Raw genomic sequence first — 121,896 nt, 5'->3', positions numbered from 1 at the left:
GGAACACATTTTTTCAATGCTAAATGTAATGTTATTGAGAAAACAAAGATCATGATTTTGTATTGTAATGTATTTTTTTGCAAACATCCTTTCTGAATTTAAAAGTAGATCATCTAGTAAAGTAATCATCTAGTTTTTCAAATATATCTGTAATCTGATTACAATATTTTTGCTAGTAACATATCGTTTTTTTTGTTGTAATCAGATTACATGTAACTGATTACATGTATCACTTCCTCCTTTCCCTGGATGTATAGGACTAGGTATGGCTACAGTAGCTCTGGACAGGCCATAATCAGATCATTGGTAAACCTCTAAGCATTATGGCCAACGATTTACCTATGCTGCTAATCCTACTCACCACAACTAGTCTACTGGTTACACCGTGGAAACATTGTTACCGTGAAAATGTATCCGTAGGCCTAATTATCTGGTTACAATACCTTGTATAGTATAACGGTGGATATACTCGATTTGCTAGCGCGTTTATGACAATAGGCCTAATTGCATGCTGTTGTTGGGGGTTGGATCAAGGCGTGTTCCATCTACCAAGCGCGCTAGACATGTATATAATGGTCATACTGAACGCTATTCGAGTCCTGAGCGGGACAAGCTTGAAGTTGCGCATCTCATTCTGTGCTATCAGCAGTTTCACATTCACCGGCAGTCACAAGAGAGCCTTCACAATGTCAGAACACTTCACTGAACAAATAGTATTTAACAAACCAAAGGTAAGTTGTATTTGACGACTAATGTATCAGGAAAAAAGAAAGTTGCATTAAATTATTCATTATCCTGTTTACTCTCCTTCTCAACCACTTTGTAACCATTTATTCATTATCCTATTATTCCTTCTCAACCTTGTCACCGTGTAGGCTGTACTTTGTTTCGGTAATGATAGGGTTTGACGACGCTCTTTCATTTGTTTGATTCTAAAATCAAGGAAGCACGTGGTTAGAAGAAACGAAAGTAGAAAGGGATTGTAGGCTACTATTGCTGAACTGTTGTGCCATCAGTGGGCTGTTCGTGTAGCCTATTCATTTGCACCAATACCAAGTAAAACGTTTTAAGAAGATCCTTACTAGATACATTTTCCATTTGATACATTTTCTAAAGTATTGTGTCAGTATTTTCACACTTACTTGGGTTTTACATAGCATGTAATACACTGACCATTAGATAACATTTCACTGTAATTATGGATGGGCATTGGTGGTGCCGCCTCTTCCTATAGGCAGACTAAGCGTGCTGAGCGTAGGGCCCGCGCCCGCTAGTGGGCCCCGACCCAATTTGTTGGTAAAACAATAATGATGACCTCAGTAGGGGTCTCAACATACTGTGCAATTTCGAAATTTGGTAGTGCATCAGTACTTTTCCACTTATGTCAGTCACTCAAAGCTTTTAGATTGCAAGGTAAGGTAGTCTAGCCAGCTATCTAACACTTGTAGTAGGCCTAATCATCACCAAATTACCAACCAGGCACGCAGGGCATGTGCTCAGGGGCCCTGAATTCCAGGGGGCCCCCATTGATTTAGTTAGTCACTCCTACACAGATATCATGTGAAAATTGCATAAGTAATGGAAAAATGAATAGAATGGCAGGAAATGTGCTTTAAAACTGCTAAATGTTCTCCGCCCCATGGTAAATATTTGAATAATTGCAGAGATGTTGCTTTAAAACTGCAACACAGCCTTCCGACCAAATCTTGCTTAGCACCCCCCAAAAGGCTAGAGGCGGCTCAGGGTGGTGGGATTGGCAGCTGCAGTTACTTGTGGAGACAGATTGATTGATGTGTCAAGCCCATGAAGATTACTGTCTATGTTTAGAGTATCAAATAGACAAGGGGTGACACTGTAATATTAATGGTGGACAAAGGCACTGAAATATTATTGGTGGACAAAGGCACTGGATTATTAATGGTGGACAAAGGCACTGTAATATTATTGGTGGACAAAGGCACTGTATTATTAATGGTGGACAAAGGCACTGTAATATTATTGGTGGACAAAGGCACTATATTATTAATGGTGGACAAAGGCACTGTAATATTAATGGTGGACAAAGGCACTGTAATATTAATGGCGGACAAAGGCACTGTAATATTATTGGTGGACAAAGGCACCAAAAACACCAGTAATAAGATAGTTTGGTGGTTAAAGCTGCTTTATCTTTAATCAGAAGCAGTAGGCTACTCTACTTGTTTCAATGGGTAAGTTAATCTCGGTTACCCAGAAGTAAATTCTTACGCAGAATCTGCCCACGAGAGATTAACGGTGAGCAAGCTGCTCTTCCTGGTACCCGGACAGTGTAATTCAATTCACACACTGTAGCCTGTACTGCACCACCGTGTCTCCTCTAGAGGGGCAACACAAAAACAATACATTATTTTATTGTTCCATTATTCAGAGACAACAGTAATGTGGTAGTATTTGCTGTCAGAGTACCCAGCCCCAACACACAACGTACACACAACAGGCTGGGAGCAGCACAGGGTCAGCCACAGAGCAGTGACCCTGGAGCAGGTTAGGGTTTAAGTTGCCTTGATCAAGGGCCCATCCGCGGTAGGTGGAGATGCAGAGTGAGTGCACGATTGATTTGTATGTATTAAGGCCAGTTATATACAATTAAAAACATTACAATACATTTCACAACAGATTTCACAACACATTGAGTGTGTGCCCTCAGGCCACTGCTCTACTACCATATATCTACGACACAAAATCCATGTGTACGTGTGTGTGTGTATACTCAGGACATGAGGACATTAGTTCAGGAGGCCAGGGGTAATAAAGACAGATAGTTCAGGGCCCGTGTTCATAAAGCGCGTCTCAGAGTAGGAATGCAGATCTAGGATCAGTTTGACCTTTTTAGATCACTATGTATAACATGGACAGGAGGGACCTGATCCTAGATCAGCACTCCTTGTCCGAGACACGAGATACAGGGCCAGGTGTAAGAAAGACACTTCAGTAAATACTGATCCTAAGTCTTCTTCAACATATAGCCCCCATAAACACCAGCATAGAAACAATAGTGCCCTTTGGAGTCATGGTCCTGAGTCATGGTCCTGAGTCAGCAGTACATGCACGGGGGTAGGAGCTGATAGCTGATAACAAGAAGCATAATGACAGACTCCTAACCCCAACGTGTGTGTGTGTGTGTGTGTGTGTGTGTGTGTGTGTGTGTGTGTATTTCATTTTATTACACTGACTGTGACAAAGGCCGAATGAATGCAGTAATACAGGGATGGACAACCTTGAAGAGTGACTTTGAATGACACTGATAACATTTTTATCATCTACCAATAATTGAATGTATGGGGCGTGATGAGCCAGGGCTCAACTATGCATGCAACAGAAGCATAACTATGTAAAGTTATGTAATGACTATACATTACACAACAGGTTGAGTCTTAATTGTTTGTAAACTGATACATGCATTTTGTGATAATAATAATAATCATAGCTGTTTAACGTAAACAAAATAAGGTCGTCGTGCTGTTATAGACACACATTTATAACAACAAGAACACAGATGATTAATAACTGTTTTTTCCATTACATTTATACCTGTTGATAGATAAAACTGATTATATGCTTTGTATTGGCCATGGTTTATAAAGTAGGAAACCACAGAAGAATAGCCCATGAGGAAATGAGTTGTTACTACAATGCCAGAAGATCACTTCACCTGTAAACGACTAAAACAGCTGTCATAGATTTGATCTGTGTATGTAGCCTAGCATCCATTGATGCTCTGTTGCGGCTCTGACGTCATGGGCCTGTTGTTGAGATAGTGAATCTCTCTCTGTTTGCTTGTTTCAGTGATAGATGGGCCTAAACAACAGAGAAACTATGTCTCTGTACTCTTCACTCACTAATTATATTTAAACACTGTCTTCTTCAAGACTCTACACACACACTCACACATATACACACACACACACACACATGCATGGAGGCACACACACATATCCATTGTTATCCCAAAGTGGACTGAATAGAGATGCAGTAACAGTCATGTGAGACCTACACCCTGGACATGTTTTCAGAGTCAGTGAACAAAGTGGTCGTCGACAAAGAACCTTAGCAATGCATTATAGGCACTCTGTAAAGCAGAGGAAGTTGAGGGCACGTGGGAGATAAATGATTGCATCATTCTGCCAAGTATTGCAGACAAATGATGAGTGAGTGCGTGCTTCTAATGGGTGGATAATGTGTAATGTGCTGGAAATGGAATAAAACATGTGTATTGACTTAGTGAAACCTAACACAAAATCTAATGGCTTTGTGAGACAAGATTATAGCTGCTGCTGTAAGTTCATAAAGGCAGTTCAGTGTACTTTGGTGTAGTTTTACTGGGGTGTTTAGAACACTGTGTACCTCAGAGCTCTACATTTGAATTTAGTATAGCTATGGAGTGTTTAGACAGGTTCTACTTTTTTCGAAGGAACTAAATGTTTCACAGGAACCGAGTGTTTCCTTAAATTCCATAAGGTGACATCTAGTGACAAATAGTTGTTGTGTTCAAGCAGTTAGGGTTCAACCTGCATGCTACTGGTTGCAAGGCAATTATACAGTAGACCAATTCTGTGCCAAAGATAACACTGTTGGAGACACATAACTTTTATTTATGTAAACATACTGTACGTGTGTGTCCAAGAGGTTGTGCTAGAAAAACATAACACAGGGTCAGTCTATACTGTACGTTCAACATAGTTGATTGTGGACAGTAAATTATACTGCAAAGTAGACTACCTTGACATTTCCTACAAGAGCCTAATGCTGATATTTGTCTTTCAAGGCCTTGGTTTCCTGTCATACCAATGTCAGTAGCAGGGGTCATGTCACACCGTAATTATCACACTCATGCTAAACTCGTTATGTAATAACCATAACGGTATTGCCTTCAGGAGCCAACCTGTCAGACACATTATGGTAAGATGATAAAGATGGTTTTGATCTTTTCAAGGATCATTTCTGCTGCTGTTCTTGGAAGATTTGTTCTTAGGAATTAATTTATCTAAAATTGCCTATAATTTCCACATTCTCAATCTCATCCAGTGTGTGCCTGGGACGGTCAAAAGATTATTAGAAACGATACATAAAAATGCCTTCTGTTTACAATCGAATCCCATGGTCATGGGTAATTAGTTCTAACTCAGTCTGCCCTGTAGTCAGCTGGTGTAGAGTAGCGGTGTCACGGTTTACTAAGCCAGAACCCAGAAGCAGACCAGGACAAGGTAAGTGGTGTCAAAGGTGAGTGTTTATTTAACTGATCCACGGGTGATGTTGAATAATCCAGGGAACAGAGCGGGCGGCGTGGATGAGTTGTAGAGGGTGCAGTGGTTGGTCCAATGATGGCTCGGCAGCCGCCGACCATCAGGCAGAGGTTGGGTGAAGGTTCCGGACGAGTGACTGTAGGGAGAACAAAACGGAGGTAAGCATACAACCAGCGAACAAGGTGCAAAACAACAAAACTAATGCTCTAAGCTCTAGGACTGATCCGCTGATAAACATACTGTTCATGGCTAACGCATCCGGCAGGGAATGGATGTCAGGTCAGAGCTTATGAAGGTGATGATCAGGGCCAGGTGTGCAGATTGCTGATGGAATGCAGGTGTGGAAATCAGGAGAGCTCCCGCCTAGCAACGTAGCCCGGCAACCAGGCAGGGAGCGTTCCAGAACCCTCGGGAAACTGGAGATCCCGAGCAGAAAAAACTAATACACATACAGGAACCGACTCAGACTGCCGGAATCGTTACAGTATCCCCCCTCCGACAACGCCACCGGGCGGACTCCCGGAGCGCCAGGATGGAGGCGGTAGAAGTCACGAATGAGGTCAGCATCTAGGATCTGTCGCCGCGGAATCCAACTCCTCTCTTCAGGACCATACCCCTCCCAGTCCACGAGATACGGAAACCCCGGCCCCGCCGTCTGGAATCCATGATGCGTCGCACCGTGTAGGCAGGACCACCTCCGATCATCCGAGGAGGAGGAGGAGGAGGCGGAGGAGGCAACAGAGGACTGAGGGAAAACAGGCTTGAGGCAGGAGACATGAAAGGTGGGATGGACTCTGAGCGTCCTCGGTAGTTTGAGTCGAACTGCCACCGGATTGATCACCTTCTCCACCACAAACGGACCAATGAACTTCGGTAACAACTTCCTAGACTCAGTCCGTAAAGGAAGATCCCGTGTGGCCAACCAGACCCTATCTCCGATGGTATAGGTGGGAGCGGGGATCCGGCGACGATTCGCCTGGAGCTGATACCGGTCCGAAACTCTAAGGAGTGCCTTTCTGGCCCGATGCCAGGTCCGGTGGCAACGACGAATATGGGCCTGAACAGAGGGCACTGAGAGCTCCTTCTCCTGAGAAGGGAACAAGGGAGGTTGGTAGCCATACAGGCACTGGAAGGGAGACATCCCAGTGGCAGATGTAGGGAGAGTATTGTGGGCATACTCAACCCAAGGCAACTGAGAGACCCAGGAGGTGGGGTTGGAAGAGACAAGGCAGCGTAGCGTGGATTCCATCTTCTGGTTGGCTCTCTCCGCCTGACCATTAGATTGGGGGTGAAAACCAGATGTGAGACTGACTGTAGCTCCAATGGCCAAACAGAAGGACTTCCAGACAGCAGAGGTAAACTGAGGGCCACGGTCGGAAACGATATCACTGGGCAAACCGTGGACCCTGAAAACCTCCCTAACCAGGATCTCGGACGTCTCCGAGGCAGAGGGAAGCTTGGCAATTGGCACAAAGTGGGCGAACTTGCTGAATCTGTCCACGATAGTCAGAACGACCGTGTTCCCCTCAGAAGAGGGCAACCCAGTGACAAAGTCCAGGGCCAGATGCGACCATGGTCGCCGGGGAATAGGAAGGGGGTGAAGTAGTCCAGAGCTGGGCCGATTGGTACTCTTATTCTGCGCACACACTGGACAGGCAGCAACAAAACCCCCGAGTATCCTCGGCCATGGCAGGCCACCAAAAACGTCTGCGAAGAAACGCCATCGTCCGAGCCACGCCAGGGTGACAAGCCATCTTGCTGGCGTGGGACCATTTGAGGACAGCAGGACGAACCGACTCAGGCACAAACAACCGACCGGGTGGACCGTTACCGGGACCGGGCTGCGTCCGAAGGGGCCGCCATCACCTCCTCCTCAATCTTCCACATAACTGCTCCCACGACGCAGTTCCGGGGGAGAATTGTCTCGGTCTTGGACCCACTCTCTTCCGTCTTGGAGAACATCCGGGACAAGGCGTCCGCCTTGCCGTTCTTAGATCCAGGTCGGAACGTCAGGGAAAAAATTGAATCGTCCGAAAAACAACGCCCACCTGGCCTGGACGGGGAGTTGAGACGTCTAGCCGATTGCACGTAAGCAAGATTCTTGTGGTCAGTCCAGACAATAAACGGTTGCTCCGCCCCCTCCAACCAGTGGCGCCACTCCTCCAAGGCAAGTTTCACCGCGAGAAGCTCCCGGTTGCCCACATCGTAGTTCCTCTCCGCAGGCGAAAGGCGACGAGAGTAGTAGGCGCAGGGATGGAGTTTACTGTCCGTGGAGCATCGCTGCGACAGGATGGCGCCAACTCCCACATCAGACGCGGCCCACTTCAACGACGAACTGACGGGCCGTGTCCGGTTGAGAGAGAATCGGTGCGTTGGTGAATCGTCTCTTCAAATCCAGAAACGCTCGATCCGCCTCCGGATTCCACTTGAAGGTCCTGATACTGGAAGTCAAGGCAGTTAACGGAGCGGCCACACGGCTGTAATCCCGGATGAATCTGCGGTAGAAATTCGCAAACCCCAAAAATCTCTGGAGCTGCAATCTCGTACCGGGCTGGGCCCATTCCAGAACCGCTCTAACCTTCTCCTGGTCCATCCTAATCTCTCCCCTGGAGATGATGTACCCGAGAAAGGATGTCGTGTGGGCGTGAAACTCGCACTTCTCGGCCTTCACGAACAGGCGATTCTCCAACAATCGCTGCAGAACCTGCCGGACATGCTGGACGTGGTCGGAAGGTTCCTTCGAGAAGATCAGAATGTCATCCAGGTAAACAAACACAAAGAGACCGATCATATCTCTCAGGACGTCGTTCACCATACTCTGGAATACCGCTGGAGCATTGGTCAGTCCAAACGGCATCACCTGATACTCGAAGTGACCCATCGGTGTATTGAAACCCGTCAACCACTCGTCCCCCTCTCTGATCGGACCATGTGATACGCATTGCGTAGGTCTAGTTTGGTGAACACCGTAGCACCCTGTAAGGAGTCGAAGGCAGAGCTCATCAAGGGCAGGGGATACTTGTTCTTGACCGTGATGTCATTCAACCCCCCGATAATCAATACACGGTCGAAGAGAGCCATCCTTCTTACCCACAAAGAAGAATCCTGCCCCCAGGGGGTGATGATGAGGGACGAACGAGACCAGCAGCTAGGGACTCCTTGATGTAGGTCTCCAAAGCCTCACGTTCAGGTCGGGAGATACTGTATAACCTTCCCTTGGGGTAGACAGCTCCAGGGAACAGGTTGATGGCACAATCATATGGTCGGTGGGGAGGGAGTGACAGAGCCTTCTGCTTACTGAACACTTCCCCCAAATCGTGATATGTCTCGGGGAACCAGGGACAAATCTGGGGGTTTAGCCTCAATCACCTGACTGGGAACCGAATGGGGACAGGCAGTCTTGAGACAGTTAGCATGACAATCAAGGCTCCAACTCGTTACCTTGCCCGTCACCCAATCGAACGTGGGATTGTGTTCCTTCAGCCAGGGGTATCCAAGGACCAGAGGAACATGGGAAGACGGCAGAATGAAGAATGAAATCATCTCAGAATGATTCCCGACAACAGCATCTTAACCGGTTCAGTCCTCATCGTGATACGTGCCAGACTACTGCCGTTCAGAGTGGTCGCTTCAATGGCTTCCGGCAATTGCTCCTTGGAAAGCCCCAGCTGTTCCACCAACTCGGCATCAAGAAAGCTTCCATCGGCACCTGAATCGATAAAAGCGTTAATCGCTAAGCTCTGATTCCTGTTCATAAGGGTAGCCGGGAAACGGGGTCTGACAGAGGTATTGAGAGGTCGAAACTGGCTCGCTAAAAGTCCTCCCAACTTTAGCGAGCCGCGCAGTTTGACGACCGCCGAAAACAGGTGGCGAGATAATGTCCCGAACCACCACAGTAGAGGCAACAGTTAGTCCTACGTCTGAGTTGGCGTTCCTCCTTGGTTAACCCGTGCCGCCCTACTTGCATTGGTTCAGAATCGGGAGACAGGACCTCTCCACTAATCCTGTGTGGTGGACGATGATCGACGTATTCTGGTCCAATCACCGACCCGACTGGAACCTGAGAAGCTGATCGATTGGACGGAACCCATTGCTTCTCCCTCCTTCGCTCTCGGACTCGATTATCCACCCGAATAGACAAGGCTACCAAGCTGTCCAGGTCACTAGGCTCCGGATAGGAGATCAACTCATCCTTGAGCTGCTCCGACAGACACTGGTAAAAGGCCGCTTGCAGAGACTCCTCATTCCACCCACTCTCCACAGCCAACGTCTTGAACTCGATCACGAAGTCGGCCACGCTGCGAGTTCCTTGGCGAAGCGAAAACAGGCGCCTAGCTGCGTCCCTCCCTCGGACGGAATGGTCGAAGAGCTTCCTCATCTCGGCCGTGAACCCCTGGTATGAAGCCATGCAGGGGTCCTGTCGTTCCCAAACGGCTGAAGCCCACTCCAGCGCTCGACCACGCAGCAACTCAATCACAAAGGCTATCCTAGCCTTGTCTGTGGCATAAGAGTAGGGCTGTAGATCGAACACTAACCCACACTGCATAAGGAAAGAACGGCATCTTCCCAGCTCCCCCTCATATTTATCCGGCGCCGGAACCTTGGGCTCACGGAAGGACACAGCTCCAGAAGCGGCAGGCGAGATGGGTGAAACCGGTAGTGGATCCTCCACCGGAAACTTGCGCTGGTTCTGGACCTCCGTCAGACCGGTAGAAAGGTTCCGAACTGCCAACGCGATCTCCTGTAGCTCCGTGCTATGATGGCCCAACATCTTCTCCTGATGGGAAATGGCATGGCGAACAGAGTCCAGGTCCGCTGGGTTCATACTGGCCGGATCGTTCTGTCACGGTTTACTAAGCCAGAACCCAGAAGCAGACCAGGACAAGGTAAGTGGTGTCAAAGGTGAGTGTTTATTTAACTGATCCACGGGTGATGTTGAATAATCCAGGGAACAGAGCGGGCGGCGTGGATGAGTTGTAGAGGGTGCAGTGGTTGGTCCAATGATGGCTCGGCAGCCGCCGACCATCAGGCAGAGGTTGGGTGAAGGTTCCGGACGAGTGACTGTAGGGAGAACAAAACGGAGGTAAGCATACAACCAGCGAACAAGGTGCAAAACAACAAAACTAATGCTCTAAGCTCTAGGACTGATCCGCTGATAAACATACTGTTCATGGCTAACGATCCGGCAGGGAATGGATGTCAGGTCAGAGCTTATGAAGGTGATGATCAGGGCCAGGTGTGCAGATTGCTGATGGAATGCAGGTGTGGAAATCAGGAGAGCTCCCGCCTAGCAACGTAGCCCGGCAACCAGGCAGGGAGCGTTCCAGAACCCTCGGGAAACTGGAGATCCCGAGCAGAAAAACTAATACACATACAGGAACCGACTCAGACTGCCGGAATCGTTACAAGCGGAGCTGGCAAGATTTAGCACTTTCATCTGTCAGTGTAAGTTGTGGCTAGAAAAAGGGCCAGAGCACTCAGTTGCTCTTCTTTGAACATTCTTTGGCATCACTGGCCTTTTCACTGACTGCACTACGTTCGGTGCCCAGTCATACATACTGTATTTGAGATAGATGTGGTCCAGCTTCACACTACAACACAACACAAGGTGTCCTGCCTGCTCTCTCATTTGCCAATGTTTAGTCCCATTCATTTATTTTTTGCCAGATTTGTGAGTTCATCCAGAGATCATCCCTGTGGACTAAATTACTCTATAGGTCATTGGGTTAAAAGTACATTCAGTTTTTTAAATGATTATTTGGTCATATTTTTTATCTTCAGATTGAGCTGCATGTGCATCTTGATGGCGCTATCCGAGTGGAGACGATCCTAGACGTTGCCGAGTAAGTTCATAAACCTGTTGAGTTCTTAGCATTTTTCTTTTAGTTAAATAATGTGTTAAAATTGGTTTTGCAAGTTCTCTTGAATCATGAATGACCAATTACCCTTGACAAAAGGGCTGTTAGGTTCAAGTGACATACATTGTTCTTTCAGTATTTGTGTTTGGAACATATAGGCCTAGTTATGGGGGTCTTTTTGAACTAGCAATTGTCTTTAAGTCATTCATATAATTAATTGAAATAATAATATAATAATAACTTTATTTATATAGTGCTTTTCAATACAAGTAACAAAGTGATTCACATAAAATAATCAAATAAAAGTACTAAGAAAGAAACAAAGACAGGAGGAAGGAGAATTTTAAAAATATAGCTAATTTAAATAATACATTGAAATCATGAATTAAAAGCATCTTTATAAAAAAGATGCACTGAATCTGCAAGCCTGATCTCCTCTGGCAGACCATTCCAAAGTCTAGGGGCCCTAATGGCAAATGCCTGATCTCCTTTCATTTTCAACCTAGAGAAATGAACATTGAACAGCTGTAGCTAAATATTGCTGATTGCACTTTTAAAGCCTCTGTCTGTCCCAGGCGACGTGGGATTACCCTGCCTGCATGCACAGTGAAGGAGATGACACACATCTGTGTGGTACATCAGCCTGCCACCCTCACAGAGTTCCTCGGCAAGTTCGCAGAGTACATGCACGTCATTGCGTAAGTACCCTGAACATAAAGATAGATATGAGATAATTAGATGCTGACTACTGTACTAACCACCTGAGCTTTTGGATGTTCCCTGATGCTGGAAGGGGGGCCCCGAGTGAAAAGGTTTGGGAGCCCCTGATTTAGCAGATGCTTTTATCATTATCATAGAGAGGTGTTTTCATGATCCTAGATCTATTTGTGCCAATAGTGTAACAATGACCATAGGAATTGGTAAGACAGCATAAACAGATCTGGGAACAAGCTAGGGAGGAGTTGCCTCAAGACCTCAAACTCAAGAGTGAGAGTTTGACAAATGAGTGTCAGGGTTAGTTTACTTCATACTGGTAGTAGAGAGAGAGAGAGAGAGAGCCACCCACCCACCAAGCTCTTAGCTAGAGATGAACGTTCAGTCTGTTAGAAAGACTTGAATCAGCAGACTGGATGTTCTTTACTGCTCTTTTTTATTTCAACGGGTATCATTACCATCAACAGGTCAAATTAAATCACATTTTATTTCTCACATGCGCCGAATACAACAGGTGTAGACCTTACAGTGAAATGCTTACTTACAAGCCCTAAACCAACAATGCAGTTTTAAGAAATAAAATAGAAATAAAAGTAACAAATACTTAAAGAGCAGCAATAAAATAACAATAGTGAGTCTATTTACAGAGTCAATGTGCGGGGGCACCGGTTAGTCGAGGTAATTGAGGTAATATGTACAGTTGAAGTCGGAAGTTTACATACACTTAGGTTGGAGTCATTAAAACTTGTTTTTCTACCACTCCACACATTTATTTTTAACAAACTATAGTTTTGGCAAGTCGGTTAGGACATCTACTTTGTGCATGACACAAGTAATTTTTCCAAAAATTGTTTACAGACAGATTATTCACTTATAATTCACTGTATCACAATTCCAGTGTCACGCCCTGGCTCTGGGGACGCTGTTATGTTGAGCCAGGGTGTGTAGATCTATGTGTTTTGTTTCTATGGGTGCTATTTCTATGTTGGCCAGAGTGGCTCCCAATCAGAGGCAACGAGTGTCAGGTGTTCCTGGCTGTCTCTGATTGGGAGCCATATTTATACAGTCTGTTTTTCATTCGTGTTTGTGGGATTTTGTTTCCAGTCGGTTTGTGTTAGACCGTGAACTGTCACGATATCGTTTTGTTGTTTTGGTCATTTGACGCTAAATAAAGAGTATGTTTGCCTGCAACGCTGCGCCTTGGTCCTCATCTCTTACCGGCGATCGTGACAGAAAATCCCACCAGAACTGGACCAAGCAGCGAGTCGAGGAGCCATCGCCAGGGAAATCCCTAGCAGATCTCCGTGGCAGCCTCGACTGGGTCAAGCCGAGTGAAGAGCAGAGAGGGTGGACTTGGGAACAGTGGAGGAAGAGTCTCGACTGGGTCAAGCCTAATGAAGAGCAGAATGGCTGGAGTTGGAGGCAGAAGAGCGAGAGTTGGGCGAGAACTATAGAGGCCTGGCCCACGGGGAGGAGAGACCCCCAGAAATTTTTTAGGGGGGGGCTCACGACGTCGGGGCAGCAGGAGGCCGCGATAGAGCGGTCCAGCGGGTTGGCAGAGGAGGCCGCCAGGTTACGGGGGCCACTGGTCGAAGAGGGGATGGAAGGTGTAGAGGCACGGCGAGAGGTACTGGGGTGTGTTACCAGTCCGGTCCGGCCCGTTCCAGATCCCGGTGTAGGGCCAGTGGTGTGTGTCCCCAGTACGGTCCGGTCTGTTCCTGCTCCTCGCACCAAGTCAGTGGTGCGCTCGTCAGCCCGGCTCGGCCCGTTCCTGCTCCCCGCACCAAGTCAGTGGTGCGCTCGTCAGCCCGGCTCGGCCCGTTCCTGCTCCCCGTACCAAGTCAGTGGTGCGCCTCGTCAGCCCGGCTCGGCCCGTTCCTGCTCCCGCACCAAGTCAGTGGTGCGCTCGTCAGCCCGGCTCGGCCCGTTCCTGCTCCCCGCACCAAGTCAGTGGTGCGCTCGTCAGCCCGGCTCGGCCCGTTTCTGCTCCCCGCACCAAGTCAGTGGTGCGCTTCGTCAGCCCGGCTCGGCCCGTTCCTGCTGCCCGCACCAAGTCACTGGTGCGCTTCGTCAGCCCGGCTCGGCCCGTTCCTGCTCCCCGCACCAAGTCAGTGGTGCGTTTCGTAGGCCCGGTTCGGCTCACTCCTGCTCCTCACACCAAGCCAGTGGTGTGCGTTGTCAGTCCAGCACGGCCCGTGCCTGTTCCACTGGTGCCTGGTTCGGCACTGGTCAGATGTTTTACGCCGGGGCTAGAGCAATCCGCTCCATCAGTGTGCAGTCCAGCTCCGGCCAGCGGGGCCAGACCGGACCAGGGGTACTTTGGGGGGTTGGAGAGGGAGCGGGGATCAGGTCCGGAGCCGGATCCGCCGCCTAGGCGGAGTGCCCACCCGGTCCCTCCCCTGTGGTATTTGGTTGACGCGGTCGGAGTCCGCGCCTTTAGGGGGGGGTACTGTCACGCCCTGGCTCTGGGGACGCTGTTATGTTGAGCCAGGGTGTGTAGATCTATGTGTTTTGTTTCTATGGGTGCTATTTCTATGTTGGCCAGAGTGGCTCCCAATCAGAGGCAACGAGTGTCAGGTGTTGCTGGCTGTCTCTGATTGGGAGCCATATTTATACAGTCTGTTTTTCATTCGTGTTTGTGGGATTTTGTTTCCAGTCGGTTTGTGTTAGACCGTGAACTGTCACGATATCGTTTTGTTGTTTTGGTCATTTGACGCTAAATAAAGAGTATGTTTGCCTGCAACGCTGCGCCTTGGTCCTCATCTCTTACCGGCGATCGTGACATCCAGTGGGTCAGAAATTTCCAAACGCCTGAAGGTACCAAGTTGACTGTGCCTTTAAACAGCTTGGAAAATTCCAGAAAATGATGTCATGGCTTTAGAAGCTTCTGATAGGCTAATTGACATCATTTGAGTCAATTGGAGGTGTACCTGTGGATGTATTTCAAGGCCTACCTTCAAACTCAGTGCCTCTTTGCTTGACATGATGGGAAAATCAAAAGAAATCAGCCAAGACCTTGGGAGCAATTTCCAAACGCCTGAAGGTACCACGTTCATCTGTACAAACAATAGTACGCAAGTATAAACACCATGGGACCACGCAGCCGTCATACCGCTCAGGAAGGAGACGCGTTCTGTCTCCTAGAGATTAACGTACTTTGGTGCGAAAAGTGCAAATCAATCCCAGAACAACAGCAAAGGACCTTGTGAAGATGCTGGAGGAAACAGGTACAGAAGTATCCATATCCACAGTAAAACGAGTCCTATATCAACATAACCTGAAAGGCCGCTCAGCAAGGAAGAAGCCACTGCTCCAAAACCGACAAAAATAGCCGGACTACGGTTTGCAACTGCACACGGGGACAAAGATCGTACTTTTTGGAGAAATGTCCTCTGGTCTGATGAAACAAAAATAGAACTGCCATAATGACCATAGTTATGTTTGGAGGAAAAAGGGTGTTGCTTGCAAGCTGAAGAACACCATCACAACGTGAAGCACAGGGATGGTACCATCATGCTGTGGGTGTGCTTTGCTGCAGGAGGGACTGGTGCACTTCACAAAATAGATGGCATCATGAGGAAGGAAAATTATGTGGATATATTGAAGCAACATCTCAAGACATCGGTCAGGAAGTTAAAGCTTGGTCGCAAAAAGTTTAACAATTTAAAGGCAAAGCTACCAAATACTAATTGAGTGTAGGTAAACTTCTGACCCACTTGGAATATGATGAAAGAAATAAAAGCTGAAATAAATCATTCTCTCTACTATTATTCAGACATTTCACATTCTTAAAATAAAGTGGTGATCCTAACTGACCTAAGACAGGGAATTTTTACTAGGATTAATTGTCAGGAATTGTGAAAAACTGAGTTTAAATGTATTTGGCTAAGTTGTATGTAAACTTCTGACTTCAACCGTACATGTAGGTAGCGTTATTAAAGTGACTATGCATAGATAATAAACAGAGAGTAGCCGCAGAGTAAAAGAGCTGTAGAACCTTTTGAGGATCTGAGGACCCATGACAAATCTTTTCAGTCTCCTTAGGGGGAATAGGTTTTGTCGTGCCCTCGTCATGACTGTCTTGGTGTGCTTGGACCATGTTAGTTTGTTGGTGATGTGGACACAAAGGAACTTGAATCTCTCAACCTGCTCCACTACAGCCCCGTCAATGAGAATGGGGGCGTGCTCGGTCCTCTTCTTTTTCCTGTAGTCCACAATCATCTCCTTTGTCTTGATCACGTTGAGGGAGAGGTTGTTGTCCTGGCACCACACGACCAGGTCTCTGACCTCCTCCCTATAGGCTGCCTCGTCATTGTCGGTGATCAGGCCTACCACTGTTTTGTCATCGCAACCTTAATGATGGTGTTGGAGTCGTGCCTGGCCATGCAGTCATGAGTGAACAGGGAGTACAGGAGGGGACTGAGCACGCACCCCTGAGGGGCCCCTGTGTTGAGGATCAGCGTGACGGATGTGTTGTTACCTACCCTTACCACCTGGGGGCGGCCCGTCAGGAAGTCCAGGATCCAGTTGCAGTGGAGGCGTTTAGTCCCAGGGTCCTTAGCTTAGTGATGAGCTTTGAGGGCACTATGGTGTTGAACGCTGAGCTGTAGTCAATGAATAGCATTCTCACATAGGTGTTCCTTTTGTCCAGGTGTGAAAGGGCAGTGTGGAGCGCAATAGAGATTGCATCATCTGTGGATCTGTTGGGACGGTATGCAAATTGGAGTGGGTCTAGGGTTTCTGGGATAATGGTGTTGAGGTGAGCCATGTACAGCCTTTCAAAGCAGACGTGAGTGCTACGGGTCGGTAGTCATTTAGGCAGGTTACCTTAGTGTTCTTGGGCACAGGGCCTATGGTGGTCTGCTTGAAACATGTTGGTATTACAGACTCAGACAGTGAGATGTTGAAAATGTGAAGACACTTGCCAGTTGGTCAGTGCATGCTCGGAGTACACGTCCTGGTAATCCATCTGGCCCTGCGGCCTTGTGAATGTTGACCTGTTTAAAGGTCTTACTCACATCGGCTACGGAGAGCGTGATCACACAGTCGTCCGGAACAGCTGATGCTCTCATGCATGTTTCAATGTTACTTGCCTCGAAGCGAGCATAGAAGTAATGTAGCTCGTTTGGTAGGCACGTGTCACTGGGCAGCTCGCGGCTGTGCTTCCCTTTGTAGTCTGTAATAGTTTGCAAGCCCTGCCACATCCGACGAGTGTCGGAGCCGGTGTAGAACGATTCGATCTTTGTCCTGTATTGACGCTTTGCCTGTTTGATGGTTCGTCGGAGGGCATAGCAGGGATTTCTTATAAGCTTCCGGGTTAGAGTTCCGCTCCTTGAAAGCGGCAGCTCTACCCTTTAGCTCAGTGTGGATGTTGCCTGTAATCCATGGCTTCTGGTTGGGGTATGTACATACAGTCACTGTGGGGACGACGTTATCGATGCACTTATTGATGAAGCCAATGACTGATGTGGTGTACTCCTCAATGCCATCGGAAGAATCCCGGAACATATTCCAGTCTGTGCTAGCAAAACAGTCCTGTAGCTTAGCATCTGCTTCATCTGACCACTTTTTCATTGACAGAGTCACTGGTGCTTCCTGCTTTAGTTTTTGCTTGTAAGCAGGAATCAGGAGGATAGAATTATGGTCTGATTTGCCAAATGGAGGACGAGGGAGAGCTTTGTACGCGTCTCTGTGTGTGGAGTAAAGGTGGTCTAGAGTTTTTCTTTCCCTTTGGTTGCACATTTAACATGCTGGTAGAAACGAGGTAAAACTGATTTATGTTTCCCTACATTAAAGTCCCTGCCACTAGGAGCGCCGCCTCTGGGTGAGCGTTTTCCTGTTTGCTTATGGCCGTATACAGTTCATTGAGTGCGGTCTTAGTGCCAGCATCGGTTTGTGGTGGTAAATAGACATGGTTAGTACTAAATATAGATGAAAACTCTCTTGGTAGATAGTGTGGTCTACAGCTTATCATGAGATACTCTACCTCAGGCAAGCAAAACCTCGAGACTTCCTTAGATATCGTGCACCAGCTGTTGTTCAGTTGATAGAGCATGGCGTTTGCAACGCCAGGGTTGTGGGTTCGATTCCCACAGGGGGTATGAAAAATAATAATGTATGCACTAACTGTAAGTCGCTCTGGATAAGAGCGTCTGCTAAATGACTAAAATGTAAATGTAAATGTTTACAAATATACATAGACCGCCACCCCTTGTCTTACCAGAGGCTGCTGTTCTATCCTGCCGATACAGTGTATACCTCGCCAGCTGTATGTTATTCATGTCGTCGTTCAGCCACGACTCTGTGAAACATAAGATATTACAGTTTTTAATGTCCCGTCGGTAGGATATACGTGCTTGTAGTTCGTACACTTTTTTATCAAGCGATTGTACGTTGGCCAATAGTATCAATTGCAAAGGCAGATTAGCCACTCGTCGCCGGCACCTTACCAGGCACCCCGATCTCCTTCCGCAATATCTCCTTTTCTTTCTACTGCGAATGACGGGGATGAGGGCCCTGTCGGGTGTCTGGAGCAAATCCCCCTCGTCTGACTCATTAAAGAAAAATTATTCGTCCAGTTCAAGGTGAGTAATCGCTGTTCTGATGTCTAGAAGCTCTTTTCAGTCATAAGAGACGGTAGCAGCAACATTATGTACAAAATAAGTTACAAACAATGCAAAAAATCAAACAAAATAGCACGGTTGGTTAAAAGCCCATAAAACAGCAACCATCCCCTCCGGCGCCATTCGTACATGGCGTGTTAGGTGTGTCTTTCTTCCAACAGCAATCATAACTGTTATCAACAGTTACATGGTGTTGGAAGTCGAGAGTCTATATACTTGTATGACGGGCAATTAATTGGTGTTGCTGCCAGCAATGCAATCAACAAGCTTTTAAAGAACACTTTAGACCAGACTTGATGGGTCTTCTTCCTGGTTAGTGAGTGGATGTAATGCAGGCAGAGACAGTATTATGCCAGGTTTCCTCTGGTGGCCAGACTAAGGGTCAATTACTTGAAATGCAGATTATGCAGCACAGAGGAGCACGTCATGATGCATGCAGGTGTACAGTGGGGGAAAAAAGTATTTAGTCTGCCACCAATTGTGCAAGTTCTCCCACTTAAAAAGATGAGAGAGGCCTGTAATTTTCATCATAGGTACACGTCAACTATGACAGACAAATTGAGAAAAAAATTTCCAGAAAATCACATTGTAGGATTTTTTATGAATTTATTTGCAAATTATGGTGGAAAATAAGTATTTGGTCACCTACAAACAAGCAAGATTTCTGGCTCTCACAGACCTGTAACTTCTTCTTTAAGAGGCTCCTCTGTCCTCCACTCGTTACCTGTATTAATGGCACCTGTTTGAACTTGTTATCTGTATAAAAGACACCTGTCCACAACCTCAAACAGTCACACTCCAAACTCCACTATGGCCAAGACCAAAGAGCTGTCAAAGGACACCAGAAACAAAATTGTAGACCTGCACCAGGCTGGGAAGACTGAATCTGCAATAGGTAAGCAGCTTGGTTTGAAGAAATCAACTGTGGGAGCAATTATTAGGAAATGGAAGACATACAAGACCACTGATAATCTCCCTCGATCTGGGGCTCCACGCAAGATCTCACCCCGTGGGGTCAAAATGATCACAAGAACGGTGAGCAAAAATCCCAGAACCACACGGGGGGGACCTAGTGAATGACCTGCAGAGAGCTGGGACCAAAGTAACAAAGCCTACCATCAGTAACACACTACGCCGCCAGGGACTCAAATCCCGCAGTGCCAGACATGTCCCCCTGCTTAAGCCAGTACATGTCCAGGCCCGTCTGAAGTTTGCTAGAGTGCATTTGGATGATCCAGAAGAGGATTGGGAGAATGTCATATGGTCAGATGAAACCAAAATATAACTTTTTGGTAAAAACTCAACTCGTTGTGTTTGGAGGACAAAGAATTCTGAGTTGCATCCAAAGAACACCATACCTACTGTGAAGCATGGGGGTGGAAACATCATGCTTTGGGGCTGTTTTTCTGCAAAGGGACCAGGACGACTGATCCGTGTAAAGGAAAGAATGAATGGGGCCATGTATCGTGAGATTTTGAGTGAAAACCTCCTTCCATCAGCAAGGGCATTGAAGATGAAACGTGGCTGGGTCTTTCAGCATGACAATGATCCCAAACACACCGTCCGGGCAACGAAGGAGTGGCTTCGTAAGAAGCATTTCAAGGTCCTGGAGTGGCCTAGCCAGTCTCCAGATCTCAACCCCATAGAAAATCTTTGGAGGGAGTTGAAAGTCCGTGTTGCCCAGCGACAGCCCCAAAACATCACTGCTCTAGAGGAGATCTGCATGGAGGAATGGGCCAAAATACCAGCAACAGTGTGTGAAAACCTTGTGAAGACTTACAGAAAACGTTTTACCTGTGTCATTGCCAACAAAGGGTATATAACAAAGTATTGAGAAACTTTTGTTATTGACCAAATACTTATTTTCCACCATAATTTGCAAATTAATTCATTAAAAATCCTACAATGTGATTTTCTGGGTTTTTTGTTCTCATTTTGTCTGTCATAGTTGACGTGTACCTATGATGAAAATTACAGGCCTCTCTCATCTTTTTAAGTGGGAGAACTCGCACAATTGGTGGCTGACTAAATACTTTTTTTTCCCACTGTATCTGTGGCAACCAACTGAACTTACAGTCTAATTGGTCGTTATAGATACCGTTCCCATTACAACGCTAACTTACATTTAACACTAAAGCTACCAACATATTTCGCATTTTGACCCCAAGATGGTACTATTGAAAAAAGCAACAATCATAGTAAAATCTAAACTCAAATCTCACCCACTGCTGAAACTAAACAATGTATTAAAAAACAAACATTTTATGTGATGTTTCAGCTCCATACCAGACTAACCAATTTGTCATACTTGAGTAAAGATACCTTAATAGAAAATGACTCAAGTAAAAGTGAAAGTCACCCAGTAAAATACTACTTAAGTAAAAGTCTAAAAGTATTTGGTTTTAAATATACTTAAGTATCAAAAGTAAATGTAATTGCTAAAATATACTTAAGAATCAAAAGTAAAAGTATAAATCATTTCACATTCCTTATATTAAGCAAACCAGAAGGCACGATTTTCTTATTTTAATTTATGGATAGCCAGGGGCACACTCCAGTGAGTCCGCCAGATCAGAAGCAGTAGGGATGACCAGAGATGTCCTCTTGATAAGTACGTAAATTGGACCATTTTCCTGTCCTGCTAAGCATTCGAAATGTAACAAGTACTTTTGGGTGGCAGGGAAAATGTATGGAGTAAAAAGCACATTATTTTCTTTAGGAATGCAGTGGAGTGACAGTAAAAGTTGTCAAAAATATTAATAGTAAAGTACAGTACAGATACCCCAAAAAACAACTTAAGTAGTACAATACTTTAAAGTATTTTTTACTTAAGTACTGTATACCACTGCCCACAACAAGTATGAAAAGACACAATAATGGTTTGTAATAGCAGCCAGACCAGCCAGGGAAGCTGCTAGCAGGCAGTTATGCTGAATGAAGCATTCTTTAGCAAGGCCTTCCTTTGAAAAGCCTTGTTGTTGAATCTGGTGCTTCCCCCTACACGACAACAACAACATGGGGAACTTGCTAGCTGTGTTTGGCTCATGCAGGATTTTTGTGTGTGTTGGTAGATAGATGGGCACAGCGGGGGTAACGGGGTCGGGGGGTTTGGGGGGTGAGTGTTGTGGGGAAACAACAAGCATGCAGAGCAGGCATTCACATCTAGTGTAAATGCGGGTCTTTTTTCCAATCATGTGATGTGAAACAGAAACTTTGTTGTGAAGTCAAAAAGAAACAGAAAAGGAATTGATGCTAGGTACATCTGTTTGACTGAGTTTGCAAACATTTCCCACCCCTCCAACCAAAATACCAATTGCTCCACGGGGACTTTTACAGAAATGTGTACCATAAAACAGAATGATATGCTCTCAAAATACAATAAAATGAAAATTACAAAAGACTATAATATTCTATTATCCCCTGTCAGGGTTTCCCTATAGCAGGGTTCTTCAATTCCGGTCCTGGAGGGCCGAAACACTTCTGTTTTTTATTTCTACCTGGTAGTTAATTGCACTCACCTGGTGTCCCAGGTCTGAATTAGCCCCTGATTAGAAGGAGAGGATGAAAAACAGAGGTGTTTCGGCCCTCCAGGACCAGAATTGAAGAACCCTGCCCTATAGGCAGCCCTCAGGCCAAATGAGTAAAACATATATAATAATGATTTTTGTTGTTGGACATAAATGGCTGTAAAATCCCCAGGAAATCAGCTCAATGTTATTTTAATTTAGGAAATATGTCAAATACTATATCTGTTTGGGCTTCTTACGATCAATTTGCAGTGTAGGCCCACAAATTATTTCAAATTATGTTCCGGCCCCAGGACCATCCACTCTGTGGCTGAATGTAATTGGTGGCCCCTGCCCTGTGTCATCCCTCAAATACTGTACACAGGCTGATCTTACGTCCTTTACCTTCATTATCATACAGGGATCATCATAGTCATTTTCTCCTGCTGACAGTCAGTCCTATTGGCAGTAGCAGTGAAGGGCTCATTGCCAGTCAAGTTCAAGTCAGGGGCCACAGGGAGCATTGGTTCTGCCGTTTGGCTCTCTCTGTGACAGTAATAGTCCTCCTGGCATGGCGTGCTGAGGATTTACCATCAGATTACCCTCCTGCCATTCAGAGAAACAATTCTACCATGTAATACCCTGTACTAACCCTGTACTAACCATGTAATACCCTGTACTAACCTTGTAATACTGTGTACTAACCCTGTAATATCCTGTTACTAACCATGTAATATCCTGTACTAACCCTGTGATACCCTGTTACTAACCCTGTAATACTCTGTTACTAACCCTGTAATACCCTGTTACTAACCCTGTAATACCCTGTACTAACCCTGTACTAACCCTGTGATACCCTGTACTAACCCTGTAATATCCTGTACTAACCCTGTACTAACCCTGTAATATCCTGTACTAACCCTGTTACTAACCCTGTAATATCCTGTACTAACCCTGTTACTAACCCTGTAATACTCTGTTACTAACCCTGTAATACCCTGTTACTAACCCTGTAATACCCTGTACTAACCCTGTACTAACCCTGTGATACCCTGTACTAACCCTGTACTAACCCTGTGATACCCTGTACTAACCCTGTAATATCCTGTACTAACCCTGTACTAACCCTGTGATACCCTGTAATACCCTGTACTAACCCTGTAATACCCTGTACTAACCGCTGTTCATAGAACGTTTCCTGTGTTTTTATTTGTAACTGGATGTGCATAATGTGAGAAAGAAAATAATTAGGGCCTTTGTTGGTGACTAATACTTTTCATTAGCTGCCATAGTTGGGTAAATATTTATGTTGTTTCTCTTGGTCTTCCTCTGATTTTCTATGACCTTTCCAGGGGCGACAGAGAGGCGATCAAGAGGATAGCCTATGAGTTTGTGGAGGACAAAGCCAAAGAGGGGGTGATCTACGTTGAAGTCAGATACAGCCCACACTACCTGGCTAACACTGACGTAGAACCCATTCCATGGAACCAAAAAGAGTACGTGGATGATATTATATGTTTCTGAGTCGGTAAAGTAGCTGACAGAAAAGTGTGACTTTGAAACATACTGTAAGTGTGATTGATGTCACTTTACTATATGGACATGCGCAATACAGTTCTTTGAGTTACGTGTGCTCTCCGATTGCAGAGTCTTGTATTGTTCATGTAGGTATCTGTTCTTAGAGATCAAACATAAAATGTAACATAGCAATGCATTGAAGAATTCTCTGTGTGTTGATTTCACTCTCTCTCTCTCTTCCCCCAGAGGTGACCTGAGCCCAGATGAGGTTGTTCGCTTGGTGAACCAGGGTCTGACCGAGGGAGAGAAGGCATTCAACATCAAAGCCAGGTCCATTCTGTGCTGCATGCGCCACATGCCAAGTAATGCCCTCACGGTCCTGTTCACGCTCCTGTCCTGTCTGTCTGGCCCAACGCAGCCCCTCCTTATTGTCTGTAGTTCTCTGTCTGTAGTTCTCTGTCTGTAGTTCTGTCTGTAGTCCTCTGTCTGTAGCCCTCTGTCTGTAGCCCTCTGTCTGTAGTCCTCTTTCTGTAGTTCTGTCTGCAGTCCTCTTTCTGTAGTTCTGTCTGCAGTCCTCTGTCTGTAGTCCTCTGTCTGTAGGCCTCTTTCTGTAGTTATGTCTGTAGTCCTCTTTCTGTAGTCCTCTGTCTGTAATCCTCTTTCTGTAGTCCTCTGTCTGTAGTCCTCTTTCTGTAGTCCTCTGTCTGTAGTCCTCTGTCTGTAGTCCTCTGTCTATAGTCCTCTGTCTGTAGTTCTGTCTGTAGTCCTCTGTCTGTAGGCCTCTTTCTGTAGTTCTGTCTGTAGTCCTCTTTCTGTAGTTCTGTCTGCAGTCCTCTGTCTATAGTCCTCTGTCTGTGATCCTCATCACACTAAGTTGCAGGCCAAACATCTCCCAGTCAAAAATACTCCCCACACTTCCTGTTTTGGGCATCGTCTGACTGTCTCGTTTCATTCCATCCCCACTCAATGATGTTGATCTATATGTGAGGAGGTGTGATACTGTGCTTACTATTGAGTTTTCTACTTAGCTAATGTCACCATTTGCTGACCCTAATGCAGACAGTACAAAGGGGCTCTTGTTTGTGTATTGTATTGTATCACTGAATTAACAATTGCAAGCCTCATCTCCTATGTTACAGCACAGAATAGAGCCAGCATTGTCTCTCATACAAGAGATATCCCCTTAGGCATTAGTAAAGTCATTTGGTTGTATGTAACTTTCTGACTTCACAGAGCATTGTATCTGTTTTTGTTATTACATGCAACAAAATGCAAGTGGCTATTTTAGGCAAACATTCCAGTGAACAGTTTTCTGTTGTCAGACTTTTGTATTTTGTTTTTTGTATTTTGTTCTGCTTTTGTTAACATTAAGTTTGGAACTGGACAATTTGACCTTTTCAACCATTGCTTCCATTAGCTTTTACTGAGATGCTTGACATGATTCACAATGTCTCTCATTCATGTCAGCAGATATTCAGATAACCATTAGGTCATAGATCTAGCATGAAAACATTTCACAAACATCCTCACAAATCAAACATCCTGTCTCCAGGTCTTTGACCTCACTGGATTTCTGCTGTCCTGTAATAAATGTGTTGTTGCGTTGCGCAGGCTGGTCCATGGACGTGGTGCAGTTGTGTAAGAAGTATAAGGAGGATGGAGTGGTGGCTATTGATCTGGCAGGAGACGAGTCCCTCAACTGTGAGGCCTACCCAGGACACAGGATGGCCTATGAGGTAACTTACCACTGCCCAACTTTGAACCCTCGTGTCCAATTCATACTGTATGTGCTGTAGTCAACTCTTCCATGCATGATTCATGGCAATGATACAAGACAAGAGGTAGCCTCAGCAGGATATGAGGCTAACCACTGTCCTACTGAATGCTATCATGCAGCATACCATGCTCAGTTTAATGGCTTAAAAGGTGGGAGATCACCCTCCAACTTGCAGAAGAATTTAAAATCAAATCAAATTGTATTTGTCACATGCGCCGAATACAATAGGTATAGACCTTACAGTGAAATGCTTACTTACAAGCCCTTAACCAACAATGCAGTTTTTAAGAAAAAGTGTAAAGTAAAACATTGATAAGTACATATTAAAAAAGAAAAATAGAAAAATAACAATTAAAGAGCAGCAATAAAATAACAGTAGTGAGGCTATATACAGGGGGTACCGGTACAGAGTCAATGTGCGGGGGCACAGGTTAGTTGAGATAATTGAGGTAATATGTACATGTAGGTAGAGGTAAAGTGACTATGCATAGATAATAAACAGAGAGTAGCAGCAGCATACCAGGCGGTGATGCAATCAGTCAGGATGCTCTCGATGGTGCAGCTGTATAACTTTTTGAGGATCTGAGGACCCATGCCAAATCTTTTCAGTCTCCTGAGGGGGAATAGGCATTGTCATGCCCTCTTCACGACTGTCTTGGTGTGTTTGGACCATGATAGTTTGGTGATGTTTGGTGATCCTCTGTAGCTCAGTTGGTAGAGCATGGCGCTTGTAACGCCAGGGTAGTGGGTTCGATCCCCGGGACCACCCATACATAAAAATGTATGCACACATGACTGTAAGTCGCTTTGGATAAAATCGTCTGCTAAATGGCATATTATTTATGTTCCACTACAGCCCCGTCGATGAGAATGGGGGCGTGCTCGGTCCTCTTATTTTTCCTGTAGTCCACAATCATCTCCTTTGTGTGGGGTTGTATCGAGCGAGAATGAAGGTGTGCTGAAAACACTATAAAAAGTATTCACATTTGACACGGTTGGCTACCCCTTGTCAGATAACAGCGTTAAAGTACAATCAATCTTTATTAGGCCTATTGCAGAACCGCAGACCTTAAAGGCCTACAATTGGTTGATTTTGTTTTATAACTAGCCAATAATTTGCAATAATTTTTATCATTATAACTCATTGATTAACTCTCTATACATATGTCCATACATGAAGACCTGAAGGTCGCTTTAGAAAAACATTTGATGGAGAGGTCTGCAATTTCTTGTAACAGAAAACTTGCTCAAGAACAATAAATTAATCAGTGAAACTATTCACAGTGTTCCTGATGACCAAATTTTGACTATTTGTCAAAAGTATGCCACTGTTAAGTGTTTCAACCAAAAGTTGGCATAAGTAATTTCAACAAGCATTTTAGTTTGGACTGCGTAGTTTGTTCTATCTCTGGTGGTTCCGGATTTAAACACAGTTCCATTAATTCATTCCCCCAGGATAACATCTGGGAACACTGTGGTAAGGTCGACCAGAGGCTGAAGTGATAAATGTGGACATGTTAACATCTGTTTAAATGATTAGTTTGACTAAGGCCAGTTCCAAACACTATTATCTTAGTAGAGTGCAACTCTGATACTAATACAGACAGTTATCATGACTGCACAAGCTCTAGATCGGTGTCCTGGATTCGAAGCAGGGTTTTGTCAATGTTGGCGAGATGCAATTCTTACCAATCTAGCCTTTGGCAGAAAAAGAATGCCTACTCTTGACAGAAACATGAGCTCTTGGAACAATGGAAGGTATTTCAGTCGGGACTAATTGTCAAATCCAGATGGTTCTCATATTAAGTTGGTGTTGATGTGAGTGACCTTGTTGACAGGAAGCAGAGAGATGTGGGATCCACAGAACAGTCCATGCTGGAGAGGTGGGCCCTGCCTCTGTGGTGAAAGAGGTGAGCTTCCCTTTCCTCAACAGCCTTTGGGGACCATTAAATATGTCTATGGCAGTTCAACTTGACCGAAGTCTTCCTCTACTTCAGCAACACATACGTCATTATAACGTCTCTCACTGAACTACATTATCATGTTATAAGTGACACTGCATTGTGAAAACATTTCTCCCCTCCCTTTTTATAAGAACGTAAATACGGTATGTATTTCAGATAGAAACAAGTAAACAACCGAGGACACAGAGCACACTAGTCTGTTCATCACTATCCAATTTCATGTCTCCTTGGAATTCTTCACTAGCCTATGTGAATTACTTTCTATGGAAGCCATCTTTCTAAAATGTCAGGGAACTATGCATCTAAAGACAGGGTGTTGCCAGGAATAGCCAGTAGTTCTGCTAACATGTGTACGTGAGATGATTTTGACGAAACTGCTTGATGACCCATATCTCATGTCTTCTTCAGGCTGTGGAGGTCCTGAAAGCAGAGAGAGTAGGACATGGTTACAACACACTGGAGGACCAAGTGCTGTACAAACAACTCCTGGAGCAGAATATGCATTTTGAGGTAAGAACGTACACATTTATATTCACCTGTAATGTAAAGTAACATTGGACTTTATACACACATAATATTACATGATGTATGATCATACCTCATAGAACAAGGCAAATATATCCTACCATAGATTTAAAGATCCTACCATGAATGGAGAGGCGATAAAGGACACAGCGGATGCTTAAACCGACTAGGAAAAACCTAAAACTGACCCTTACCTTAACCAAATCCTTAACCCCGACCCTAACCTAATTTTAATACATTCTGAAATAAGATATCGGTTTGGGCATCAGGCGTGACCATGACTGCATGGCCAAGCACAACTCCAAAACCATCATTAAGTTTGCCGATGACTCAACAGTGGTAGGCCTGATCACCAACAACGATGAGACAGCCTACAGGGAGGAGGTCAGAGACCTGGCCGTGTGGTGCCAGGATAACAACCTCTCCCTCAACATGATCAAGACAAAGGAGATGATTGTGGACTACAGGAAAAGGAGGACCGAGCACGCCCCCATTCTCATCGACGGGGCTGTAGTGGAGCAGGTTGAGAGCTTCAAGTTCCTTGGTGTCCACATCACCAACAAACTATTATGGTCCAAACACACCAAGACAGTCATGAAGAGGGCACGACGAAGCCTATTCCCCCTCAGGAGACTGAAAAGATTTGCAATGGGTCTTCAGATCCTCAAAGAAATTATACAGCTGCACCATCGAGAGCATCCTGACTGGTTGCATCACCGCCTGGTATGGCAACTACTCTGCCTTCGACCGCAAGGCACTACAGAGGGTAGTGCATACGGCCCAGTACATCACTGGGGCCAAGCTTCCTGACATCCAGGACCTCTATACCAGGCGGTGTCAGAGGAAGGCCTTAAAAATTGTCAAAGACTCCAGCCACCCTAGTCATAGACTGTTCTCTCTGCTACCGCACGGCAAGCGGTACCGGAGCTACAAGTCTAGGTCCAAACGGCTTCTTAACAGCTTCTACCCCCAAGCCATACGACTCCTGAACAGCTAATAAAATGGCTACCCGGACTATTTGCATTGTCCCCCCACCCCCTCTTTTTACGCTGCTGCTACTCTGTTTATTATCTATGCATAGTCACTTTACCTCTAACTACATGTACATATTACCTCAATTACCTCGACTAACCTGTGCTCCCACACATTGACTCTGTACCGGTACCCCCTGTATATAGCCTCGCTACTGTAATTTTACTGCTGCTCTTTAATTATTTGTTATTTTTCTTAAATATTTTTTAATTTTTACTTATCTATTTTTTATTTAAGACGTATTTTTCTTAACTGCATTGTCGGTTAAGGGCTTGTAAGTAAGCATTTCACTGTTGTATTTGGCGCATGTGACAAATCAAATTTGATTTGATTTTTGGTTAAAGCCTTTTCCTACCATGAAGTCCTCGGCAGCTAGTGCACAGTGACCTCTGGTGGTCAAGGAGAGACATTACACAAGTGTTGTGTCCAAATTAATTGCTCCTTTCGCCCAAAGGGTCTACAAGTTTACTTTCCATCTGGATTTTAAAGCTAATGACTGGTATATGGAAACTCTCATATCAATACAATGCTTTTAAACTTGTGGGGAGTAGTGAACGTGTGCACACTTCAGGAAGAAAGATAAATGATTGGGACTTACAGCCTAGAATCTTGGCACACAAGGCTACTGTTCTGTAACAAAGGAATGCTGTGTGATTTCAGGTGTGTCCCATATCCAGCAAACTGACTGGAGCGTGTGATCCAGACTTCACCAAGCATCCTGTCATCACGTAAGCAGTCTTTCACTACTCATCATCATATTTAATGAATGATACTTCTTCTGATAAAGTTTTAACAACCCAATACCATAAAGATTATAACAGAATTTAGGGCGGCAGGTAGCTTAGTGGTTAAGAGCGTTGTGCCAGTAACCAAAAGGTCGCTGGTTCTAATCCCTGAGCCAACTAGGTGAAAAATCTGTCGATGTGCCCTTGAGCGAGGCACTTAACCCTAATTGCTCCTGTAAGTCGCTCTGGATAAGAGCGTCTGCTAAATGACCCCCAAAAAAAAAAAAGTTTCATTTTTGTTTGGGTTTACTTATCCCCTCTGAATGACGTGTGTGTATGTAGCTTCAGAAAGGATAAGGCCAACTACTCCCTGAACACAGACGACCCTTTGATTTTCAACTCCACCCTGCACTTAGACTACAGCACTGCCCAGAAGTACATGGGCTTCACCGAAGAGGAATTCAAGAGACTGGTAAGAAAACATTTCTGCCCTTCCTATTTGGTTGGCAGCTCAATACCGTTAAATATTTAGCCTGGTTGTTTCCCCTTGCTCTGCAAGGGTTGCGGCTTTTGTGGAGCGACGGGTAACTGTGCTTCGAGGGTGACTGTTGTCGATGTGTGCAGAGGGTCCCTGGTTCAAGCCCAGGTAGGGGCGAGGAGAGGGACGGAAGCAACACTGTTACACCACTGGTGACAATACTACAGTATACTCTCCCATGATGGTTTAATGAGTCTCACGCACCTCGTTTTCAGAACATAAACTCTGCTAACTCCAGCTTCTTGCCTAAGAAGGAGAAGAAGGATCTTGTCAACAAGTTGTATGAAGCCTATGGAATGGTGGAGAACACTGGCTTTTAAATGAAGCACTGATCAGAGCTGCAACACAACAACCCAGGCACCTACCACTTTGCCAAATAAGATAGCCTATAGGACCTATTTGAATCATCATGCCTACAACTTACTTCCCAGCTTTTATTTCCTTCGGTGGAAATAGTTTTTACCCCACTTTTTTTTTTTTTTTTTTTTAATGGGCACGCTTCAGGTAAACCAGCTCAATACCAAAAAAGTTCTAAACATTTAATATTGTTGTTGTAGTCCTAGTTATGAGCACTAGATGGCAGACTATCTATTGCTGTACTGTTCTCACTGGGTGGAGAGTAAAGCCTACTGAAGTGGTCTTACCGTTTTTAGAATAACTTATGTATAATATGTTGTTCTCTGAGATAGAAAATTACTAAATGATTTACTCTAAATCTATTTTACTAATTGAAAAGCGGTTCCATTTAATAAATTGCTTCCGTGGAGGACAATGTTAAAATATGAGCAACATCTACAATAAAAACACTTTTGCATCTTAAAATAGTTGTCATTATTGAAGGAGTATCAGAATTAATTGCAATATGGACCTTACCTCACTGTTTAGTTCAAATGTAAAACCACTTATTGAGTAGCAGCTCTTACGGAGATGCAGATCTTACGGAGATGCAGATCTTACGGAGATGCAGATCTTACGGAGAAGCAGATCTTACGGAGATGCAGATCTTACGGAGATGCAGATCTTACGGAGATGCAGATCTTACGGAGATGCAGATCTTACGGAGAAGCAGATCTTACGGAGAAGCAGATCTTACGGAGATGCAGATCTTACGGAGATGCAGATCTTACGGAGATGCAGATCTTACGGAGAAGCAGATCTTACGGAGATGCAGATCTTACAGCGCAACAGATCTTACAGCGCAACAGATCTTACGGAGACGCAGATCTTACGGAGAAGCAGATCTTACGGAGAAGCAGATCTTACGGAGATGCAGATCTTACGGAGATGCAGATCTTACGGAGATGCAGATCTTACGGAGAAGCAGATCTTACGGAGATGCAGATCTTACGGAGAAGCAGATCTTACGGAGATGCAGATCTTACGGAGATGCAGATCTTACGGAGAAGCAGATCTTACTGGAAAAGCACACACACTGGACCCAGGAACATGAAGAGCTTGCTCATGAGTACCACTTCACTCAAACATCCCACTTCTTCTCCTTTATCAAAAAAAAAACTAATGGAAGTGCAAGGGTGCCTTCCTATATGCTGTACATTGGCTTCCTGTGACCACTCCATTGTACACAAAACTGCATTAGGACATATTAATGATAACTGCAGATATTCAACTTCCATCAGTCATGGGTGTCTGAACGGGCACTTCTGGCAAACGTCAGTGTTTCAGTGTTTTAAAAAAAATCAATAGAAAACTGCACATCTACTTGAGAACTAAATAATTCCCACTAGCAGTATTCTGACCACTGAAAGTACAAGTTCTGACCACAGACTGTACCTTCACTGAAGGAAATGAAAGTCTCCAGGAGTGCCTCAGGTAGCCTATTAATAGCAATGGAAACCTGAAGATGAGATTAGTTGTGCCAACAGCAAAAGTATGCACATACCGTAACAAAAACAACTGTTACAGAAGATAGATATTATACATTTTATTACAGAAAAGAAATTACTATTACAAAGGTATCAAAGAACCATTTGAAATAAATATGATCCTACAATTCCATTGTAATTCCAACTAATGTGTTATTGTAAGGTAAAATAATGACAAATGAAAACTGGGTCACAAACGTACAAAAAGAAAAAGGACAAACATGATTATAGATTCTGTGCAGCTCTTGTTTTTGATGAGAGTTCCACGTTAGGTTTGGAACAACAGCATTTCATTCTAAGAAAGGATAGTGTTCAGTACATCTGGAGAGACATAGATCCAAAGTTCGGTGCGTTCTCATAGTGATATGAGAACATTTCCTTTACCACCGTAGCCCAGCAGCACCTCTAGGCCAAGATCAGATGTAGTCCTACTTGTCAACAACTGTTCTGTCAACTACGTTTCCCACAATGCCAATTGAAAAAGGAGAAGCTACACAGTGAGAGAAGATGTCATCACTGTTGTTGTCATCACTGTTGAGCTAGGAGAGGAGTATGGTCCAGTCAGGTAGGACATTCAGGAGATCCTCTCTCTGTCTTATTCTGTCCCTTCTTCTCCGTGTCCCGCTCTCCTCTCCTGTGAGGTGGTTTAGGATGGACCCTCGCCTCCCTGGGCCTCTTGGCTGGTCGACCCTTCACCCTTAGGGGCTGGTGATGCACCAGAGTCTCCTTCTGAAAGACATGGGAAACATGGTCCATTAAAAACAAAGCATGTGCCCACAAGTGTCAACAGATTGGAGATGGCTTGGGAGAGAAGGCAGGGGGGTAATCAAATCAAATTTTATTTGCCACATGCGCCGAGGTGCAGAAAGGTGTAGACATTACAGTGAAATGCTTACTTACAGCCCTTAACCAACAATGCATTTATTTCTTAATAAAAAAGTAAAATATAAAACAACAACAAAAAGTGTTGAGAAAAAAAGATCAGAAGTAAAATAAAATAACAGTAGGGAGGCTATAGACAGGGGGGTACCGGTGCAGAGTCAATGTGCGGGGGCACCGGTTAGTTGAGGTAATATGTACATTTGGGTAGAGTTAAAGTGACTATGCATAAATAATTAACAGAGTAGCAGCAGCGTAAAAAGATGGGGTGGGGGTGCAAATAGTCTGGGTAGCCATGATTAGCTGTTCAGGAGTCTTATGGCTTGGGGGTAAGAAGCTGTTGAGAAGCCTTTTGGACCTAGACTTGGCGCTCCGGTACCACTTGCCGTGCGGTAGCAGAGAGAACAGTCTATGACTAGGGTGGCTAGAGTCTTTGACAATTTTGAGGGCCTTCCTCTGTCACCGCCTGGTATAGAGGTCCTGGATGGCAGGAAGCTTGGCCCCAGTGATGTACTGGGCCGTACGCACTACCCTCTGTAGTGCCTTGTGGTCGGAGGCCGAGCAGTTGCCATACCAGGCGGTGATGCAACCAGTCAGGATGCTCTCGATAGTGCAGCTGTATAACCTTTTGAGGATCTGAGGACCCATGCCAAATCTTTTCAGTCTCCTGAGGGGGAATAGGCTTTGTCGTGCCCTCTTCACGACTGTCTTGGTGTGTTTGGACCATGATAGTTCGTTGGTGATGTGGACACCAAGGAACTTGAAGCTCCCAACCTGTTCCACTACAGCCCTGTCGATGAGAATGGGGGTGTGCTCAGTCCTCTTTTTTTTCCTGTAGTCCACAATCATCTCCTTTGTCTTGGTCACGTTGAGGGAGAGGTTGTTATCCTGGCACCACACGGCCAGGTCTCTGACCTCCTCCCTATAGGCTGTCTCATCGTTGTCTGTGATCAGGCCTACCACTGTTGTGTCGTCGGCAAACTTAATGATGGTGTTGGAGTCTGGCCTGGCCATGCAGTCATGGGTGAACAGGGAGTACAGGAGGGGACTGAGCACGCACCCCTGAGGGGCCCCCGTGTTGAGGATCAGCGTGGCAGATGTGTTGTTACCTACGCTTACCACCTGGGGGCGGCCCGTCAGGAAGTCCAGGATCCAGTTTCAGATGGAGGTGTTTAGTCCCAGGATCCTTAGCTTAGTGATGAGCTTTGAGGGCACTATGGTGTTGAACGCTGAGCTGTAGTCAATGAATAGCATTCTCACGTAGGTGTTCCTCTTGTCCAAGTGGGAAAGGGCAGTGTGGAGTGCAATAGAGATTGCATCATCTGTGGATCTGTTGGGGCGGTATGCAAATTGGAGTGGGTCCAGGGTTTCTGGGATAATGGTGTTGATGTGAGCCATGACCAGCCTTTCAAAGCACTTCATGGCTACAGACGTCACTGCTACGGGTCGGTAGTCATTTAGGCAGGTTATCTTAGTGTCCTTGGGCACGGGGACTATGGTGGTCTGCTTGAAACATGTTGGTATTACAGACTCAGTCAGGGACATGTTGAAAATGTGGGTGAAGACACTTGCCAGTTGGTCAGCACATGCTCGGAGTACACGTCCTGGTAATCCGTCTGAATGTTGACCTGCTTAAAAGTCTTACTCACATCGGCTACGGAGAGCGTGATCACATAGTCATCCGGAACCGCTGGTGCTCTCATGCATGCATGCTGACTAAGTGGATAAAGATGTAGAACACAGACACCTGGCTATATAGCATATGCGCTCACCCGCCGCCTTCAGGTCCATCCCTTCCATGTCTTTGGTTAATTCACTGGTGCTGGCTGCTGCCCCCTGTCCCTGGATGTCAGGTACTGCGTTCCTGCGGCCTGTACGATCACAGTTGATGAAGTCAGAGTATGGCGTTGTTGTCTCCACATCCATCATCTGTCCATGACCAGACACCTCATTACACCTGCAGAGAGAGGGATAGGATAGGATTCACTTTAATGTCCCAAGGGGAAAATTGTCTCAGACACACAGTACTGCTGTATACAAAATAGACACTGTACATTACACACATTGCACATTACCCTCATCATGATACACTTCTCATACAACCACGTACAGAATACTTTGCATATTCCCTAATTATGTCAGTTGAGTACTAACACAGCTCACCCTTACTTATTGCTGGTTAGGTATTAGATGGACATGGGAATGAAGGAGTGCTTATACCTGTTCAGCTTACATGTGGGGACCCTACAGCGTCTGCCTGAGTGGAGGAGGGACCCTACAGCATCTGCCTGAGGGGAGGAGGGACCCTACAGCGTCTGCCTGAGGGGAGGAGGGACCCTATACTCAGAGTAAAGTACATGGGAGGGATCTGATCTGAAATCATTTTCTGCGCTTGTCTGATGGAGAGAGGGTGATGGAGAGGGAGAGCGTTACTGAGGCCAACAAAACCAAGCTGAGCTAAACCAAGCTGGAACTGTGGGAAAAAGGGAAATATAATAAATAAATATTTGAGGCACCACAATTCTGTTCGGGTTGACACGACAGTGTGAGGGGTATGACCATCTCAACATTGAGCCATACAAGTCTGTACCATATCCAGAGCTCAGAGTTCACTGTGAAATAATTCATTATTGTCCTTTCTATTTCTGCACAGTGTGCTAATGGAGCTAGCGTCAGTGCTAATCTGCCAACCTAATTACAAGTTATTTATTTTTAAACTGAGTGTTTATCGAGGACTCAAACCCTTCTCTCAACTTTGCTTGTCTAAAAACTACTCACATGAACACTGCAAGCTTACAGGACATTCTTTATACACAATAAGGATATTTTATAGGAGTAAAAGCACAAGAAGTGATCACTATGAACCAAAGTGTCTGACTGTGCTTATAAAGCCTTTCAAAAGGGCAGAGGCCGACCGGGGGAGAGAGAAAAGAGAAGAGCGTATTGAGCTCAGCTCACATTAGCTATTCATTCCTCCCTGCTCGGTCTTCCTCTTCTAAGCCCACATTTAATTGGGTCATGGATCTTGCCAGGGACTACAACACTATACAGCTAGCTGGTGGTTTCAGGAGAACAGGGGGGCTGAGAAGAATAAATGCTGCTCCAAAAAGAAAAGACAATCTGTTCCTTTTAAAAGTAGGGCTTTCCTCTGGAAAAGAGATGAGGGAGAGAATCTATTAGCTGTTTAAACCAGGCCGAACACTGCACTCACCATTGTTTGAAACAGTGACACGTAGCAAAATAATTTGTATGCCAGGCTAGGAATCTGTCTGACAATTATAGGCAGCTGGACAAGTGGACATATCCTACTCCAGCAATCGACAACTTCCCTCCCCCTCCAACCGCCATTAAGAATCGGTCATGGCTTGCCCAAAGCCTCAACATGGCATGGCCAACAGCATTACAAAGAGTTGATAAAACATCTGAACATCAACTAGAGCATAAGTGCTACATAATCTGATAGTCAAGGTCACATTGCCATAGATAAGCTACTTAGACAAAACAGATGGACTAAGCCCTGAAACACAAAGAATGGAGAAAGACAAAGTTGGCAGCCAAAGCTAGGCCTTCTCTCGCTTAGGCATTGACACAGTAACCCAGGGTCGGGTGGTTCCCAAACACAGAATGATGCCGAGACTCAGATGTTTTATTTAAAATGTCAAACAAAAACCAATGGTTGCAAAGTTAAACACACCATACAAATCTATGCACAATGACTACTTTTAACCATTTCCACTGAACACTTGACAAAAAGCCATTTACTTGAACAGTGCAGATGCAATGTTTGGTAACTGAATGACACCACAAACTGGCATTCTGTTACCAAATTAACACTGTTCTTCAATTAAATGTGTTTTTGTAAAAATGTCAGTGGAAATTGTTAAAAGTAGAGTTGTATAGTTTGTTTAACTTTGCAATCATAGGTTTTTGTTTGGCATACATTTTAAAGTGAAAAATCGGTCTCAGCTTCATTCCATTACCGTGGACTTGCCCTTATAGCACCATAGCTTAATGGCATACAGGGCTGCAAGTTCATGCACAGCTTTACATCAGAAAAAGCGAGAAACATCCACTCATCTATTTTCTCTGCAGACAGAAATCCTGTTTTAATGTACGTTAGACCAACATTACAAACTAGCTAATGAATTATGTTTGGTTGTTATAGTCTGCCTAGCGACAGTGTATGGGACCTTTCTTATCTAATTACCATTCTGTGGTCTAATGAGGTCTTGCCCAGACACACAGGAATGCACACACACACACACACACACACACACGATAACTCTGCTGTGCTCTATACTACAGCCTCCCGCCGCTGTGGAGGAACGTTGCAGCATCTTATTGAAACTACTGTGTGTGGTGTCCATCTACATACACGTGATATAATGTATGGCACGGACTGCTTGAGGCAAGCAGGTTGCTACTGTAACTAGGGCTGGGCGATATATATATAATTAATTTGATTAGTTCGAATTTATGTTTTAGCGCAATATTCCAAATGCCTGTATCGCAGAATCAAGTTGTGTATTTTTCGTTATTATGAGCGTTTGTCCGCTTGTTCTCATGTATTTTTGGTCTCGTCTCATTCGCTCCTTCTGTACTGTGCACCTTCCCATTTACACCAGAGATCTGTATATAATGACGAGATGTTCATGTCTCCGCCCTAACAATGGGAGTCGTTGTCCCAAAGGCGGGAAGACAGGCGACAAGGTCCAAAATAAGCGCATTGGTCTTATTTTGGACACCCTTTGGCGAGAGTGAAACCTCTCGCTTCGACTCTTTCTCCCAAGCCCCTCCCCCTACCACTCACAACAACAAATATGAGAGATCACTTCTTCCTCTCTGACAAATGGTTTCAACTCGCTATTTGCATTTGAGATTTGGTCCAACAGAATCGGTTATATGGACACCGAAACGCATGGAGACATTTTACTGTAATAGAGGAGAAGTTAACCTTTCGAACCATACCCTGTTTATGTTTCAAGTACTCAAATGTTGAGTAGAGCAGACACTACTAAAACGTACCAATGAACAATCATTCTGGAAAATGTATGCTCAGTTTGTCGCGCGCGCATTACGGAACCACATATCGCTAGCAGCATTTTAGTAAAATAAAGACTGTTATACTAGCTGTTTAGTCTGTTTTATAAATGTATATTATGCATAAAACAATTATATAAAGTAATTGGCAACTCTTTTTCATTCTGAGAAATAAGGTAGGTCACTTGATTTCAACATCTGAGCAAAGTGGACAGGCTTGCATGCTGTTCAAACAGTTGAGACAGACAGAAGGTTGTGTTCATAACAACTCAACTGTTTTGCCTTGTTAGCTGAATTCAGAGCTTGTGAAATTATACCTAGATTCAAGTTGGCTAAACTTGAAATATAAATATTAGCTGGCTAAATTTTTTCACATTTACATTTTTGTCATTGCTACTCACTAGCACGTGGGCTTGTGCTTGAGAGATTGTTTATGAGACCGGTGTTAATTTTCTATGCTGTCTGCTACATTATTAGTGAATGTGCATTATGCATGGTTCTGGTTAAATTTGTTACAAAAAGGTCATTTTTATAGACAGACCTGAAAGCCAGATCAGTGATTATTGCAAAAAAGCAGGAACAACTATTTTGATCAAATAATAACATTATTAGTGGGTCTTATGGTTGTGGAATACTTACAGTTCCAGTCAAAAGTTTGGACACACCTACTCATTCAAGGGTTTTTCTTTATTTTTACTATTTTCTACATTGTAGAATAATAATGAAGACATCAAAACTATTAGCCAATCAGTTGTGTTGTGAAAAGGTAGGGTTGGTATACAGAAGATAGCCATATTTGGTAAAATACCATATTATGGCAAGAACAGCTCAAATAAGCAAAGAGAAACGACAGTCCATCATTACTTTAATACATCAAGGTCAGTCAATCCGGGAAATTTCAAGTTCCTTCAAGTGCAGTCGCAAAAACCATCAAGCGCTATGATAATTGGTTCTCATGAGGACCGCCACAGGAAAGGAAGACCCAGAGTTACCTCTGCTGCAGAGGGTAAGTTCATTAGAGTTAACAGCACCTCAGATTGCAGCCCAAATAAATGCTTCAGAGTTCAAGTAACAGACATCTCAACATCAACTGTTCAGAGGAGACTGTGTGAATCAGGACTTCATCATCAATTTGCTGCAAAGAAACCACTACTAAAGGACACCAACAAGAAGAACAGAGACTTGCTTGGGCCAAGAAACAAGGCAAAGGGTGGCTACTTTGAAGAATCTCAAATATAAAATATATTTTGATTTGTTTAACACTTTTTTGGTTCCTACATTATTCCATGTGTTATTTCATAGTTTTGATGTCTTCATTATTATTCGACAATGTAGAAAATAGTAAAAATAAAGAAAAACCCTGGAGTGAGTAGGTGTCCAAACATTTGACTGGTACTGTATATTCAGCCTAGGTATAATTTCACAAGCTCTGAATTAATTAGATTATTGCTGACTGTTTTAAAATGCAGTGTATTTGTCCTTTAAATTGTACGTCAAATCTTAGATAAAAAAAAGTTTTTATCGTGAATTGGCCATAAGTTTATTTTTATTTTTTATATATGACTTTTAGGCCATATCGTCCAGCCCTAACTGTAACCAGGTTTAACCTCAGTTTACCACTTGACTTTACAGTCTATGGTTGAAGTTTGTTTTCCCAGTGCCATAAGTTACAGTTTAAAAGTCACAATGGTAACTCAATATATTAGCCAACAGACCGCTTCATAAAGGAGGCTCTATGACCTGTAAGGGCAGAGCAGGAGAGGAAACTGGACCCAGCAGCAGCTTCTAAACACTACCAAAGGAATGTCACAGGTGTGCTTTCAGCCCAGACAAACGCCTCCTTAATCCTCTACAGGAAATCATTACACTACAGTACAACAATAAGTGACCTGTTAGTTTAGCACCTCTAGACACAGTGTCTTTACAATGTCCTGTGAATCTCTGAACAAGCAGTGATTCTCAGAACAAGAGGCTGCGCTTTCATTGGCTCCATAAAGAATATATCACTAGTGTAATGTGTGGTAGTGGGGGGGAGAGAGAAAAGGCTGACAATTGGATAAAGGGATTTGTTGACAGTATATGAACGTTGCAGATAAGACAACAGCAGGTAGCCTAACGTTTAGAGCGTTGGGCCAGTAACCGACAAGGTGATTTTTTTTCTATGTGCCCTTGAGCAAGCCACTTAACCCTAATTTGCTCCAGGGGTGCTGATACAACTATGACTGACCCTGTAAAACCACACATTTCACTGCACCCATCAGGTGTATGTGACAAAACATCTATATGAAAAATGTATGCACTCACTACTAACTGTAAGTCGCTCTGGATAAGAGCATCTGCTAAATGACTAAAATGTAAAAAATGTAAATATAAAATCATGTAATAGGACCGCCACACATACCAATATCATCATCAACAAAAGCCTGTGATCAGCCAGGGAATAGAATGAATATGACTCAGCAGAACAGCAGTGCTTTCGCTGATACATTAGGGAGAGAGGCTGGTCCAATCGCACCAGAGCCTTTTAAATCATTGTGTAATAAGCTCACATTATCTGTAATAACCCGCACAAAGAAACACCGCCTCGCTGTCTTCTAAACCCATTAAGGCTGTATCCTGCCCAATTTGGAAACTGTCAACTAATTTCACTGCATTTATTGACAGAGGGGAGACAGGCTACACATGACTGAATCCAACTCTCTCGCATAGCAACAAGCTAAATCTTCTGTGACTATCATCTCCTGCCTGGTTGCTTTGGGGATCTGTTCATTATATTTCAGCTACAGTAACAGTAAAAGGCTTTAAGATGTCATTATTATAGGCTAACCATGTTAGTTCGACAATAAGAATGATCAAAACAGCAGCCCCTTTGGAAGGACCCTTTTAATAGCAGAATAAAATGTATTATTTTCTGAAATATGGATGCAAAAACAACAACAAACATGGAGAAACCCTGGGAAACCATGAGCAACCAGCTGAGTAGAAATGGGACAATCAACTGTCCTAACAGGAATGCCAAGTCCAGCCAAACACCAAAGCGCCTTTATACAAAAAAATAGTCAAACCATATGGTTTCAAATCAGAATGTACAGAAAGAGAAATATGGTAGTTCTCCAGCTTACCAAAATAATCAGCAGTGAAGAGTGTAGCTACACAAACTCCAGTTTTAGAACTACAAAACTCCAGTTGTACAGAACCCAGAAGACTATGTGTAAAGCAGACAGCCGTCCATTGAGGCTCTCTCTGGGAAAGATAGCCAAGTGTGTCTCAGCTATGGCACAGTGCCCCACTCCACCCCTTCCCTCCTCTAAGCCTGGGCATCAATGAGGCACTGGGAGTGTCTGGGTGCTGTCCGTTCTCATGCCTTAAGCAGCTGCTGCCTGTGTTGACTACCAGCCCAGTCCACAATACTGGAGAGTTGGATTTCCTCCAGCAGCAAGATTAGTATTGTTGTTCTACACAGTTCTTCAGTTTCTTTCATACATAAATAAAACCTTGTCTATTGAATGCTGGTGGCGAGTATGTGCCCCAGCTCAGTCTATGGGCCTTTCCATGTAAAAAGCCCCATGAGCACTAACGTGAAGTTCATGGAAGCTAAGTCTACAGTATATTTGAGAAGTTAAGGAATACACATTTTTCAACCATTTTCCATCCCAAAAATTTGGAATAAGCAAAGGCTTTGATTTCTGGTCAAACTGATGGAAAAGAGGTCTTGGAAAACATCTAGCAGAAAAAGTATTGAACAGTATTAGAAATACATTAACACAATTATTTGCCTTCTGTAAGTTTAAGAAATATTGCCTAGTGTCTTGTCATTCTGTTACCAAAAACCCACATATTTAAAATATATTTTCTAATCTCTCCCCCTCATGAGGAGGAAGGATAATCAAAGTTCACAGAAGTAACAAGGTAGACCTACCAAATCGTTAGTGTTTACACTGATAACAATTTGGTTTAAGATTTATTAAGTGATTAAAATGCAACTGAATTCATAGTAGTCACAAACCACAGTTGGGTCACCTGGTACTGTCCTCCCTTCCACTGGCATACTGTTATGTTAAGCTCATAACTGTTTTCTTTCTCTTTCTGTCGCATGGTGGTCAAAGCAAGAGTGTGAAAGCAGTCTGGACAACCCCTTTCTCTCTTTTCTCCCTCTCTCTAATTAGTCACCTCTCCTGGCTCTTACTGACACTACCCATGAGCCCCCTCTCTTTCCATTTACTGTAACCAGCCCTCTCACTCACTGAGCACCAACGACGCCCAACGTCCATGGACGTTGACAAGAAGTTGAAATTTGGTCAGTCCAAATCTGAACCAATCAGAAATCTGTTTCACAAGTTTGGACAGTACAGCATATTATAGTACAGTGCAGAAAAGTAGAGTATAGGTCAGCACAATACAGTAGAGTTTAGGACAGTACAGCACACTAGAGTACAGTATAATGTACTGTACTCAACTCTGCTGTACTGTGATGTCCAAACTTGTGAAACAGACGTCTATGATTGGTACAGATTTGGTGCGGTCCGGACCAACCAAATTTGGTGTCGTTTAAGAAGCGGCTCATTAGAATAACAGCCAGCGTATAATATTACCCAAACATGCAAAGAAAGATATTCAAAATTTTCTACCAGTGTGTACCTATTCAGGATACATCATCATGAAGAGAACGCCATTCATATCCATAATTATGCATTTGTGTATAGTACAGATAAGGGACCCATGTCATTCTGTTACCGTCACAGTTACCGGGTGTTAATCCACTTCACTTACTGTAGTTCAATAACCAAAAGAGATGTTTTCAAACTAAAAATATGTCATATTAGCCGACACCCCATTCTTTCTGCAGACATGTTTGAATCTTAATTCAAAGTAGACATTTAACAGTGTTTTGGGAAACGTGGTCACAAAATTGAGGGAGATTTTACTGTCATTCTGTTACCAAACTTTACATCTGCACTGTTCTTCGGGGAAATGCATTTTTGTACAAATTTACAGTGGAAATTGTTAAGTAGTCCTTGTGCAAAGAGCTGTATGGTTTAACTTCGCAATGAATGGTTTTTGTTTGGCACACCTAAAAAAACAGGAGTCTCAGCAAGATATTACAATGGAATTGCCCATATAGTTTAGTTTATTTGGATAGGGACAAGTACAAACACATTGAACAAACAATCGTCCAGTGCATTGCACTATAGTGTTTCTAGCTCACGCTAATGTTCAACACCAATCCCTTGATGGACTTAATGTTCATATTTTTACGAGGCCGCCAGACCTGGGTGTCAAGATTTGTTTTATTATTTCTCCCCCATATGTTTTATTTCTCTCGCACATATACATACACACACACACACACACACACACACTGCAAATGTCTCTACATGTATGACAGCCATTCCATTCCAGTGTCTGTTGAATTCCAACATATTCAGTACCTAATTCAGTAGAATGAGGTGTGCCTAGGTGATTACATTTTTTTTTTACATTTACGTCATTTAGCAGACGCTCTTATCCAGAGCGACTTACAAATTGGTGCATTCACCTTATAGCCAGTGGGATAACCACTTTACAATATGTTTTTTTTTTTTTTTTTTTTTGGGGGTGGGGATAAGGGGGTTGATCACATGAACCAAATCTTATTTAACAAGGAATAGTATAAAAACCACTGCTGTGGTCATCACTATCCTCTTGCAATAGGACCAGCTGGATGGCAAAAACAGTGCTAATAGTACCTCAAAAGTAATATTAATCAAAACATAACTATGGACCATGCCAAAAGAGTTGAAAAGGAAAGTTTTGAGTGAGGAAAAGGGTCCATTTTGGCTTTACTGGCAGAGGGATACAGTGAGCGTGAGGTTGCTTCCATCCTTAAAATGTAAAAGACTCATAGGAACAAGGTCAAGCAGCAGACATTGGGGACAACAAAACTACAGACCGGCAGAGGGCAAAAACGACTCTACTGACCGGGATGACCGCAAACTCATTCGAATGTCACTCAACAACAGTAGGATGACATCAAGTGACCTCCAAAAAGAAGCAGCTGGGGTGAAGTGCACGGCGAGGACGGTTCGAAACAGGCTCCTAGGGGCAGGGCTGAAGTCATGCAAAGCTAGAAAAAAGCCCTTCATCAATGAGAAGCAAAGAAGAGCCAGGCTGAGGTTTGAAAATACCATAATGATTGGACCGTAGAGGACTGGAGTAAGGTCTTCTCTGATGAGTCCAATTTTCAGATTTGCCCAACACCTGGTCATCTAATGGTTAGACGGAGACCTGGAGAGGCCTACAAGCCACAGTGTCTCGCACCCACTGTGAAATTTGGTGGAGGATCGGTGATGATCCGGGGGTGCTTCAGCAAGGCTGGAATCGGGCAGATTTGTCTTTGTGAAGGACGCATGAATCAAGCCACGTACAAGGTTGTCCTGGAAGAAAACTTGCTTCCTTTTGCTCTGACATTGTTCCCCAACTCTGAGGATGGGTTTTTCCAGCAGGACAATGTGCCATGCCACACAGCCAGGTCAATCAAGGTGTGGATGGAGGACCACCAGATCAAGACCCTGTCATGGCCAGCCCAATCTCCAGACCTGAACCCCATTGAAAACTTCTGGAATATGATCAAGAGGAAGATGGATGGTCACAAGCCATCAAACAAAGCCGAGCTGCTTGAATATTTGCACCAGGAGTGGCATAAAGTCACCCAACATCAATGTGAAAGACTGGTGGAGAGCATGTCAAGACGCATGAAAGCTGTGATTGAAAATCAGGGTTATTCCACCAAATATTGATTTCTGAACTCTTCCTACGTTAAAACATTAGTATTGTGTTTAAAAATGAACATGAACTTATTTTCTTTGCATTATTCGAGGTCTGACAACACTGCATCTTTTTTGTTATTTTGACCAGTTGTCATTTTCTGCAAATAAATGTGTGTAATTAATATATATATTAACTACACACACATTTACATTTTAGTCATTTAGCAGACGCTCTTATCCAGAGCGACTTACAGTTAGTGAGTGCATACATTCTCATACACACACACATCCTTTAAAAAAATATATTTCCCTTTATTACTTTCCAACCCCACCACCCCTTCCCTAATTGGAGTAAACTAGTGAACAACAATGCTTAGGCCTCTACTGCCAGCTTATACATACTATATACATTTTATGGACACAGTCAATTCTACAATAATTCTATTTTGTTTGTTTTTACTCCTGAACTTCCTCTACCCTCAACCTTCTCTGATCATTTTCATTTCCATCCGGTTTGCTTCTATATGCCATATCTTTCTAACTATGCTCTTTCACAAAAGCTCTCAACCTATAACCTATATACTTATTATGGACACAGTATGCTTTAGTTATCTTGTTGTTAGTTGTTATTAGTCCCATCCTTCAACTCCATTCAACAGCTCCCATCTACAGTGGGGGAAAAAAGTATTTAGTCAGCCACCAATTGTGCAAGTTCTCCCACTTAAAAAGATGAGAGAGGCCTGTAATTTTCATCATAGGTACACGTCAACTATGACAGACAAAATTAGAAAAAGAAATCCAGAAAATCACATTGTAGGATTTTTAATGAACTTATTTGCAAATTATGGTGGAAAATAAGTATTTGGTCAATAACAAAAGTTTCTCAATACTTTGTTATATACCCTTTGTTGGCACAGGTCAAACGTTTTCTGTAAGTGTTCACAAGGTTTTCACACACTGTTGCTGGTATTTTGGCCCATTCCTCCATGCAGATCTCCTCTAGAGCAGTGATGTTTTGGGGCTGTCACTGGGCAACACGGACTTTCAACTCCCTCCAAAGATTTTCTATGGGGTTGAGATCTGGAGACTGGCTAGGCCACTCCAGGACCTTGAAATGCTTCTTACGAAGCCACTCCTTTGTTGCCCGGGTGGTGTGTTTGGGATCATTGTCATGCTGAAAGACCCAGCCACGTTTCATCTTCAATGCCCTTGCTAATGGAAGGAGGTTTTCACTCAAAATCTCACGATACATGGTCCCATTCATTCTTTCCTTTACACGGATCAGTCGTCCTGGTCCCTTTGCAGAAAAACAGCCCCAAAGCATGATGTTTCCACCCCCATGCTTCACAGTAGGTATGGTGTTCTTTGGATGCAACTCAGCATTCTTTGTCCTCCAAACACGACGAGTTGAGTTTTTACCAAAAGTTCTATTTTGGTTTCATCTGACCATATGACATTCTCCCAATCCTCTTCTGGATCATCCAAATGCACTCTAGCAAACTTCAGACGGGCCTGGACATGTACTGGCTTAAGCAGGGGGGACACGTCTGGCACTGCAGGATTTGAGTCCCTGGCGGCGTAGTGTGTTACTGATGGTAGGCTTTGTTACTTTGGTCCCAGCTCTCTGCAGGTCATTCACTAGGTCCCCCCGTGTGGTTCTGGGATTTCTGCTCACCGTTCTTGTGATCATTTTGACCCCACGGGGTGAGATCTTGCGTGGAGCCCCAGATCGAGGGAGATTATCAGTGGTCTTTTATGTCTTCCATTTCCTAATAATTGCTCCCACAGTTGATTTCTTCAAACCAAGCTGCTTACCTATTGCAGATTCAGTCTTCCCAGCCTGGTGCAGGTCTACAATTTTGTTTCTGGTGTCCTTTGACAGCTCTTTGGTCTTGGCCATAGTGGAGTTTGGAGTGTGACTGTTTGAGGTTGTGGATAGGTGTCTTTTATACTGATAACAAGTTCAAACAGGTGCCATTAATACAGGTAACGAGTGGAGGACAGAGGAGCCTCTTAAAGAAGAAGTTACAGGTCTGTGAGAGCCAGAAATCTTGCTTGTTTGTAGGTGACCAAATACTTATTTTCCACCATAATTTGCAAATAAATTCATTTAAAATCCTACAATGTGATTTTCTGGAATTTCTTCTCTCATTTTGTCTGTCATAGTTTACGTGTACCTATGATGAAAATTACAGGCCTCTCTCATCTTTTTAAGTGGGAGAACTTGCACAATTGGTGGCTGACTAAATACTTTTTTCCCCCACTGTATCTCTTAACACCATCCATATTGGATTTATATTTGCCATATATTTTTCAACTGTACTGTGATGTTTTACAAAAGTTCTGAACCCTTCTATTCTCATTGTTTCTACAGATTGTAAATTGAAAAACAATTATTTTTTGCTAAAAGTATTATTATATTATTGATCGATTGACTATGACTTTTCAGATCACCCAGTAGTGCTATCTGCAGGGTTAGCTCCAGGTAAATATTGCAATCCTTTAGCCATTCCTGGACCTGTGTCCAAAAACAAGCTACAAATGGACAGTACCAAAACAAATGATCTAATGATTCTGTCTCGTCGGGTGTGAAGACTAAATTTCCCCTGGTAGTGAGTAGTATAAGTTCTGAGACAGAACGCTAGCCTGGTGTGAGACAGAACGCTAGCCTGGTGTTAGACTGAACGCTAGCCTGGTGTGAGACTGAATGCTAGCCTGGTGTGAGACTGAACGCTAGCCTGGTGTGAGACTGAACGCTAGCCTGGTGTGAGACTGAACGCTAGCCTGGTGTGAGACTGAACGCTAGCCTGGTGTGAGACTGAACGCTAGCCTGGTGTGAGCAGAGAGAGAACTCCCAGCAGTTAGCGTTTGTCAAGTAAGGCATTTCCCTGACTGACTGACTGAAGGAGAGGAGGGAGGCTGAGGCTCTGACATCTTTGCCAAATTTTATTTTGTAGAGTGTCACTAGGGCTTTTCAGCGCTTTACAACTGCAGCTGCCCTCATTGCTCCCTATGGCGCATTATGTAAATCTCAGCCAAATCGTTCCCATATCTACAGAGTACAGACCTACAGTTGAAGTCGGAAGTTTACATACACTTAGGTTGGAGTCATTAAAATTTCTTTTTAACAAACTATAGTTTTGGCAAGTCGGTTAGGACATCTACTTTGTGCATGACACAAGTAATTTTTCCAACAATTGTTTACAGACAGATTATTTCACTTGATCACAATTCCAGTCTGTCAGAAGTTTACATACACTAAGTTGGCTGTGCCTTTAAACAGCTTGGAAAATTCCAGAAAATGATGTCATGGCTTTAGAAGCGTCTGATAGGCTAATTGACATCATTTGAGTCAATTGGAGGTGTGCATGTGATGTATTTCAAGGCCTACCTTCAAACTCAATGCCTCTTTGCTTGACATCGTGGTAAAATCAAAAGAAATACGCCAAGACCTCAGAAAAAGAAATTGTAGACCTCCACAAGTCTGGTTCATCCTTGGGAGCAATTTCCAAACGCCTGAAGGTACCACATTCATCTGTACAAACAATAGTACGCAAGTATAAACACCATGGGACCACGCAGCCGTCATACCGCTCAGGAAGGAGACGCGTTCTGTCTCCTAGAGATGAACGTAGTTTGGTGCGAAAAGTGCAAATCAATCCCAGAACAACAGCAAAGGACCTTGTGAAGATGCTGGAGGAAACAGGTACAAAAGTATCTATATCCACAGTAAAACGAGTCCTATATCGCCATAACCTGAAAGGCCGCTCAGCAAGGAAGAAGCCACTGCTCCAAAATCGCCATAAAAAAGACAGACTACGGTTTGCAACTGCACATGGGGACAAAGATGGTACTTTTTGGAGAAATGTCCTCTGGTCTGATGAAACAAAAATAGAACTGTTTGGCCATAATGACCATAGTTATGGAGGAAAAAGGGGGATGCTTGCAAGCCGAAGAACACCATCCCAACAATGAAGCACGGGGGGTGGCAGCATCATGCTGTGGGGGTGCTTTGCTGCAGGAGGGACTGGTGCACTTCACAAAATAGATGGCATCATGAGGAAGGAAAATTATGTGGATATATTGAAGCAACATCTCAAGACATCAGTCAGGAAGTTAAAGCTTGGTCGCAAGCCCAAGCATACTTCCAAAGTTGTGGCAAAATGGCTTAAGGACAACAAAGTCAAGGTATTGGAGTGGCCATCACAAAGCCCTGACCTCAATCCTATAGAAAATGTGTGGGCAGAACTGAAAAAGTGTTTGCGAGCAAGGAGGTATACAAACCTGACTCAGTTACACCAGCTCTGTCAGGAGGAATGGGCCAAAATTCACCAAACCTATTGTGGGAAGGTTGTGGAAGTCTACCCGAAACATTTGACCCAAGTTAAACAATTTAAAAGGCAATGCTACCAAATACTAATTGAGTGTATGTAAACTTCTGACCAACTGGGAATGTGATGAAAGAAATAAAAGCTGAAATAAATCACTCTACTATTATTCTGACATTTCACATTCTAAAAATAAAGTGGTGATCCTAACTGACCAGGGAATTTTTACCAGGATTAAATATCAGGAATTGTGAAAAACTGAGTTTAAATGTATTTGGCTAAGGTGTATTTTTTATTTATTTATTTTTTTACACCTTTATTTAACCAGGTAAACCAGTTGAGAACAAGTTCTCATTTACAACTGCGACCTGGCCAAGATAAAGCAAAGCAGTGCGATAAAAACAACAACACAGAGTTACATATGGGGTAAAACAAAACAAAGTCAAAAATACAACAGAAATACATATATATACAGTGTGTGCAAATGTAGCAAGTTATGGAGGTAAGGCAATAAATAGGCTATAGTGCAAAATAATTACAATTAGTATTAACACTGGAATGATAGATGTGCAAGAGATGATGTGCAAATAGAGATACTGGGGTACAAATGAGCAAAATAAATAACAATATAGGGATGAGGTAGTTGGGCGGGCTAATTTCAGATGGGCTGTGTACAGGTGCAGTGATCGGGTAAGGTGCTCTGACAACTGATGCTTAAAGTTAGTGAGGGAGATAAGTGTCTCCCAGCTTCAGAGATTTTTGCAATTTGTTCCAGTCATTGGCAGCAGAGAACTGGAAGGAATGGCGGCCAAAGGAGGTGTAGGCTTTGGGGATGACCAGTGAGATATACCTGCTGGAGCGCAGACTATGGGTGGGTGTTGCTATGGTGACCAATGAGCTAAGATAAGGCGGGGATTTGCCTAGCAGTGATATATAGATGGCCTGGAGCCAGTGGGTTTGGCGACGAATATGTAGTGAGGACCAGCCAACAAGAGCGTACAGGTCACAGTGGTGGGTAGTAGATGGGGCTTTGGAGACAAAACGGATGGCACTGTGATAGACTACATCCAATTTGCTGAGTAGAGTGTTGGAGGCTATTTTGTAAATGACATCGCCGAAGTCAAGGATCGGTAGGATAGTCAGTTTTACGAGGGCATGTTTGGCAGCATGAGTGAAGGAGGCTTTGTTGCGAAATAGGAAACCGATTCTAGATTTAACTTTGGATTGGAGATTCTTAATGTGAGTCTGGAAGGAGAGTTTACAGTCTAACCAGACACCTAGATATTTGTAGTTGTCCACATACTCTAGGTCAGACCCGTCGAGAGTAGTGATTCTAGTCGGGTGGGCGGGTGCAAGCAGCGTTCGGTTGAAGAGCATGCATTTAGTTTTACTAGTGTTTAAGAGCAGTTGGAGGCTACTGAAGGAGTGTTGTATGGCATTGAAGCTCGTTTGGAGGTTTGTTAACACAGTGTCCAATGAAGGGCCAGATGTATACAAAATGGTGTTGTCTCGTGAGAGGTGGATCTGAGTCACCAGCAGCAAGAGCGACGTCATTGATATACACAGAGAAAAGAGTCGGCCCAAGAATTGAACCCTGTGGCACCCCCATAGAGACTGCCATAGGTCCAGACAACAGGCCCTCCGATTTTACACATTGAACTCTATCTGAGAAGTAGTTGGTGAACCAGGCGAGGCAGTCATTTGAGAAACCAAGGCTATTTAGTCTGCCAATAAGAATGCGGTGGTTGGCAGAGTCGAAAGCCTTGGCCAGGTCAATGAAAACGGCTGCACAGTACTGTCTATTATCGATCGCGGTTATAATATCGTTTAGGACCTTGAGCGTGGCTGAAGTGCACCCATGACCAGCTCGAAACCGGATTGCATAGCGGAGAAGGTACGGTGGGATTCAAATGGTCGGTGATCTGTTTGTTGACTTGGCTTTCAAAACTTTTTGAAAGGCAGGGCAGGATGGATATGGGTCTGTAACAGTTTGGATCTAGAGTGTCACCCCTTTGAAGAGGGGATGACGCAGGCAGCTTTCCAATCTCTGGGGATCTCAGACGTTACGAAAGAGAGATTGAACAGGCTAGTAATAGGGGTTGCGACAATTTCGGCGGCTAGTTTTAGAAAGAAAGGGTCCAGATTGTCTAGCCCAGATGATTTGTAGGGGTCCAGATTTTGCAGCTCTTTTTCAGAACATCAGCTGTCTGGATTTGTGTGAAGGAGAAGCGGGGGGCATGGGCAAGTTGCAGCGGAGGGTGCAGAGCTGGTGGCCGGGGGTAGTGGTAGCCAGGTGGAAAGCATGGCCAGCCGTAGCAAAATGCTTGTTGAAATTCTCGATTATTGTAGATTTATCAGTGGTGATAGTGTTTCCTAGCCTCAGTGCAGTGGGCAGCTGGGAGGAAGTGCTCTTATTTTCCATGGACTTTACAGTGTCCCAAAACTTTTGGAGTTAGTGCTACAGGATGCAAATTTCTGTTTGAAAAAGTTAGCCTTTGCTTTCCTAACTGCTTGTGTATATTGGTTCCCAACTTCCCTGAAAAGTTGCATATCGCGGGGGCTATTTGATGCTAATGCAGTACGCCACAGGATGTTTTTGTGCTGGTCAAGGGCAGTCAAGTCTGAGGAGAACCAGGGACTATATCTGTTCTTAGTTCTGTATTTTTTGAATGGGGCATGTTTATTTAAGATTGAGAGGAAATTACTTTTAAAGAACAACCAGGCATCCTCTACTGACGGAATGAGATCTATATCCATCCAGGATACCTGGGCCAGGTCAATAAGGAAGGCCTGCTCGCTGAAGTGTTTTTGGGAGCGTTTGACAGTGATGAGGGGTGGTCGTTTGACCGCGGACCCGTTACGGACGCGAGGCAATAAGGCAGTGATCGCTGAGATCCTGGTTGAAGACAGCGGAGGTGTATTTAGAGGGTAAGTTAGTCAGGATGATATCTATGAGGGTACCCATGTTTACGGATTTAGGGTTGTACCTGGTAGGTTCGTTGATAATTTGTGTGAGATTGAGGGCATCTAGTTTAGATTGTAGGATGGCCGGGGTGTTAAGCATATCCCAATTTAGGTCACCAAGCAGTACGAACTCTGAGGATAGATGGGGGCAATCAATTCACATATGGAGTCCAGGGCACAGCTGGGGGCTGAGGGGGTCTGTAGCAAGCGGCAACAGTGAGAGACTTATTTCTGGAAAGGTGGATTTTTAGAAGTAGAATCTCAAACTGTTTGGGCACAGACCTGGATAGTATGATAGAGCTCTGCAGGCTATCTCTCTACAGTAGATTGCAACTCCACCCCCTTTGGCAGTTCTATCTAGACGGAAAATGTTATAGTTGGGGATGGAAATTTCAGAATTTTTGGTGGCCTTCCTAAGCCAGGATTCAGACACTGCTAGAACATCAGGGTTGGCGGAGTGTGCTAACGCAGTGAATAACTCAAACTTAGGAAGGAGGCTTCTGATATTTACGTGCAGAAAACCAAGACTTTTACGGTTACAGAAGTCAACAAATGATAGCTCCTGGGGAGTAGGAGTGATACTGGGGGCTGCAGGGCCTGGGTTAGCCTCTACATCACCAGAGGAACAGAGGAGGACTAGAATAAGGATACGACTAAAGGCTTTAAGAACTGGTCTTCTAGTGCGTTGGGTACATAGAATAAAGGGGGCAGTTCTCCGGGCGTTGTAGAAAAGATTCAGGGCATTATGTACAGAAAAGGATATGGAAGGATATGAGTACAGTTCAGGTAACCCTAAGCGTTGGGTAACAATGAAAGAGATAGCGTCACTGGAGGCACCGATTGAGCCGGTCTCGGCGTGTATGGGGGGTGGAACAAAGGAACTATTTGAGGCAGTTTGAGAGGGACTAGGGGTTCTACAGTGAAATTGTATAATAAGAACTAACCCAAACAGCAATAGGCAAGGCATAATTGACATGGGAGAGAGGCATAAAGCAGTCACAGGTGTTATTAGAGAGAGCTAAGACAACAACTGGAAATAGCGATAACGTTTGGGCTAAGGCTAAACAGAATAAACAGGACAGGGTACCGTGTAAAGGAACAGTCCAGCAGGCATCAGCTGTGCAGCTGAGTGATCATAAGGTCCAGTGAACAGCAATATGTGAGTCCGAGAGCAGTTCAGATTGGTGCTTCAGCACAGCTAGCAGGGAGCACAGTTGTAGTTTGCGTTGTGCTAGCGGGCCGGGGCTGGCAGATGGATCTTCGTGGTCGCCGCAACGGGGAAGCCTGTTGAAACCACATCAGACTATTTTGGTCGGCAAACCAGTCGTGTTGGATCGGCGGGGCTCAGTGTCAACACTAGGAGGTCCCGTACGGTTGACAGAGAGGTAGATAGCCGGGAGATGGGCCTGAGGCTAGCTCAAGGCTAACTGGTGCTTGCTATAGGGCAATGGTAATTAGCCAACAACAGGTTGCAGCTAGCTAGCTGGTTGCGATGATCCGGCGCTAGGTCCAGTGATTCCGGCAGAAAGTCCAATAAGCTCTGGGTCGATAGCACGCTGTGCAGACTGGCCGACGAATTGTCCAGGCTAGAGCTAGAGCTGGCTGGTGGATAGTGTAGGCCACGGACAGTGGTGAAGACGCTAACGGTGACTAATAGCAAGTAGCCATTCAGTTGCAGCTACACTAGCTATCAGCTTAAGGTTCTTGATGAAAGTTATAAAGAAATAATAGAATCCTTTCCACGTTGGGTGAGGCGGGTTGCAGGAAAGTATATTTAGTTAAAGAATGAAAAGTAAAAATTGAGAAATATATACAAAAATAGACAAAAAAACTAGAAACGGGATATTTACACAAGGACAATGAATAAAAGCGACCGCACTTCAACTTCTGACTTCAACTGTATCATTAAGGGATAATACACTACTTGATACAATGTGTTTTCCCCCTCTTTTGATGCTGTAGAAACATGTTGAAAGGCTGATACATAGTAAAGATACACTGCTATCTAAGTGAAGTGTTGTTCCCCATCACTAATCCCCTTCAGTTCTTATTGTTGCATCTTCTAACAGCTCAATGAGAGAGAAAAGGTATGACGAAAGCCTGCATAAAACAAAAGCAACTATTAGCATCAAAGTGACAATGAACTGATGAATAAAACAATAGATAAATCGAGCTAGCTTGACGTGTAAAGCTACTTTAAAGTTACTGTAAAATCAAAATTCAAGCCTTAGATGCAGGATAATCTTGGCAGGCAGCAGAGGCAACACTTCACAACTGTCAAAAACTCAATATTTCATTTGCATTTCTTGAATGATAATTTGAATCATTGTGTGTTGGCAGTGAGTGGTGGTGTGAGCTGAGCAGTGCTGTGATGGAGTAACAGTGACAGGGAGACCCAGGGGACATGGAGTCACAGTGGGCAGCCTGGGTCGTGTTTAGTAGCGCACGCTGTAGCAAAACATTTTGCAACCATCATTGACAAGTTCAGTTGGTAACAACAGTTCCGTTGGTAACAGAAGTTCAGTTGGTAATGATCAGTTTCAAAATGACCCTACTGAACACAACCCTTCTGCTTTAGGACCTTCAGCTGGAGGATGACATCACTGAGGCTTCACACGTCGTCCCTCACATGACGACTCACCATATCTCAGGAAGTCCTTCATAAATTCCACATATTCTCAAGGCACATACGCAAGTAACTTACTGCTCCCACTGAATAACTCACTGCTTCACTGAATAACTCACTGCTTCACTGAATAACTTGCTGCTCCCAGGCCCACTGAATAAAAACCTACATAATCTAGGCTACTGTAACACATCAAGTTCAGCCCTGACATCACATCCACTCACATTGTTTTAGAATTTTGATGAAGGACTACCTGGAAACTCATTCATGAATTAATATTTAAACAGCCTTATACATCTTTTAAAATCATAGTAGGCCAAAGATCTTGAGGACCTCAAAACCTCAAAAGAGCAGATTATGTTACTTTATCATCTGATACGTAATGTGGAAAGAACAGTTTAATATTAATCTTGCTTCACAGGTTCGTCAAGGCAAAGCAGAACCCTCCTTGACGCCCAAAACCAGATGGCAAAGTTAAAGCCATAAACAAGAATAAATCATGTCACAATACAAGGTAGAATACATCCTGTACAGTAGGCCGTTCTGTTCTCTTTGTTGGCCTAGTTCAGTGTGTTTCAGACTGTCTAAAGCTGTGTCAATATCAGTCCCTGTGGACCACAGGTTTAAATGACAAATGTATGGCCCACGGTGTCTTCTCACAATGGAACCACACCACATGGCCATAATAGAGTATAGCGGCTTCGTCTTTAGGGCAAAGCAGCATCACACAAACCACCTTGAGGGAAAAGCAGCAGATGAATGAATGGTGTCCATGAGTGGAAGTAGAGAGGAGGGAGGAGCTGTAAATGAACTGAAATCAAATTGTCCCCTTCTACTCCCTTCTCTTGTTCAGAATGCATTAGAGGTGTGTAGATGACCCCACCCTGTCAGCCAGGCACATGAGAATGAGTGTACTGTAGCAACATGCCCAACCCAGCTTATATAGCAAGGGGTTTTCCTCAGTGTGTGTGTGTTTGTGTAGGACTCAGCCACACATCACAGCTGAGGCTGAGTCAGCAGCAGGTGTCAACAACAGCTTTAGAAGACAACTGCTGCTGTAAACAGTCCAAAGCACTCATCTCTGGACGTCATAAAACCCACACATATTGGCTTTTGCCTTTTCCCCATGCTGCTATAAATCATCATTGTAAAACAAACAGATTTGAATGAGGATAAAAAAAATGGTATGTTATTTTCCAGAGACTGTGGGAGGGTAATCCAAGAAACACACCCAGACGTTCTTCTCTCTCCTGGTGCAGAATGAGTTAAAAGGAAAACAGGAGGGTAACGAGCATAGACACCCATATGGTGAGACACAAGGGCATCTGAAATGGCACCCTATTCCACATAGGAATCTGGATAAAAGTAGTGCACGAAATCAGGAATAGGGTGCCATTTCGGACGCAACAGGAACTCACCGGGGAGCAGTGGAGGAAAAAGTACCCAATTTTCATACTTCAGTAAAAGTAAATATACTTCAATAGAAAATGACTCAAGTACAAGTCGCCCAGTAAAATACTACTTAAAATTATTCGGTTTAAATATACTTAAGAATCAAAAGTTTATAAAAGTATAAATAATTTCAAACTCCTTATATTAAGCAAACTAGACGGCACCATTTTCTCCTTTTTGTAATTTATGGATAGCCAGGGGCACACTCCAACACTCAGACATAATTTACAAACCAAGCATGTGTGTTTAGTGAGTTCGCCAGATTAGCGGCAGTAGGGATGAGCAGAGATGTTCTCTTGATAAGTGTGTGAATGTACCATTTTCCTGTCCTGCTAAGCATTCAAAATGTAATGAGTACTTTTGGGTGTCAAGGATAATGTATGGAGTAAAAAGTACACTGCTCAAAAAATAAAGGGAACACTAAAATAACACATCCTAGATCTGAATGAATGAAATAATCATATTAAATACTTTTTTCTTTACATAGTTGAATGTGCTGACAACAAAATCACACAAAAATGATCAATGGAAATCAAATGTATCAACCCATGGAGGTCTGGATTTGGAGTCACCCTCAAAATGACAGTGGAAAACCTCACTACAGGCTAATCTAACTTTTATGTAATGTCCTTAAAACAAGTCAAAATGAGGCTCAGTAGTGTGTGTGGCCTCCACGTGCCTGTATGACCTCCCTACAACGCCTGGGCATGCTCCTGATGAGGTGGCGGATGGTCTCCTGAGGGATCTCCTCCCAGACCTGGACTAAAGCATCCGCCAACTCCTGGACAGTCTTTGGTGCAACGTAGCGTTGGTGGATGGAGCGAGACATGATGTCCCAGATGTGCTCAATTGGATTCAGGTCTGGGGAACGGGCGGTCCATAGCATCAATGCCTTCCTCTTGCAGGAACTGCTGACACACTCCAGCCACATGAGGTCTAGCATTGTCTTGCATTAGGAGGAACCCAGGGCCAACCGCACCAGCATATGGTCTCACAAGGGGTCTGAGGATCTCATCTCGGTACCTAATGGCAGTCAGGCTACCTCTGGCAAGCACATGGAGGGCTGTGCGGCCCCCCAAAGAAATGCCACCCCACACCATGACTGACCCAACGCCAAACCGGTCATGCTGGAGGATGTTGCAGGCAGCAGAACGTTCTCCACGGCGTCTCCAGACTCTGTCACATGCTCAGTGTGAACCTGCTTTCATCTGTGAAGAGCACAGGGCGCCAGTGGCGAATTTGCCAATCTTGGTGTTCTCTGGCAAATGCCAAATGTCCTGCATGGTGTTGGGCTGTAAGCACAACCCCCACCTGTGGACGTCGGGCCCTCATACCACCCTCACGGAGTCTGTTTCTGACCGTTTGAGCAGACACATGCACATTTGTGGCCTGCTGGAGGTCATTTTGCAGGGCTCTGGCAGTGTTCCTCCTGCTCCTCCTTGCACAAAGGCGGAGGTAGCAGTCCTGCTGCTGGGTTGTTGCCCTCCTATGGCCTCCTCCACGTCTCCTGATGTACTGGCCTGTCTCCTGGTAGCGCCTCCATGCTCTGGACACTACGCTGACAGAGACAGTAAACCTTCTTGCCACAGCTCGCATTGATGTGCCATCCTGGATGAGCTGCACTACCTGAGCCACTTGTGTGGGTTGTAGACTCCGTCTCATGCTACCACTAGAGTGAAAGCACCGCCAGCATTCAAAAGTGACCAAAACATCAGCCAGGAAGCATAAGAACTGAGAAGTGGTCTGTGGTCACCACTTGCAAAACCAGTCCTTTATTGGGGGTGTCTTGCTAATTGCCTATAATTTCCACCTGTTGTCTATTCTATTTGCACAACAGCATGTGAAATGTATTGTCAATCAGTGTTGCTTCCTAAGTGGACAGTTTGATTTCACAGAAGAGTGATTGACTTGGAGTTACATTGTGTTGTTTAAGTTTTCCCTTTATTTTTTTGAGCAGTGTATATTATTTTCTTTAGGAATGTAGTGCAGTACAATGTGTAAAAAAAATATAAAAGTAAAGTACAGATACCCAAAAAAACGACCTAAGTAGTACTTGAAAGTATTTTTTACTTAAGTACTTTACACCACTGCTGGCGAGGATAATGCTCCTGATATTAAATGCTCTGTAGTTCTCCTGAAGCAATGTTCCTAAAACAACTGTGACGGAAGGTACAATGCGCCGCTTTTATTTACAGTAAATGTCATGTGATGCATCTTTCTTAGCCTTCTAAACAAACACTGATCAGCACAATGGAATGTTATATGGCCTACCTAAACATGTTGAAAATATGCAAGATTAATGTTCAGTATGACATGTATTCTCAAAACAATTACTAATATCCTCTTTTGTATACTTAAAGCTAATTTATAGGTACAGTACCAGGCAAAAGTTTGGACACACCTACTCATTCACAGGTTTTTTTTTATTTGTACTATTTTCTACATTGTAGAATTATAGTGAAGACATCAAAACTATGAAATAACACATATGGAATCATGTAGTAACCAAAAAAGTGTTAAACAAATCAAAATATATTTTACATTTGAGATTCTTCAAAGTAGCCACCCTTGCCTTGGTGACAGCTTTGCACACTTGGCATTCTCTCAACCAGCTTCATGAGGTAGTCACCTGGAATGCATTTCAATGAACAGATAAATGAATAACTCACTGCTTCACTGAATAACTCACTGCTTTACTGAATAACTCACTGCTTCACTGAATTACTTGCTGCTCCCAGGCCCACTGAATAAAAACCTACATAATCTAGGCTACTGTAACACATCAAGTTCAGCCCTGACATCACATCCACTCACATTGTTTTAGAATTTTGATGAAGGACTACCTGGAAACTCATTCATGAATTAATATAACTGTTCAGAGGAGACTGCGTGAATCAGGCATTCATGGTCGAATTGCTGCAAAGAAACCACTACTAAAGGACACCAATAATAAGAAGAGACTTGCTTGGGCCAAGAAACACGAGCAATGGACATTAGACCGGTGGAAATCTGTCCTTTGTTCTGATGAGACCAAATTTGAGATTTTTGGTTCCAATCACCGTGTCTTTGTGAGACGCAGAGTAGGTGAACGGATGATCTCCGCATGTGTGGTTCCCACCATGAAGCATGGAGGTGGTGGTGTGATGGTGCTTTGCTGGTGACACTGTCTGTGATTTATTTAGAATTCAAGGCACACTTAACCAGCATGGCTACCACAGCATTCTGCAGAGATACACCATTCCATCTGGTTTGCGCTTAGTGGGACTATCATTTGTTTTTCAACAGGACAATGACCCTACACACCTCCAGGCTGTGTAAGGGCTATTTGACCAAGAAGGAGAGTGATGGAGTGCTGCATCAGATGACCTGGCCTCCACAATCACCCGACCTCAACCCAATTGAGATGGTTTGGGATGAGTTGGACCGCAGAGTGAAGGAAAAGCAGCCAACAAGTGCTCAGCATATGTTGGAACTCCTTCAAGACTGTTGGAAAAGCATTCCAGGTGAAGCTGGTTGAGAGAATGCCAAGAGTGCGCATAGCTCTCATCAAGGCAAAGGGTGGCTACTTTGAAGAATATATTTTGATTGGTTTAACACTTTTTTGGTTACTACATGATTCAATGTGTTATTTCATAGTTTTGATGTCTTCACTATTATTCTACAATGTAGAAAATAGTAAAAATAAAGAAAAACCCTTGAATGAGTAGGTGTGTCCAAACTTTTGACTGGTACTGTATATGTCAAGCAGATTATGCCTTGTCTGAGCAGGCTCCATGCTGGTCTATTTATCGCTGTTCACTGCCATGGGTAGAGAGGGAGACAAGGGTCAGGATGGTTATGGTGACAGGACCTCGTTAATAGTAGCTCAAGTCTATTTCTGCTCCCCAATTTAAAAAAGGTCCAATGCAGACATTTTTATCTCAAGATCAAATCATTTCTGGGTAACAATTAAGTACCTTACTAATTTTAAAAAATTGTCAAAAATAAGGTTTGGAACTCTTCCTTATTGGTCTATTAACTTATTTGCTGCCTGGTGATGTCACCAGGCACGCCAAAATTCCCTCCCACCAGAACAGCCTGAAATTTCAGGTGGTCTTCTCAAACAGCTCTTACACTAAAAGGGCATTAACATAATTTTTACATTTCAATGTCGTCTTGGTAAGCAACTCCACTGTATATTTGGCCTTTTGTTTTAGGTTACTATCCTGTTGAAAGGTGAATTTGTCTCCCAGTGTCTGTTGGAAAGCAGACTGAACCACGTTTTCCTCTAGGATGTCACCTGTGCTTACCTCTATTCCGTTTATTTTTACCCCCCCCCAAAAAAAAAAAAAGTCCTTGCCAATGACAAGCATACCCATAACATGATGCAGCCACCACCATGCTTGAAAATATTAAGAGTGGTACTCAGTGATGTGTTGGATTTGCCCCAAACATAATGCTTTGTATTCAGGACATAAAGATAATTTCTTTGCCACATTAACTTAGCCAAGTTTTACTTTAGTGCCTTATTGCAAACAGGATGCATGTTTTGGAATATTTTTCCTCTGTACAGGCTTCCTTCTTTTCACTCTGTCATTTAGGTTAGTATTGTGGAGTAACTACAATGTTGTTGATCCATCCTCAGTTTTATCCTATCACAGCCATTAAACTGTAACTGTTTTAAAGTTACCATTGAACTCCTGGTGAAATCTGTGAGCGGTTTCCTTCCTCTCCAACAACGGAGTTAGGAAGGACGCCTATATCTTTGTAGTGACTGGGTGTATTGATACACCATCCAAAGAGTAATTAATAACTTCACCATGATCAAAGGGATATTCAATGTCAGCTTTTTTATTTAAACATATCTACCAATAGGTGCCCTTCTTTGCGAGGCATTGGAAAACCTTCCTGGTCTTTATGGTTGAAATTCACTGCTCGACAGAGTGAGTCCATGCAACTTATTGTGACTTGTTAAACTAATTTTTACTCCTGAACTTATTTAGGCTTGCTATAACAAAGGGGTTGAATACTTATTGCCTCAAGACATTTCACCTTTTCATTTGTTTGTAAAAAATATCTACAAACATAATTTCACTTTTACATAATGGGATATTGTGTGTAGGCCAATGACACAATCTCAATGTAATCAATTTTAAATTCAGGCTGTAATGTGGAAAATGTTAAGGGGTGTGAATACTTTCTGAAGGCACTGTATATAAAAACACAGGAACATTTTGGACTGCACTGGGCCTTTAACAACATAGGACCTTAACAGGACAGGAAGCAGGTGGGTTATCAGGTCCAGCTCTTTATGGCCTTTGCTGTGTGTGTGTGTACAATCAGAGTTAAAAGCTAAAAAAGGATGTGAGACTGAACAGACTAGAACGGAACCACCATGCCTCACATCTACTAAGCATAAACGAGAGGGAAGAGAGGAGAGGAAATAATGCATGTTTATTGTCATTGTGGGTAGGGCTGTGGTTGTCATTAAATGTTGGCAGCCGGTGATTGTCAAGCAAATAACTGCCGGTCTCACGGTAATTGACCGTTAATTAACATCATTAACACATTTAGCATTTCCTAGCTTCCATGCATAGCCTACAAGCCATTGATGCAGACCTTTGGAACATCTACATTTAAAAAAAGTATAATAAATCCATGTAATATAGCCTACACAATCACAATAAATCTGGCTGAGCCCGGTGAAGCACGAAGCTAGCTAGCTAACCCACTACCTGGACTAGCTGGCGGGTAGCTACTGGCAACTATTAGCAACGGTATAGTTGTTTCACGCCTGAGAGTGCCTGTTATTACGCCAGCTGGCTGCCTACAATAATTACATACAATAATGCCTACCATTCAGCTGTTTTCTAACCTCATTGTCTGAACCGTTAACGTTAGGTAGTAAGTGGCTACTGTAGTTGAAATTTAGCTAGCTTGTTGCTACCTGGATAGCTACTAGTAAACAATAGCTGGAATGACCTAGCGAACAGACGCGAACTGGCTGAGTCAATTCAGTGGCTAGCTTTGCACTTGGCTAGCTAACAGTAGCTGCTACGGGTAAGTTATAACCTACATTTGTGTTTTGTTTTTACATATTGGTAGCCAGAGTCGTTCAAGGAATTCGGGACATGGGTGACTAGTTAACGTTAGCTTGGCTCCCTCTGTGTGTTCGTGCCGTGAAAGGAGGGGTTTCTTCTTTGTCTGAAAGCAATGGCTAGCTAGTATGCTAACTATTCTAGCTAACTAACTGGCTGAATAAGTTGACGACGGACTCGCTCAAGCTATCGGGACTAACCCACAACGTTAGACACGGACACGAATGATCTGCTTGGCGTGTTGACACACTGGTGGTTTGTTGTGGCCGAGTATTGGTGCTAAACCGTGTTGTTGGAGTCCGGCATGCTAGCTGGCTGTGGCGTCTTATGACTAGGTGCCCTGGACGATTTTCACGGAAGAATACTGTACCAAGTTAGCTGAATAAACTAAGTTAGTCTATTCCTAGAAAACATTGAACCGCTGTAGTTTACAACAATTATAGTTTCTGAGGTGGAAGTTGGGAGAGTTATATTTGGGTGTTGTGGTGAGCGAGGCCCCGCTCTCTCCTTTCCCAGATGTTTAGTTCATTTCATTCCGATCTCCTTTGCATTAATGTAGCCATTTTCTGTAGCCTGTCAACTATGCCTCTGTCTATCCCTGTTCTCTCCTCTCCGCACAGGCTATACAAACGCCTCACACCACGTGGCTGCTGCCTCTCTAACCTGGTAGTCCCTGCACGCACCACCCACGTGGAGTTCCAGGTCTCAGGCAGCCTCTGGAACTGCCGTTCTGCTGCCAACAAGGCAGAGTTCATCTCAGCCTATGCTACCCTCCAGTCCCTCGACTTCTTGGCGCTGACGGAAACATGGATTACCACTGAAAACATTGCTACTCCTACTGCTCTCTCCTCGTCTGACCATGTGTTCTCGCATACCCCGAGAGCATCTGGTCAGCGGGGTGGTGGCACAGGAATCCTCATCTCTCCCAAGTGGACATTCTCTATTTTTCCCCTGACCCATCTGTCTATCTCCTCATTTGAATTCCATGCTGTCACAGTCACTAGCCCATTTAAGCTTAACATCCTTGTCATTTATCGCCCTCCATGTTCCCTTGGAGAGTTCATCAATGAGCTTGACGCCTTGATAAATTCCTTTCCTGAGGATGGCTCACCCCTCACAGTTCTGGGGGACTTCAACCTCCCTACGTCTACCTTTGACTCATTTCTCTCTGCCTCCTTCTTTCCACTCCTCTCCTCTTTTGACCTCACCCTCTCACCGTCCCCCCCTACTCACAAGGCAGGCAATACGCTTGACCTCATCTTTACTAGATGCTGTTCTTCTACTAATCTCACTGCAACTCCCGTCCATGTCTCCGACCACTACTTTGTATCCTTTTCTCTCTCGCTCTCCTCCAACACTACTCACTCTGCCCCTACTCAGATGGTAATGCGCCGTCGCAACCTTCGCTCTCTCTCTCCCGCTACTCTCTCCTCTTCCATCCTATCATCTCTTCCCTCTGCTCAATCCTTCTCCCTCCAATCTCCTGATTCTGCCTCCTCAACCCTCCTCTCCTCCCTTTCTGCATCCTTTGACTCTCTATGTCCCCTATCCTCCTGGCCGGCTCGGTCCTCCCCTCCAGCTCCGTGGCTTGATGACTCATTGCGAGCTCACAGAACAGGGCTCCGGGCAGCCGAGCGGAAATAGAGGAAAACTAGAATCCCTGCCGATCTGGCATCTTTTCACTCCCTCCTCTCTACATTTTCTTAATCTGTTTCTGCTGCTAAAGCCACTTTCTACCACTCTAAATTCCAAGCATCTGCCTCTAACCCTAGGAAGCTCTTTGCCACCTTCTCCTCCCTGCTGAATCCTCCTCCCCCTCCCCCCTCCTCCCTCTCTGTGGATGACTTCGTCAACCATTTTGAAAAGAAGGTTGACGACATCCGATCCTCGTTTGTTAAGTCAAATGACACTGCTGGTCCTGCTCACACTGCCCTACCCTATGCTTTGACTTCTTTCTTCCCTCTCTCTCCAGATAAAATCTTGCGACTTGTGACGGCCAGCCGCCCAACAACCTGCCCGCTTGACCCTATCCCCTCCTCTCTTCTCCAGACCATCTCCGGTGACCTTCTCCTTTACCTCACCTCGCTGATCAACTCATCCTTGACCGCTGGCTATGTCCCTTCCGTCTTCAAGAGAGCGAGAATTGCACCCCTCCTCAGAAAACCAACACTCGATCCCTCTGATGTCAACAACTACAGACCAGTATCCCTTCTTTCTTTTCTCTCCAAAACTCTTGAACGTGACGTCTTTAGCCAACTCTCTTGCTAGCTCTCTCAGAATGACCTTCTTGATCCAAACCAGTCAGGTTTCAAGACTGGTCATTCAACTGAGACTGCTCTTCTCTGTGTCACGGAGGCTCTCCGCACTGCTAAAGCTAACTCTCTCTCCTCTGCTCCTGTCCTTCTAGACCTGTTTGCTGCCTTTGATACTGTGAACCATCAGATCCTCCTCTCCACCCTCTCCGAGCTGGGCATCTCCGGCGCGGCTCACTCTTGGATTGCGTCCTACCTGACCGGTCGCTCCTACCAAGTGGCGTGGCGAGAATCTGTCTCCGCACCACGTGCTCTCACCACTGGTGTCCCCCAGGGCTCAGTTCTAGGCCCTCTCCTATTCTCGCTATACACCAAGTCACTTGGCTCTGTCATATCCTCACATGGCCTCTCCTATCATTGCTACGCAGACGACACACAACTAATCTTCTCCTTTCCCCCTTCTGATAACCAGGTGGCGAATCGCATCTCTGCATGTCTGGCAGACATATCAGTATGGATGACGGATCACCACCTCAAGCTGAACCTTGGCAAGACGGAGCTGCTCTTCCTCCCGGGGAAGGACTGCCCGTTCCATGATCTCGCCATCACGGTTGACAACTCCGTTGTGTCCTCCTCCCAGAGTGCGAAGAGCCTTGGCGTGACCCTGGACAACACCCTGTCGTTCTCGGCTAACATCAAGGCGGTGACCCGATCCTGTAGGTTCATGCTCTACAACATTCGGAGAGTGCGACCCTGCCTTACACAGGAAGCGGCACAGGTCATAATCCAGGCACTTGTCATCTCCCGTCTGGATTACTGCAACGCGCTGTTTACTGGGCTCCCTGCGCCATTAAACCCCTACAACTCATCCAGAATGCCACAGCCCGTCTGGTGTTCAACCTTCCCAAGTTCTCTCACGTCACCCCGCTCCTCCGCACACTCCACTGGCTTCCAGTTGAAGCTCGCATCTGCTACAAGACCATGGAGCTGTGAGGGGAACGGCACCTCCGTACCTTCAGGCTCTGATCAGTCCCTACACCCAAACGAGGGCATTGCGTTCATCCACCTCTGGCCTGCTGGCTCCCCTACCTCTGCGGAAGCACAGTTCCCGCTCAGCCCAGTCAAAACTGTTCGCTGCTCTGGCACCCCAATGGTGGAACAAGCTCCCTCACGACGCCAGGACAGCGGAGTCACACCACCTTCCGGAGACATTTGAAACCCCACCTCTTTAAGGAATACCTGGGATAGGATAAAGTAATCCTTCTACCCCCCCCCAAAAAAATAAAAAAAATAAAAAATAAAAAAAATGTAAAGTGGTTATCCCACTCTCGCTCTGGATAAGAGCGTCTGCTAAATGACGTAAATGTAAAAATCCATTATTTATTTAAGACAGGTCTAAGAAAACATAATATGAAGAAAATGTAGTCTATTTCAGAAGAACAGAATACTCAGTTGTCCTTATGTTAGGCCCTGATCTGGCTATGTTATATGCATGTGGGCTACATTAATTCATTTAGCAGACAAGATTTGCTTAGAATTCCGTGTCATTATTTTATAGTATGAAGAATACAATTGAACATAGCTGAATAAAATAGAAAGGATATTTTCTCCAAACCATTTGAGGGAGTGCGCACATGCAGCTATTTTGTGGAGCGATTAACTATATGCTTAATTTAGAGTTATTTATATAACTTTAGTTGTGATATAAACGTTGGGCTATATGTTTAGATTTTAATACATTCTAAGGCTGCATCATGCGACTAATGATGATTTGAAAAAAGTAACATGAAAGGCATGAACTCTGCTTTGTTTTTTTTGCACAGGCTGTACACACTTCATCAGTCTCTCATTCACAATTTGACAAGCACTTGATAATGCCTCGAATTTCCCGCCGGCATCCCCTTTGTGTGGCCGTAATGCCCCCTAAAAAAATCTATGCCTTTTGCGGCCATTGGCCTCTGTGCCCTTGGGCTGAATATAATAATTATAATTCCCTTCTCCCGGCTGCGTGCTCCGAAGCACCTCTCACTCACATGTCTCTCCGTCACTTGATCGGGTCACCGTAAAAGCCCTAACTGTGGCTAAATAAGGTAATCAGGAATAGGATCCTGGACTAGTCATCTTTTTTTCTTTACATATTTAGATACCTGAAAAAAAAACACCCTGCTATGTATGTACAGTTGAAGTCAGAAGTTTACATACACTTAGGTTGGAGTCATTAAAACTCGTTTTTCACCACTCCACAAATTTCTTGTTAACAAACTATAGTTTTGGCAAGTCGGTTAGGACATCTACTTTGTAATTTTTCCAACAATTGTTTACAGACAGATTATTTCACTTATAATTGACTGTATCACAATTCCTGTTGGTCAGAAGTTTACATACACTAAGTTGACTGTGCCTTTAAACAGCTTGGGAAATTCCAGAAAATTATGTCATGGCTTTAGAAGCTTCTGATAGGCTAATTGATATCATTTGAGTCAATTGGAGGTGTACCTGTGGATGTATTTCAAGGCCTACGTTCAAACTCAGTGCCTCTTTGCTTGACATCATGGGAAAATCCAAAGAAATCAGCCAAGACCTCAGAAAAAAATTTGTAGACCTCCACAAGTCTGGTTCATCCTTGGGAGCAATTTCCAAACGCCTGAAGGTACCACGTTCATCTGTACAAACAATAGTACGCAAGTATAAACATCATGGGACCACGCAGCCATCATATCACTCAGGAAGGAGACGCGTTCTGTCTCCTAGAGATGAACGTACTTTGGTGCGAAAAGTGCAAATCAATCCCAGAACAACAGCAAAGGACCTTGTGAAGCTGCTGGAGGAAACAGGTACAAAAGTATCTATATCTACAGTAAAATGAGTCCTATATCGACATAACCTGAAAGGCCGCTCAGCAAGGAAGAAGCCACTGCTCCAAAACCGCCATAAAAAAGACAGACTACGGTTTGCAACTGCACATGGGGACAAAGATCGTACTTTTTGGAGAAATGTCCTCTGGTCTGATGAAACAAAAACAGTACTGTTTGGCCAGAATGACCATCGTTATGTTTGGAGGAAAAAGGGGGTTGCTTGCAAACCAAAGAACACCATCCCAACCGTGAAGCACGGGGGTGGCAGCATCATGCTGTGGGGGTGCTTTGCTGCAGGAGGGACTGGTGCACTTCACAAAATAGATGGCATCATGAGGAAGGAAAATCATGTGGATATATTGAAGCTACATCTCAAGACATCAGTCAGGAAGTTAAAGCTTGGTCGCAAGCATACTTCCAAAGTTGTGGCAAAATGGCTTAAGGGCAACAAAGTCAAGGTATTGGAGTGGCCATCACAAAGCCCTGACCTCAATCCTATAGAAAATGTGTGGGCAGAACTTAAAAAGCGTGTGCGAGCAAGGAGGCCTACAAACCTGACTCAGTTACACCAGCTCTGTCAGGAGGAATGGGCCAAAAGTCACCCATCTTATTGTGGGAAGCTTGTGGAAGGCTACCCGAAACATTGGCCCAAGTTAAACAATTTAAAAGGCAATGCTACCAAATACTAATTGAGTGTATGTAAACTTCTTACCCACTGGGAATGTGATGAAAGAAATAAAAGCTGAAATAAATAATTCTCTCTACTATTATTCTGACATTTCACATTCATAAAATAAAGTGGTGATCCTAACTGACCTAAGACTGGGAATTTTTACTAGGATTAAATGTCAGGAATTGTGAAAAACTGAGTTTAAAAGTATTTGGCTAAACTTCCGACTTCAACTGTATGCATGCCTCGGGGATGCACTGGTATCTAACTGCAACATAACATAATGTTTTTTCTCTCTCAATTTCTTACCACGTTACTACCATAACATTGAGCTACCGTACCGCGAGAGTTTGGACTTTATTTTAAAGCCAAAGGATGAGTCAGTCGTATTTCACTGTTAGTTTTACTCAAATAACTGAAAACTAAAATGTTCAGTTCTAAATCTGACAATACTTTATTTTTTATTAAAGGTACCGATGATGGGTGTACTGTTGCTTTTTGCGTTGTATGCATGTGCTTACTGAGACTGTCACCCTGATATTGGCTACTAGGAAGCCCCACTCTGTTGCCGGACAGTAGTGCTAGTCAAGCGGGAACAAAGGGCACGGTGTCCCGGTGTGGTTGCCTTTCATACCCTGTACAACGTCTTCTGAAAGTTCTCACACCTCTTGACTTCCACATTATTGTATTACAGCCTGAATTTTAAATGGATTATATTTTGATTTTGTGTAACGTCACAGTGGAATTATGTTTTTAGAAATGTTTTAAACCACTCAAGGATTTCACCAGGAGGTCAATGGTGACTTTAAAACAGTTAGAGTTTAATGGCTGTGATAGGAGAAAACTGAGGATGGATCATCAACATTGGAATTACTCCACAATACTAACCTAAATGACAAAGTGAAAAGAAGAATGCCTGTACAGAATAAAATATTCCAAAACATGCATCCTATTTGCAATAAGGCACTAAAGTAAAACTGCAAAAAATGTGGCAAAGAAATGAACTTTATGTCCTGAATACAAAGCATTATGTTTGGGGCAAATTCAACACAACACCGAGTACCACTCTTCAAGCATGGTGGTGGCTGCATCATGTTATGGGTATGCTTGTCATCGGCAAGGACTAGGGAGTTTTTTTAGCATAAACAGAAACAGATTAGAGCTAAGCACAGACAAAATCCTAGAAGAAAACCTGGTTCATCTGCTTTCCAACAGACACAGGGAGACAAATTCACCTTTCAGCAGGACCATAACCTGAAACACAAGGCCAAATATACACTGGAGTTGCTTACCAAGATGACATTGAATGTTCCTGAGTGGCCTAGTTACAGTTTTGACTTAAAATCGACATGGAAATCTACGGCAAAACTTGAAAATGGCTGTCTAGTAGGCATGGCCAATATACCGTTTATACTGTATACCGGGGTACTTCCAAATGGTATGATTTTTGAGGGTGCATGCTACGCCACTGCTTCTAAGTATAACTATAAGAAATCTAAGATGTATCAAATAAATTATATCCAGCTCAGGGCTCCAGCTATGCATTTGGTTTGCTAACTTGCTAGATGTCATGATGGGTGATGCCTAAAACATTAAATCCCCTCCTGGTATGCTACAGAAACGATATGATGGTATGAAAATCTGCACACCGCCCAACCCTACTGTCTAGCAATGATCAACAACAACTTGACAGAGCTTGAAGAATGTTTAAAATAATAAAATGTGCAAATATTGTACAATCCAGCTATGCAAAACTCTTAGAGAGACCTACCCAGAAAGGATCACAGCTGTAATCGCTGCCAAAGGTGATTCTAACATGTATTGACTCAGGGAGTTGAATAAGTATGTAATCAAGAGTGTTTTATTTGTCAAACACTTTCTACAAATGTTAGAATTTCCTTCCACTTTGACAAAGTATTTTGTGTAGATCGTTGACAAAAAATGACAATTAAATCAATTTTAATTCCACCTTGTAACAACAAAATGTGGAAAAAGTAAAGGTGTGAATACTTTCTGAAGGCACTGTATGTATCAAGGAGACATCTAGATGGTTATCAATATGAGTTATGTTTAGTGTAGGATGCTGTCCTAAAAATTGCCAGGAAGGCTACCGCCGCCGACACGACCGTGCTACCCAGTCTGAAGCACCTCAGGTCGGCAGGCTCGTCTATACAACACCGTTGCACTGGTCAACAGCTTTGGACTCGTCGTGCAGCCAAATCAGCCACGCAAAACGGCCTTGAGTGTCAACAAATCTGCCCAATTAGCTGATTCACTTTCCATACACCCAATCCTTTCGACACACCCACACTCCGGTCGCCATATTGGGCTGCAGCCAACCATACTTGTAATTAACTCAGGAACCACACCTGAGTGGAAGCACCTGCTTTCAACTTACTTTGTATCCCTCATTTACTCAAGCGTTTCCTTTATTTTTGCCAATAACCTGTAGATATCTACAGTCCAGATACTCCTCTATAGAGCCAACCCACAGCATCATTCTATTTCAGTTGTGATTTTAAAAGGAAAATTGTGCTTATTCTTCTCTCCTCCTTTCCCTGGAAGTTATTCTAGAGCCTTCCATTTCTGACGCTGGCTTGCCAAGCAGCAATCCCTCACAGCTGCATCGTTGCCTAAACCTTGTCCTCTCCCACAAATCTACCAGGATTTGGATGCAGGCATCCAGTGATTCAATTTGCTGAGTAGAAAATGAGAAGGGTTGAAGTGAAGGCACCCATTAGACTTTGGGTAATCATTATGGTTTGCAGAAGAGGCTGGTGGGAGGAGCTATAGGAGGACATGCTAATTGAAATAGCTGGTATGGAATTAATGGAACGAGTCAAACATGTGGTTTCCAAATATGGTATAAATAATGAAACCAGCTCTGCACTAATATAGTCAGGGTTGGGTAGGTTACTTTCTACATTAAATCTGTTACGATTACTAGTTACCTGTCCAGAATTGTAATGAGTAAGGTAACTTTTGGATTACCCAAACTCAGTAACTAATCAGATTACCTTCCCCTTAAAGGCCCAGTGCAGTCAAAGACTTGATTTTCCTGTGTTTTATACAGTATATATTTACACACTATGAGGATGGAATAATACAGTGAAATTGTGAAAATTATGATAATGCAATTATAGCTGTTGGAAAACACCACCTGAAATGTCAGCCTGTTTTGGTGGAATGGAGTTTTGGAAAATTGGTTAATAGACATTTTACATTTACATTTTAGTCATTTAGCTTACAGTTAGTGAGTGCATACATTTTTCATATAGACCAATAAGAAAAGAGTTCCAAACCTCTTTGCCAATAACAGTTAAAAAAAAAAATATGTACTCAGACCACTCCCAGACAGCCCTAAATTGCCCGAAATTGCTCTTTGCTAAGAAGCTATTTCTGTTTATTTTTGACCATTTCAATTGAAAACAATCACAGTAAGGTAATTATTACCCAGAAATGACATGAGATAAAAATGGCTGCATGGACCTTTAAGAGGCATTAGAAGACAAAAAGGATCCATCAAACGCATTTGGCGTGTCATCAACAACTTGTGGTCAGACTCGCTCAGGTGGAACAAATTTCAACTTGCGTCTTTTTTCAATGCTTAATTGAACGTCATTGAGAAAACAGAAAGGTGTCTATGTATTTTTTTTGCAAATATCCTTTCTGAATTTAAAAGTAATCCGATTAATCTTTTTTCTGGTAACGTAACTGATTAGTTCTTTTTTTGTAATCAGATTACATGCATCAGTTACTCCCCAACCCTGAATGTAGTACATGAAAATTATGGAGAAATTATATCTACGTTGCTAGTTGGTTATACAAATATGTTAATGGTTCATTAACGTTATTCTAAGAGGGACTCAATTATACCCACTTAGCCGTCCCTCTTTTACATATCCTTAATGACTAAGCCCACACAGTTAATTTGCTAAACCAATTAACATCTTCTTGACTTACTGGCAAAAGCCAAAGTGAAGGGTAATATGAAAATCATATGGCACACAACAAATTAAAGACTGAAGAAGACAAGGAGTTAATTCGGATCTAAAAAAATAAAAAAATCAATGGTCTATAGATGAGTGTGTGTGTGTGTGTGTATGCCTGCGCGTGTCTATAATATATTTGTTCATAAGTACTACTTCTCTTCCTGACAGTCACTTGGTCACGAGAAAAAAAAATTGTGGTTGTGGTACTTACTCTTTCCCAACCAGTGATGGAGCTAAAAACCAAATGTCCTATAGCCTAGTGAGTCTAACTGCAGAGCATGGAACATGGTTAGAGGTCAGTGCAGTACTGAGTAGGCGACTGCTGACAAAAAGCACAGCCTGCAAATGTGTAAACACATCTCCCATAATTAGAGAGGGAGTAGAAGACTAAAATATAATGCCCATTTATAGTTATGAAGAATGTAAACATAAATGCTGAATATTTCTATAGATTGGAGCTTGATATAGAGCAACCAATTGCCATTACGCATTTTAGACCGAGGTCTGTGGGCACTATGCTTATAGTTCTGGATCGCTTCTCTCCGTCCAGTAGCATCTTTTTTATTATTTTTTTATTCTGTAAGAAATACAGTCCTGAATCCTCTTAATGGGCAGCAGGTAGCCTAGCGGTTAACAGCATTGGGCCAGTAACCAAATGGTCGCTGGTTTAAATCCCCGAGCCGACTAGGTGAAAAATCTGTTGATGTGCCCTTGAGCAAGGCACTTAACCCTAATTCCTCCTGTAAGTTGCTCTGGATACGCACATATGCTAAATGACTAAAATGTCAATGTAATGGTATGACAACTGTAGAGTGAGTGGCACAGCACATCGGTAGGAGTTGGCAAGATAGCCCAACCAGATCTGGGACCATACACTAAAAGAATGTACTTCCTGAGAGAAGCAAGTGATAACCACAAGATGATAAAACAACCATACACAACAACTAACCCTTACAACCGACCAGTGGCGGCTCCTGAAAAAATTCTCAGGAGGGGCAATTTTTCTGATGATTTAGGTGACCTACACACGTGCACGAGTCCGTGCACGCGATTCCAGATATCTTTACCTCTGAATAAACTGCCTTTATTATACCATATCCACCCTGTCCAAAGTCTCTACTTGGTCTCAGTTCTCCAGTAAACTTGTGATTATCAACAGTACACAACGGTAACAAACAATTGGGGGAACTCACGGGGCAGATAGTAACCACTTAAAAGGAAGCGATTCCCAAACCTTCCATAACAAAGCCATCACCTACAGAGAGATGAACTTGGAGAAGAGTCCCTAAGTAAGCTTGTCCTGGGCCTCTGTTCACAAACACAAACAGACCCCACACAGCCCCAGGACAACAACAACAACAACAACAACAACACAATTAGACCCAACCAAATCATGAGAAAACAAAAAGAGAATTACTTGACACATTGGAAAGAACAAACAAAAAAACAGAGCAAACTAGAATGCTATTTGGCCCTAAACAGAGAGTACACAGTGGCAGAATACCTGACCACTGTGACTGACCCAAACTTAATGAAAGCTTTGACTATGTACAGACTCAGTGACCATAGCCTTGCTATTGAGAAAGGCCGCCGTAGGCAGACCTGGCTCTAAGAGAAGACAGGCTATGTGCACACTGCCCACAAAATGAGGTGGAAACTGAGCTGCACTTCCTAACCTCCTGCCAAATGTATGACCATATTAGAGACACATATTTCCCTCAGATTACAGCGATCCACAAAGAATTCGAAAACAAACCCAATTTTGATAAACTCCCTTATCTACTGGGTGAAAAACCACAGTGTGCCATCACAGCTGCAAGATTTGTGACCTGTTGCCACAAGAAAAGGGCAACCAGTGAAGAACAAACACCATTGTAAATACAACCCATATTTATGTTTATTTATTTTCCCATTTGTACTTTAACTATTTGCACATTGTAACAACACTGTATATATACATAATATGACATTTGAAATGTCTTTATTCTTTTGAAACTTCTGAGTGTAATGTTTACTGTTAATATTTATTGTTTATTTCACTTTTGTTTACTATCTACTTCCCTTGCTTTGGCAATGTTAACACACGTTTCCCATGCCAATAAAGCCCTTAAATTGAATTGAATTGATAGTAAGGTCGCAATGACACAGAAAGCAGTTCAATGTCGGGTACAGAGTCGCTCTCTTACCAGGATCGCGGTCCGCTCTGACCAGGGTGAAGGTGGCCGGCTCCACTTCTCTGTCCGGGACTCATCCAGCCAAGTCTCCCAGCTGTATTGGGATTCAGCTGCCAGCAGCGTTTTCATTATTTAGTCCGTTCGTAGCGGGTATGTACCACGATCAACAAGATCAGTCCAAAACCAACCACTGGAAATCCATGGTTGGCAGAATGTTTGTAAACTAAGTCTACAAATTAAAAACATAAAATAACGCCGCACTGCAGGTCGCAACAGAGACGCTTCTAGCCGCCATTGTCTTAGTTACGTTCAACGTTACGTCACGTATGACGAAAGCGCGTAAGTGCAAGCCCACAGACACCCATAGAGAATGTATTGAAAGCTTTGAAATGTGAAAAAAATAGATTTTACATGACAGGCTATGAGAGACTTCTGGGCGATTTTCAACTTGACTGAAATCGCCCCAAAAACGGGCGGGGCCATTTGAAGCACGACTTTAGCCTGATTTGACATTTAGTGGCTGGCAGATCAGACGTGAACACTGATAACTGCTGTTGCCGTGATATAATTGATTAGAAAAAAAATCCCTTCCTTTTCCCGTTTGGCAGTGCGTCGCCCATATCGCCCTATTGAACAAGCCGTCCCTGCAACCGACCCTTATCCCCAACCGAACAAAATATACATTTCACACTTGTCCAGAGCACAGGGGATTCTATCTTAATTTTTCATTGCTAATAATGTTATTGGCAGCTATCAACACAACAGCAGACATCCATTAGCTAAAGGTGGAGTTGGAGGAAGAGGAGAGTGGGCTGGTGGTGCCACTGCGGCACTGCAGATATACATGACCTCATTATTGACCCGACCAAATTCACATAGAAATGTGTTATAGGTCTGTCATTCTCATTGAAAGCAAGTCTAAAAAGCGGTAGATCTGTTCTATGTGTGCTATTTCTATGCTTCCCATTCTCAAGTTTCTTTTTTTGCGTCTTTTAGTTTCAGTTGTGTACACCAGCTTCAAACAGCTGAAAATATATTTCACAGCAGTTTAGATGGTACAATGATTCTCTACACTTTACTTGCTTGTTTTGTCACAAACTGAAATTAGGTTAACTATTAGAATTTTTGCAGCCAGGAAATGGCGGAGCGATTTCGGAATAGTGCACCTTTAAATAACTATCTGCATGATTTAAAAAAAAAATTGAATGTTTTTCGACCCTGATCCTAGAGGTGAATGCAGGCTTATGTGCAATCTCATATCAACTGATTCAGCTAATGGTATTGTTTATCAGGTGTTTGTGCTGCTGGGCTTGAACAAAACCCTGCAAATACACATAGTATCCCTACAGGACCATCAGAAAAATGTTGAGAGGTGTATACACTAGAAACCCAACCGATGAGGACTACCTGAACTCTAATTTTCGGTTAAGTTACAGTTTGCACTAATGAATACACCCCAGGTCCACTGGCACACCCCCTTCATCCTCTACTGCAGGGGTAGGCAACCCTGGTCCTGGCGTACCGCAGGCACCAGGTGTGTTAAATGTAGTCAATCACTGAACTGATAAATTAGCTCAGTTGGTCTGGTGCCTAATTAGGACAAAAATCTTGCTTTACTCTAGGAACACCTACTCTACTGGATCAATAGGCACCATTTTACATTTTACATTTTAGTCATTTAGCAGACGCTCTTATCCAGAGCGACTCACCATCAGTGTCACACTCATTCCATAGAGTGCCTACTGTCTGAGGGTTTTTCCTTTTAATTAAGACCTAGACAACCAGGTGAGGGGAGTTCTTTACTAATTAGTGACCTTCATCAATTAAATTAGAGAGTATTTGTTGAAATCCCTCTGTCAAACCATTGTAAACGTCATAAGAAAATGTAATCATGATTTTTTTTTAAGTTAGACAGTATTTGTTGGTCATTTCACAAGATCAGTTTATTTGTTCTGATAAGTGAGATAATTAGCCCTAAACAAGTTCAGTAGTTTACTGCTATCTGTTGATCTAATACGCAAAACTGAATAAAAAGGTTGAATATAACGTGGAAGATAATGTAGTTGAAACATTGGAGTAGACCAATTAGTCCCAATTTCACATTAATCGCCCAGAATAGGAGAATAGGCAGTAGCCTATATATTGTAATGAAACAGGCAGGGAACAGGTCTCGAACCCTCAACCTTCTAGCCCGATTTCCAGCGCGCCATCGACTGTGCCTCAAAAGCATGCTCGCATGGCAGTCGATATCCGCGCTTATAAACCCAGGATCGTTACAATATATTCCACCAGACGAGACAGCCTACATTGTTCAAGTATTGATAGGCATTCCACTGAGCAAAGAACAAAATAAAACGTCCCTCAAGTGCCTAATGTTGGCAAGTTTGACGAACACACGACCTGCATCAAAATCAGAATTGTAATTCCTCGTAACCAAATGTGCATCGGCCGAGTTTGCGCCGGAACAATCATTTTCACAGTAACATTGTTATACTATGACAAATTACTAACCTTGATTCGATGTCCTTTCTTATCCACTTGTTACAATCGTATGAAACACAAATTCGGTTTCCGGGCCCTTCTGCAACACGTAATGTAAATCTTATAGCGATGAAAAGTCTCCGAAAGCGGGAATGTTTCTCTGGCAACCTCCTGAAACAATAAGGGAAGGTTAGTCGTCAAACAGCTGTTTCCAAAATGGAGTTAGCCATCCCACAGCCAATAAAACATCGTCTTGTGATCCAGGCTCACATTTCACTCACGCTGAAACGTGAAACTCTTCAATAACTTCAAATATGAAAACGAATCGAATGTGACAACATTTTTAGTTTTAGACTAGGCCAAATTCTCAAGTCGCATATAGCCTAAACGGTAGTGTATTGGGCAATCTTGGAATTGATTACATAGATAATTATATTCTATCGTGTTCTATTCTACCCAAGGAAACCACCCTCTGTACTGGACATGTAGGCCTAGGTTTAAAAAAAAAAAAAACACACATCTGAATTTGTTTATTCATCTCTTGATCAATGTAGGCCTACTCTGCAATATGAAGACATTGCAGACATGCTTAGACATCTTAGAAAAATAATAATAATAATATGCCATTTAGCAGACGCTTTTATCCAGAGCGACTTACAGTCATGTGTGCATAACATTTTTTTGTGTATGGGTGGTCTCGGGGATCGAACCCACTACCTTGGCGTTACAAGCGCCGTGCTCAACCAGCTGAGCTACAGAGGACCAAAAAGGTATGGATTAGCTGATTACAATATAACATTGTGGAATGTAACTTAATGACAAAATAAAATATTTGTAAAAACAATTCGGCCTTTCATAAAATAATGAATAAAATATATAGAGAATACAAAACATTAAGAACACCTGCTGTTTCCATGATATTGAATGACCAGGTGAAAGCTATGCTACCTTATTGATGTCACTTGTTAAATCCACTTCAATCAGTGTAGATGAAGGGGAGGAGACAGGTTAAAGAATGATTTTTAAGCCTTGAGACATGGATTGTGTATGTGTGCCATTCAGAGGGTGAATGGGCAAGACAGAATATTTAAGTGCCTTTGAACAGGGTATGGTAGTAGGTGCCAGGCGCATCGGTTTGTGTCAAGAACTGCAACGCTGCTGGGTTTTTCACGCTCAACAGTTTCCCATGTGTATCAAGAATGGTCCACCACCCAAAGGACATCCCGCCAACTTGACAACTGAGGGGAGTGGGGTGCAACTCAATATTAGGAAGGTGTTCCTAATGTTTGGTATACTCAGTGTATATTGAGTTAATCTGCACAATATAATTACATTTACATTTTAGTCATTTAGCAGACGCTCTTATCCAGAGTGTCTTACAGTTAGTGAGTGCATACATTTTCATACTTAGAGGTATAATCTAACCTCTTAATGGCCCATGGTAATAATAAAATATTTGGAACAATGACATAGCTCCGGTGTTGCTGGTTAGGTATCCCCATAGCTGGCTTCTGTACCCTGGGTTGAGATTGAAACTGGTAAAACAGAACATTATGGGCCAGTTTCCAGGTCACAGCATAGGCATTGTTTTGGACTAAAAAACGATTTCAATGGAGAATTTCCATTGAGCAGCTTTTTAGTCTAGGTCTAGGGTTAATCTGTGTCCAGGAAACCTGCCCTAAGTGTTGTCTCTATTGTTATAATGCAAAGTAAACACAAAGCAGCTATATCTATCTGTAAAGTTACATATTAAAATAATTATGTCTGTGGATTCAAACTTGTCTAGAACAATGCATAAACAAGGCCGTTTCATCTACTTAATAGCTATTCAATGTCAAACATTTTAATGTAAATTTGAGCTATGTTAACGTTAATATCTAATACTGTAGTTAGTACCATTTTTTTTTATATCATACAACTATCCACTATTTACAATGCTAGTGGGGGGAATCAAATCAGGCTGAGTGACAACGGACTAGTTAAACTAGTATTAATATGAAGAAATGCACATCAATATTGCTTTGGCGTCATACTGTGTAGGCATACTGTAGGCCTCGGCGCTCAGTAACTCAGACGTTACTGGTCTTGAGTGGTTCAGGAAGAGCGTGGCGCTAGCAACGGCAAATTCATGGGTTTCAATTCCTGCAGGGATTACACACACATGCCACAATTGTACGCTATCCACTCACTGCACTGTAAATTGCTTTGGATAAAAGTGGCATACTTGTATGGTTACATACAAATGAAACCGCATTCATAACACCTTGCACATCTATCATTATCAAAAATAGATTACGGCAAAGTATGTGTCCTGTAACTACATGGTGTTTGAATATCACCATGCAGATGAAGAGCCTCAGTACGTTTATTCTAAGAAATTAAGGAGAAAGTGGAAGTGAGTGGCATTTCAAATGGGCACAGTTGAACGTCTTCCTCTATAGGAAAAAATCTAACAATGGAAATCAAATGGGCACAGTTGAAAGTCTTCCTCTATAGTAAAAAATCTAACAATGGAAATCAAATGGGCACAGTTGAACTTCTTCATCTATGGGAAATAAATCTAACAATGGAAATCAAATTGGCACAGTTGAAAGTCTTCCTCTATGGGAAATAAATCTAACAATGGAAATCAAATTGGCACAGTTGAAAGTCTTTCTCTATGGGAAATAAATCTAACAATGGAAATCAAATTGGCACAGTTGAAAGTCTTCCTCTATGGGAAATAAATCTAACAATGGAAATCAAATTGGCACAGTTGAAAGTCTTCCTCTATGGGAAATAAATCTAACAATGGAAATCAAATTGGCACAGTTGAAAGTCTTCCTCTATGGGAAATAAATCTAACAATGGAAATCAAATTGGCACAGTTGAAAGTCTTCCTCTATGGGTAATAAATCTAACAATGGAAATCACAGCCGTTTAAAACCGAGAGAGACACACGGATCACTACTAAATAAGGAAACATGCATTTGCAGCTCCTGTAAAGCCTCCTTACCAGAACCTAAAGCTGCCTTATGCTTGGCCATGTGGAGTGTAGTAGGCCCTGTATTCCTAAGCATCTCAGAGTATTCATTTTGAGCTCTATCAGCACTCCTACTCTGAGACGCTTTTTGAACATGGGCCCTTCCTGTAGTGATTTCTACTAAATAACATTGGCTGCGTTTATACAGGCAGGCTTATTCTGATTGTTTTTCACTAATTGGTATTTTGACCGATCAGTTCTAAAAAAGATCTGATGTGAAAAGATCTGATGTGATTGGTCAAAAGAAAAATTAGTGAGAAAAATAAACAGTAGTGTCCTCATTGTCTGGTCCCAGATCTAGTTGTGCTGTTTTACCAACTCCTATGGTCAATGTCGCATCAATGACCATAGACAGTTGGCAAGACAGCACAAACACATCTGGGACCAGACTAGTGTCCTCACAGTAGAGAGAGAGAGGTGGTGGTGGTCATTATCAGTAACAGTAGTAGAGCTGAGAGCGTAGCCCCCTGAAAGTGTCATCATCCTGGGCACCACCACCAGGCTGCTCCCCTTCAAACAGCATGGAGTCTGGGAGGACTACGCCCTCTAGAGGATCTGGCTGGCAGAACTCCACTATAAACTCCTCCTCAGAGTCCAGTAATGTCTTTGACCAGGCTGACATGTCGAGGTGTCCGGCCACACCACCATACTCCTCTGGCAGGACGGATCGAGGGATGTTGCAGTGCAGAGAGCGCAAGTCTGACCCGTGGAGAACGTACTGTATGAGAAATAACGGAATTATGTTAGGCTGATGTGTCACACAATCACAAAGGAGCCTGCAGTGCTTCAAGAGGGCTTCTGCCCCATGTTCATTTGATTAGATTTAATCATAATGGATTTAAAATACTTTGGAAATCACTGAAAATCATGATTGTTATACGAGATACATTTAATCTGAAGGCAGTGATCAAATGAACAGGTTACCGTGTACAGAAAAGAGGATATGAAGAAAGACTACATATTATGTAAAAGACCAACTGGAAAAGGAAACTCACCCTCTCTGCCATCTTCTCCTTCAGAAAAGGCTTAATTATTGCAAAGATCCCTTTGAAAATCCGGGGCTCATTTATGATGTTAACAGCCTTGATTCTTATTGGAAAGCTATCCTGAAATCCAAAATTAAAATGTCTATGTTATTGACAGAAGACACAAGCCATATCTTTAGGGTGTTGTGTTTTCAACAAAACATATTTGATAAGATACATATTCTAGATAAATCTGAGTCTATTTTGATCATGCTGTCATGGGTGATTATATCAAAACTGAAATATCAGAATAATAACAAGATCTTTGATGCCTTACCTGAAGGATGCTGACAACCTTCTTGGCCAGGAACGGGCCCGGATTGGATGCCTGGGCCAAGCCCACCCCAGTGTAGTCTGCTAAGATGACGATCCCATTCACCTGAGTCTCCTCTGGCTGAATCAGCTTTTCCAGAGTCAGGTAAATGGCCCGGATGTTGTCCTCAAATGGATAGTCATTTGCTTTCCATTTTCCTGTTGTAAAATAACGTATATTTAGTAACTCTGAAAAAGGTCAAGCATAGGACAATCTGAATCTGTTATATCGAGGCTATTATCAGACATGTATAGATGTTTATGGGCAGCTATTAGCACCTATGTCATGCATTATACATAGCTCATAAGGGATTGTAAGTAAATGCGCTTATAATGCAGGTTTGGGTAAAACAGAATAAAATAAAAAGCAGTCTTGTATGAATTAATAAAGTATTCTTCTATGAAGATGGTGTTCATAAAAAGTATTTCCAAATAATGATGAAAAAATGAGTTAGAGCCCTTCCAGGACATAGAACCCTTCTTGGACATAGAACCCTTCTTGGACATAGAACCCTTCTTGGACATAGAACCCTTCTTGGACATAGAATGACAGTAGATAGTGTGAGCTAACTCACTGACCAGGTCTGAGACAGAGGATGAACCGTCCATTAGGGTCTGGATGGGGCAGAACAGTCAGGAAGCCCAGGTCTAACACATGTTTGACCATGGTGGGCTTCAGGTCCTGGAAGACCTCGGGCCAGGCCCGCCGGCTGGTGTGGTAGTTGAGGAGCAGCTGCATGGCACGGTCATAGTCAAACTTCCTGGTGGATGGACAAGGAGACGGGACAGGTCATCATTATGTAAGCTTCAATATAGAACATCTTTAATAAGATGAAACCAGGGCTCTTATTCATAAAGTGTCTTAGAGTATGAGTTCTGATCTAGGATCAGCTTTGCCTTTCAAATCATAATTATATGATTATATGGACAGGGGAGACCTGATCCTAGATCAGAACTCCTAAAGTGAGACGCTTAAGGCCAGTTCCCTGGAGCATTGTAAAGAGAGCATTATGGGTAGTTACTGTAGTGCATCATGCTTTACCTGGCCCGTAGGAAGCGCAGGAGGAAGGCATCGTCCAGCCTGGTCCGGAGGTTAGGCTGCTCCTTCTGCACCATGTCCCTTAGGGCCTGCACGTCTCTCAGCCTCCACTCTGGCTTCTCCTGTAGCTCCTCCCGGGCCTTGGCCACCAGCTCTGGGGTCAGAGTGCAGGAGTAGACTTGCGGGGGAGGGACAGGGAACCAATGACCAGCCACTCGTTGTTCCAGAGGAGGAGGAGACCCAAGATCAATATGCCTCATGGGCTCGCTTTTTCCAGACATCATTTTGGCCACTAAAATTTGTATGAATAGCACATACAAGTCTGGATAAAAAAACACAGCAGAAATATTCGTGGTACAAAAAAACCTGGACTGGAGAGCATCACAAGCCAGTAGGACGTGAGAAATACCACAATTACCACTGGACATCTCTGAGGTCATCAGCAATTAGTCATACACTGTAGCCACAAAATGGTGAGTGTATTCTCTAGTCTAGCAGACAGAAACATCAGTTACCTAAACAAAATACATTTAATGACAATATCTTGAAAACATCGCCTTGTAAACATTTTCATGTATTTTCCATAATTTCTGCTTTTGACAGCGCTGCACACGAGAAGCTGAGGCTGCACGCCACTGCGGCTTGTGAATACCAACCGGAATGCCAATGGAATTAGTATTTTCAGGGTAATATATCATGATTCCATGTCAATTTTCTGAAAGTTTTATCAATACGAATGCTTGCTAAATCATAACAGAAGCTGTCAACAACAAACCAACCTACCTGGAGCAATCCGCGGCCAGTCTTCTTCTTCTTCTTCAGTGGGGTTTATCGGCGGTTGGCATCCAACGTTATGGTGCATTACCGCCACCTACTGCACTGGAGTGTGGGCCAGAGACAGGGAGAAACTACATCCTACCTGCCAGCCCAGTTGCTTTAAAAAAAATAACAAAATGTTTGAGACTATATCTAATGACGTTCTACTCAATGTACTCTTTAAACTCATTTCCTGTATCCCCTTCTCCCTCACACTAAATCTCATCCTCTCTCTTTCCGTCTGATACTGCCCACACGAGCAATACATGCTCCACCGTCTCTGTTTCCTGGCAATAATCACACTTTCCTGTTGGATGCTTTCCTAACACATTTAATGTCTTATTCAACTGGCTGTGTCCCACCCTTAATCTTGTAAAAATAGCCTCCTCTCTTCTGTCCCTTCCTGCCGTCCTCCCCGACTTTCCTCTGTACTTTAAATAAATGCCTGCCGTTATTATTTACATTGACATTTTAGTCATTTTGCAGACACTCTTATCCAGAGCGACTTACAGTTAGTGAGTGCATACATTTTTTATTTTCTTCATACTGGTCCCCCGGAAAACGAACCCACAACCCTGGCGTTGCAAACGCCATGCTCTACCAACTGAGCTACATGGGACTATCTCTATTCCACTGCTCCTGCCATCTCTGCACCATCACTGTATATATCAGGCTTTTTGCCTCTGCCTTGCTCATTGAAACTACAACATCAACATCCCCACTACTAAGTGCTTGTTTAGCCGCAAGTACATCAACTGCCTCGTTCCCCTACACCCCCACATGGGCTGGGACCCAAGTAAATCTTATCTGTAACCCATCTGTCTAATCCTGCCATGGGTTTGTAGCACCTCATAAAGCAGGTCTTGTCTGCTACGTGAGCTAAGACTGGAGACTCATTAACTCCGCTGCCAGATCTGGGTGTTGCGACATTTCTTCTCTCCTTGTGTCACGCCCTGGCTCTGGGGACAATGTTATGTTGAGCCAGGGTGTGTAATTCTAGGTTTGATTTTTCTATGTTGGTCTGAGTGACTCCCAATCAGAGGCAACGAGTGTCAGCTGGGTGTCTCTGATTGGGAGCCATATTTAACTGTCTGTCTTTCACGTTGTGTTTGTGGTTTCTTGTTCGTGTTGGTGTGTGTTTAACCATAGACGTCACGTTTTTCGTTTGTTGTTTTGATCGTGTGATCATTTAATAAATATAATATGTTCACCCGCAACGCTGCGCCTTGGTCTCTCCATGACGATCGTGACACCTTGGATAGTCTGTAGCGTGTGATGAGCTGCGTCATCAGTGTTGCCAACTCCTCAGTAAGGAAAGTAGCAATTGATGTCATCACCTAATTTGCATAATTGGCCATGTGCATGTAATTGTGATGGACGCTGTAGGAGAGAGGAATAACATTGTGGGAGAGACAAAAAGTGAGTAAAAAACACCCTAAATATGTTTAGAACTACAACTGAACTTTCTTCTGTCGATTCTTGTTTTTAAAAATGTTTAACATTTACATTCCGCCCTGAATGTATGCCAGGGCGGGATCAGCCAGTGGCGGCTTCCCACTTGCGCAATTCATTTGCAGTCTGGAAACGGAGGGATGAACATCTCCTGCTCTGACTGCAGCTGGGAGGGACTACTGCACGAGGACTGGGCCGCCTGTGAGTGCTTTGGGACTGGGGTGGGGCACGCGGCAGCACCCGCTGCTTGTTGAGAAGAGTAAGAACGATACGTGCTTTCACGTCAGAGTCTCCAAAAGTCTCCAATAACACCAGAAAAAGTCGCTAGATTTGTCGCTAGTCGCTTTTTAGAAAATGTGTCGCTAGAGGGGTCTGAACACTCGCTAAATATTGCGACAAAGTCGCTAAGTTGGCAACACTGTGCGTCATTCTTCTTCTTCTTCTTCTTCTATGGTATATTGGCGAGTGCACAATTTAATGTGCATCCCGCCACCTACTGTGCAGGATGGAAACAGAATTCCCCCCAAAAATGAAACAAACTACAAAAAATAAAAATAAATATAGCTAAATCAAACAACTTTACTGTTAGAAGAAATAAACACATCGGATCCTTACACAGGCTCAAGGGGAGACTAGGCTGCAGGACTTGCTACATTGTAACATCAAATCATCATCAAAACTCACTTCACTGTTTTCAGATGGTGATCTTGGTAGCATACTACTGTATTGAATCTCTTGGTTTGTCTTTGTATGATATATCCACCCCTAAATAGGCTATTAGGAATTGTGTTGGCTTTAGTTTTTTGTTTTCAATTAGCATTCATGCATTTCTGCGTATTAAAATTAAAATATAATTTATGATACACTTGATATTTCATCCTCATCAGCCTAAAACTGTTAACCTAGGCCTACTATAATGTAAAGTTAAATCCATGCACCTGATAAAGGTTTGAGGTTTAATACACACATTGTATCCGATAGATGGTGCAATTGCACCACAGATTTCGGATGATCGGTTTACACCCTACACCAGGGATAGGCAACTTGGCCTACACCCCTGGTGTAGGGATTAAGCCTATCATCCGATTTCTGCCGGAGTGGATTGGTCTGGCGGGGAGGGGGAACATAATTATAATCATTTGTACACTACAAATTGATCACAACTAAGCACAAAAAGAGATTGTATTTAAAAATAATAATCATTTCATACCTTGATTACATTGAGACACAATCACATATGTATATTTTTGTATTCGTGGGAATACTTGGGAACAGATTTCCTAAATTAAACTCATTTTTAGATGTATTTCTACCTAATACTAAAATCCCCCAAAACATATACAGTATGTGGACACCCCTTCAAATTAGTGGATTCGACTATTTCAGCCACACCCGTTGCTGACAGGTGTATAAACTCGAGCACACAGCCATGCAATCTCCATAGACAAACATTGGCAGTAGAATGGCCTGTACTGAAGAGCTCAGTGACTTTCAATGTGGCACCGTCATAGGATGCCACTTTTCTAACAAGTCAGTTTGTCAAATTTCTGCCCTGCTAGATCTGCCCCGGTCAACTGTTATTGTGAAGTGGAAATGTCTAGGAGCAACAACGGCTCAGCCGCGAAGTAGTAGGCCACATAAGCTCACAGGTCCTCAACTGGCAGCTTCGTTAAATAGTACCCGCAAAACACCAGTCTCAACATCAACAGTGAAGAGGCGACTCTGGGATGCTGACCTTCTAGGCAGAGTTGCAAAAAAAAAGCCATATCTCAGACTGGGCAATAAAAATAAAATATTAAGATGGGCAGTCTGAGATATGGCTTTTTCTTTGCAACTCTGCCTAGAAGGTCAGCATCCCAGAGTCGCCTCTTCACTGTTGACGTTGAGACTGGTGTTTTGCGGGTGCTATTTAATGAAGCTGCCAGTTGAGGACCTGTGAGGCGCCTGTTTCTCAAACTAGACACTCTAATGTATTTGTCCTCTTGCTCAGTTGTGCACCATGGCCTCCCACTCCTCTTTCTATTCTGGTTAGAGCCAGTCTGCGCTGTTCTGTGAAAGGAGTAGTACACAGCGTTGTACGAGATCTTCAGTTTCTTGGCAATTTCTCACATGGAATAGCCTTCATTTCTCAGAACAAGAATAGACTGACGAGTTTCAGAAGAAAGTTCTTTGTTTCTGGCCATTTTGATCCTGTAATTGAACCCAAGATTGCTGATGCTCCAGATACTCAACTAGTTTCAAGAAGGCCAGTTTTCAGCTGTGCTAACATAATTGCAAAAGGGTTTTCTAATGATCAATTAGCCTTTTAAAATAATAAACTTGGATTAGCAAACACAATGTGCCATTGGAACACAGGACTGACGGTTGCTGATAATGGGCCTCTGTACGCCTATGTAGATATTCCATGAAAAATCAGCCGTTTCCAGCTACAATAACCATTTACAACATTAACAATGTCTACACTGTATTTCTGATCAATTTGATGTTATTTTAATGGACGAAAAAATAGCTTTTCTTTCGAAAACAAGGACATTTCTAAGTGACCCCAAACTTTTGAACGGTAGTGTATATACAGTTGAAGTCGGAAGTTTACATACACTTAGGTTGGAGTCATTAAAACTCGTTTTTCAACCACTCCACAAATTTCTTGTTAACAAACTATACTTTTGGCAAGTTGGTTAGGACATCTACATTGTGCATGACACAAGTAATTTTTCCAACAATTGTTTACAGACAGATTATTTCACTTATAATTCACTGTATCACAATTCCAGTGGGTCAGAAGTTTACATACACTAAGTTGACTGTGCCTTTAAACAGTTTGGAAAATTCCAGAAAAGGATTTGTCATGGCTTTAGAAGCTTCTGATAGGCTAATTGACATCATTTGAGTCAATTGGAGGTGTACCTGTGGATGTATTTCAAGGCCTACCTTCAAACTCAGTGCCTCTTTGCTTGACATCATGGGAAAATCAAAAGAAATCAGCCAAGACCTCAGAAAACTTTTTGTAGACCTCCACAAGTCTGGTTCATCCTTGGGAGCAATTTCCAAACTCCTGAAGGTACCACGTTCATCTGTACAAACAATAGTACGAAAGTATAAACACCATGGGACCACGCAGCCATCATATCGCTCAGGAAGGAGATGCGTTCTGTCTCCTAGAGATGAACGTAGTTTGGTGCGAAAAGTGAAAATCAATCCCAGAACAAGAGCAAAGGACCTTGTGAAGATGCTGGAGGAAACAGGTACAAAAGTATCTATATCCACAGTAAAACAAGTCCTATATCGACATAACCTGAAAGGCCGCTCAGCAAGGAAGAAGCCACTGCTCCAAAACCGCCATAAAAAAAGCCAGACTACGGTTTGCAACTGCACATGGGGACAAAGATTGTACTTTTTTGGAGAAATGTCCTCTGGTCTGATGAAACAAAAATAGAACTGTTTGGCCATAATGACCATCGTTATGTTTGGAGGAAAATGGGGGCGCTTGCAAGCCGAAGAACACCATCCCAACCGTGAAGCACGGGGGTGGCAGCATCATGCTGTGGGGGTGCTTTGCTGCAGGAGGGACTGGTGCACTTCACAAAATAGATGGCATCATGAGAAAGGAAAAATTATGTGGATATATTGAAGCAACATGTCAAGACATCAGTCAGGAAGTTAAAGCTTGGTCGCAAATGTCACGCCCTGACTTATGGGACTCTAGTATGTTGAATCAGGGTGTGGAGGTCTAGGTTGTTATTTATATGTTTACGTTCTAGGTATTGTATGTCTATGTTTGGCCGGGTGTGATTCCCAATCAGAGACAGCTGTCGCTTGTTGTCTCTGATTGGGGATCATACTTAGGCAGCCTATTGGCAATCATTAGTTGTGGGATCTTGTTCCGTGTGTAGGCTTGTTTTGTGTTTAGCCTGAGGACTTCACGTTACGTTGGTTTGTTGTTTTTGTTTGTGTGTTTATCGTTGAAATAAACATGTATGCATTTCACGCTGCGCCTTGGTCTGACCCGTCCTTAAACGAACGTGACAGAAGATCCCACCAAACACGGACCAAGCAGCGTGCCCAGGAGCAAACACCCTGGACACAGGTGGGGAAGATTTGGTCTTGGGAGGAGATATTTGTGGGGAAAGGACCCTGGGCGAAGAAGGAAGCCCAGGCAGGAGAGGAGCAATGGCAACACAGAAGGCGCCGGCCGAGGAGGAAGCCCGAGAGGCAGCCCCAATAATTTTTTTTGGGGGGGCTAAAGGAGTGGTCGGGGAGCGAGAGAGAAGAGCCCCGACCACTGCACCCGGTGGGTTTCCAGGTTGAGTCCCTACGACCATGGGAAGAAGAGTGGGAACAGTTTTATACTGAGGAGTCGGAGGATGACGACGACGATGAGTTTCTGTTCCCTAACTCGTGGGGGCTCCCAGAGGAGTCCTCACTGGAGGAGGAGTGCCGAGAGAGAGAGAAGGATCGAATCTGCAGGGTAAGAGAGGAGGCCACCACATTACGGGGGCTGATAGCAAGAATAGAGCGGGAGAGCTCCTGCAGGAGGCTCGTAGGGAGAAGGAGGAAGTAGATTCACAGAGAGAGGAGCTGGTTATGCAACATAAGGAGCGTGGGTTAATAGAGGAACCAATGTATGCGGAGATTCGCACTGTATCGCCAGTGCGCATGCACAGCCCAGTGCGTTCTGTGCCAGCACCCCGCACGTGTCGTGCGAAAGTGGGCAGCCAGCCAGGATGGGTTGTGCCGGCTCAACGCTCCTGGTCTCCAGTGCACCTCACCAGTCCTGTACGGCCCGTACCTGCTCCTCGCACCAAGCCAGTGGTGTGTGTTCCCAGTCCGGCCCGGCCCGTATCTGCTCCTCGCACCAAGCCAGTGGTGTGTGTCCCCAGTCTGGCCCGGCCCGTTCCTGCTCCTCGCACCAGACCTGTGGTGCGTGTCTCCAGTCCGGCCCGGCCCGTTCCTGCTCCTCGCACCAGACCTGTGGTGCGTGTCTCCAGCCCGGCCCGTTCCTGCTCCTCACACCAGACCGGTGGTGTGTGTTCCCAGTCCGGCCCGGCCCGTTCCTGCTCCTCGCACCAGACCTGTGGTGCGTGTTCCCAGTCCAGTACGGCCTGTCCCTGCTCCTCGCACCAAACCAGTGGTGCGTGTCGCCAGCCCGGTACGACCCGTACCTGCTCCCCGCACCAAGCCAGTGGTGTGTGTCCCCAGTCTGGCCCGGCCCATTCCTGTTCCTCGCACCAGACAAGTGGTGCGTGTTCCCAGTCCGGCCCGGCCCGTTCCTGTTCCTCGCACCAGGCCAGTGGTGCGTGTTCCCAGTCCGGTACGGCCCGTGCCTGCTCCCCGCACCAAGCTAGTGGTGTGTGTCCCCAGTCCGGCTCGGCCCGTTCTTGCTCCTCGCACCAGACCAGTGGTGTGTGTTCCCAGTCCGGCCCGGCCCGTTCCTGCTCCTCGCACCAGACCTGTGGTGCGTGTTCCCAGTCCAGTACGGCCTGTCCCTGCTCCTCGCACCAAACCAGTGGTGCGTGTCGCCAGCCCGGTACGACCCGTACCTGCTCCCCGCACCAAGCCAGTGGTGTGTGTCCCCAGTCTGGCCCGGCCCATTCCTGTTCCTCGCACCAGACAAGTGGTGCGTGTTCCCAGTCCGGCCCGGCCCGTTCCTGTTCCTCGCACCAGGCCAGTGGTGCGTGTTCCCAGTCCGGTACAGCCCGTGCCTGCTCCCCGCACCAAGCTAGTGGTGTGTGTCCCCAGTCCGGCTCGGCCCGTTCTTGCTCCTCGCACCAGACCAGTGGTGTGTGTTCCCAGTCCGGCCCGGCCCGTTCCTGTTCCTCGCACCAGGACAGTGGTGCGTGTTCCCAGTCTGGCCCGGCCCGTACCTACTCCTCGCACCAAGCCAGTGGTGCGTGTTCCTAGTCCGGTCCGGCCCGTGCCTGCTCCTCGCACCAGACCAGTGGTGTGTGTGTCCAGTCTGGCACGGCCCGTGCCTGTTCCACCGGTGCCTGGTCCGGCACCGGTCGGTTGCTCCACTCCGGAGCCAGAGCAGTCCGCTCCACCGGTGCCTGATCCAGCTCCGGTCGGTTGCTCCACTCCGGAGCCTGAGCAGTCCGCTCCACCGGCGCCCAGTCCAGCTCCGGTCAGCGGCTCCATTCCGGAGCCAGAGCAGTCCATTCCTCCGGGGTCCAGTCCAGCTCCGGTCAGCAGCTCCACTCCGGAACCAGAGCAGTCCGCTCCAGCTCCGGTCAGCAGCTTCACTCCGGAGCCAGAGCAGTCCGCTCCAGCTCCGGTCAGCAGCTTCACTCCGGAGCCAGAGCAGTCCGCTCCACCGGTGCACAGTCCAGCTCCGGTCAGCAGCTCCACTCCGGAGCCAGAGCAGTCCGCTCCACCGGTGCCCAATCCAGCTCCGGTCAGCGGCTCCAGTCCAGACCCAGACGTCAGCCCCTCTCCAGGTTCGGGGTCTCCCACACCAGGGCCCAGACAGGGCTTGGTGCATCGTGGGAGGAAGGAGAGGGGAAGCAGCGCGCCGAGGTCCAGACCAGACCAGGGACGCAACGGGGAGGCTGAGAGAATGTGGTCGTCACGCCCGGAGCCGGATCCACCTCCGAGGCGGAATGTCCACCTGGACCCTACCCTGTTATGTCAGGTTTGTGCGGTCGGAGCCCGCACCTTTGGGGGGGGGTACTGTCACGCCCTGACTTATGGGACTCTAGTATGTTGAGTCAGGGTGTGGAGTTCTATGTTGTATTTTCTATGTTCTCGTTCTAGGTGTTGTATGTCTATGTTTGGCCGGGTGTGATTCCCAATCAGAGACAGCTGTCGCTCGTTGTCTCTGATTGGGGATCATACTTAGGCAGCCTGTTTGCATTCATTAGTTGTGGGATCTTGTTCCGTGTTAGAGGCTTGTATTGTGTTTAGCCTGAGGACTTCACGTTTCGTTGTTTTGTTGTTTTGTTCGTGTGTTTATCGTTGAAATAAACATGTATGCATTTCACGCTGCGCCTTGGTCTGATCCGTCCTTAAACGAACGTGACAGCAAATGGGTCTTCCAAATAGACAATGACCCCAAGCATACTTCCAAAGTTGTGGCAAAATGGCTTAAGGATAACAAAGTAAAGGAGTGGCCATCACAAAGCCCTGACCTCAATCCTATAGAAAATGTGTGGGCAGAACTGAAAAGGCGTGTGCGAGCAAGGAGGCCTAGAAACCTGACTCAGTTACACTAGCTCTGTCAGGAAGAATGGGCCAAAAGTCACCCAACTTATTGTGGGAAGCTTGTGGAAGGCTACCCAAAACGTTTCACCCAAGTTAAACAATTTAAAGGCAATGCTACCAAATACTAATTGAGTGTATGTAAACTTCTGACCCACTGGGAATGCGATGAAAGAAATAAAAGCTGAAATAAATAATTATTACATACATAGTCCCGTGTAGCTCAGTTGGTAGAGCATGGCGTTTGCAACGCCAGGGTTGTGGGTTCGTTTCCCACGGGAAACCCATATGAATAACAAAAATGTATGCACTCACTAACTGTAAGTCGCTCTGGATAAGAGTGTCTACTAAAATGTAAATGTATTTCTTTCTACTATTATTTTGACATTTCACATTCTTAAAATAAAGTGGTGATCCTAACTGACCTAAGACAGGGAATTTTTACTAGAATTAAATGTCAGGAATTGTGAAAAACTGAGTTTAAATGTATTTGGCTAAGGTGTATGTAAACTTCCGACTTCAACTATATATATATATATATATATATATATATATATATATATTTTTTTTTATATATATTTTTTTTTACTAAAATCTTTTGGGGCCCAAATAAAATCACTCGCAAGCCGGTTTTGGTTGCTGACTCCTGCCCTACACAGATTGAGCCCATTGAATTGAACGATTGCTTTACAACTGGTCTTCTTGAGGCTTCAATGGACTTGTAAGATAAATGATAAATAGATAGACCATAGCCTATTATATTGCATTGTTGCTGTTCCATGCTCCTGAACATGCCTTTAAGACAACACTACTCCAAATAACCTATTGACCACAATAACAAACTCATAGTAGGCCTATTGTGATGAATGGAATGGAATGGAATGGGGAGGGGGCAGCGATAGGCTACATATAACATGCTAGAAAAAAAAGAGTTGGGTGGGTGCACCTATGATGAAATGCCTTGTCCTTAACCCATCATAAAAGGCATTAATAGTGAGGAAGATATCACTGACTTTTTTCTTTACTCAAGTGGAAATATTTGAGAAGCTTTGAAGTGAGGCGCCTGCTTTCTTTCACCTCTATCTGCAATTACTTTATGACATTTTATCAGCCTGAAGAAACACACCTCTTGTATTAATTATCCTGACCATGCACTGCCACGTAGGCCACAGCTTGAATCATTCGTCCCCCACTGGCCACATACTGGCTGTATCAACATTTTTTCCAGGTCATTTCAATGAAATTACGTTGAACCAACCTGGAATAGACGTTGAATTGAAGTCTATGCCCAGTGGTCAGAGATTAAAAAACAGCCAACAAGCAGTTCAAACTGGTTTTGAAATGTCACTTCAAATCTTTAGCCAGGGTTAACCTGTCCTTGATAAAGAAACATTGGATACCATTATGGCCATTGGCTTTCATCCATATTACAATAGCATAATCATTGAGAAATACTCATCTTGATTGTAAGCTATCTTCATCTTCATAATCATAGTTTAGTAATAACTCAGGATAGTAAAATGAAGATAACAAACCATCTAGTTTGTTCATTCACTTAACTTGTACAATATTGACTAAGCCAGCAAAGTGTCAGTGTGACAGGGGAAGACCTCTGAAATAATGTTAACAAAACATGATATTTTTCCTCCTGACATAAAGGTTTAACAGAAGTTATCCTGCTACATTTACAGTTAATCTCCTACAGTATAAGGTTACATATCCTTTTGTACTTTAACATCTGCTCTTATTGAAATAAAGCACAGTACAATGTAATGTAAAAATAAACCTTGACATTTTATTCATCTTCACATTGTAAGGTGAAACATATTGCCCATCTTTGCAGTATAAGGAAGTACAGATGGCAAGGCAACATGTATTCTGTCATGTAGTTATAATACCATGACAAAATAACATTCCATGGTCAAACAAAAAACACTACCAGGTCTTTACAGTGAAACTGCAAAAAAATATATTTGAAATGGGTAAAACACTGTGAATGCCTTAAACATTTATAAAGTGGCTCCACAGAAAGTATACAGTATTAAATGAACTGAGCTGTTTTAATTCGAACATTTAAGCGTTTTACTTTGTTTTACTACACAACTAGCGATTTCCAGTGTATATAGACAGGGATATCTTAAACCTGGATTTCAATGCAACACAACTGTCATACAGCAAGTACAAGATAACTTAAAAAAGTTAAATTTGTCCTTTCAGAACCAATTGACTACCTATCATACCTGTATATCTCCGTCTGTCACATAATTACATTATTTCAAAACATGACAATGTCGTTATATTCTTATTTCTGGGTACAAGTTGTGAGTGACTATATCAGTCAACAAGACTTGTATTGCCATTGACAACAGTCTTTGAAAAGACTGTGTAACACTAACATCATGATCTGCCTCATCACAGATATAAGGCCTGTTTGTAACATTCATACAATTTCAATGTGATTAAGAAACCTATCTAATATGTATACAGTTATATTTTATTTACCCATTCATAATTTGAACTCTGTGTATAAGGGTATAGATAACCTGTACAACTATGTCAAAGAGCATATCATATTGCCCACAAATGAGGTTGTTTAGCAGTTTACTGTGTCAGCTTGATACTACATGCAACAATATGAGTAGGGCTACCGTATGTACAGTATCTCAGGTGGGGGCTAGTTGACTAATGTAACCTAACTGTACAGTACACTCCTGAGATTTTTGGAAAATATGTATTTCTCACATGTGAGAATTATTGTTGCACCTTTATACTGAGCATGTTTACAGAGAAACCGAGAAGCTAGCGAAGATGGTGAAATTGTGAATGCTTTGTTGGACGGGTTTGTGGGGTCCAGTTCTGTGTTAGATGGCTTCTTGCTTGGTGATGGTGGGCTGAGGGATGGAGATAGGATTCTTGGGCACAGTGGCTATAACCCCTTGAGCCATTTTATAGTGTTCTGAACTGGAGGCTGTGGGAGGAGAGGGGATTGGGGTTCCAGGAGTGGTTGCAACAAACCAGAAAGAATCCATTAGTGGAGGAATTCACTAAACTACGCAGCTAGTCAGGTTAACAAACAAATCAACATATTTACCTTGTGGCTATATATATATATATATATATATATATATATATATATATATATATATATATATTCAGACAATGAATAAGTATTTTGTGAAATCTTCTGAGGGCATTAAAAATGTTAAGAAAAAATAAAATACATTTTCTTTGACAAAGTAAGCCTGATTAGTCTCTCTGAATAACTTCTTAGTGGATTATTCCGCCAAGCTTGTTTGTCCTTCCAACTACCTGACTCTGTTGCACATGGGAGTAGATTGATGCCACTGAGCTCATCGTTGGTTGAGAATTTCAAGCATTTTATTGTCTAATTTTGGGGTCGGTGTCCCAGACACAGCTTTCAGTGCTTTTTAGTCCAGGACTAGGCTTAATCTGTCTCTGGGGAACCGACACTTAGAGTTGGACATTTGGGGTCTGGCATGTAGTTATTGGTACTCACAGATTTGGCCGTTGTGGATGGAAGTAGCCATGTTGCTAGCCACGATGACATTGTTGCTAAGGTGTTCCTGAACCAGATGTGGATGCAGAGAGTGTGGTGTGTGAGGTGCCTCATTAGTAGAACCTGAGGAAAACAACACAACATACACCAACCCCCCAAACAGTTAGTTTCCTCCTTCACTGTGATGCTGTCCATTGGTAATACAGTATGATAACCAACTAGCATTCTATCCTATTGAAGAGTGTAAACTTCTCTAGCCAATAGAACTCACAGAAAGTTGTTTGTGATAAATTCTTTTGGCATTACATTTGGCAATAGATTTAGATTTTTTTGTTTATTTGTAACAATATCAAGATGTCTAACCTCCTAAGAGCATCTCTTGGAGCAGGTTGTCAATCTTGGCCATGCCAAAGAGTTTGACAAACTGTATTTGTTCGATCATCTGCCAGGTGATGCTCTGTAGTGTAGGCAGCAGCAGGAGCAACTCTCCGAAGCGTCCCCGGGACTCATACTGCCGGTCGTTGATGTAGTCCTCTAGGCTGACCTGAACCTGGTAACGCATCCGCTTGATCTTACCTGGTTCACTCAGACCTTTGGCATCTGGAGCAGGAGAGAGTAGGCATTTGGTCAACAGCTTGGTCACTCGCTACCTGGTCACATTGCTCATATAACAGGCATTCTTAGTCACTAGTTTAGTTACTCACTGGTTACATAGTTTTTGTTTTGCAACTGGTTACTCACTGGTTACTGCCCTAGAATGCTTCATATGATGTCTCACTGTTTGAATCGGACGATAGGCTGTTCATTTTAAAAGTGACGTTGTGTTCCATGTAATACCTGGATCAAAGAAAACAATGGCTTTCAAACAAGCGTATTCATTGTCGTCTATCTGGAGCTCCTGGAAGGACAGCACTAGCTCGTCCAGAATCCTCACTGCTACTCGGCTCACTTCCAACTCCGGGCAGTTCCGGGGAATAATGTGGTCATTTCCTATAAGGAACAGAAACCAATAATTGTCATGTAGGGCAGAATCACTCTGTGATGTTTGACGATCCCCCCCCATATTGCTAGCATAACTGTTATATAACTAGTCTATTATATTACACAACTATTATATGATGTGATGTAATAATAATAATAATCCTTTGGTGGGTGCTTATATTAGTACAAGAATGTACTAATACGCATGCGTTAATTGGGCTCCCGAGTGGCGCAGTGGTCTAAGGCACTGCATCTCAGTGCTTGAGGTGTCACTACAGACCCCCTGGTTCTATTCCAGGCTGTATCACAACCGGCCGTGATTGGGAGTCCCATAGGGCGGCGCACAATTGGCCCAGCGTTGTCCGGGTTTGGCCGGTGTAGGCCGTCATTGTAAATAAGAATTTGTTCTTAACTGACTTGCCTAGTTAAATGAAGGTAAAATAAAATAAAAATAAATTGAAATGTGTTTTTTTCATAAACCAACTCCCCCTGAGACACCCTTGGAGAGTGGGGTCACAGCCAGGGTCTACCATTATCAATGGTGATCCTGGAGCAATTAGATGGTGTACAGTAGCTAATATCTTATCTTCACTTTACCTAGTAACAGGAGGTCCTTGTACAACATAGACCTCTTTGCAGCTCCAATCAGAAGATTCTCTCCAGCATGGGCTCGCAGCAATGCCACCTGAAATAAAGGAAAGTCATTTCAATATTAATCACTGGGAGAAAAAAAAACTGGTTGAATCAACGTTGTTTACATTTCATTTCGATGTAAAAAATAAAATAAAATGTGATGACGTTGAATCCAACGTCGAAAACGGATTGGATTTTTTTAAAGTCATCAACGTAAGGGAATTGTGTCTTTTTTTCACATAAATGTTTACCGAAATCCAATGACATGGTGAATGATTGATTTCATGTTGAATTCACATTAGTTGACAACTCAACCAAATGTAAATCAAAACTACACGTTGAGCTGAAGTCTGTGCCCAGTGGGTAGCTTTAACCTTGAAGCTGTCTTGCATCAAAACACAGCCTCTTAACCTTTTTTTTAGGGGGTAGATCAGCTTAATATTGCAGATAGATTGTAACTTCCATCAATGTAATGGTCTGCATCACTTCCAGTCACCCATGTTATATATATATATACATACATACACACATATACACACATACATACACACATACACATACACATATACATACATACATACATACATACATACATACATACATACATACATACATACATACATACATACATACATACATACATACATACATACATACATATCCATACATATACATACATACATACATACAGTGGGGGAAAAAAGTATTTAGTCAGCCACCAATTGTGCAAGTTCTCCCACTTAAAAAGATGAGAGAGGCCTGTAATTTTCATCATAGGTACATGTCAACTATGACAGACGAAATGAGAAAAAAAATCCAGAAAATCACATTTTAGGATTTTTAATGAATTTATTTGCAAATCATGGAGGAAAATAAGTATTTGGTCACCTACAAACAAGCAAGATTTCTGGCTCTCACAGACCTGTAACTTCTTCTTTAAGAGGCTCCTCTGTCCTCCACTCGTTACCTGTATTAATGGCACCTGTTTGAACTTGTTATCAGTATAAAAGACACCTGTCCACAACCTCAAACAGTCACACTCCAAACTCCACTATGGCCAAGACCAAAGAGCTGTCAAAGGACACCAGAAACAAAATTGTAGACCTGCACCAGGCTGGGAAGACTGAATCTGCAATAGGTAAGCAGCTTGGTTTGAAGAAATCAACTGTGGGAGCAATTATTAGGAAATGGAAGACATACAAGACCACTGATAATCTCCCCTCGATCTGGGGCTCCACGCAAGATCTCACCCCGTGGGGTCAAAATGATCACAAGAACGGTGAGCAAAAATCCCAGAACCACACGGGGGGACCTAGTGAATGACCTGCAGAGAGCTGGGACCAAAGTAACAAAGCCTACCATCAGTAACACACTACGCTGCCAGGGACTCAAATCCTGCAGTGCCAGACGTGTCCCCCTGCTTAAGCCAGTACATGTCCAGGCCCGTCTGAAGTTTGCTAGAGTGCATTTGGATGATCCAGAAGAGGATTGGGAGAATGTCATATGGTCAGATGAAACCAAAATAGAACTTTTTGGTAAAAACTCAACTCGTCGTGTTTGGAGGACAAAGAATGCTGAGTTGCATCCAAAGAACACCATACCTACTGTGAAGCATGGGGGTGGAAACATCATGCTTTGGGGCTGTTTTTCTGCAAAGGGACCAGGACGACTGATCCGTGTAAAGGAAAGAATGAATGGGGCCATGTATCGTGAGATTTTGAGTGAAAACCTCCTTCCATCAGCAAGGGCATTGAAGGTGAAACGTGGCTGGGTCTTTCAGCATGACAATGATCCCAAACACACCGCCGGGCAACGAAGGAGTGGCTTCGTAAGAAGCATTTCAAGGTCCTGGAGTGGCCTAGCCAGTCTCCAGATCTCAACCCCATAGAAAATCTTTGGAGGGGAGTTGAAAGTCCGTGTTGCCCAGCGACAGCCCCAAAACATCACTGCTCTAGAGGAGATCTGCATGGAGGAATGGGCCAAAATACCAGCAACAGTGTGTGAAAACCTTGTGAAGACTTACAGAAAACGTTTGACCTGTGTCATTGCCAACAAAGGGTATACAACGAAGTATTGAGAAACTTTTGTTATTGACCAAATACTTATTTTCCACCGTCATTTGCAAATAAATTCATAAAAAATCCTAAAATGTGATTTTCTGGAGAAAAAAAATCTCATTTTGTCTGTCATAGTTGACATGTACCTATGATGAAAATTACAGGCCTCTCATCTTTTTAAGTGGGAGAACTTGCACAATTGGTGGCTGACTAAATACTTTTTTTCCCCACTGTACATACACAAACTACTTTCCAACCCCACCACCCTTTCCCTAATTGGAGTAAACTAGTGAACAACAATGCTTAGGCCTCTACTTCCAGCTTATACTTACTATATACATTTTATGGACACAGTCAATTTTACAGTAATTATATTTTGTTTGTTTTTTCTCCTGAACTTCTTCTACTCTCAACCTCTCCAATCATTTTCATGATGTCCATCTGGTTTGCTTCTATATGCCATATCTTTCTAACTGTGCTCTTTCACAAAAGCTACCAACATACAACCTATATACTTATTATGGACACAGTATGCTTACATTATTAGTTATCTTATTATTAGTTGTTGTTATTAATCCCATCCTTCAACTCCATTCAACACCACCCATCTATCTCTTAACACCATCCAAATAGGATTTCTATTTGCCATACATTTTTCAACTGTACTGTGATGTTTTAGAAAAGTTCTGAAACTTTCTATTCTCATTGTTTCTACAGATTGTAAATTGAAAATAAACATTTTGCTAAAGTATTATTATATTATTGATCGATTGACTATGACTTTTCAGATCACCCAGTAATGCTATCTGCAAGGTTAGCTCCAGGTAAATATTGCAATCCTTTAGCCATTCCTGGACCAGTGTCCAAAAACAAGCTACAAATGGACAGTGCCAAAACAAATGATCTAATGATTCTGTCTCTTCGCAACAAAATCTGCAGAGCTGGGAAGATTGTATCCCCCATATAAATAACATTCTATTGGTAGCAATAATTTTATATAATAATTTAAATTGAAAGATTCTAAGTTTTGAATCCGGTGTCGTTTTGCGTATCAGTTCATAAACACTATGCCATGGGATCGGTACGTCAAAAATCTCTTCCCAACTATTTTGCAATCTATATGGGACGGACGGCTGTCAATCCTTTGGTCCTTAAATGAAACTGGTATACTTTTTTATTCATCACAGTTTTCTTTAACCAATTATGTTCTTTAATGCAAGGCCGACAGACAAGTTCCTTACTTTCTCCCCCTTCCACTTTCCTCTTCCATTTTTGCGGTAAGGCTGCAATTATTTGGTTGTAATTTTGGGTAGAGCAGACATTTCCATATGTTTTTGTTAGCTGCATGTGCAACATAACTCCACCAGTCCTACCGATGATATAATTTACAAAGATTATACCTAAACCTAAATAGGTTTTTTGTCAATTAGTATATTTGAGTTTAACCACAATATTTGTTGCATTATTTGTTCTGTCGTTTCTGGAGGATTAAATTGAAATTGCAACCAACTTTCCATGGCTTGTTTTAGAAATAGTGATATTTGGGAGATTATTTCCTTTTCACATAACTGAAAGTGAGAGGTTGTAATCTGAATAAAGGGAAAAGGCCATTCTTGAACATTGGGTGAAACAATCTTACTAATTTGCTTGAGAACCAGTTCGGATTTAAGTATAATTTTTGTATGACTGAAGCTTTTAGTGATAGGTCTAATGCTTTAATATTTAATAATTTCCGGCCTCCGAATTCATATTCATTATATAAATAGGCCCATTTAATTTTGTCTGGCTTGCTGTATAAAATTGACATTTTTTTTCTTCATATAATTTAAAAAACTGTTCACTAGGTGTAGGCAAGACCATAAGCAAATAGGTAAACTGGGATAATACAAATATATATATATATATATATATATATATATATATATATATATATATATATATATATATATATATATATATATATATTTTGTCATTTAGCAGACGCTCTTATCCAGAGCGACTTACATACTAAAGAGTTAATCAGGGTGATTTTTCCACAAATTGACAGGTATTTACCTTTCCATGGTAGCAAGATCTTATCTATTTTTGCTAACTTTCTATTAAGATTTATTGGAGTGAGATCATTTATTTCCTTTGGTATATGTATTCTGAGTATATCCACATCACCATCAGACCATTTTATTGGTAAACTACATGGTAATGTAAAAATTGTATTTTTTTAGTGATCCAATATGTAATATAGTACATTTGTCATAATTTGGTTGTAATCCAGATCCTCTCTGAGGCTGTGGAGGGATTATAGTTGTGGATTTAAAAGAAAACATGAATCATCAGCGTACAATGACACCTTTGTTTTTAAGCCCTGGATTCCTAATCCCTTGATGTTATTGTTGGATCTGATTTTAATAGCTAACATCTTGATGGCCATAATAAATAGATATGCTGATAGTGGACAACCTTGTTTCACTCCTCTTGACGGTTTAAAATTTTCTGAGAAATAGCCATTATTTACAATTTTACACCTAGGGTTACTATACATGATTTTGACCCATTTTATAAGAGATTCTCCAAAATTGAAATGCTCCAGGCATTTATATATAAACCCCAGTCGTACTTTATCAAATGCCTTTTCGAAGTCTGCTATGAATAGCAGGCCTGGTTCCCCAGATTTTCCATAGTGTTCTATTGTTTCCAGTACTTGCCTTATATTATCTCCAATGTATCTTCCATGTAAAAAACCTGTCTGATTAGAATGAATAATGTCCGACAATGCCTTTTTAATTCTATGCGCTATACATTTTGCTAGAATTTTTGCATCACAACACTGAAGTGTAAGGGGCCTCCAATTTTTTTAATGGACTGGATCTTTGTATTTTACACTTGTATCCTGTTTCAGTAATAATGAAATCAGACCTTCTTCTTGAGTGTCTGATAATCTACCATTTACATAGGAGTGGTTAAAACATGCTAATAACGGTCCTCTTAGTATATCAAAAAAGGTTTGGTATACCTCGACTAGTATGCCATCCAACCCTTGAATTTTCCCGGACTTAAAGTCTTTAATTACATCCAGAAGTTCCTCCTCTGTAATTTCACCTTCACATTAGTCTTTCTGTATGGTTGTTAATTTTACATTATCAATAGAAAGAAAATCTCTACAATTAGCTTCAGTTAGAGGAGATGGAGGCGACTGAAATGAAAACATATGCTTAAAGTACTTTGTTTCCTCCTTAAAAATATCATTTGGTGAATCATGGGTGACTCCGTCAATTGTAACCAGTTTCATTAAATTATATTTGGCAGCATTCCTATGTTGAAGATTTAAAAAGAATTTGGTGCATTTTTCCCCATATTCCATCCAGTTTGCTTTATTTTTATAATATATTACACTTGATCTTTCTTGAATAAGTTTCTCCATTTCTTTTTGTTTTGCCATCTATCTGTTCTGTTAGACCTTCTATTTCCTTTGTTAGTATAAACTCTTTTGACCTAAATTGCTTTTGTTTTTGAGATGAGTACTGAATTGCATGGCCTCTAAAGGCACATTTAAAGGCGTCCTATAAAATAAGGGGATTTGCTGTACCTATGTTATGTCGGAAAAAAGCCGTTATAAATTCCTTTGTCCTAGTTAAAAATAAATTATCATCCAATAGGCTTTGACAAAATTTCCAATATCCTCACCCACGTGGAAATTCAGTAAGAGTAATGTATATGCCAATTATATGATGGTCTGACCGCATTCTGTCCCCTATCAATACTTTTTAAACTTTTGGTGCCAACGAGAATGACATAAGAAAGAAGTCAAGACAACTAGCTTGATTGAGTCTCCGCCATGTATATCTCACTAGATCAGGATATTTAAGCCTCCATATATCTACTAGTTCTAATGTATCCATGACATTCACGATTTCCTTAAGAGCATGAGGGTGATTGTTTGTAGTGTGATTTCCTTTACGGTCCATTGAGCTATTTAAAACAGTTTTATAATCCCCCACCATAATAATATTTACTTGAATTGCTTGCAGGGTTGATCATTTATTATAGATATTGTCAAAGACGTGTGGATCATCATTATTTGGTCCGTAAAGGTTAATGAGCCATATCTGTTTATGTTCCAATAACATATTTAAAATAATCCATCTACCTTGCGTATCTATTTGGACAATTTGCACATTCGGATCGAAATTACTATTAACTAATATCATCATTCCTTTTGAGTTTCTTTGCCCATGGGAGAAGTATATTTCTCCACCCCCATTCCTTTTTCCACGCAACTTCATCTATAATTGCTGAATGAGTTTCCTGTAAACAATAGATATTATATTCCTCTGAACTTCTTTATGAAACAATGTATTTGATAAGACATGGGAAATATTACACCACTTCTGCCACTCATACCTAACCATTAAACAAGGAAGCTTTCCCACCACCTTTAAGGTCACTGAAGAGCTAGCCAGAGATTCTCACAGAGAGAGAGAGTCAAGTAAGTGTGTGAAGATACACCTGCTGGATCCCTCACTAATTCAACATCAGCAAATCAGTTACCAAAGCCCTGGTTATCACAGTGTTAATGATTCTGGAATGGTTCTGATCAGAGATACAACTTTCAAACTAGCTCATCATATTCTAACTGGAGATTATAATACATGAACCACCTATTTGGCAGAGGATTCTGAGGTCTTAAAAAACAGCAGCAGCACTCTATACTCAAAATGCTGCATGGAGAGCTTTATATTCCCTGGACACATAGCTTCAAGTTGTTATTGTTAAGAATCCCAATAATGTCATTATCAGACTGGTTTCTGGCCTTATATTGCATTCTTTTTAGTCCAGGACAAAACGGCCCATAAAGTGCAATAGCCCTGAATGAGAGTAGTAGGGTTTAGTCTAACCTAGTCTGTGACTGTTCATTTCTAGTGCAATCGTACCTGGTCATCCAGGGGCAGGTCACAGAAGGCAGGGATGTACTTGGCCCATTCCACCAGCACCAGCAGCTGCTGTTTCATTGATTCACACACATCTGTGATGGTCGCTATCTTTTTCGTCCTGATGTCACCATTCAGTATAGGTCCAGGTGAGGATATCTACACACGCAGAATAAAAAATGAATATGTCTCCTATGTATTCATAGCCAAATTATAAACACAATTTATTTAACCAAAATAAATGAAATTCCATTCCATTCTATTCAATACAACCTCTGTGGCATTTTTTATTTTTTTTATGCTTACATGATTTCGATCGAAAAAGCCATATCCATGGGTCTTACCTGTCTTGAGAGTACATCTGCCTGGATCAATGCATTGATAGATGGTAAACTGCTGTCTTCATAGCTAGATCTCCTGGTGCTGATTCTGTCTCTCTCGTTCTGTACAGCTGAGAAACCAATAGAAACATAAACCGTGGCTAGCAGAATATAATACATACTTCATTATTTATTGTTCACCAGAAATTGTTTAGTCAAAGCACTCCCCATACTCTCAGACTCACTCTAATTCACTTCACAAACCTACAAAGTCATTCAACTCAAATATGCCATTCCTTTCATATGTTAAATCATACATTATCTGACAGTCATTCATAATTCCTAGTAGGTTACTAGCATTGACTCAGAATAGCATTAGGAGAAAAAAGTATCATAGGGTTGATGTGTTTATCAGTATGTGTGGCTATAACTCCCTCACAGAAGTTGTTGCTCAGCATAAGCTGGTCATAGAATTCAGTGAATCACGGAGTGAACATTAACAAAGTGCTGCTCTCGTGGTTCTTGCAACATACCCTACCCTGAGCCATGAGCAGTCCCAATGGCTCTGCTCCTCTCTACAACACTACGATAGGGACTGGCTGATAAAAATGGAACGTTCTAGGATATCCCTTACCAGAGATTATTAAATCATAACTGCTAGTGTCATCACATTGGGTAGAGACTGAGTATAATATGTAATAACACAATATGGCTACATAGGTCTATCTCAATAATGTTGTCACTCTTCCACTCTATTTACCATTTGAATGAAGTTGAATGAATTGTATACCTTCTTTTTTCATGCCAGCTCGAAAGCATTTCTTCAATCGACAGTATCTGCATTGATTCCTCTTGTCTTTGTCCACAATGCACTGTCTGCTGAACCTGGGAAGTGAGTTTGAAGAGGGCTTGATTTATTAAGGGCTTATTGAGTAGATTGCAGTTAGGAGAAGACTGTTGTTGAATATGCCAGTGCTATTGCAACCTACTGTAGAAGTCTGAAATCTATTGATTATCACGTTCTCTCGAGGCCTACATACATCAGTTTGATATTGCAACTGTCAATGAACACCCCATCTATGTACAGGTACTGTATCCCAATCCAAAAACTTGTTGAATTTAGTAGTCTTTTATTGTAAATGCCCAAGGATGGTCACTGTCTTTGCTCTTGTGTGTAATATTGGCCTAAACCTCACCTGCATGAGTACATGTGGTTTTTGCGAACGCTCCGACGGAAGAAGCCTTTGCAGCCGTCACAGCTGGAGGCCCCATAGTGTTTGCCCGTGGCCCTGTCCCCACAGATGGCACACAGGGTGCCCGCTCCAAGGTGGTTGGCAGCGTTCATGTTGGCACTCTCAGCCGGCGAGGAGTCTGAAACAACAATGAATAAAGACATATTTTATACAGTATATTTGAAGTTTGGGATGTGCGTATCACCCTATGCTTCAGAGTAGAGAGAGAGAGAGAGAGAGAGAGAGATATTCCTTATCAAGTCAGGGGCTCTTTGGGTCATCATGTTGGATATGAGATAGAACATATGTGCAGTTATGTGATCCAAGATCAAAACGAGTAGATATTTCTGAGGGCTAGATTAAATAATGAAATAATGAATTGCTATGTTGGTGGAAGATAAACTGTGCGAGTGTATGGGATGGATGTTATGGAATGACTAGTGGTCAACAGTTTGAGAGAACTAGAGGAAAGGTCATACATTGAAATCATCTGTTACTTTAACCAGAATGTTTTTCTACAAAATGTGAATAATGTATTCTTTTTCTTACTCTTAGCGCACTCAGTCCTCATTTATTGACTAATATAATCAATATAATGACTGAATATAACTTAGAGGGACAATAGTGAATGACCTAACTAACTAACTTACTAACATACTTTCAAAGAAAACAGATATTTTGATTAATTTCATTTTAAAAGGTGAGAGCGACATTGATTGGTTGACTGCATCAAGTGATTACATTAAAGTCAGTCAGTGGCATTGCTGGTTGATAAAAAGGGCTAATACGGCTATGATCCGATCTATTACAGTAGTATTTACTGCACATCTGATTAGTAGCTGAAAGCCCAGTCAAAGTAAACAGTAGTTTAAGTGATGTAGGCTTGATTACCTTGAAAAGGCAATCACTGGAGACAGACAGTCTTCCCCTCAGTCTCACCCTTAATCATAGTCATCAATGAGATGACTGGCTCAATCAATCATACAGTATGGACAGTTTCTGCTTATACTTTACATGAAGTTACTCTTAGTTATACCTGTGTAGTAAAGCTGTAATTACACTACTAACAACATCTAATGTAGAAATAAACAACACACTGTATTGTATGCTATTTACGTATCATTAAACATTTGAATATTTGTGAGGATTAAACAGTACAATCATTAAGGCATATCAAAGATGATATTGGCCATGCAATGCGATTGTCTTTCAAGGGTCTTTCATTGTTTTTTATCCTGCGAGGAAATTGTTTCTTTTTAGAATCAAGTTCACAGTCAAATGTCATGGGAGACTAGAAAGGACAATTTCTCACTTTCAAAAAGCATGTATCATGCTGTCACACAACTCTGTGAAATGCTTTTCTCATTTTATGGACCTCAAAATGCATAATATAGATGTAGGTAACTAGAGAGAGATGTCCCTGTCTCTTAAATCACCATCGCATAGGATCTATTCGTTGTAATTCTATCTTAGGTGAAATATGACCACTATACCATAACAGTCTACAAGTTACAACAGGAGAAGGTAATTCTCTACCAAATGGTTGTTTCACCACCAAACTATCCAGATGCATTGAGTGTATTGTGCAAACCCCCTGAATGTTTTACTACTGCAAGAAGAGATGATAATATTATCAGGAAAGAAGCACATTCTCATTCATTTGCATCCAATACAAGATGGACAACTGACAGCTAAACTGACCTGTCCAAAAGTTTAATATAAGTACCCCATTTAGCAGACACTTTTATCCAAAGCGACTTACGGTCATGCATGCATACATTTTACGTGTGGCTGGTCCTGGGAATCAAACCCACTATCCTGGCATTGCAAGCGCCATCCTCTACCAACTGAACTACAGAAGACCAGTTTAATAGCCAAAAGTCTCAAAGTTCAACCAGGTAACGTGTGACTCTGACTCACCTGAGCCCATGGAGAGCACTTGCATGTTTTCAAACTCCAGGGTGGTGTAGGCTGGGTCCAGGGCATCACTATAGTCTGCCATATCCATGTCTACTAGTTCTTTGGACAAACAAATTCCCTCTCAGCTACCTGACAGTGGGGCAAAAAGACTTGTCCAAGAGGCTAAGTGCCCCCCCCCTGCACCCTTCCTCCTCCCTTCTCCCATATTTGGCCAAGCTCCTCCTCATAAAGGTAGATAGATATACCGCTGAGTATGCGATGGGGACACTCTCTCCTCCAGAACTCCAGAGGAGGAGGCCATGAGGAGCCTGGTTGTGACTGACAGGAGGAGCCTCCTCCCAGGCAGGCTGCTAACCGGAGGAGGGGTGGGGTGAATGGCAGGTTGATATTTAACTAGACTCCTCTATTGGTGAATCACAGTTGTTTTTCTCTCAAAGATAACATAACTTGGGATCTCTCAATCTTTTCCCTTCTCTCTCTCTCTCTCTCTCTCTCTCTCTCTCTCTCTCTCTCTCTCTCTCTCTCTCTCTCTCTCTCTCTCTCTCTCTCTCTCTCTCTCTCTCTCTCTCTCTCTCTCTCTCTCTCTCTCTCTCTCTCTCTCTCTCTCTCTCTCTCTCTCTCTCTCTCTCTCTCTCTCTCTCTCTCTCTCTCTCTCCCTCTCTCTCGTTCTCCTTCCCTCTTTCTCTTTCCACCCTGCTGTCAGTAATAGATCAACGATTATACTATGAGAGACATAAAATGTTGAATCTCAGCCAAATCATTGTGCTTTACTTGCTTGACATCACCTCTTATTGTTTCCTGCCAGTTTAAACCAGTTGTCCATCAGATAAATGAATGTCTTTGACCAAAGAATTGGAAGCTCAACTTGTAGGCCATCCAAAAAATGCCAAGACACTCTTACCCAAAGCCTTCAGCACCAAAAAGCATTTTATCATATGAATTCGTATTGCAATCTGAGAGCACACAGATTATTTTAGCCTTTTAGCAAATTACTTAATCAAATATATTTTTTGTCATTGGTTTGTGATGGTAGGAGTTTATATCTGGTTTCTTCTGGGGACTCCAGGAAAGCAAGCAACATATTAGAAAACTTCCAGCAGGATTAACAATGTAAAGTGGCTTAACAAGAATCTGAGAACAGAATGCGCTGTGAGAAAAGTATTTTAATACTCTAAAGTTTACTATTATATGTTCATAAAATGACATTAAATATCGAATACAGTCGAGTATTAACTCGAAACAATAAACATTTGTTTACACGGCCTGTAACGCAACTGATTTTAGAATAATAAATGTTGCAGAATACGCAAATAAGGTGGCCCCACTGCGTAAGTAAATGTGACATGGCAAACAGTAGTGTTGTATTTGAAGTAGGGAACGTGCCAGTACAAAGCGACAGTTCAATGATCTAGGGTTCACCGAGACCTCAGAGCAGTTAAACGCAGGCTGGTGAACTTGAGAACCACCCACCCAGAGCATATAGGATTCAGAAAATAAAATCTCTCCTTCTGAGTTTAACATCGTAAAACATTCCTGTGGTTATGTCGATCCGCCTGAGAGTGTAGAGTAGATACAAAAATGGACCAAAACTGATTCAAATCCTATCAGATGTCAATATGGGAGACATCAACTTGATTAATGTTTGGTAGAATTAAATAGTCCAATATAACCAGTTAGATGGATGAAAAAAGGTTTAGCATCACAAACAAACTGGCACTAAAGAATCTTCACTCTTCCTTTAGAGAGGAATATTTGTCGCCAATAACAACATGTTTTTATCAATGGATGACAAGAGTTGGTCAAATAGAACATGCAACAAATCCAGGGCCTCGCCAAAGCTTCTGGGTGTCCATGTCTCATAAGTCTGGACAGAGGTCATTACATTGCTTACTTCTCCACATCTTAGGTAGATACTCTAGAGGAACGCCTCTCAAGTGCCCATATTTGCTCATGTTTGCTTGAGCACCAAGGCAGTAATGATCATGAAGCACTTAGACTGAGTCCCAAATGGCACTATATTCCCTATATAGTGCCCCATGGGCCCTGGTCAAAAGTAGTGCACTAGGGAATAGGGTGGCATTTTGGACACATGCATAGACTCTGTTGGAGTGCCCTTCAAGGGCCCATATTTGCTCATTCACCACGGCAGTAATGATGGTGAAGCTAGGAGTGTGATAGAGGGAAATCTGTGTGACGGAATGAAAAGAATGAGTCACTTAGAACAAATCTTATCTCCTTTAGCCATTAAACGTCTTTATTATCGCCAGCTCACATCTTCATTTTCTGTGAACTCCTCCAAGAACAGTCATATACTGCTCCATAAAGTGTCATCTGCAAGGTTACACAGGCAGTGACAGACTGTTCAGGTTTAGAAAGATACTGATAGCAACATTTTGGATCAACACCTTAAACTCACATAACTTGTCTACGTTTTAGTAACTGATATAGATTTTTTCATGACTTGCATGTCATTTACATGATGCTAACAGGATAACATGTCAAAGCACTCAAATTATAATCTTGAATTATAATATATAATCTTAGTAACTATTTGATTTGTCATGCTTTTGCAAATATGGAGAGTTCTATCATATCAGGTTGTATGTTTAAAATTAGTCCCTGTATGATAGGTACATTCCCACAGCACACAAACTTCAACCAGCTTCCCGAGTAGCTTATCATAGAGTAATCAGAGAAGCCTCCTGATTTAACTAGTTCACTTTAACCTGTTTTAACACTGAGCCAGACCCTAACACAGCCATCAGAAGACTAGACCATAGCAGTAACATGCAGTCCAGACAACTCCCAAAGTGAAATGTCTTCTAGACAAATAGTTTATTTCTGTGTACTCAACAAGATTATTCATATTTTAGTCATGAAGTTTTAACATGACATGCTCCCGTTTGACACAGTCAGTCCTTGTCACACACACCTGAAGCAGCCATGTTGATGTGTGTATGACGTTTTTATGGAGGTCCTGTCCTGTCAGTCTTATAATGAGTCACACAAACAGCCTGGGGCTAAAAGTCAAAAGACAGACTGCTGATGAGACCTGATGTAACACTAGTGTGATTCTCCCCTTTGAAACTAACTTCAAACTCCGGTTTGTGAACAAAGTCCTGTCTACCTTCTGAATAGGAATCTGAATAGTCCGACCACTGACCAAACTCCATTTGTTAACCACTGCCTATTTGTACCTTCCACTGAATGACTCTTTTTCATTCCACACGCCCGATCCCAATGGAAAGAGCTAGTGAAGCTAAAAGAGAATAACTGGAGACAACAACTGGGGGGAAACCAAGAGTCAAGAGTCAATGATATTTGGAATATACTGTATGGGAATATATGTACTTTTAGGAGAGCTCCAGCGCAGGGCAAATGTGAGTGTTTATGATGTGTGTATTATACAGTGTTGTAGATGTTGATAGGATGAGTGAAAGATGGACGGAGACATTGACAATGTGCTTGTTGCAGCATACATCAGGTCAGTGTTGAGCCAGCGCTGCTCTGTCTCTCTGTGTGTGTGTTAGATGTAGGAGATAGCATGTGAGTAGTAGTAGTGTCATGGCAGGCAAAGACCTTGTCAACAGATAGCTATCTGCAAATCACACAGCTTGTGCAACTCCAAGCCCCTTTGGCTGACCAGTGGCAATATCACTGGCAATTGCTGACTGCATGTGTTAATGTTGACATTTGTTGAAATTATTCTTATATTTGCTGTTTTTGTGGTTGCTTTGGTTTTGGTAATGCAATTGAAATATTATGGTTACTAGTGAAGGTAACTTTGTTGACTTGATACCCCTTCCCTTCCCCCTGTTTTAGCTAGCACTGACCAACACCTCTTGTAGATTGTTTGGTAAAACAGCTGTCAAAAAAATTAATAAATAAAAGCTACTTTTTTCCAGATAAGCTGAGGTGAAATCAATGCTTTGACTCACAACCATTTTGAGCAAATGTCTGGCATTTTTGACACTGCAGGCCTTAATGCTCAAATCAGTTTTGTTTTTCAAATCCATTTAGGAATACTGACTGTCCAAACAGCAAGTTACAAGTGAACAAATCAGACTTGCGTGTGTTCAGACTGTAGTCATTTGCTGATGGCTACTCTAGTTGTCATGGTGTGTTTGGTGGCGTCGGCAGATTGGTGGTGGTGCTCCTGCATCATCTCACTCAGAAGCTGTTGTGCAGCAAGCTAAGGTGACAATAATGCCTGCCATGGAAGTTTCCCAGTTGCTTTGAATGCTCGAAATCATAGCGTAAGAACACTTTTATAGCCTCAGAGGATAAGATGATCCAACATTCAAAACTAAAAACGATTTAGGGAAGAAGCAGTCAGTTGGTATTCTGTCTATAATGGAGTGGCCAGCACAGTCACCGGATCTCAACCCTATTGAGCTGTTGTGGGAGCAGCTTGACCGTATGGTACGTAAGAAGTGCCCATCAAGCCAATCCAACTTGTGGGAGGTGCTTCAGAAAGCATGGGGTGAGTCCTTTTTGGCTAGCCACAGCAGTCAACTAGCTAGCTAGCTAGCTGTTTAGTTTGCTAGCACATTCACTAATTTGTTTGTAAACAATTAACAAGCTATTTAGCTACCACATGTTCTTGTCAAACTGTCAACAGAATAACTAGCAAGCGACAAGCTATGTCTAATAAAAGCCTAAAAAACACTTGAGGGCAAATAAATCAGATTTGACCATTTAGACACAAGTCGCATGGCCAAGAATCAGATTTGGATCTGATTTTAAACCATCTCTGAAGGTGGTTTGAAATGTGCCTTGAAATATCAGATTCCATGTGCTTTTTGGCTGTTCAGACTGCAGGAAAAATATCAGATTCTAATTAAGCAATAAGGCCCGAGGGGGTGTGGTATATGGCCAATATACCACGACTAAGGGCTGTTCTTACGCGCGACGCAACGCGGAGTGCCTGGATACAGCCCTTAGCTGTGGTATATTGGCCATGTATCACAAACCCCCGAGGTGCCTTAATGCTATTATAAACTGGTTACCAACGTAATTAGAGCAGTAAAAATAAATGTTTTGTCATACCCGCGGTATACGGTCTCATATACCACGGCTTTCAGCCAATCAGCATTCAGGGCTCGAACCATCCAGTTTATAATCGGATTTGAGTCACTTCAAACTGCCAGTGGGAACAAGGCCTACACAGTAGGAACATATTACTTACACTTTGTTCAGAGTGCCTATATTAGACAGCTTTTAGTCTACTATCTCAGGTTGGAACAGAGAACAACAGAGAGTTAAGATTGAGGCACCAATAGTACATTTCAGAGCTCTCTATAATTCTGTCCAGAGATTTATCCCTTTATTCCAGAGTGGCCCTTCCACTTAGAACAAGCTACAAAAGGACATGACACTGCAGAAGCTCGTCTTCTTGTATGAGTGCAAAGCTATGCTCAAATCTATGGTGGACAATGTAGTGGGGGGCTGTCAATGTTCTGACCCCTAGATGCACCACACCTCCCCAAATAATTATTGCCTGCTCAATGTGTAAATGTATGTTTTTAAAATGAAGTGCTTTGTGTTTTATGTTGTTGTTGTGTCTGAATCGCTGTGTGATGCTATTTTGGCCGGGTCTCTCTTGGAAAATAGGTTTTTCATCTCAATGAGACTAACCTGGTGAAATAAAGGTGAAATAAAGTAAAATACAATCTTTGATTCAAGTAAGGAGGAGGAAACCAAAAGCAAAAGACTGCTGTGTACTACTGTCTACGCTATAGACCTTTCAATTACTCTCAATTTCTCACCAAATGAAGTCTTAGGGTGCCATACAAAAACATGCAGTTTGACCAGTTTTAACTATTCACAAACTCAAAGGACTCAAATCCTCTTTGTGGATTTACAGCAAGAAAAAGTGAAAATGCATACATCTTCATATGAAAAACATCTGAGATTGTTAACTGAACTGTTCTCATAGTCCTGACCCATGACTGTTTGGTCTAAGGGCAATGATAAACTACTAGGGCCTACATTTGCTCACCCTCCAAAACCCTAACATTATTGGGCAATAAAGACACTTTAACAGTTACCATTATAAAAGTTGTGAGGGAATATGCTGCACTTTGTTTGTAGATCATTTTCAACAATCAAGGATTTGACATATAAAACTTAGACTACCATCTACATGCAAAACTTCCTAAACTAAAACTTAGACTACCATTGGGATATTTTCTTACACATCCACCCCTAGTTGTTTTTTCCACAATGCAAGAGGAAAACTCAAGTAGCCCCATGTCTGTACACTAAATAAGTAAACAATTGCATCAATAAACATTTAGCCCAATGCTCCACGTAAATCAATCACAGTGTCTTGATAACACCTTTTAATCATTAACTGCTGTTTTTGCTGAAAATTAATTTTGCCTGCAAGCCCAATCCTATCTGTCAGCACACCGCATGGCCGGTTATCTCTCTCTCTGCTGCTATAGGCTAGGCTCTCTATGATCAACCAATCAATATCAGGAAGGAATCACAAGACACTATAAGCCAATGAATTCAACCTTATCCTAAATCGTCACAAGAAAATAAAATGTAATACCTAAGTAGCAGCAGAAGCTGACATTGGTGCCTCTTTCATAAACTCTGCTATTTGCCTTCTACAGATGTAGGATCTTAATTTCGTCACCCTGTTGCAGGAGAACTTTCCAGGACATTTCAAACTTGTAGTGTATTTGAGGTTTAAAATGGCTTCTGAAAATTGTAATTTCCACTTTGACATTTCTGACTGTCCATTAATTATAAACCACATAATAATTCAAATGTCCTGTTGCTGCAGGATTATTTTCCTGATGTATTAAACTGGCTCAAATTAAGATCTTACATGTGTATATAACCTTCTTATAGGACAGTTTCAACATTCTAACAAACTCAGTGGCCCCAATATGAGGGTTCATCACCCTTCTACAGTCTACTGACTGAGCTTGATGACTGGCAACCTCTCTGCTACTGTCCTCCCTCTGTTTGAACAGTTCAACCCTAAGGGGAGTTGAAAAAGAACATGTTCAGATAGCGCTCTCAGTATTAAGCATTAAGACTAATGAGGAGGTAGATGTCACAGGCTGACCCATAGAAGAGGGAAGGGAATCACTTGGTAGCAGTACCACCTTGTGGACAAAGCAGGCAGTATCCTATGGTTTTTGTAGGCGATAGCGTTTCCCAAAAAGAACACCGTCTGTGACAAAGTAAACTTTCAGAGCAAATTAATTAATCTGCAGTTTTCCCAATTTTGAATGAATAGACTCAAGATAAAATATAAAATGATACACAGTAACGATAATGCATGGTTTCATTTGGCCTTTTACATTACCAATATGGCCTTCCATATTAAAAATACTATATTATACTATGGTCTAAATAATGTAGTATTACTATATTTATAAGCTATAGTATTTACTGTAGTGTTTTTGCAGACTTTACTGTAATATTTACTATAGTGTTTTTGTTTTATTATCTTTGACATAGAAGTGGAGGCTTTCTCCTTGAGGAAACCTATTGGAGAAATACTAAATAAGCAAATTGTCCATAATCTGTAGGTAGGACTGGGGTCTGAAAGGCTAGTTCAGAGCTTCTGCTCTTTTCTATAACCTGTATGGAACACAATATGGTCTATACTTGGCATCTAGGTTTCTCACTTATGTGTGGCACAAATTGGGATATGGGGCAGTGAATGGGCAGGGAATATGCTAATTAAATACTGCAGTATTAACTATAGTATAAAAAGTGTAGTGATTTTGCGGACTGTAGTGTTTTTGCGTACATTACTGTAGTATTTCCGACAGTGTCCCCCCCCCCGGATAATACTGTAGTATTTACTATAGTATTCTACAGTATACTACAACATTCTATGGTAAGTAATACAAATGATCGAGGGATACTACAGTGTGTAGTATAATATTCTACAGTTTACTACAGAATTCTATAGTAAGTACTGTAGTATTCTATCGTAAACTGTAGTATTTTTTTCATGTGGGCTACCACATCTATATGTATCTATAATAATGTGTTTATTTTCAGACACAGCTAAAATGATAATATTTGTAAGTCAGAAAGCGTTAATTCAACTAACGAACAACACAAAGCTTTGTTCTGTGAGCAGTCTGTCCACAGCTTTACTTCGACTGCTCTCGAAACACAGCCCCATCCCACTGGGCACAAACGTCAGTTCAACGTCTAGTTTTGATTTACATTTGGTTGAGTTGTCAACTAACGTGAATTCAACCTGAAGTCAACAAAAAATGTCACCATGTCATTGGATTTACGTTAAAAGTTAAAAGATGAAATGCCCTTAAGTTGATGACAAATCAGTTTTCCATGTTGATTGAATGTCATCACATTGATTTTTTAGGGTTGAAATTACATGGAAACATTGTTGGTTCAACCAGTTTTTGCCCAGTGGAATGGTTTAAAAAGTAAACAAACAACAAAGTAGCTTGTTGTGTGGTGGAATAATCTACTGTACGCACTGATGAAATTCCTCACCCTCTGTCCACCAGCTATGTAAAAGTATGTGTAACAGGGTAGTAGTCAATATCTATTGTACGGTTGTATTCTGAAAGTTTTAGTACTATATTACTGCAGTTATAGTACTACAGTCATAGAACTACAGAATACTTCCCCGTTACATGTGTTTCTGACTGACTGTACATATGTAATATCTTAATTTGACTATCCTGTTGCAAGAGACCTTTACTGCAATGCAGGAATGTTTTTACTTGAAGTGTATTCAAGGTTTAAAAAGTATTCTGAAGTTTGTAATTTCCACTTTCAACTTCCAATTTCAGACTTAGTTTTCCCTACAAAAATATCCATGAATTATAATCCACATAATAATTCACATGTTCTGTTGCTGCAGTATTATTTTCCTGATGTAGCAAACTGGCTTAAATTAAAATCCAACATCTGTACCTGGAGTGGTGAGGTGACCATGCAGTGTTCCATGTTCCTCTCCATACATCCTCCTGGCTGTGGATAGCTGAGCCCTGACAGTGACCAGGCCCAGGGACCAGACCGTAGGCCCATCAGCCTCTCTCTCCCCTCTCACTGGGAGCACGCTGCAGTGCTCACCCAGGCCCGGCCTGAACAGAGTGAGGGTGAAGGAGTGTGTGAGGGAGGGAGAGCTAGGAGGGCTGTAGCCGGTGGGGATGTAGGGCCGTAAGCCATTCACCCAGGCCTGAGGTGTGTGTGTGTGTGTGTGTGTGTGTGTGTGTGTGCGTGCGTGCGTGCGTGCGTGCGTGCGTGCGAGAGGCTGTAGCCACGCGACCATGAAGTGGCAACAGGGATAATCCTATAATGCCTGTCACAATGAGATTTGATTGGAGTCTTGAACACTGGGCTTCATGGTGTGAAGTGTACAGAGTGTGTAATACCCCCATCCATGCACACTACTAATGGGGAGCTCTGCTGGGTTTAATACTAAAACACATCTAGACCGGGTTAACTCATTATAGTGGTTCAGTCCAGCGCTTAATTGAAAAAGAGATGCCAAACTCAATGTGACTTTTATAGTTAAAAAATCTGAGGAGAAAAAGTTTCAGCATGTAGCTTCTCCAAGCATAGAGAGCTGTCATGAAACAGCCGAAGAATGATGAATGAGATGGTTTAGAGATGATGAATGTAGAGAGACAGAATTTGTCTGTCTGTGCTCTAAAGAAGAAGTCTACTGCACCAGATCAGAAAACTCTCTCCAACTGTCACACCAGCCTTCGCTTTGGCTCCCCCTCTTGTCCAGCTCAGGCGTTCGGCGTCGCCGGCCTTCTAGCTGCTGCCAAACATGCTGCTGGCAACCGCCCCTCACTCATCAACCCTGGACTTGTCTCGTCATCATTACACACACCTGGTTCCAATGCCCACTCTATTACTGTACAGTGGGGAAAAAAAGTATTTAGTCAGCCACCAATTGTGCAAGTTCTCCCACTTAAAAAGATGAGAGAGGCCGAGTGGTGCAGTGGTCTAAGGCACTGCATCGCAGTGCTAGCTGTGCCACTAGAGATCCTGGTTCGAATCCAGGCTCTGCTGTAGCCGGCCGCAACCGGGAGACCAATGGGGCGGCGCACAATTGGCCCAGCGTCGTCCAGGGTAGGGGAGGGAATGGCCGGCAGGGAGGTAGCTCAGTTGATAGAGCATGGCGTTTGCAACGCCAGGGTTGTGGGTTCGATTCCCACGGGGGGCCAGTATGAAAAAAAAAAAAAATAGAATAATGTAAGTCGCTCTGGATAAGAGCGTCTGCTAAATGACTAAAATGTAAATGTAATTTTCATCATAGGTACACGTCAACTATGACAGACAAAAAGAGATTTTTTTTCCCAGAAAATCACATTGTAGGATTTTTTTATGAATTTATTTGCAAATTATGGTGGAAAATAAGTATTTGGTCAATAACAAAAGTTTCTCAATACTTTGTTATATACCCTTTGTTGGCAATGACACAGGTCAAACGTTTTCTGTAAGGTTTTCACACACTGTTGCTGGTATTTTGGCCCATTCCTCCATGCAGATCTCCTCTAGAGCAGTGATGTTTTGGGGCTGTCGCTGGGCAACACGGACTTTCAACTCCCTCCAAAGATTTTCTATGGGGTTGAGATCTGGAGACTGGCTAGGCCACTCCAGGACCTTGAAATGCTTCTTACGAAGCCACTCCTTCGTTGCCCGGGTGGTGTGTTTGGGATCATTGTCATGCTGAAAGACCCAGCCACGTTTCACCTTCAATGCCCTTGCTGATGGAAGGAGGTTTTCACTCAAAATCTCACGATACATGGCCCCATTCATTCTTTCCTTTACACGGATCAGTCGTCCTGGTCCCTTTGCAGAAAAACAGCCCCAAAGCATGATGTTTCCACCCCCATGCTTCACAGTAGGTATGGTGTTCTTTGGATGCAACTCAGCATTCTTTGTCCTCCAAACACGACGAGTTGAGTTTTTACCAAAAAGTTATATTTTGATTTCATCTGACCATATGACATTCTCCCAATCCTCTTCTGGATCATTCAAATGCACTCTAGCAAACTTCAGACGGGCTTGGACATGTACTGGCTTAAGCAGGGGGACACGTCTGGCACTGCAGGATTTGAGTCCCTGGCGGCGTAGTGTGTTACTGATGGTAGGCTTTGTTACTTTGGTCCCAGCTCTCTGCAGGTCATTCACTAGGTCCCCCCGTGTGGTTCTGGGATTTTTGCTCACCGTTCTTGTGATCATTTTGACCCCACGGGGTGAGATCTTGCGTGGAGCCCCAGATTGAGGGAGATTATCAGTGGTCTTGTATGTCTTCCATTTCCTAATAATTGCTCCCACAGTTGATTTCTTCAAACCAAGCTGCTTACCTGTTGCAGATTCAGTCTTCCCAGCCTGGTGCAGGTCTACAATTTTGTTTCTGGTGTCCTTTGACAGCTCTTTGGTCTTGGCCATAGTGGAGTTTGGAGTGTGACTGTTTGAGGTTGTGGATAGGTGTCTTTTATACTGATAACAAGTTCAAACAGGTGCCATTAATACAGGTAACGAGTGGAGGACAGAGGAGCCTCTTAAAGAAGAAGTTACAGGTCTGTGAGAGCCAGAAATCTTGCTTGTTTGTAGGTGACCAAATACTTATTTTCCACCATAATTTGCAAATAAATTCATTAAAAATCCTACAATGTGATTTTCTGGAGAAAAAAAATCTCAATTTGTCTGTCATAGTTGACGTGTACCTATGATGAAAATTACAGGCCTCTCTCATCTTTTTAAGTGGGAGAACTTGCACAATTGGTGGCTGACTAAATACTTTTCCCCCCCACTGTATATATACTCCCTCTGTCATTTGTCTTTGTCGTCATTGTATATGTTGCTTGTTTCCTGAGAGGAATCTCTCCTACTATTTCCTGAGTACTTTATATTTTGCACTTTGGGTTCGCTGTCACGCTCGTCTGAAGGAGGAGACCAATGCGCAGCGTTGCGAGTGAACATGATGATTTTATTAACTTAAAGCAACCACGAAGAAAACAACAAATGACGATCCGTGAAGTTCTATACTGAATACTACTAACAGCAACAAAGAAACAATAACCCACAACACAAAGTGAACTCACACAGTATAAATATGGCTCCCAATCAGAGATAACGAGCCGACAGCTGACACTCGTTACCTCCGAATGGGAGTCATACGACTAATCAAACAATTAACCAAACATAGAAAATGCACAACCAGAAATCCCCAACATAGAAATACACCCAAACAATGAAACTAAACAACCCTGGCTCAAATATCAAGGTCCGTGGAGCCAGAGTGTCACATTACCCCCCCCTAAAGGTGCGACCTCCGGGCGCACCAGCATACAGTCTCGGGGAGGGTCTGGGTGGGCGTCTGTCCCTGGTGGCGGCTCTGGCCCAGGTCGTGGTCCCCACCCCACCTTAGTCACTATCCGCTTCCGTATTCCCTTCCTCATGACCACCCCCAACTAAACCCCACTGGATTAAGGGGCGGCACCGGACTACGGGGCAGTACCGGACTAAGGGGCAGTACCTGACTAGATGGCGGATCCTGGCTGGCTGGCTCTGGCGGATCCTGGCGGGACGGCTCTGGCGGATCCTGGCGGGACGGCTCTGGCGGATCCTGGCGGGACGGCTCTGGCGGATCCAGGCTGGACGGCTCTGGCGGATCCTGGCTGGACGGCTCTGGCGGATCCTGGCTGGACGGCTCTGGCGGATCCTGGCTGGACGGCTCTGGCGGATCCTGGCTGGACGGCTCTGGCGGATCCTTGCTGGACGGCTCTGGCGGATCCTGGCTGGACGGCTCTGGCGGATCCTGGCTAGACGGTTCTGGCGGATCCTGGCTGGACAGCTCTGGCGGATCCTGGCTGGACGGCTCTGGCGGATCCTGGCAGGACGGCTCTGGCGGATCCTGGCTGGCTGACGGATCTGGCTGCTCATGGCTGGCTGACGGGTCTGGCTGCTCATGGCTGGCGGAAGGCTCTGGCTGATCCTGTCTGGCGGAAGGCTCTGGCTGATCCTGTCTGGCGGAAGGCTCTGGCTGATCCTGTCTGGCGGAGAGCTCTAGCGGCTCCGGTCTGGCGGACGGCTCTGAAGGCTCATGGCAGACGGGCGGCTTTGCAGGCTCAGTACAGACGGGCAGTTCAGACGGCGTTGGGCAGACGGACAGTTCAGACGGCGTTGGGCAGACGGGCAGTTCAGACGGCGTTGGGCAGACGGGCAGTTCAGACGGCGTTGGGCAGCCGGGCAGTTCAGGCGCCGTTGGGCAGACGGGCAGTTCAGACGGCGTTGGGCAGACGGGCAGTTCAGACGGCGTTGGGCAGACGGCCAGTTCAGGCCGGCTGGCGACGCACATCGTGGACCTGGTGCGTGGAGTAGGAACAGGCCGGACCGTACCGGGAACACCCACCACTGGCCTTAACTGGGGATCAAGAACGGACCGGACCAGACTGGGAACACACTTCAGTCTCTCATGCCGTGCCACAACAACTTCCCTCCTCTACTCGCCAATGGCTCCCGTAATCCGATAGCCTTCTCTCCTTTTCTCCCTGTGGCAGCCTCCTGCTGCCCAGGCGCCCAAGCCATGTGCCCCCCCCCAAAAATTTTTTTGGGAGTAACCACGGGCTTCCAGCCTCGACTCCGCGCTTCCTCTTCATACCACCTCCTCTCGGCTGCAGCTGCCTCCAGCTCTTCACGAGGGCGGTGATATTCCTCCTCAGACCACCTCCTCTCGGCTGCAGCTGCCTCCAGCTCTTCACGAGGGCGATGATGTTCCTCCGGTTGTGCCCAAGGACCCTTTCCAGCCCGAATCTCCTCCCATGTCCAAAAGTCCTTAGGAGGCATCCATAACTCCTGTGTCCAGACCCCTTGCTCCTGGACGCGCTGCTTGGTCCTTTTTTGGTGGGTTATTCTGTCCTGCTCGTCTGAAGGAGGAGACCAATGCGCAGCGTTGCGAGTGAACATGATGATTTTATTAACTTAAAGCAACCACGAAGAAAACAACAAATGACGATCCGTGAAGTTCTATACTGAATACTACTAACAGCAACAAAGAAACAATAACCCACAACACAAAGTGAACTCACACAGTATAAATATGGCTCCCAATCAGAGATAACGAGCCGACAGCTGACACTCGTTACCTCCGAATGGGAGTCATACGACTAATCAAACAATTAACCAAACATAGAAAATGCACAACCAGAAATCCCCAACATAGAAATACACCCAAACAATGAAACTAAACAACCCTGGCTCAAATATCAAGGTCCGTGGAGCCAGAGTGTCACATTCGCCCTGTGCCTTTTTGTTTATGAAGATATATTTTGAGCACAACAGCGTTTGGGTTTCGTCCCGCTTTGATCTATGGTGCTTAAATAAATTCAGTAGTTCTAAACCTGCGACTGCCTCCTGCCTACTCCTCTCTACACCAGTGACACCACCTTAGAACTGTGTTGAGGCCAAGGTGTCTCTTTCCCAAAAAAAACTTCACTTGCACTCACATCCTATTGTCTCATTAGAGAGATTTGTTTTGATTTTGATTGATGACACTGTACTACTGTTTACTACTGTAAACTTAAGTGATTGACACAGGTATTGCCTCTTAGCAGACAACAAGGTGACAGAACTTTGATTAAAGTATGTGTAAGGCATTTATCATGTTATTTGATTATCGTATCAGGCAAATGCTTTCCAATGCCCTTTATGCCAACACTGACACTATATATGAGTCATATACTGCATCTCCTAAATTCAGTCTTAATCTTAATCTCAAATGGCAGATCACTCCTGTCCAATCCCAGTCCAGGAAAATGAAATGAGTTAATGTCAGAGGTCAGACATCACATCCAAGGAGGGCTGAGAGTGATTCTGAATGTCCACCCTGTTCCCTATATAGTGCACTAACTCTGGTCAAAAGTAGTGCTCTGTATACTGCAGGGAATATAGTGCCATTTCAGACGCAGCCCAGGTAATGTCCACCAGGGACAAGAA

General features: G+C 43.2%; 4 protein-coding genes across 8 annotated transcripts; 1 reads left to right on the top strand and 3 right to left on the bottom strand.

Annotated features, from left to right (window-relative positions):
* Positions 1-557: 557 nt before the first annotated feature.
* Positions 558-30,884, top strand: LOC121537953 (adenosine deaminase). Its single transcript, XM_041845627.2, has 11 exons — positions 558-731; positions 11,064-11,125; positions 11,716-11,838; positions 23,336-23,479; positions 23,748-23,863; positions 25,113-25,237; positions 27,117-27,188; positions 27,651-27,752; positions 29,460-29,527; positions 29,867-29,996; positions 30,278-30,884. The coding sequence occupies exons 1-11, from the start codon at positions 564-566 to the stop codon at positions 30,380-30,382; spliced, it is 1,215 nt and encodes a 404-aa protein (XP_041701561.2). The 5' UTR covers positions 558-563; the 3' UTR covers positions 30,383-30,884.
* A 1,107-nt stretch (positions 30,885-31,991) lies between these two features.
* Positions 31,992-76,778, bottom strand: LOC121537952 (cAMP-dependent protein kinase inhibitor gamma). Its single transcript, XM_041845626.2, has 4 exons — positions 76,763-76,778; positions 76,512-76,652; positions 34,597-34,781; positions 31,992-32,674 (listed from the first exon to the last, which is right to left on the bottom strand). The coding sequence occupies exons 3-4, from the start codon at positions 34,751-34,753 to the stop codon at positions 32,592-32,594; spliced, it is 240 nt and encodes a 79-aa protein (XP_041701560.1). The 5' UTR covers positions 34,754-34,781; positions 76,512-76,652; positions 76,763-76,778; the 3' UTR covers positions 31,992-32,591.
* Positions 76,779-78,788: 2,010 nt separating this feature from the next.
* LOC121537951 (alpha-tocopherol transfer protein-like) lies at positions 78,789-82,693 on the bottom strand. 4 transcript variants are annotated; one of them, XM_041845622.1, is made up of 7 exons: positions 82,663-82,686; positions 82,298-82,394; positions 81,883-82,201; positions 81,420-81,601; positions 80,806-80,999; positions 80,499-80,609; positions 78,789-80,221 (listed from the first exon to the last, which is right to left on the bottom strand). In XM_041845622.1, exons 2-7 carry the CDS (start codon positions 82,317-82,319, stop codon positions 79,937-79,939), a joined length of 1,113 nt encoding a protein of 370 aa, XP_041701556.1. In that variant the 5' UTR covers positions 82,320-82,394; positions 82,663-82,686; the 3' UTR covers positions 78,789-79,936. The 4 variants fall into 4 exon arrangements, with proteins under 4 accessions (XP_041701556.1, XP_041701557.1, XP_041701559.1 ...); XM_041845623.1 differs by having other exon boundaries at positions 81,883-82,171; XM_041845625.1 differs by lacking the exon at positions 82,298-82,394 and having other exon boundaries at positions 81,883-82,171; positions 82,663-82,693.
* A 10,423-nt stretch (positions 82,694-93,116) lies between these two features.
* Positions 93,117-107,103, bottom strand: LOC121537950 (hepatocyte nuclear factor 4-alpha-like). 2 transcript variants are annotated; one of them, XM_041845619.2, is made up of 10 exons: positions 106,927-107,103; positions 104,971-105,145; positions 104,535-104,659; positions 103,799-103,905; positions 103,458-103,613; positions 96,437-96,524; positions 95,696-95,848; positions 95,222-95,458; positions 94,859-94,981; positions 93,117-94,309 (listed from the first exon to the last, which is right to left on the bottom strand). In XM_041845619.2, the coding sequence occupies exons 1-10, from the start codon at positions 107,012-107,014 to the stop codon at positions 94,203-94,205; spliced, it is 1,359 nt and encodes a 452-aa protein (XP_041701553.1). In that variant the 5' UTR covers positions 107,015-107,103; the 3' UTR covers positions 93,117-94,202. The 2 variants fall into 2 exon arrangements, with proteins under 2 accessions (XP_041701553.1, XP_041701554.1); XM_041845620.2 differs by having other exon boundaries at positions 104,565-104,659; positions 106,927-107,096.
* Positions 107,104-121,896: the final 14,793 nt, after the last annotated feature.

Source organism: Coregonus clupeaformis, chromosome 24 (assembly GCF_020615455.1).
Source record: "Coregonus clupeaformis isolate EN_2021a chromosome 24, ASM2061545v1, whole genome shotgun sequence".
Taxonomy (NCBI): Eukaryota; Metazoa; Chordata; class Actinopteri; order Salmoniformes; family Salmonidae; genus Coregonus; species Coregonus clupeaformis.
The sequence above is the reverse complement of the archived record's forward strand: the minus strand, read 5'-3'. Positions and strand labels throughout refer to the sequence as shown.

Excerpts from the sequence above, each read along its gene's own strand:
- LOC121537951 (XM_041845622.1), bottom strand. The coding sequence starts at position 82,319 with ATGACCTCAGAGATGTCCAGTG. Across the intron at positions 80,610-80,805 it reads AGGTTGTCAGCATCCTTCAG|GATAGCTTTCCAATAAGAAT; the intron begins GTAAGGCATCAA and ends TTTGGATTTCAG. Across the intron at positions 80,222-80,498 it reads AGGAGAAGATGGCAGAGAGG|TACGTTCTCCACGGGTCAGA; the intron begins GTGAGTTTCCTT and ends TTTCTCATACAG.
- LOC121537952 (XM_041845626.2), bottom strand. The coding sequence starts at position 34,753 with ATGATGGATGTGGAGACAACAACGCCATACTCTGACTTCATCAACTGT. Across the intron at positions 32,675-34,596 it reads GATGGACCTGAAGGCGGCGG|AAGGAGACTCTGGTGCATCA; the intron begins GTGAGCGCATAT and ends CATGTCTTTCAG.
- LOC121537953 (XM_041845627.2), top strand. The coding sequence starts at position 564 with ATGTATATAATGGTCATACTGAACGCTATTCGAGTCCTGAGCGGGACA. Across the intron at positions 23,480-23,747 it reads ATTCCATGGAACCAAAAAGA|AGGTGACCTGAGCCCAGATG; the intron begins GTACGTGGATGA and ends CTCTTCCCCCAG. Across the intron at positions 27,189-27,650 it reads CTGCCTCTGTGGTGAAAGAG|GCTGTGGAGGTCCTGAAAGC; the intron begins GTGAGCTTCCCT and ends TGTCTTCTTCAG.
- LOC121537950 (XM_041845619.2), bottom strand. The coding sequence starts at position 107,014 with ATGGATATGGCAGACTATAGTGATGCCCTGGACCCAGCCTACACCACC. Across the intron at positions 96,525-103,457 it reads ACCTGCCCCTGGATGACCAG|GTGGCATTGCTGCGAGCCCA; the intron begins GTACGATTGCAC and ends CCTTTATTTCAG. Across the intron at positions 94,982-95,221 it reads CCAAGAGATGCTCTTAGGAG|GTTCTACTAATGAGGCACCT; the intron begins GTTAGACATCTT and ends TGTTTTCCTCAG.